Below are 144179 nucleotides of genomic sequence, written 5' to 3' on the forward strand. Positions count from 1 at the left end.
ATACTTACGTTTCCATTTCAATACTAGCAAATGTGGTATCACTTTATCTTTAAATTATCTAAGATAAATTGTACATCCTCTTGACTTTTATTGACCTCTATCAGATGTTTGAGTAATATTTCATCTTTTTCTCTAGTTTAAAAATTCACTTATAATTTTTCACTTGGTAATTGTACAGTGGTTTTCAAGGGATATATTATATATAAAGAAATCTCTGCTGTGGGATCTGGAAATAACTTCTGTTCTATCAGAAAGTGAAATATATAGAATTAAATGATCAGCAATAGCTTTGGGGCCAAAAGCCTAAAGAGTTAAAAGTGCAAACGATGTTAACCCTAAATAGGCAACAGCAAGGTTCTAAGCCCAGAAACCAAAGAACCATTTTTTTTTAATACCAACGACAAAAGAATGGATCTTGCCTCAGCTATACCTTGTCTTCTATATTTGTTGTTTGTGTAGCAGGAACTAAATAAAAAGCCCTTTGGATACATCCTGGAGTTGTTTACTACCCCTCACGAAGGCACAATCTTAGTTTAGAGACTTATCTAACCTTCTTCATTGACACTTTATAGTATGAGCTCCGGTGAGCCATAAAAATGGTCGGTTCATTGCAAAAAGACCCATCTGTTTCTTTAGGAGGTTTGTTTTATCCAGAGTTTTATATGACTATTGTGACTTTCCTCATGTTCAATGCTTTCTATATTTATTTTTCCTTTCAACTCTCTTTGGAGAAATAGAATTTGGTGCCCTCCTGTATTTTTAAATTTTTACTATCTACTTCTATCAAAGAGCAGCAATAATGAAATCATGTTGAGATTACTTATTTGGAAAGCTAGAAGTATAATATTTAAAATCTTAAATTGGGAAATCTTGCACAAGTGACTAACCACAAACAGAAAGCTATAATCACATGTTGAAATGAAAAATGCAAAGAAAATGGCATGCACGCCTCTGCTGTATTAAGTGTAGGTGTTCCACAAAATCTCAGGACACCTGACATCCACAGCAAACACCAGAAGAGTGGGCAGGAAAGGTATCTGGATATGTTTGTATTTGAGTTGTAAAACTAAAGCCAATCTGACAATCTAGATCTCTCTAGAAGTTCATTTTTATTCACCAATTTGCTGATGTTTATTGAATTATTTACTAGGCACAAGGTATAAAGATTTTTAAGTCATGATTTGTGTCCTCATGTTAATCTCTAGAGACAGAGAGGTAAACAAATGACAACAGAAGATCCCCATTGACATAGGACAAGTACTTAAGGCTGCAAGTGCTGCAAAAGTGTAGCAGAAAATGTTTCAAATATAGGATGACAGAAAAATAAAAATTCATACATATTTTAGATATCAGGAAAATTGAGAGGAAAAAAATGACACTTGCTTTTACAAATGCTCTAGTAACCTAATTGGATGACTTTTCAAGATCAACAATAGAGAAAAATAAATTTCAACCTTGTTGACCTCTTAGGAAAGACAAATATATTGTACATAGCATACTAAAATAAAACAATCTGGCAATGCAATAGAAAAGTATCAGGTTGTATGGTTCAAAAAATGTGATTTGCCATTCAAATTACTTTTGCCAAACTCTTTCTACTTGGTAACTATTCTAGGAAATTCAAAGGGTATCTATAATATTGGGTCTTGCTGCCTTTTTACAGGATTGTTGAATTCGCTTTGTGAGCTGAAACTGCATGAGCTAGTGCTCATTTCCAAGCCCTGTGAAAAAACTTATTTTTTTCCTGAAAAACAATGGAATTCAATGAAAAGTTATACTGGATAAGAGGAGAAATCTAGATCCCTAAAACAACATTCTGAAATGGCTTCCAGCTGTTGTAAATATCACCTACAAGTTGTTTACAAAGCTAGATGTAATATTTTGCTCCCTTGTAATGACAGTGACTTTTTTTTTGCCCAGTCTTTCTCAGAATGAACGTGGTGTTGATTTGTTATTACTCTTTTACTACTTAATTTGTGAGGTATATGATACAAAAAAGCAATCAATGTAGCAATAAACCAGCTTTATCAAATATTAATAGATTTGTCTTATTTGCTTGACTTTTTGAAAAATAAGTTGACATTTTTTGAATTCCTACTTTTTAAAAGGCTTATTTAGCCTGATGTAGTATGAAATATATCAATATGTCTATAAGTACACAAAACAAAAAATATACTGCCCAAGATTTATTACAAAATTATTACCTTTGTAGCCACTACTCAAGTTAAAAAAACGTTTGCCACAACCCACAGATTCCTTTTCTGTCCTCTTCCATTACTATTCTGTCTCCTCTCCTAAAGTAACCACAATCTTGACAATTTCTATTGGGGGCTTAGGCATCATAACAATCCCAGATCAACTAAATCAAGTATCCATGATTAAATTTAATTGATGCTGGGTTGCAGTTCCTCAGAATGTCAATTTCACTGTAAGTAAAACTTGCTCCTATATTCCAACACTTTAGGATCCCAACGCAAAGATGAGGAATTTATCTAGGGCATCTTTTACATCATGGAAATGTATGGAGTCTAATTTTTGTTTCCCTGGTCTCACGAGACTCTGAAAAACAGTTCCCAGGGTCACAAACTCTCAGTTATCTCTTCCTGGATTGGCACATACCCAGAGGGCTAAAATGGCCCTAAATGCCAGGCTCAGATGCCTTGAATTGTACATCCTCCAATAGTTGGAGAATTGGTAACTTGCCGATTACTTCAAGCAGATGCTTCTTTAGTCTTTGTCCAGATTTTCTTGTAGTTTTCAGTAGGATTGTTGATTCAGATTTACTAGTGCACCAATTCTGGAAGCTAAAGTCTCATTACTATTTTTTAAGTACAAATGTTACAGATATAATTAAAATTCTGAATCCTCCTTTCTTGATTGATATGGTTTGGATCTGTGTTTCCACCCAAATCTCATGTTCAATTGTAATCCCCAATGTTGGAGGTAGAGTCTGGTGGAAGGTGATTGGATCATGGGGGTGGTTTCTCCTGAATGGTTTAGCGTCATCCCCCTTGCTTGTGATAATGAGTGATTCTCCCAAGATCTGGTCATTTAAAAGTGTGTAGTACCTCCTTGCTCGCTTTCTCTGGCTCCTGCTCTGGCCATGTAAGACATGCCTGCTTCCCCTTCCCCTTCCACCATAACTGTAAGTTTCCCGAGCTTCCTGTACAGCCTGCAGAACCGTGAGCCAATTTAAACCCTCTTTTCTTTATAAATTACCTACTTTTGGGTATTTATTTATATCAATGTGAGAACAGACTAATAGATTGATCTTATTCACCTCTTTTTTCCCCTTTGTCTAGCACAGAATTACTATCCTAAATTATAGTGATTTTTATTCCAAATATTTCAGTGTTTTTTCCATACATATGAGTTCATACTTAACACATACTAATCAGTTTGCATACTTTTATATTTCAAAATATAAAATTGAGATTTCCATTCTATAACTGTTTTACTTCAAAACATTTTTATGTGCAATTTCTTTGTTTATACATGAATTCTACTTCAGATATTTTATGAACTAAATAGCGTCATTCATAAAAATATTCTTCAAGTAAATTAACACTCTCCTTTAGATAAACAAATATTTCACTCTTATAACTAATGTCCTAATAAATGATTTTACACAAGTAAAAGATGTCTCAAGAAATAGAATGGAAGTGGTTAGTTTTAGAATATGTACATCTTCAACTTTGCTAAATTTGTGTAATTACCTCCCAAAATTACCTAGTTTATATTCCCACCAGCATAGAATCTGGGTTTTCTTTGCTCTACATCCTTGATAACACTTAATATTTTTCGAATGTTAATATCTATTTTCAATATGAAAGTTAAAAATATGATATTTCCTTTGAATTTGAATTTTTCTATGCCATTTATTTTTTTCAAAAATGTATTGGCTACTATGATTTCTTCTCTGAATTGCCTGTTGATACATTTTAACAGTTTTCCTATTAGTTTTTTTTTGTTCTTATTGGTTTATAATATCCATATACGTTTGAGGTCTGAATCTTTTAGTTTTATATTTTTGGAATTCCTATTGTCTCTAAGAAGCATTTATATTTGTATTTGATAGTGTCTTATTTTAATATTACCATATTTATCAATATTTTCTTGTATACAGTTTTATAAAATTCGTTTAAAAATTTCTTGTGTAATAGGAAAACATAATTTAAGTTATATGACTATAAAACATAATCTTCAGTGGTTTAAAATTACAGTGTAATATTTCACACTTACATCAAGTCCACTGTGAGATGAGTCAGTTGTGCATGCAATGATTGAGTGATGCAGGTTTATCCAGTTAAAATGACAATATCCTTCCATTACTGTTTGATGACACCTTATAATCTTTAACCAAAACACTTCATTGTAAAAGAAAAATGCAATCAATTAACCTCTACGTTTCTCAAATAATAACCACAATACATCTTTTCTATGTATAAGAGATTTTCAAGTAAATCATCTAATTTATGCAACATAGCATATTATTCAGTTGTTTAATAGCAGAGAGATGATTCAATCATATGACTTCTGACTCCACAGAACTACTACTAATTTCATCTATGAGTAACTAGAAAGAGTAGTTATAAAAGAGTGATTTACTTTTGGATGATGTGGTGGCTCAAAGTATAAATTCCTCATTTTTATATTTGAACAGTGTAAAAGATTGTGTCAAATATATTTCCTGTGTTCGATGGCAGGTACATATTCTGCCCAAGCTGTTACTTAAAACAACAAAGCATATTTCAATTGTGTTGATTTAACTGAGAGAGGCAGAAACTACACACTACAAGTGGAACTCTATGATCTTACCATACAGAAAAAAAAAAAAATATATATATATATATATATATCCAAACTAGCTTGTCCTTGCTGTGCTGAATCAAAGTCATGCCAATCACTGAAAAGAATTCTCCCTATTCAAAGTATATTAGCAGAGAGATACAAGCAGACCATGAACTGAGAAACAGTTCAAAAAGTGAAACAAAGCAGTTAGTCCTACACAGTGATTTTTTTAAGTCTATGTTTTCTTGATTTTAAACTTTCCTTTCTATGTGTAACAGAAGCATGAAAAGCATGTTAATATAATCATCTATCCTGTTTTTTCATTAAAATAGATATTGATGATTTTTCTCTGATAAGAAGTTATGACATTCCACTTTCAAAACATACAAAAAGAACTAGTATCATTACAGTTCATTAAGTATGTATCAATTTACTAAATATATCACATTTATCAAAAAATTTTCCAGTGTACTTGGAGTGGTTTCACCTGCTTATATCTGTTGTGATTTTTAGCTCATTTTATTCATATTTAAAATAAATAAATATGTGTGCAATTTTTAAGCAATAGTATAGCAATGTAGGACTTCATACACATATTAAAATTTGACCCTGTTAATCATTTGTCCAAAGTACCTGGCACAGACATTTTGGTTATTTGAATAGAAACTGATTTTTTATCCTCAAATGCAATGTAGTAGGCTGCCAGAACAAAGATAAGAAAGGATAATTCTTATTTTAAAATGTTTTCTGAAATTTAGAAAGCAAGTGATAATGGAGTGGTTGAAAAGCAATGAATTGGAATCACAGCGACTAGCTCTGTTTTAACCCTTGCATGGCCTTGGAAATTGTCTCCCCTCTGACACCTAGTTTCTTCATAAAAGCAGGCTATGTTTTATGCTCCATATTTCCCCCTTATGTTTCATAATTAATTTTTACTCAGACACGGTCTTATAAAAATGGCTTCAAAGGAATAGTCTGAGGTGTGCTAACGCAAGCAATATCCTAGCTTCAAACTGAGCTCAGATATTTTTTGAAAGACAAGAGAGAGAAATTCAGAAATTACCTAGGAGTCGTCAAAATCTCTAAAGGGGTTCTTAATGATTTCTTATGATAAGGTTCCTTATTTTATCTTCTGTATAAGGAAAAAGCTCATGGGAGGCTGGACCCAGTGGCTGAAGCCTGTAATCCCAACCCTTTCGGAGGCTGAGGTGGGAGGGTCACTTTAGGCAGGAGTTACAGACCAGCCTGAACATGTAACAAGACCCAATATCTACAAAAATAAAACGATAATTAGCTGGGCATGGTGACACATGCATGTAGTCCCAGCTACTTGGGAGGCTGAGGTGGGAAAATTCCTTAAGCCTAGAAATTCCAGGCTGCAGTGAACTATGAGTACACCACTGCACTCCAATCTGGGTGACAGAGCAAGAACCCCACTTCTAAAACAACAACAGCAACAGAAAACAACCTCACAGAAATGTATTACTAATTATAGATTTTGGTATATTTATATCTAAATATATGTTTAGATATAAAAATGTTTAGATATAAAAATATATTTTATATATGTATACATGCACAACCATCTGGCAATATCCATAACCCATTCACATTTCTCCAGAAAACTATACTCTAATGCCCAGATCAAAGGGTAAGATAATACAAGGGCTTAAAGAACAGTTTGAGAATGTTGAACTTCATCTTAATGACAGTGAAAAGCCACTAAAAGGTTAAAAAGTAGTTGTGTGAGATGACTGAATATGAGTTTGGGGAATATTATTGTGGCTATAAGGAGATTGTATGGAAGGAGCACATATATAGTTATAAAAGCTGTAGGAAGCTCAGTTAAGAGGCTATCACAAGACGCCAGGAAAGAAAAGATGGGTCCCTAGCAGAAGGCAGCTCCTGCAGAGTTGAACAGACTTGAAGAGAATTCAGAGCAATTCAGCTGTGCCCCGGCCTCTCCTGTGCTCTCTGATTGCATAGAGATCATTGATTGTGCAACTGGTTAAATCGGAGACCATCTTCTCAAGCTGCATTCTTCCATATTACAGAAGGACTGGCCAAGAAATTATTCTCCCTCTTCCTCTGAGACCATTTTCAGTGAACTATAGGGCAGCGTCTAAAGATTAAGTCAGAAACGCATGTCTCCCATTACAACTTCATATACCAGATAGGATCCAGTGACATAGATCATAAATGGTAAAGAAAAAAGCCTTTAAGTCTCATAAAACACTTTATATTCAAGGAGTAATATATGTTAAATTTCCTTAACTTCTGAGACTTTTTGCCTAAAAAATGAAGATCACATACTTCATAAGATACTGTATTAAATGAAAAAAAATACATGGAATATAGCACCTGGCACAAAGTAGGTGCTAAATAAGTACTAATTCCTTTCTTTCCACTTCAACCCCTTCTTAGTTGACAGACAGGAAGTAACAGATGTCTTAAAAATATATATTGTTAATCCCTAAATATATTATTAATGGCCCAGAATAGAGATTCTAAAAACTACAATCCATGCATTGATTAACAGTGGGGATATATTCTGAGAAATAAATCATTAGGGAATTGTATCACTGTGCAAGCATCATAGAGTGTACTTAGACAAAACTAGACGGTGAAGCTTGCCACACAACTAGGCTACATGGTATAGTCTATTGCTCCTAGGCTACAAACCTGGACAATATATTACTACTGAATATTGTAGACAGTGGTCACACAATGGTAAGTGTATCTAAATATAAAAAAGTACAGTAAAAATATGGTATCATAATTTTATGAGACCATATTATAATTTTATAGGACCACCTTCATATATGTGATCTGTCATTGACCAAAATGTCATATGGTTTATGACTGTAGACTTTTCAGCTTGCCTTGGAAGTATCTAATTTATCATGCTAAACAGATTTAGATTATTTGTTGTGGCCATATATAAAGTTAATATTCTTTCTTCTTTAAGCCCTATCTTTACCTAAGGAGTAGCTATGCAATAGTGACCTTTTTAATATTGAAATTCTGCAGTAAAATAATTTAACTTCTCTTCCCTGGCAGATTGGAAACAAAATCCCGAGGAAAGGGAATAAAATAGAAAAATAGAATGTTAAAATCTAATCAATATCCATATGCAGCCAAAAATCTGTGATGCTTAGACGTATCATCCAAAGTTTCATAAATGTGGCTGTCTTATTATGTATTATCCTCCACACTCAGAGTGTTTCCAACAACTAAAAGATTTGACCACAGATCAGAAAGTAACTTTGGCAATTAAAAAAAATCAAAGAATATAAGTAGACAATATGTAGAAAAGTGGACAATGAGGCAAGATGGTAAAGAAGTATTGATAATCAGTGAATTATAGTGATCATAATAGTTTGCTTTCTCCGCTCTAGCCTATTTACCCCTCTGTTCAAACTCAAATGTATTTAGATCACTACTTTGTGGGATATGGGAAGTGGGACAGAATTTCCATCCCACTCATGCCTGAAAAAATGACCTCTGTTCCACCGCCGCTCTGACTAAACTTGTCATAACTCTGAAACCAGAGGCCAGATTTAAATATGAGAAAATGGTGAGAAATGCTTCCTTGCATACCACTATATCATGAGGGTATTTTTTTAATCACATCTTTCTGTGAATTTCTCATGCCTGTTTTTAAATCTTTTATTTTTCCCATCAAAGTAATTAAGCTGATTCCTAAAAAGGTCATCAAGACTCAACAAAAAAACTAAATGTCCTCCATTGCTCTTCTTACTATGAAATGGACAGGCAGAGAATCTGTGCACTGTTGAATGAGGCAGGCAGGAGCAAGTTGATACTGCAGTGCCAGTTGCATTGCATAGGAAGTCATGCCTAGTCAGCTTGCAATTGTACTTCTGTCCCCTTTATCTGTCCCTTCATTTACAAGCTACTTCCCTATCTCTCTCTCTCTCTTTCTCTCTCTTCCTTTCCCTCTCTTTCTTTCTACTCTCTCTCTCTCTTTTACAGCACCCTAAAGGCATGAAGAGTAGTTTAGGCCCAATAATTTCTTTGTTGCAAATTAACATGTCACAATTAAAACCCTAGTTTAGAACAATAATTCTCACAGAAAGTTCCTTTATTCTGAACTGTGAGGAGGGATGGGAGGATTTCTGAACTAGATTCATCTTTCAGTTACATCTCCTAATTACCACTCCGTTATTTCTTTGTGGGGGTAGAATGACCTCCCTGTTACATATTCCCCATTCAATATAGGCATCATCTTATATTGTAGTGGAAAATTTTTGAGAAGCACCATTAGACATACAAGAATTTTGAATCTAAATAAAACATGCAATTTATGTCCAATAAAAGCTAAAAATTACCTTGAACAAGCCATTAAAACTTATTGTTCAACTTCCTCTGCATCTGAAAATGAAGACGTTTAACTCTGACCTCTAATGTCCTTTCAAAAAATTATAACACTTAAATTATATCATTAAATTTTAGTATCTTGTATAGCAGTTTATTGAAATGGCTTTCTTTTCTTTGGTTGAAAATTCATAGCAGGCCAGAATTTAGATACTAGTATTTAATAGAGGTTACTCTCTAGTATGGAAAAAAGTATGGCAGACAGAACTGTACTTTAATGATCAAATCAAATAATAAAATACAACTTTGTATGTATCTCTACCTATTCTCTAATATTACGTAAGGAATCACATTATTTTTGACAGGTGCCTAACTCAGAGTGCAATCCTTGCTTATGTCTCAGTCTGACTCAAAGCCTTGTTTTTTTGCAGCTGATACCATTGGGGAAGTATATGAAGACATGAAGGAGAGAGCAAAGAGTCAAATTTGTATTTATTAGTTTACCAGACTAGGCTGCTAAATGAAAACTCCCCACAGCCTTCTGCGTCCACAGGCATGACCACTTCCAGGTCTGTGGTGGAGTCTGAGTGGAACAAAATAAGCACTTTGACACTTTCCTTTCTAACTTAATCTTATTAAAACATCGATAGTTCTTTTCTAAGGGTTAAGAGAAACAGGAACGCAGATTATGATGAAAATATTGCCAACACAGGACTTTTTTGTAGCCATACACTTGCTTTGTTTTACATGAATATGCATGAGAGTTTATTTTTATATTTTCACATGAAAATATTTATATTGTGATAATACAGTTTGCCTTTGCACTTGAAACACGAGACTAGTTATATATTGATAAAATATTGTCTTTTTAACTCTCATGGATACATATATTATTTCTTGAAGTGATGAAAAATTTATTGTTGCTAAGCTTAAACATAAAAATTCTTATATAATTTGAACAGTTAAATAGTGCATAATTGGAAATGGAGCGTGATGGGGAGAAGTATGAACCAGAGACTTTTTTTTGGAAGGAAGAAGTCTGAATTCTGTGTGCTTTATACACATTTCTCATGAAGTAGGTCCACAGTTGTAAAGAATTTATTCCATAGCATACATTTACTCACCATTAACACTACTTCAAAATAACCCTTTAAGCATAAACACATATATGAGAACAAGATAAACTTGTTTAAATTTCTACTAAGAATTGTTTAGAAAATATCCAAATAAACCGAGCTTAAACCATGCTGAATATTCATACATCTCTAATTTTTTAAAGTGTTGCTAAAAATTAAAAATAAGGTTTGCATCTAGTAAGGTGACATATCTAGAGTTTACAAGACCATGTTTAACACTGTAACCCATCTATAATTTAAATTCCTTTTCCATATGCTGTGTGACAAACAATTCCACCATTATAAATAACCTTCTTTATAGAGTCATACTAATGGTGCCATAAAGGTATTACTTGATATATTTCCTACATTTTTCTCTCCTTTGCTTTTGAAAAGATTTATAGTTATTTCTCTATTTAGCCAGCAGATGTGAAGTGATTTCAGGATGATCTGTAGCCATCAGAAAGTGCCAAATGTTTCTTATTTAATTCCATTTCCGTGGAAGCCTGAAGACACTTTATGTATCGTCTTTCAATTTCCTGAAGAAAGATAACTTTCATTATTTTGGCATGAGACACTCTTAGAATGTCCTATGTCAAGAATAATTAGAATTTCACTCTTCAGCTTCTCTCCTGCAGTATATGACTGTTTAAACGAGCCTCACTGTCTGGTGCTTGATAAATGTGTTCTTGAGTGTATGAACTGAAGTGAATCTGAGCCAGCCAAACCAGTTAGAGCTGTCCATGTGAAAGCCTAGATAAAGGTGCAAAAATGTACATGTTGAGACATTCATTAATTTACTGCATGACTATTCCATTTATTAAATAGAGGCTACTGTGACAGACTAGCTCAGATGTTGTGTCTATAGAGAATAAGAAAATAAATTCAACTACACAGTTACCATGGCACTTGCAAATTGAGTTTTAACAGTTACTTTCATTTCATTAAAACAAAGCCTAGATTAGTACTGGTCCTAAACTCTCTCAAAAGACTTCTGCAAACTGTGGGGGCAACAAAAGAAATTTCATATGAAATACTGGTAGAAACAAAGACAGAAAGTAGGGGAAAGCAATTATTTCATTTAAAATCACAATCAAACTCCCTCATGTCTTAGCTCACACTGCTTTCCTAGAGCCACCTGCCATTTCACAAGTGAATACTTTCTGCCTCTGCCTAGAAGACTTTGTGCTGTCTCTCTTTCCACAAAATTGAATCCTCTCTTCTCCCTTGTAACATTCAAAGACTTCAGAGATTGTTCTTTCATAGCATTTTTGCCATACCATAATTGTGATATTTATCACATTGCATTTTAATATTGTATTTGTTTTCTTGCCCAATTAGATGTAAGCATTTAAAATACAGTGACATCTTGTTTATATATGTATATACGGGTATATATATGTGTGTGTATATATATACATGTATATACACATATATAAGTATATAAGTATATACGTGCATTCAAAAGGGTTTGCTACAAAGTTGATGCTCATAAAATAGCTAATGAATCAGTGGGTAAACAAACGAAAGAATGAATGAAGAGAAAAATATGACCAGTCACATGTTTTCAACACTGGATAGAATGAAAACTCTGCATTTAGTTCCAGGGTTGGTCAGAAAAGACAAAGAGATTTTTAATGGTTCTGAATTCAGATGTGGATGGCAAATCCCAAAGTAATTCACCCAAACATTGTTTTAATATTAGACCATATATTTGAAGAAAAACTGTTCCCCATTTAACTGCATTATTTGATTTTAAATATTAGAATTCTTATCTACACGGCAAACAGAAAACATGCTAGACTTGTCTGAGCAATATAATGATCACAGAGTATATAAAATACAATTAATGTCCATCCAAATGTATTTAAAAATACAGTTAATAAACAGGAGCCATTTGTGAGAAATGTTGAAAGATTTTAATAGCTGAATCTGTAAATCGATATTGAAAAATAGAGAGGTTTTAGTTAAAGAGTTAAGAATCTTGAAGTAATGCAATAGAAAGAGGGGGGAAATAAAGTTTAAGAAATTCCAAGGCATAGCTTTATTATATTAAGGTAAGAATATGAAATATAAAGATCAGTGTTTACCTATTTGCCTGATGTATATTATGAAGGCTTCAATGTAAGTAGTAGCTGTTTAAACAGAAAGGGAAGAAGGAATCAAGATGCTTATTTAAGAGGGTATAAGCAGACTTTGATGGTAGTATGAACACCTGAGAAGCCAATGAGATGGTGAGTCAAAGTAGCCATAAAGTTTCTTTCTACCCATGCCACTTTTGAATAAAGATTGATAGTAAGGCAGAATGATGCTGAATTAATTGTTCAAATGTTATGTTTCTTAGAGAAGTTAATAAAATTAGCCTTGGCTTGCTAATTTTGAGTAATAATTTATATATAAAGTTAGAGAAATGCTGATGCAATGGAAAGCCCAGGATAAAAAGAGGATGAGACTATTTGAAATGATCAGTTTAAAATCCAGTACTTGGATGTATGAGTGGTATAAAGGAGACAGTACAGAATGAAATAAACATTGACAAAAGAATTAAACATGGGGTTAATGAGCAAGGCAATAAACCAAAAAACAAACAAGAAAACCACACTAGAGGCAGAGAAAGAAGCAAAATATCTAAGAATCGTGATAGCATCAACATATTTTTCCAAAGAAATATCCAAGTAGAGGAGTCAGACAACTCTGTTGAAGGTGCAGAGTAGTTAATCCTGGTGATATCAGGAGTGGAGATATCCACTCACTCCAGTTGCATGAGTGTAGTGGGTGTGTCTGGGATATCATTGATAGTAAGTGCTAGAATGATAAAGAAAAATTTAAACATAAAAAAGAGAGAAAGAAGAGAGAAAAATGAAATGTGCTCTGTGCTCAGAAGGGGCTCACCCAATATACATAACTTTATAAAGTATTCACTGGTTAAGTAAAAGATTAAAGGCCATGCAATTACTCACACAAGTGGATACTCTAATATTGTTGGACATATAGAAATGGACAGGGGAAGACAGGTTCTCTGTGGCTTACCAAAACTTAATCATGAAGGATAAAATAATCAATTAAGATATAAACTATCTAGCACTGTCATAAGCACAAGTGAAGTTTTTGTTTTTGGACTTTTCAATTTAGGGGAAAGCCAAAATTGGTGAACATTTGAAAGCAAGCAGACATTTCCAAATAGAATTCTAGGACAAGGGAGAGTAACATTTTATTGTTCTTACAAAAATAATTATAGAAAACCTATGTTTATAGACCAGAGAAAATTTGCAAAAGGAAACAAAATGCAAAGGCATTGCAATTTACATGGAGAGAAATATTTTACAGCAACACATTCAAAATGTTACCTCATATCTAAGTACAGGCAAGTCATATTGCTGAGGTATGTAAGAAAAAGCAGCTCCATCAAGCATTCTATTAAAAAAAAAAACTGAAAACAACATAAAAAAGAACAAGCAATTCCTTGCTTTTTGTGATAAAGTAGATGATTCTGAAAGTTGCTCAAAACAATACCAGCTAAGGTTAATAGGCTTGCTGGAAGGTTGGAAGTTAGGAAGCCAGCCAATTTTATAGAACTATACCGTGAATGATATACTGGCAAATTTTCCAGGGCTATTTATATTTTTCATTGTCAACAGAATGTGCACATTAGATGCCAATTTCCTTCATCTCACTGAGAATTTTCCTGAAATGTTTTCTTATAGCTTAATTCCTGATTTGATTATCCAAACAATTATGCCACATTCTGTTATATTGCAGAAAATGGTAGTATTCATCAATTGCATTTTGGCTTTTCATGAAATATTTTGAAAAGGTAACCTTTTGCTAAAGGTACAGGCATTGGAAAAATTCAAGTTTAAATTATAATTTCACCACTTAATATCTTGCAAGTTTATTTCCTTAGATGTAAAATGAGCTTAATAATACTTCCATTGTGGAGCTGTTCTTAGAATTGAAAAGACTTATAAATCTACTGGAATAGCACCTGTTACATAGTAAAGGTAGAAAAAAACAATAAAGGGCTTGAAAGGCAAATTGATATTACACACATACAGTATTATGTTTTTAAAAAGGTAAAATCACAACTCTCACCTAAATATAATATGAACACATTTAAAATATGTAGTTTAACTCATTAATGAATGAGAGAACATATAAGGTGTTGTATCTGTTGAACAGATTATCCTAAAAGCAAGCATACATACATAAACAGGAATGATGAAATTATTGGGCTCAATATAATAGATAATAAACTGGCTGCTTCTACAGGGTAAATGAAAATCAATTGCACCTCCACCTGTCAAAATGCATTGTTTTATATGGATAAGAATTACTTTTACCATTGTCAGTACCTACTACTTAAAAGGTGTAAAGGCCAGGCGCAGTGGCTCACAGCTGTAATCCCAACACGTTGGAAGGCTGAGGCGGGCAGATCACGAGGTCAGAAGTTCGAGACCAGCCTGGCCAGCATGGTGAAACCCAGTCTCTACTAAAAATACAAAAAATTAGCTGGGCATGGTAGCATGCACCTGTAATCCCACCTGTAAATCCTCAGCCTCTAGAGGCAGGAGAATTGCTTGAACCCAGGAGGCGGAGGTTGCAGTGAGCCGAGATCACACCACTGCACTCCATCCTGGGCAACAGAGCTAGACTTCATCTAAAAAAAAAAAAAAGGGTAAAATAGCTCAAAGTAAATGAAAGACAGAGATAATCCTGATGTGTTTGCAGAACGGGCCACCCAGGAATAATTTTGGTTACTGTAGCCTTGCATTTCAATTTGTCCATTCACAATTATTTTTCTGACAATCCTCCCAACTTATGTTCATATAATAACAAAGAAGGACTATAATTGATTACAAAGAATTGACTAGTTTTGTTAGGTTTGGCCTGGTTATTTATATAGGTCCAGCAACAGTTTTAATTAACCCTGTAGTTCTCCTTATACGTTCTTTTGTAAATCAAGTATCACAGAATATTTTAAAACCCACAAAGTCGTAAAATTCTTTTTTTAATTTTCATTTTTATTTTAGATTCAGGGGATACATGTGCAGATTTGTTACAAGGGTATATTTCTTGGTACTGAAGTTTGGGCTTCTGTTGATCCTATCACCCAGATAGTGGACGTAGTTACCAGTAGGAAGTTTTGCAACCCTTGGCCCCTCCCTTACTCCAGCCATTTGGAGTTCCCAGTGCCTAGTATTCCCATCTTTAAAATCTATGTGAACTCAAGATACAGCTCCCACTTATAATTGAGAACATGTGTTACCTTGGTTTTCTGCTTCTACATTAGTTTACTAAGGATAATGCCCTCCAACTCCATCCATGTTCCTGCAAAACACCTGATCCCATTCTTTTTTGTGGCTGCATAGTATTCTATGATATATATGTACCACATTTTCTTTATCCAGCTCACTGTTGATGACCTAGGTTGATTCCATGCCTTTGCTATTATGAATAGTACTGCAATGAACATAAAAGGACATGTGTAGTTTGGTAGAAGTATTTATTTTCCTTTGGGTCTATACTGAGTCATGAGATTGCTGGGTTGAATGGTAGTTCTATTTTTAGTTCTATGAGAAATCTCCAAACTGCTTTCCACAGAAGCCAAACTAATTTGCATTCTGACCAACAGTGTATCAGCTTCCCCTTTTCTCTGCAACTTTGCCAACATGTGTTACTTTTTGACTTTTTAACAATAGCCATTCTGACTGGCCTGAGATGCTATCTCATTGTGGTTTTGATTTGCATCTCTCTCATATGAGTGATATTGAGAATTTTTTCATGTTTGTTGGCTGCTTGTATATTTTCCTTTGAAAAGAGTCTGATCATGTCCTTTCCCACTTTTTAATGGGGTTGTTTGGCTTTTTTCTTGTTGATTTAAGTTCCTTATTGATTCTGGATATTAGTGCTTTGTCAGATGCATAGTTTGCAAATATTTTCTCCTTCTCTGTAGGTTGTCTGTTTACTCTATTAAGAGTTTCTTTTGCTGTACAGAAACTCTTTAATTAAGTCCCATTTGTCTATTTTTTATTTTGTTGCATTTGTTTATGGGGTCTTCATGCTAATTCCTTTGCCTAGGCCAGTGTTTAAAAGAATATTTCCTAGATTTTCTTCTGGAACTTTTGTAGTTCGATGTCTAACATTTAAGCCTTTAATCCATCTTGAATTAATTTTTATAAATGGTGAGAGGTAGGGGTCCAGTTTTATTCTTTTGTACATGGTTAGCCAGTTTTCCCAGCACCATTTATTGAATATGGTGTCCTTTCCCTATTGTTTATTTTTGTCAACTTTGTCAAAGATGAGTTAGTTGTAGCTGCGTGGCTGTATTTCAAAGGTCTCTGTTCCATTGGTCTGTGTCTATTTTTGTACCAGTACCATGTTGTTTTGGTTGCTGTAGCCTTGCAGTATAGTTTGAAGTCAGGTAATGTGATCCTTTCAACTTTGTTCTTTCTGCTTAGGATTGCCTTGGCTATTTGGGCTCTTTTTGGTTCCATATGAAATTTAGGGTTTTTTCCTAATTCTGTGAAAAATGACATTGGTAATTTGATAGAAATAGTGTTGAATCTGTAGACTGCATTGGCACTACTGACATTTTAATGATATTGACTCTTCCTACCAATGAGAATGGAATGGTTTTTTCCATTTGTTTGTGTCTTCTATGATTTCTTTGGGCAATGTTTTATAGTTCTCAGAGAGATTTTTCACCTCCTTGGTTAGGTATATTCCTACATATTTTATCTTTTGTGTAAGCCACAAAACTCACTTCTTTATGAATGTTTTCATAAGGAATTTTGGATTATACTTTTAAAGGTATCTATTTGCTATTGGGAGGATAACAAAACAAACCCAAGAAATGTTCTCTACCAGATTTCAACTGCAGTATCTGTAAATCTGAGTGAATTCTTCTCTTCCTGAGTCCCCAACATTTCTCAAAGCTCCTGCACTGGCAGGAATTTATCTTTCTTACAATCTAAAATGCTGAGACCAGCTTGGGGAGACCCTAACCCAGTGGCGCTAGAGGAATTAAAGACACACACAGAGAAATACAGTGTGTGGAGTGGGAAATCAGGGGACTCACAGCTTTCAGAGCTGAGAGCCCTCAACAGAGATTTACCCACATATTTACTGACAGTAAGCCAGTGATAAACATTGTTTCTGTAGATTATAGATTAACTAAAAGTATTCCTTATGGGAAACAAAGGGATGGGCTCTGGCGAGTTATCTGCAGCAGGAACATGTCCTTAAGGCACAGATCACTCATGCTACTGTTTGTGGTTCAGGAATGCCTTAAGTGGCCTTCCACCCTGGGGGGGCCAGGTGTTCCTTGCCATCATTCCGGTAAACCCGCAACCTTCAGCGTGGGTGTCATGGCCATCACAAACATGTCACAGTGCTGCAGAGATTTTGTTTATGACCAATTTGGGGGCCAGTTTATGGCCAGATTTGGGGCCTATCCCCAGCACTAAAAGACTAAGCCAAATTAACAAAGTAAAAGGCCAGATTTCCTAATAGAACTTTTATGCTTTGGCTCTGTCAAGAAAGCTAAACACTATTATTTAAAATTAACTTGTTACACTTTATTCAGTAAGCACCATTCTCAAATAAGATATTTGAAGTATGGCTATGACTACACAATTTGTCAATTGTGTGCTGGTAAGAAGGAGAAGATATTGCAGTAGAAACTATACAATCTACTCTTTTTTGCAATGAAAATTAAGGAGACTCAAGATTTTATAAATTCTGGAAGGTCAGGGAGAATCAGATATCATTTTAAGATGTCCTATTTCAATGTATAGAAGTAGAGTTTATTAAATTGTTGATTGTGAATAGCTTAAGAAAGAAGAAAAAGGTCTTCCTTACATACCTGGAAAATGGAACCTTAAAAATACATCAACAATATTCCAAGTAACCACCAGTGTAATTTCCTTCAGCATTTATTCAGTCCTATGTAATTAGTTTTTGTTCTGCTGGATCCTGGCTTATCCATCCATTTGCCTGCAGCTGACTTACACTACTCTAAAATGAGTCCTGGAAATCCTAACTCAGTCAACAGGTTATGGTCTGGAAGTTATCTAAGTGATGTTTGGTTAGAAACCTATACCCATGGGTCCACTCTTTTAAGGGTCAATAGCTAGACATGTCTGGTACAATACTTTTCTACAAAACTCTGAGACCTTGTTTATTTGTTGAATATACAATGACTAGCTTGTAGCAGAACTTTCAAGCAAGTGTAAGAGTAAAATCAAAACTACCCACAGATGATAGAGGATTAATTTCTGGCTGTGGTTAGTTTATTACTATAATCAGTATATCAGGAAGGAAGATAGTAAAATTCTCTATTGCAGTATAGTACATTCTTTCCCTAAAGAGTTTTGATCAGTGCTTTTCCCAAGGGTAAATACATATTATAGAAATTAAGTACATTGACAAAACTCCAGAGTTTTCCCATATAGCATATAGTTTCAGAAACATTTATTTTAATAACATTTTACCTATACAAATTTAACTTAGAGAAAGTTGAGCATATCTTCTGATCTGACAATTTTCTATGCAACTCTTATAATAGTAACACAGAAAACAAACCTAATTATTTCTGGTGCTTCTTTTTATATAAAGAGAAAAATAAAATATATGTGATTTTCCAAAACCCATCTGAAAAGTCTCAAAGAAAATTTTAAGTGGATTTTTTTCTTTACAACTTTAATGCTGGTTTTGGAAAGGCAAAATCAAAAGCATTGTCAGAGATTTGGGCGCTTGATTAGGGTGCCTGAAACGGGTGCCTGAGAAGCAACAGTTGGCATGTGTATTTAATTAAAGTGACAATAAAGCATTTTAAAGAAACACAGAATATAACACATTTATAAAGAAGTTTATCTCTTACATGAGTTAGGAAACTCTGGTCTCTCTCTCTCTCTCTCTGTCTAATAAAGAGCATTTCAAATTGAGCATAAGGCACAGAAAATTAATCTGATATACCACAGAATCACTGCTCTCCAGGAAGATTGCATTGAATTAAAGAATAACCTTTTTTTCCCATTGCTAAAGGCACTAATTAGAAACGAAGGCAGAAAGTTTGTACAAATTGAGTGAACGTTGCTAAAATTTTAACATGTTTCATAGCTTTTTTTTTTGGAAGTAGGTATTATAAACAAGGGCAATTAAAATTCACGTTCCAAATGTTATCCTTCATTATGCTTGATTGTTTTCTGGAACCAATTGACACTTCACCTTAGGACAGTAGTTCTCTCGGGGATCTATGAGGTCAAAACAATTTCCATAAAAATACTAAAATGATAATCATGCTGAAATGCAATACATTATTATTGCTATCTTCAAATAAATTGATAAACAAGTGTTAAAGGATGTCAGTTTCAATTCCCAATACAGTAAATATAGATAGCCACATAGAAAAAAGTTCTTTAGGCAGTGCTCAAGAGTATAAAAAATCCAGAGATTAAGAAACCTGAGAATTGCTGAGAATTTAGGAAAAAACCTACACTTTTTCACTTCATAAAAGCACACACAGAATTGTATTTCTCTGACACCACTGTTGCTAGTATAGTTTCATCAAATCATTATATTAATAATGTCTTTTCACCCAAGTAACTAAATTCTATTTTACAGAAAAAGCAGCTGGCTGGATAAATGAGAACTGTCTGTCTTACACAGCATTACCACTACGAGAACATGTGATGAAACTTTCTAAGGCCACATAGGTCTCATCCACACATTCATGACGCAAAGCTATAGTTTCTCTCTATAATATAAAATTTATGTTAAAAGGCATACAAACTTAAAATGATGCTTCATACATGCTTTGGTTTTCTATCTTACTTGAAAATTTGTTAGGTATACAAAAATATCCTTTAATTAATGTAATAACAGAACAATGATTTAAATTATTTAAACATCTTAGAAAGTATCTTTAAGCTGACATACTACAGAGCATAATTACTGTAGAAATAAATAGGTTGACAAAATAATGATCCAACTTATTTGAATAGATTTAAATTTTTCTTAATTTTAAATATTATGCATGGGTAATTTCACCTTATTTGATCAGTAGACCTGTATAAATTTGAGAAAACAAACCTAAGTAGAATAAAGTGTATGCTTTTACTCTACTCAACACAAATTAATCATGGAAGAGACACAGCTAGCTTTTTTAAAACAAAAATTATTCAACTAGTCTTATTTGTCAATGTTTATTCTAATTATGTGAATTTGGTATCTTCAAAAAGTCTTAAGACTTCTTTTTTATGAGAAATTTCTTTAAGTTGAGAACATTTAATCTATTCATTTTTTAATTTCCTTTATTTCTGGGACTTTGGATCATTCAGTTTACATATTTATTTATCTCTATAAGCCAATTGGAACAGAGCTTATAATTTAAGATACTTTATAATATAGGTTATTAATACCCTCTAGAAAGAGTAAAACATTTCACACTAACACAATCAGAGGTAAAGGCCTTTCTGAATTACAGAAACATAGACACAAAGATACCTAGAGTACTTATAGCTTCAAATTTTTAACTTCACCCACAGGTCAAGAGTAAATACACAGATAACGGATCAGATTGAGTTTGTTTCCTTCACGTGGGCACCATATTTTGAGCTGAGAATTTTATAAAAACAATCAAAAAAAGAATAAAAACCTCATTCCCTGTCATCTTTTACCCAACAGAAAACAGATTCTATAATCCAACAGCAATGATCAACAAATAACCAGATCATTAAGCTGAATTTTCAAACATTGCTCTCACCAATGGAGAATAACTTGAACACGGTAAGAACAACAGAAACTTAAAGCACAAAATTGCTGGGAAAAATACAAGAAATACAAAATCAACATAATTAAAGTTCTACTGTCACTTGTGTTTCCCCTGGGAGCAAGAAAGTAGCAGCAGACCAGCAGTATGAGTTGCATTTCCCTGGCACCTGCTTTGCCAGGGTAACTCACTTGAGCATCTCAATAGACTCTCCAAGATTTTAAAGAATTTTTACAAACATATAATATATAATAAACACATACGAAATGAATATACAGATATAAAATGGACAAGTGTCAAAACTTTTATTTAACTCATTGATTAAAGAAGGCACCAATGAGATATTATAAAACAGTTCAAAGGAGAATTGAAAGAGAGACATAAATTATCAGGAATGTTGAAATGAATTTGATTAATAGATGGAAAACTAACTTATCTGGGAGAGAGAAGGAAATCAATATTACCTCCAATGGAGGAAATTCATTTTGCATTGCCTGTGAGAAAAATGATTTTCATCACTATTAGTTATCTACAATTTAGAGCGATAACACAGATCAAGACAGTGAAGGGTGAGCTAGACAAAACACCCAGTGATCTTTTTCTGTGCATTTCAAAGTCATTCACAATTATTCCTGACAGTGTCATTGAGAATAATTTTCCTAATTGTTCCTAGTAAATGAACTGATCTCTAATTCTAAATGAATAACAAATGAATCTAATCAACAAAGTTCCCAAAAGAATAAATTATAACCTACTGAAGAAGTTAATGAAATTTGTAAAATTGCATATAACCAGCTTATTGAAAAATTGGATGTTGCAGGATGTAGTCAGGGAGAAACTTTATTCTTCTTCACAATTTCCCTTTTCAGTGCATTTAATAGATTGTTTTTCTTCCCTAACTTTGAAGGAAATCACAAAAAGATCTCAATGATTTCTGGTTCCTTTCAGATAACATAAATTCTTGTCAGTCTAACATCAAATCTTTAACCACTCTCTAAGTCTAAGATTTCTCTTTCCCCTGCTGATAAGCAAAGAAAAGGAAGGCACAGTCTTCCTTTCTTGATCTCCTGCCCCATGCTGTAGATTTTCATGGAAACTTTAAAGTTTGAGGCAAGAGAAAAGGAAGAAATAAGGGTCAGAAAGGTCTTCCTGCGTTGGAAAATCGTAATGCAGCATTGGGCTTAGTATATGCCAAAAGCTAACTCTTTCTTTAGTGGCATTTTCTTGAGACTCGTGTAGTTTCCTGGAATTCCTAAAGTGGTTTATGGTGTTCCTTCTGTCATTTGGTTGTTTATGTCCTTACCACTCAAGCCCGTCTCCTACAGGCCATACTAAACTGCTAGCCTTTCCTATGGAGCTTCCCTGACCCCAGGCTGGCAGTCCTCTTGGAAAGGGTCTTTTAGAGATGGCTCAGCGTTGGCTCCCTTTAACACATGAAAATCAATGTCATTGCCTGGCAGCCAGTAGAAGTGTGTCTCAGAGCAGTCCATTTGACTCTGCTTTTCCAAGGAAACTAGCTCTAGCCTTTTGTGCTTAAACTTTTCAGACTTGAATACAGTCTTGGTTCACTTAACAGCCCCACTCGGCCGGGCATGGTGGCTCACATCTGTAATCACAGCACTTTGGCAGGCCAAGGCAGGTGGATCATGAGATCAGGAAATCGAGACCATCCTGGCCAACATGGTGAAACCCATCTCTACTAAAGTACAAAAATTAGCCAGGCATGGTGGCACGTGCCTGTAGTCCCAGCTACTCGGGAGGCTGAGGCAGGGGAATCGCTTGAACCTGGAAGGTGGAGGTTAACAGTGAGCCGAGGTCGCACCACTGCACTCCAGCCTGACCACAGAGCAAGATCCATCAAAAAAAAAAAAAAAAAATCCACTCTCATTTGTCTTGAGATAGGGAGGGGCACTGCCTCACCGCAGGGGTTAGAAGATGGTCACAATATACTAGCAACTTCTCTCTAAGTCCTTAGGAAGAAAAAAATGTCATAGTGAAAAATATTGCATGTTTTCACGACTCTACAGAATAGGAGCCAGGAAGTTTTTTTAAATTATTTTCTAACTCATTTCTAGTTCTTTAGGAAGACCTCTGTTACAGTGTCTTCAACTTCATATTGCATATTTTTTCCTGCTCCTATATAGCCTACAGGTACTGTATGAGCTGATACTAGGAGATTTTTTTAAAGCTTTAGGATTTGCATAGATACCCTAGAAACTTCTTGGAGAATTTCTTCCTATATAATATGGCTTACACTTACGTAGTCAGTGCCAGTTTTCTGAGCAGATATAGAATCTATGTGCTTTATACGAAGAGCCACTGTCTATAAGGAGGAGAAAAAAGGTGTATATCTTTATGAGAAATTATATGCATGTCGTAATGATAATAGTTACAGTAACAGAAATCATTTTGAATGCTGATTCTGTATAAAAAAAGTATTTCCTCTCTTTTCTCACTCATATGATTAAGTCTACGAAACAATTACTATTATTGTTGTTATTTATAGTTGGAGAAACAGATGCTTAGAGAGTTTAGAAGATTTGTCCAAGATCACCTAGCTAGTAAGTGCTTAGATCTGTTTTTTTATTATTATTATCATTATTTTAAACTGCAAAGCACAGACTCAGGTTCTTGAAGTATAGTGGTGAGAAAGGCTATGGGGAAAAGATGGAAGGTTGTTTTCTCCTCATAACCCAGTCTAGCTGATAATGATATTTGACATGTGGGAAGAATAATTAGGGATTATGAAGTTTTCTTTTCTCTCATAATTATATTAGAAAGCTAAGACTCACTTGGTGGATCATAATTACTATAATTCAGATAATATCTGCAACTTTATGAAAATGTGTGCCTTCATTTCATGACAATTACTCTTCCCCAATGTCCTTCTAGCTTCAACAAAGTTACTGAGTTTCCATAAATAGAAACAATATTTGCATTTGTAAATATATTATGCATGTGTATATATGATAATGCATCTTGACCTACCTTTTTATCATGTATAGAAATATAAAAGAATGACAATCATCTAGCAAATTTCTACAAATGTTTTACTAGTTTAATAAAAACAAGCCCATGAAATACATACATTCCAACATTTCACCTATTAAATTGTGTAGAACTGAAGTAGTATCTAAAGGCCATTCCACAAGCAACAACAATTACCATATATAAATATTAATATGCATGGGATTGATAAAGAGAGCCAGATTTGCATTCCATACATAAAACTGTCAACTCATATTTCCATGATAAATCATGAAAAGAATGAAGGTGTACTCAGGCATATGAGCATTGCATATATTTTCTGGGCTAGCAAAGGCATTATCTTTGTGTGTCTGATTCATTTGTTGTGCTAATTTTCAAGATACTCAATATTTTACCACAAAGTTAACATGATAGGTATATCTTAAAAGTGTCATAGTGAAAAATATTGCAGTTTTCACAACTCTACAGAATATGAGCCAGGAAGTTTTAATTTTTAAAAATTATTTTCTAATACATTGCTAGTTTTGGTAAAACCCTTACCAAATAATCAGCAATTAAAGAAAAATATGTACTCTCAGCCTCCAAGTATTAAATTGACTACCTTAGGATAGAATATAAGCCTTTTTTAGTATCTAGTAATATCGGTTATATGAAATAGAAAGAAAATATTCTAATGCTTTCATGTGTTATACAGCTAGCTCCTGCATAATAAATGACTGTTTAAATAACACTTAGCATAAACATGCATGCCTACTCAACATATGCATAGGATCTTAACACTTCTTAAACTGAACTTCTCATATTCTCCTTCAAACCTATCCACTGCAAAGTTACCTGAGATATATACAGTTCCCACTACTTCCACAGCTACTCTTTCATCTCAGATGATATTATTCTTTCTTCTACAATGGATATCTAGACTCCCTGCTTCTATCACTGGCACTGCTAATGCCTATTCTCAACTATTCTCAATACAATTACATTGAGATCCCTTTAAGACAAGCCCAATCATGTCACTCTTCTGCTAAAAATCCTGCAATGTCTTCTTGTTTTACCCAGAGGAAAAGGTAAAATTCTTTAAAGGGCTTATAAAGCCTCTTATGATCTAGCCCCTCATTATCATTCTGAAGTCATCTCCTACCACACTCCAATCTTCCAAACAAGACCACTTCCAGTTACACTGGCCTCCATCCCATTGCTCTGATTTGCTTGCCTTAATCCTGCTTTGGGATTAGGGCATTCACGCACTCGCTGTCTCCTCTGCCTGGAACACGCTTCTTAATTTCCCCAACCCCAAAAATCCATAAAGCTAACCCTAATCATCGAGTCTTTACTTTCTCAACATATCCTATCTAGGTCATTGTATTTTACTCTGCAACCCCAACCCCTGTCACTGCCATTTCTCTCACACTATTTTACTTTTACTTATTTGTCTATATCGATTAGAATATAAACTCCATAAAGCAAAATATTTTATTTTGTTCAAGGATGTAATTAAATAAACTAAAACAGGTCCCTAGTAAGCATTCAACAAATATTTCTAAGGGAATAAATTATCTGGATTTATTGCTAGTGATAAAGCATACATGCACAATTTTAATTCTAGAAACAATAGGATAAGCAGTGTAAGAAACACAAAATGCTATTGGTTGCAGAGGGAAAATAATGTCTTGATTAAGATGCAAAGTAAAAATGAATACTTTACAGAAGATTGTATTTAAGATAAGACTTTAAGGATTGGTAAAATTTTGACAAGTGGATAATAAAGGTGGGGGTGCTGTGAGAATCATTCAAAAGAGGGGTTAAGAACGAAACTGACTATTGCTTGCTTTTTATGTTTCATCATTCTACTCCACACTGGGATGACATAGATGAACAACCTGATCACTAATTTCAAATTGCTTGCTGCTAGTGAAATGTGTTTGTGTGTGTGTCTATCGTAATTCTAACAATCAATAGCAAAATAATGTACTAAATAAAGAACATATAGAAGACTCCTCTGAGAAGATTTCTCAGAGAAAGTTGAAAAAGAATAAAAACTTTAAAAAATCAATTTCATGGCCGGGCGCGGTGGCTCACGCTTGTAATCCCAGCACTTTGGGAGGCCGAGGCGGGCGAATCACGAGGTCAGGAGATCGAGACCACGGTGAAACCCCGTCTCTACTAAAAAATATAAAAAATTAGCCGGGCGTGGTGGCGGGCGCCTGTAGTCCCAGCTACTCGGAGAGGCTGAGGCAGGAGAATGGCGTGAACCCGGGAGGCGGAGCTTGCAGTGAGCCGAGATCGCGCCACTGCACTCCAGCCTGGGCGACAGAGCAAGACTCCGTCTCAAAAAAAAAAAAAAAAAAAAAAAAAATCAATTTCATTCAATAGTCCCTAAATAGACTTAAATTATATAAAACATTTGATGATGCTGTCAACATGAAAGCTCAGTTGCAGCTGATTTTATAAAATGTATTTACTTCACAGTTTAGTTTGGATATATTGTTGGCAAGGTTCTGGATCCCTAACCTACTTTGTCTAGCCACAGGAGTGGCATCCAGGAAGATGAATAAAAGGGAAGCTTCAGACAAATCCGTGACATTCCTGGACAGAAAAGTTCTGCCACTTTATTCCTATTTGTCCTATTCCAATAAAAGTGGTTGGGCAATTTAGAAAAAGATAAAAGGCGCTTTTTCATTACTTTTATTATTTCATTACTTTTATCGTTACATCGTTACTCACAACTAAACTTCAGGCCAATTCTAAACTTTTCTTCTTCTACCATCAGCCCCACTTAGTTTCTTCAACCATTTCAAAACACAAAATCGCCTACAAACAAACATTTTCAACAGGCGAGAGGGGAAAAAATGGAGAACTGAGAATTACATATAATGCCTCAAGAATCCACTAACAACAACACAACTGTATCACACACCTCACACTCTACAACAACAAAATAATGATCTCCCCAAACCTACATAGGAAAAGGAATGTTCATACACTCTACTCTTTCATCTGCAGTAGTTTTGAGTTTCATTTTTATTCACTTGTCCTTTCTACCAAAGCTAGATCTTTCTCTTTGTGTTTGCATTTCCCAGAAGTATTAAGGGAAAAGAAAATAGGGCAACTGCTTCCCCTTCATTTTTGTTGTTGTAGTTAACTCATTTTCACCCAATCTTGTGTTCAATACATTCTAAAGATTAAATATAATCTCTGCAATGGAAAGCAGACGCTTTTCTTCAAAATATCTTCTCATAATGGCGCAAATTCTCTTAAACAGCAGCAGCTACACTTTATCTGAACAACTTTTATTAACATGAATATTATATAATTATAGCTGTCTTTTAATGTTGATGTCTTTGTAAATACCATATATTAATTATTACAGTGGCTGCAATAATGTTACAATATAAATCAATGAGTCAGTGCATAATCAACAAGGTGAACATCAGCAAATGTTTTACTGGAGGCATTTGCTCTTAACCTCTCTCCCTGTTTGTATCAGCTGATAGACACCATTATCTTTTTTTTTTTTTTCTTTTTTTGTGAGATGGAGTCTCACTCTGTCACTCAGGCTGGAGTTCAGTGGCACAATCGCCACTCACTGCAACCTCCATCCCCCAGGTTCAAGCGATTCTCCTGCCTCAGCCTCTGGAGTAGCTGGGATTATAGGTCATGCCACCACGCCTGGCTAATTTTTGTATTTTTAGTAGAGATGAGGTTTTACCACCATGTTGTCCAGGCTGGTCTCGAACCCCTGACCTCAGGTAACTCAGCTGCCTCGGCCTCCCAAAGTGCTGGGATTACAGGCGGACACCATTATCTTTTGAAAGCGGTCTGTTTCATCATCCTTGGGCCATGTTTTTACAGAACTAAAAACAAAATATGCACAGATACTGTCCAAATATTTTTAAAACATGCGAACTTAGATTAAAATAATCTTGGAGAAAGGAGGAAAATAAAATTCATCTTGTTTCACCATTATTATCTTTTACTGGAGAAATCGATGACTGGAAGTATTAAATTACTTCCAAAAGAACCAGGATTAGAACTCGGGTTTCCTACACTAGTTTCTGTGTTCTCTTTTCATTTTAATACATGACCTATTACCTCTTTATATTTTATGGATAATAAAATCATCACAATAGAATGCTCCATAAAATTATAAATATGTCTTAAAATTTTTACATATCAATATAATCTTTTTGTTGTTGTTAAATCCGCAGTCCATCCTTTTAGCTATTTCAGTTGCTGGGGGTGCTATGTAAGATTTTAGTTGTGCAATATTGAACATTTCACATAAAAGAATGATGTATCTCTTGAGCTTTCAGGAAGACAAGAAAATTTAGTCTAAGGAAGAACAAAAGCAAACAAAAAGCAAATAGGAAACTTCTCTCAAGAGAAGTAAACAATAGTCCCCCATTATAGGGGGTGTGATGGTTAATACTGAGTATCAGCTTGATCCAACTGAAGGCAGCAAAGTATTGCTTCTGGGTGTGTTTGTGAGGGTGCTGCCAAAGGAGATTAACATTTGAGTTTGTGGACTGGGAAAGGCAGACCTACTCTCAATCTGGGTGGGCACCATCTAATCAGCTGCCAGCATAGTTAGGAGAAAAGCAGGCAGAAGAAGCTGGAAGGATGAGGCTGGCTGAGTTTCCGGCCTCTATCTTTCTTCCGTGCTGGATGTTTCCTGCTCTGGAACATCAGACTCCAAGTTCTTCAGCTTTTGGACTTTTGGACTTACAGCAGTGATTTGCCAGGGGCTCTCAGGCTTCAGTCACGGACTGAAGGCTGCACTATCAGCTTCCCTTCTTTTGCGGTTTTGGGACTTGGACTGGCTTCCTGGCTCCTCAGCTTGCAGGTGGCCTGTTGTGGGACTTCACTTTGTGATTGTGTGAGACAATTCTGCTAATAAACCCCCCTTCATACATACATCTATCCTATTAGTTCTGTCCCTTTAGAGAACCCTGACTAATACAGGGGGAAATGGAAATATATTTGTTCCAAGACTCCCAGTAGATGCCTAATACTGTGCTAGTGCCAAAGCTTATATACACTATGTGTTTTCCTATATATTGATATTTATGATAAAGTTTAATTTCTACATTAGGAACAGTAAAAGATTAACAACAATGACTAAAAATAAAGTAGAACATTTTATAACAATATGCCAGCATCACTATTCTTGCACTTTGGGGCCATTATTAGGTAAAGAGTTAATTGCACAAAAACACTGTGATACCTCGACAGTTAATATCATACCCCAGAGGGATACTAAGTGGGTAGTGTGTGCAGCATGGATACACTGGACAAAGCAATGATTCATGTCATGGGTGGAACCGAGTGAGATGGTGTGAGATTTTGTCATATTACTCATAATGGCACACTATTTAAAGCTTATGAATTATTTCTGGAATTTTCCATGTAATATTTTTGGACCCTGGTTGACTGTGGGTAACTGAAATCACGGAAAGTGAATCAATGGATAAGGGAGGACTACTGTAATATTTTAGACCACAATCTTAAGTATTATAAGCCTACAATTTCACATGCTGCTGCTTTCACATTTTGAACCTTGTGGGGCACAAAAGGCCTAAAGGTGAGTCTCCTTGCTCTCAACAGACATACTCTGACCCAGCTAGTTGGATCAGGTGAGGCAGCTGCTCCCCATCTGGTCCTCAACCTAACAGGTTTTTTATGCCTGCCACCTCAAACAAGTTATTAGAACAAGCTCGTATCTTTCCCTTGTAATGAGAGGTACCTCACCCTCCCATTACTACCAAGCCTGCCTCCCACAGCCCTTGCTTGTTCAGCTTTGTCCCCAGTGCACCCTCTGCATGGCCTTGTGTCATGCCTGATACTAGTCTGGAGCTATGGGTATGTTTTAACAATAAACTTGTTTGATTTCATTTGTGCAGTATTGGTCATCATATTTTTTTTTTCATATTAGGTAAAGGAGATGATACCTTCCTCACCAGCAGGATAAATAAGAGGTGATCAAAACACTCCAGAGCATGGTGCAAAAAAAAAAAAAAAAAATATATGAAACAAACTAATTATCCTCGATCTACATTTTGGAAAACCACTGTTGTATTTTTCAGCTCCCACTGGGAGTTTTTAATGCCCTTTTCAGCAACAAAACAAAACATTGCATTACATACCATAGGAGAGTAATGGAAAAGAGAAACAAAAATCCAGGATTAATTCTAAACTCTTATATTCCTATACACTACGAATATAGATAATAGGTCTTGATTTAAAGATTTCCATATTAATTTAATCCCTTGTGAACTCTGCTGTTTCATAGAAATTATACTTTAAGATGAAGATTAAAAACAGAAAAAGAATACTTTGTGTTTGTTCATTCATGTTATTCCTCGATTCATTGTAACATAATGAACAAAATTTTAGTTTAAGATTAAAAACTTGCAATTATGGTGACAGTTAAATATATATTATAGAAACATGAAAAAACTACAACTCTTCATGACATTCAGAGATCAAGAAAACACACTATTAAGAGATTTTCAATATAATACTAGAGTAACTTGGAAAAATATAAACTAATAATTTAAAAACTTTGTGAAAGTCAATAGATAATATTTTATAATATAAAGTTAACATTCATTTTTTAAAGCTTCAACTCTAGAGCCTAGAAGATTTGATGAAAGAGAAATTTTTTTATTCACTTTATTGATAAAGTTCAATTTTAACATTTCTGCTGCATTTAAGATAGCACAATCTCACCTTACAAGCAAATTACTCATGTCTATTTCCTATCTCGATAAGCACACCTAAGAGCATACGATTTTGTTTCCATTCACAGATGTACCATAGATATTTATGAGGAAAATTTCCACATGTTGCACATCTCCTTTAATTTTGTTTGTTAGTTGGTCCTTGTCCTTAATGCTGAATAATATTTCATTGTGGATATATAACACATTTAAAAAAATCCATTCATTCCTTGATGGACACTTTATTTTTATATGTTGGCTCCTGTGAATAGTGTTGCAATGAACATGAAAGTGTAGATATCCTTTCAATATACTGATTTCAATTTCTTCGGGTATACACCTAGAAGTAGCATTGCTGGATCACATGTTAATTAAGATGACCATTAAGATCAACTTTATGGGTTTTATCTTGACCTATCACATTTATTTATAACATACGATTATTTGAGCAAGAAGGCAAATGTCATTTATCACAAAAATAGAAAAAAAATCCAGTAATTTTTATGAAACCACAAAACATCCTGAATAGCCATAACAATCTTAACCAAAGATTGAAAAAGAACAAAGCTGGAGACAACACACAAACAGATTTCAAAGTATATTACAAAGGCATGGTAATCAAAACAGCATGGTACTGGCATCAAAAGAGACACATCAACCCATGGAATAGGATAAACAGCCCAGAAATAAACCACACATCTATAGTCAATTGAATTTCTAGAATGGTGCATGAACACTCAATTCAGAAAGAACAGTCTCTTCAATAAATGGTGATGGGAAAACTGGATATCCACATGCAGAAGAATGAAAATATATTTTTATTCTTAAAGATATAAGATATATTTTTAAATCATCAACATCTCTAATCACCAGAGACATGTAAAACCACAATGAGATACTACCTCATACCTATTAGCAGAGCTACTATTAAAAAGACAAAAATAATAAGTGTTGATGAGATGTGGAGAACAGAAAACACTTGTACACTCCTGGGAATATTGTAAATTAGCACAGCCAATTTGGAAAACGGTATAGAGGTTCCTTAAAAAGCTAAAAATAGAATTAACATATGATCCAGCAATGCTACTTCTAGGTGTATACCCGAAGAAATTGAAATCAGTATATTGAAAGGATATCTACACTTTCATGTTCATTGCAACACTATTCACAGGAGCCAAGATATAAAAATAAACAAAGTGTCCATCAAGGAATGAATGGATTTTTTTAAATGTGTTATATATCCACAATGAAATATTATTCAGCATTAAAAACAGAAAATTCTGTTGTTTGCAGCAATATAAATGAACCCAGAGAACATTATACTACGTAGAATAAGCCAGGTACAGAGAAACAAATACCATATGATAACACTTATATGTGAAGTCTAAAAATGTCAAATTCATGGAAGTAGAGAGTAAATGGTGATTACTAGAGGTGGGGAATGTGGACAAGGAAAAGGGAGATGTTAGTCAAATTGTATAAAGATTTAGTTAGACAGGAGGAATAAGTTTTGGGGATCTACTGCACAGTATGTTGACTATAGTTCATGATCATGTATTATATTTTTAAAAACAGCTAAAAAGGAAGATTTTAAATATTCTCACTACAGAAATGATATATATTTGAAGTGATGGATATGCTGATTAGCCTGATTTGATCATTATATATGTATGTACTGAAACACTGTATTGCACCCCATAAATATATACAATTATTATTTACTAGTTAAAAAAATATTCTAACCTTTACCCAGTACTAAGGTTCAAAGCTGGTTCCACAGTTTTAGGAATTTTTACAGCCACACACCACTCTTCTAGTATCAATTTCTGCCTTAGTCAATTTGTGCTGCTGTAACAAAATACCTGAGACTGGGTAAATTATAAAGAACAGAAATTTATTTTCTCAAAGTTCTGGAGGCTGGAACACCCAATATCTAGGTTCCATCAAGTCTGGTGTCTTATAAGAGCTGCTCTTGGCTTTCAAGATGGTGCCCTTTAAGCTGTGCACTTCAGAGGAGAAAACACTGTGTTCTCACATAGCAGAAGGTGAAAGGCAAAAAGAAGCAAACTCTCTCTGTTAAGCCCTTTTATAAAGGCATTAACTCATTCATGATGACAGAGCTCTCATGACCTAAACACCCCCGAAAAGGCCCTACCTTCTAAAACTGTTGCATTGGGGATTAAGTTTTCAAGACACGAATTTTAGCAAACACATAGCATTACATAATTAGGAAGATTAGCACTTCTCATTTAGGTAGATGAGTTGAAAATACATTTTTCCTAATTTGTCAATTGTTTCCTGATTTCGCTCATAGTGGGCTTTTTTTTTCTATATTTTTTACCCAGAAGTTGATATTTGTATAAGAAAAATTAAACATCTGTTGACATTTTGACTTTTTATAAGAAAATTTAGCAATGTTTTTCTTTATGGATTCCAAATATCAAATCATAATTGGAAAAACCTTCTCCAATCCAAGTTTATAAATGAATTTACACATATTCTCTATGTGTAAGGAAATTAAACATATTTCTCTCTACTACATTTGTTATTTCACTTCTTTGCATTGAACTCTCTATCTCTTCTAGAAAATTTATGTTTTTAATATTGAAATCTTGATATATATATCCTGATATGAGTATATGTAAGGAGACAAACTTCACATTTATCTGAATGATTCAATTTTCCCATTAGTAATTTTTTAACAGTGCACCTTTATTATAATTTGAGGGACCATATTTATTATATATTACATTCTAGTGTCTATTTGGGTTTACATGTGAACTTTTTGCTCAACTTTTCTGTCCTATCTATGAATCAATACAATGCTATATTAATTTTGAAGCTTGGAGATATATTTTAATAATTGATAAAGCTGTTTCAATTTGCCCTCTGGACTCTGCCACTGTGTTTTTTTATGTTTGTTTGTTTGTTTTATTTTGTTGTTTGTTTGGGTTTTTTTTTACTCTAGGTTCCTCTTTCTGCTTATGGAGAACAACCCTGATGTCAGAGTTCCTAACAGTTTGTGATTTTGATAACTATGCTGAATACGTTTCTCTCTAACATAATATTTTGTCTTATATTCATTTTTTCAATATAATCTTGCCTCATATACACTTTTTACTAAGGACATTTTTAAAAAGTAGTGGGAGCAGGGACAATTGTTGGAGACAGACATTTTACTCCTAGCCACATGCTTTCCCTTCCTAAGAAAGCTTAGTAAGATCCGTGATTAGTAAAACACCTCAAGGGAATAAGAAAAGAAAATAGTTATTTTCCCAAAGATCTTAGGATTAGAGAAGCTGGGCATATTTCCAGCTTTCTCCACTTATCTCTTTTGGCTCCATTGCAGCAAAATATCTTCCCTTAAACACAATCATGCCTGAAAAAGAAAAGTTAGTTAACCCTTTGATCTTCATATCTTTGAACCAATTTAGCATACTATGGAATCATGGATAACTCTGGTAATAGTCAAACTGCTTTGACATGTTAGCCAAACATTCACCCACAGAATCTCTCTCACTGGCCAGGCATCATTCATATTATTCAGAGACATTTGGGGAAAAAGTCTTATTATATAACATGCTAGCACTGAAAATTCAATGTATCACCTAAGTACTTCTGTGTCTGTACGCACAAGGAATATTGTCCAAGTATGAAATCCATTCTAAAATTCTGTACTCAGAAAACAATTTTTAAAAATATATATACATACACACACACACATATATATACACACACATATATACACACACACATATATACACATATACGTGTATATATATACACACACATATATATCACATATATGTACATATATACACATACATATGTACACACACACACACATGTTTCACAAGTCTTCATTCTGCATGTTTGGGTCAAAGAAATCCTCAGCCTTTGTAAATTTTAGGTATCACAAACTTCCATTTCAGAGAGAATGGAGTTGAATGAGTCTTCTGACCCATTAACATTTCTAACACTAACACGTCATGTACTTATGTCAAAACACAAGGATCTACACTTTTAGCTCCTGTTTTGCTTACCCGCTACATTCCTTACTGAGCGCTTATTGCTTTCAGCCTCTGTTGGAAACTCAGGCATGTCTACTTCTTTAGTTAAAACTAATGGAATTCCAGAATCTAATGGAGAAATGTCCACTTCACCATTTTGAACTATATTTTTTTAAATGCAGTCTGCTAAGTTACCCCAAAAGAAATCATAGTCATATTCCATTGAAAATCCATATAAGGTCTTTGCTTAAATGGTCTGAGTAAAGTCCTAGCATTCTAGTATCATTTCCAAGTTTTGTTGTTGTGTTGTTGTTCTTAATTCCCCCAAATCAACCGAATATTTAGGTTTTGAGTCTTTGTGCTAGTCCATATTCTGACCCCAACCTTTGAGGTAGATGGAAAGATTGATGGAAAGATGTCAACTGACAAATGTAAGTGATATAATTTTCTTACATGGAAACTACCAAAATAACCATATGAATTGGGAACAGTACAACATCTTCCCACATGAAGTTTCAGGCTTTCCAAGTCCCTGGTTCCCTGTGAGGACCGATTATTTCTGCAGAAAATTCTTCTGGCCATAAGAAATGTGCCTTGCTATTCTGAAAATAAATTTGTTCCTGTGACTCTTCAAAAAACCTTGGCTACTAACGTGGTATAAATAGCTAATAAAAATAATCTCAGTGCATTTTTAAATTTTTCTTTGACATTGAATGAATTTGCATTATTAATCTCCTAGGCAGTCCAAGGGTCTACATTTGTTTAAGGAAGTAAATTTGCCTAAAAATTTACAGGTAAGACCAAATTCAGATTAATAAGTCAGTTTCTATCTTTACTCATGCTGCCATTCTGCCTGTATGTTGTCCTTGACTCCTACAGAACTGCATTTACCTCATTAAGCTTTGAAGTTTCACCTCAAATTATATTGATAGAGGTACAGAAGTAGGTACAGAGCTTACTGTTCATCTATTAAAAGGTCATGAAAGAAATTACTTTAATACATCAGTATTTAGAATTCTTGTTTCTCCTTCAGACACAATACTTCCTCGTGGACACAGTAGATTGTGTAAGTAGCCACATTTCTTATTTTGTTTTGGCTTCAGGAGATTCAGAGTGAAATTCAAGATCACACTTGATAATGGATATAGAATTCTGGCCTCATTCCGATAACATTTTCTTTGGAGTTGCCAATTTAAAATTTTTTTTACAGTATTTTATAAGAACAATCAATAACTAACATATAATTGATAATAATGTAATTAATAATATCCAATATTATGTTTTACATGAATTATCTTATTTCACTCTCATTTTTTAAATGAGGTATTAACCATTCTTTTCCTAGTCAGTGGAACTAAAGATACTCAATCTCCTTTAAGGCTGTGACTTGGAAGCTCTATATAACTTCTGCTAGCATCCAATTGGAATCCATCTAGCTCTGCAAAGACAAGCTAGGGATATAGATTATAGATAAGTAGCTTTCTATGTGTGCGGCTAAAACTAAGGAGGAGAAATCAAACTTCAAGGGATAGCAGACTCTATCAGCACTTCTTAGGACAAAATTGAGAGGAAGGAACAAAGCATCTAAATTGCTATTTGTTTAAACATGAGGCAATTTGGCCTAAATTATCTGATTAGACAATTTAGATTGCTCATATGCACCGATAAGTTATCTATTTTTCTCAAGTTGTTCCATATATAAAGATTGAATTATGCTTTATCAATCTTTATATAAGAATATGCTATGGCATAAAGGACTGAAAATTGCTTAGACATAATACGATTTATTTGGAGAATATTCTACACTTAATTTAAAATAACCTCATAGCCAACCATGCCCTTTGACAGTGATTTTAGCTTCCTTTCCCATCAAAACATACATAGGTGCTGTTTACTGATTGATATTGAATATTATTTATTAACTCCTCTTTTACTGGGTCAAATTGTATAGGAATAAATACACACACAGAAATTAATTCAAATATAACATAAAAATTGAATAATAGTAGATTATATCAATGCTAATTTCTTGGTTGTTATGTAGTGCTATAATCATTCACAATTTTAACACTGGAGGGAGCTGAGTGAAGGGTTGACTAGATATCTCTATATTATTTGTTACAAATTCACAGGTATCTACAACTATATCAGACTAAAAAAATTAACTAAAACATTATTGTATTTGCAATCACAGTGATTTAATGGTGTACAGTAGTTGAAGTGGGATAGGTATGTGTGGTTGCGAAGATCTCTCCAGACAGGAAGAATATCACATGCAAAAGATGTGACATAAAAGAGATCATGTAGTATTCACTGAACAAACATAACAAACAGCCCATGAGGCTTAGGCTTCAGAGTCTAAAAAAATAGTGGTTCAATATGAAGGTGGTAGAGGTAGACACTGACCACATCCTGTGGAGCGTCTGAAGACCCATCACAGGTTTTGTTCTTAATTTTAAGTATCTTCATAAGCCAGAAATTGGGAGTGGTTGATAAATATCAACTCTTTAGTAGATTCAACCAAGGATTCATTGATATTTTAGAAATGCCTGTGCTACTTAGAAATTCCTATTCTAAGATTAATTGCAGGTGCTCCTTGGATAGATTTGCCTAGATTTACATCAACAGGTCTATATCTTTAATGGATATTTGACCTTGAGCCAATTGGTTAACACTTTTAAATCTCACCATCGCATTTCATATTTACACAGATTTGCCTACCTAGTTATCACCAAACTCTCAGTATGTGGCAAGGATTAAACAAAATAATCCACGTGTATCATTTAGCATAATGTTTGTTACTTATTAAGCTTCATACAGGTTAGTCATTGGTTTCTGTTTAATACACACTCTTAAAAAATTATACAGCTAATACAGATTAAATAGGTAAAATATCAGAAAGTAAAGATGAAATAAAATTTAAAATACCAGTTACGGCACCCTGCATCCATAATCACTGTTAAATTCTATGTTCCAGTTAAACCCAATTATGAGAAAAGAGGCTAGTGAGGGAATAACTGAATCTGCCACATCAGTCTTCCTCATGAAATATAAAGGCCCAGAATAACACTTTTCCATTGCTGAAAGTCGAAACAATGAAGAGCCTGATAAATATTGGCTAAATAGATGGATAAATTAAATTTCATACATCATGGCCTCCATTTACCAAATAAAGTAGTAGGCAAAGTTTTCAACAAAAGAGGAGTGAATAAGAGTCAAAGAGAAAGACAGAGGGTTTGAGGAAACTGGTGAATCTTTAATATACAGTTACAGAGATTAAATACATAAAATACACATTAAAAGGATTAATGCTGAAAAAAACATTGAAGTTTCAGCAGAAAGTGAAGACCATACAGGCGAAGTACCACAGAGTAAAATTTTTCTGTAACTTTCTCTCTAGTTATTACCCAGGATTAAAAGAGAAGAGAAAAGCATAGCTGCATTGAGCTTGTTGTAAGAGTTGGCAGATCAGGAATGGTGAGAGAAAAAGGATAGATATGCAGGAGTTGATTAAAGGGTGGATTTCACATAAAAATAGAGCAGAGTTGGGGTAGAATAGATTGTAAGGTTGAAAAAATGTGGAATCATTGATAATACTGACATATATTAAGAGTCATTATAATAGGACAAAGGTAGTGAAAGAATAGAAAGTTAGAATGCTATCATTAGAAAATAGTATATTCAAATTGTTCTATACACCATCTTTCAACAGGACAATGGTCAGGTTAAGGTCAAAATTAGATGCACTTTGTTCACTTTATTATCTTCACATCTTGTCAGTTTTTTTGTCCTGTTTCACATATTATTAAATGAACTGTTTGTATCTAGGCCAAATTGTAAATATAGAAATTGGGATGGACACAATAATCCTCTTATACATTTTAATATTTATTTCATCATTTGAAATGTTGACACAATGTTCCATAATATATAAATGTATGTATATAGTACTATTTCATCAAATGTGTAAAAAAGTAGATATAAATATATTGGGAGTACAAACCATGAAATCTTTAAGTATTGATTGCACGCTAAGAAGAGATTTGAGATTACTATTCAAAAGGTGGAAAATACTGATGTCAGTAGGTAATAATCAGAAATTCATACGATAATATATATATTAAAGACGAATAAAGTTGGAGATATAGAATAGTTTTTGGAAATTAACATCGATTTCCAAGTTGATCTTACATAATTATTCAGTGAACATCTAAGATTTCTTTAATTAAGAGAGAATATAATTTTTAAAAATGTTTAAAAGGCAAAATGATATAAAAAGCAAGCCTGAGCAATATATTAAACAAAACAAAAACAAGAAAATAAAAAAAAAAGTAAATAAACAACCCTGGGGAAAGCATTTACTCCCTCTGAATCTCAATTTCTTCATGTGTAAGTGAAAATGATTGGTTTCTATTTCTAGTCAGAATAGATTTTTTCCAAAATTTTTTGAAACAACATAGCAAGTAAGTTTAATAAAATGATTCTATTTTAACTTAAGGATAATTTGAATGAAGGGAAGAAGAATGAAAAAATATTAGGTGAAGCCAGGGAAAAAATCTTCCTTATCTATAAGAATATTAAGATCAATTTTTTGAAGTATGAAATTACTTATGAGTCACACGGCATAGAAGTGCAAAAAAAATGTGTTTTCTATGGAACATGTGAAAAAGAAAAGGGACACGAGGCTTTGGTAGGTAAAGAATTGATGCTCCCTAGATGAACCCCGCATGACTGAAGCTGATATTAATACAAGAAAAAAGTGAAGGTCTTGGGAAGATGCCTTTGGTACTTCTTACTCTCACACACAGAAATATCACAATTGTTTAAAACAAAACAAAGGTCACTGATGTAGTAACTCATCTGCAGAGGAAAGAAATCAAACGTGCATTGCAGCAATACTGCCAATAGGAGAAAGATTCAGATCGAATGGCCAGATAAGCCACTAGTTTTAACCAAAAGAAATTTGCTGTAAGAGATTGAGTTCAGTCTTCTATGTTTTGCAAAGTTGGTCAAAGGAATAAACCACTTCTGAACGTATAATCACTGGCTATTTTTATTTAACTCATATAAAAATAGAAAGACTTCTCAAGTGGCAAAAATTCCAATGTTCAATCTTGTGTATGAGACATTACTTTTTTTCAATGGCTTTAATTCTTTGCTTTATTTGTTGAAGTTTAATTTTTTGTTTATATGGATTTTTTAAAAGCAATGTATGTATAAGGCAGTGTGTGGCAAACAAATAAAATTGCTTAAATTATACCCCGTCTCCTTGATGTCTTTGGAAATGGTGATTGTAGAAAAAATCTGCATAATAATATTTATGAGCATTTTGAGTACCATTTATATTAATAAATAGAGTTGAAAAAAGGAAAGGTATTATGAGATCAATATGTATATAAAGGTGTGACCATTGTAAAACTTTATGGGTTAATATCTGAGGATAACATTTTATAATGTTTTCTGTTATTTGTCACTTTTTTCAGATTTTGACTTGTAATAACAATTTTGCCCAGCTAAATACTATATTAGTTTCAGAATCATTTACTTAATATTACTTTATGTACATGATATATGGCTATAATATCCTCTTATTTAAAAGGACCTTCATTATCAATGAGCACATCTACAGCATTTTTCTAAAGTGTCTCTACTTGTTTGTCTAATTATGAACTTGTGGTTATAGTCTAATTATCAACTTTATTTGGATAAACTAAATTCTGTAAGTGTTCTCAATTATTTTACTCCATTTTTTTCTTTTTCCTAATTATATATTAAAAAATAGGACTACAGATTCTGACAATTTCTCAGAGTAGCTATTCAAAGGTAGCCAGCAGATGTCTCTCTTAGACTCATCCAATCAATAAAATGTGCTCCTTTCTCTTTGGGCTACTACAGTTATAAAGTTACTCATCAGGTACCTGTTCCCCAAGGTACTGTCAGTATAATTTAAACAGATTACTAAATGTTAAGATGATCTAATTCCAAAGCAAGAGAAAAAAATTGTTTGTTTGTATGTTTTTGTCTTTAGAGATATAACTGCCTGGTTCAAGAAGAAAACTATGAGACATCATGAGGCTTAATGTTTAAAAGTAATGGCACCTAAGGCACAATAATCTTAAGATTGACATTTGGGGAGAAATGAACATTAGGTCTAACAAGGAAGTAGACAATAAATGCCAACAATATGTATAACACTGTACTGTATTTGTATATATCCATTTAGCATGTTTCTAATTTATGAAATTCTGATTTATTAAAGAATTTTAAAGTGTAAAGACTGAAATTATATATTTATTCAGTTATGTGTATGTACAACATAAGAAAGTTAGAATTTAAAGGCACCCAAATGATGGTCAATTTTTTCCCCTTTATACATGTCTCTACTACTTCAAGGAGGCAAAGTGATTTACCACATATGCTCTCTTTGCACTTATGCCATGTCATGAATTGTGATACAACTCAACAAATGACAATTACTATTTATTGAAACTATAAGGCTCAGTTTGCAATTTTATAACCTTCCTATACATCATTCTCTTTAAGGTTTAGTCACTCTTGTTTTTAATCACTGGCTATATATCCCTTGAACAAGCTTTTGTACACATAACCTTAAAATCTGACAGCTAAATATGCATGTACATTTCCAGAAGTGGAAAACAGCAATTTTTCTTGATATAAACACTATAGTTATCTTAAAATTGACTCTGATATTTAGATTTGAGTTGGATTGTTCTATTTGTTGGCTTTAGTAGCCATTTTTAATCATTTGCCCAAACTTAGCTTATTGTCGTCTATTACTCCTGTGTTTTTTAGTAAATTTCATATTAATCTTACAGGTAAAATTTGCTTCATTCAACTGTTATTTTATATTCAAATTATTTATAAACACACTTATGACACTTTATAAATCACACAGGTAATCTATACTTACGGAAAATGTTAAAGCACATACAGTTTGCCTTTTCTCCCATTGCTATCTGCCATTTCCCCAGTTCCTTTTTGCACAGAAAACTTCTGAGACCAGTTTTTATCAAGATATTAGATGAATTGAAACATATGCAATCTTCTGTTTGATAAAAATAATAGAATACCACATTGTGGAAAACCAAAATTAACAATCACACAAATTTGGTTAAGTCCAAATCTTTACCTACTCTGTGCAAACAGATTAGCGTCTGGACATGACCGGGATGAAACACACAATCATGCTCATGAGTCTCACCTCACCAAACTCAAGTGAGCCCTTAATTATCCCTGACAAACTTACAACTTTTCCTAAGCTACTCACTTTCCTAACCCTGAGGGTGATTATTTCATTCATCTTTCTGCTCTTTACGTCTTCAAAATCTCCTTCACTCAGCAGATCATTTCACTTTCTGTTTCACTGATAAGACAAAAACAATCAGAACAGAATATCAGCAACCTTTAATAACCGCATCTATACTCGTCACATATACTTTGCTTTCATTCCTATTATTCTGCACTCTTAGCAATAACCAACTGCTAGATGACATTCTCTCGTTTTGTCTACTCATGCACTAGACTCGGGTAAGTCTTCTCTTTTTCCACTATATTGCTAATTGATTTCTCTCTATTAGATTATTCTCATGACGTTATTTCTATTATTTAAAGCACAATTGTTTAAGCAAGCAACCTCTCTTGTTGCTATTTTCCTCTCCAACTATTAGCACATTCATCTCTTTCATTTATAATGAAGCTATTTCTTCCGAAGTTCACCCTCCCCTTCTCTTCTGAATCCTATTATATATGGTTATTATTTGTGATTGTTCAGTAGACATTAGAAGAAAATCTACAATCAAGATGATTTGTCAAATTATGTTATTTAAGTAATAAATATCCTTATTTATTATTTTTATTTGATATTTCTTCAGTAAAGAGCTAAAATAATGTTTGTTATAACTATCCTCATATTTTCTGTAAGTTTTGCTTCATGGTCTTTGATGCCATGTTCTTTTCTGCATAGTTATTCATGAATGATGTCCATAATTATCTATCATATGGTATTAGTTTGCTAGGGCTACTATAACAAAGTACCACAAACTGGTTGGTTTAAATGATAGAAATTTACTTTTCCACAGTTTTAGAGGCTGAAAGTCCAAGATCAAGGTGTCAGCAGAGTTCATGTACTCTGAGGCTTCTTTCTCTTCTCTCTTTGGCCTGCAGTTGCTAAGTAGCTAGACAGTCAACTATAAGCTAAAGAGAGAAGAGAAAGTCCCTGTGACTTCATGTGGTCTTTCCTCTGTGTGTGCCTGTGTCGTCATCTCCTATTCTTATAAGGAAAACATTCATTTTGGATTAGGGCCCTCTGTAAAGACTTCGTTTAACCTTAATTACCTATTTTAAGGTCCTATTGTCAAATAACAGTCACATTTTGAAGTACCGTGGGTTAGAACTAAAACATATGAATTTCAAGGGGACAAAATTCTGCCTCTATACAACCCCTTTATAAACTTTCCCCTCTGCCTGTTTAGTTTAGTCATAAAATTCTCTTTGCTTGGGTGAATGTACTCTTTTCTGTCAAGTTGCTTTCTCCCTACTAGGGATCTAGCTTTTCACCCCCAGTCTCTCCTCTGCCAAAGCTTATTTGTTGCTATTTGCTCCTCTTGATGGTTCTATGGGATAAAATTAAAGACAATAACTTCCCACACTTTTCATTTGGTCCACAGAAAACTTTTAGATTATTTGTCTGAATACATTCAGAGTAGAAGCTGATTCCAAAGCATCAGTAAGACTTTATTGCCGAATTATCAAAGTATTTAGTCAATCTGTCTCTTTTGTCCTGTACATTTCCAGAAGAACAGAAAACTCAAATCAAATCATCACTCCCAAAGAATCTTGAGGAAGTTCTACTCACTTTGCTTAAGTTTAGAGGTAACCCACCTCTCCTGGAAGGTAGGATGGAATTTTTAGAATTCCATTTACAGCTCACTGCCCTCTAAAAGAAAGTTATTTTCATGAATCAAATCTTTGTCTCATCCCTGTGTCCAACTTTGTCAAAACTTTGTCTCATCCCTGTGTCCAATTTTTGCAGTGATAGCAGTGACTGTGGGCATAGCTGTGGACAGAAAAAAATAAAGTAGATACAGAAAGGTAGATAAAAGTAGATACAGAAAAGTAGATAAAACAAATTGTAGATATGTATGTAATATTTTATTATTTGGGAATAAAACAGAAATTAAATGTGATAAAATCTTAATTGACAGTAATTCTGGAGATGGAATATATATGATCGTATTTCAGTCTTTGTTCTTTATTTTAAATCTTTCCCAACAAAAATAGAAATAAAAGATTGTTATTCGGTTGTTGCAAATGTAATTGCATTTTTGCATTGTTGAAATTTGCCATTTGATATTGGAATACATTTTTTTTTTTTTTTTTTGAGATGGAGTCTCGCTCTGTCACCCAGGATGGAGTGCAGTGGCGTGATCTCGGCTCACTGCAAGCTCCGCCTCCTGGGTTCACACCATTCTCCTGCCTCAGCCTCCCGAGTAGCTGGGACTACAGGCTACCACCACCACGCCCGGCTAATTTTTTGTATTTTTTTTTAGTGGAGATGGGGTTTCACCATGTTAGTCAGGATGGTCTTGATCTCCTGACCTCATGATCCGCCCACCTCAGCCTCCCAAAGTGCTGGGATTACAGGCGTGAGCCACCGCGCCCGGCCTGGAATACATTCTTAAATAAATGTGGTTATCTTATACATCATTTTAATGGGCAGTTCTCACTTTATTTTTTTGCTAATGACATTACTCGCTATTTATGTTTATTTTAGACTACAGCAGTATTAAACGGATTAGACTACGGATGTTAGAAAAAAGTAAATTTGAGCAATTTTCTTATTCGAGTTTAAAATGGGTTGTAAAACCGTGGAGACAACACGCAACATCAATAATTCATTTAGCCCAGGAACTGCTAATGAATGTACAGGGCAGTAGTATTTAAGAAGTTTTGCAAAGGAGATGACAGCTTTGAAGATGGGGTGTTTTTCCATTGTCAATTTCCGATGCTGGCCATTGGAAATTGACAACGACCAATTGAGAGCAGTCACCAAAGCTGATCCTCTTAAAACTACACAGGAAGTTGCCGAAGAACTCAACTTTGACCACTGTGTGGTTGTTCAGTATTTGAAACAAATTAGAACAGTGAAAAAGCTTGATTAGTGGGTGACCCATGAGGTGAGCAAAAATCAAAAACATTGTTGAAGTGTCATCTTCTCTTATTCTACATCACAAAAACGAACCATTTCTTGATCAGATTGTGACATGTGATGAAAAGTGAATTTTATATGACAACTGGCGAAGACCAGCTGAGTGGTTGGACCGAGAAGAACTTCTAAAGCACTTCCAAAAGCCAAACTTGCACCAAAAAAAGGTCATGGTCACTGTTTGGTAGTCTACTGCCACTCTGATCCACTACAGCTTTCTGAATCCAGGCAAAACCATTGTATCTTAAAAACCAATGAGATGCACCAAAAACTGCAACACTCGCAGCCAGCATTGGTTAATAGAAATGGGTCCATTCTTCACGACAATGCCCAATTACGTATCATACAACCAATGCTTTAAAAGTTGAATGAATTGGGCTACAAAGTTTTACCTCATCTGCCATATTCACCTGACCTCTTGCCAACTGACTACCACTTCTTCAAGCATCTTAACAACTTTTTGCAGGGGAAATGCTTCCACAACCAGCAGGACGCAGAAAATGCTTTCCAAGAGTTCGTAGAATCTTGAAGCATGGATTTTTACGCTACAGGAATAAACAAACTTATTTCTCATTGGCAAAAATGTGTTGATTGTAATGGTTCCTATTTTGATTAATAAAGCTGTGTTTGAGCCTAGTTATGATTTAAAATTCACGGTCCAAAACTGCAATTACTTTTGCACCAACCTAATAGTTCAGGTCAGCATTTCTCTTGCCAACTTATGGGTTCTTTACAAATGGTTTAGTAAACCTGTATCTCTACATGAAACTCACTACCTTATAATAGAAAGCAGCATTCATAGTAGTAAATTTTGTTACTAAAATTATGTAGATAAATTTTTACTTTTTCTTTCTTGCTTCTCTTCTCAAACCATCAATTAAAAGAGAGAACAAAATGATTTCTCCACCTTCTACTCCTTACCCAGCACAAATACTCTGGGGTACTAAAGATGCATGTGCATTTGTCATGATTCTCCTGAGAAACATAACCAATAGCATATATAAGGATGTAATGAGATTTATTATAAGAAATTGGCTCATATGATTATAGAGGCTAAGTCTCATGAACTGCTGTCTAAAAGACGGAGGCCCAGGAAAGCTACTGTAATTCTGTCTGAGTCTCAAGGCCTGTAAACAACTGGAGCTGATTATATAAGACCCATCCCAACTTCAGTGGCCTGAAAACCAAGAGCCTGATTTCCAAGGACAGAAAAAGATGGCTGCCCCAGCTCAGTTAGAGAGCACATTCATCTACCTCTCTACTGTATTGAGGCTCTCAATAAATCAGATGATGCCCACCTACGTGGGTGAGGGTGATATTCTTTACTCAGTTTACCAATTTAAATGTCAGCTTTTTCCAGACACACCCTTATAGACACACCCAGAAATAATGTTGTATCAGTCATCTGGGAATTCCTTAGCCCAGCTAAGTTAGCACATAAAATTAGCTACCATGTAATATAAACTCCTTTTGACAGTGTCATTCTTTGACACTTTAAATCATAAGACTGAAATTAGTACCTTTTCAAAATAATAGAAAGTTTTTCACCATCCCTCAGGACAAACTGTTCTAGTCTATGCTGTGTTATGTTATGTTATGCTATTCTAGTATTTCTTTACTCAATCAAAAATTATAATTGAGTACTTATGTTGTACCTAATACTATTCTATGCACAAAAATAATAGCAGTAAAAAAAAAAGACCATATTCCTTTTCTCAGAGAGCTTATCTTTCAATTATTCAGTTCAGTCTGTCTTTATATATTTTGTCATATAGTTTCTGCCAATTCTAGGTCTCAAAAGCAGACAGGTTCATTAAAACTAAAAATCATGCAATCTAACAGGTGATTTGAGGTGCTCCTTCCAGTTGGGTAATTAGGTCCTGAGATATTTGAATTAATGTTAAGACAGTGAGCGTGGTGGCTTATGCCTGTAATCCCAGAACTTTGGGAGGTCAAGGTAGGTGGATAACTTGAGTCCAGGAGACTGAGCCCAGCCTGAGCAACATGGTGAAACCCCATCTCTACTAAAAAGACAAAAATATTAAATTTAGCCGGTCATAGTGGTGCACACCTATAGTCCCAGCTACTCAGGAAAATGAGGTGGGAGACTGCAGTGAGCCAAGATCATGCAACTGCACTCCAGCCTGGGTGACAGGAGTGAGACCCTGCCTCAAAAAAAAAAAAAAAAAAAAAAAAGTATATATGTGTGTGTGTGTGTGTGTGTGTGTGTATAAATATATGTATATATTATATATATATGTGACAGCTGTTTATAAAAACTGTGATAGGAGACTCTGCCTCAAAATATAGACATGTGTGTTCATATATGTGTGTGCGTGTGTATATATATATAGAGAGAGAGAGAGAGAGAGACAACTGTTTGTAAAAATTGTACTTCAAGAGCAGTATTTAACTTCCTGGGAGAGTGGAAGTGAGACCTGGCAGAACCATATCTCTAGACAAAATAGTACACCGAAATGAAAGGATAAGAACTGGATATCAGAGAACATTCAGGGACTGTTATTACGGATATACAGATATAGTGTGTGTCTGTGTGGTCCCAAGGGCAGAATGCAAGGTCTCATGAAACAGGACTAACAACTTTGTTGATTCAGTGCTGAAAGATAGGCTGTTGCCCTCTTTCAATGATGCAAAATGAATTTCTTAAGCTAAAGTTGTCAAGCACACAAAAATCAAGTCCAGGCCAAAGCTGAAGCCTGATAAAGTCACAGTGAACCACTTATAGGTTTCAAACACTTTATTATTTACTTTACTACTTTATCAAGCGAAAAAGATTAGCCAGAGGTGCCAGCTTCCTATGCTTTGTCCTGAAACAAAAAACAACACTAAAAGAAAACAGCACACCTTGGTATAAGTAGCGGGATGCCCTGTTGCTGTTTCTAACTCTAGACTGCAACTAAGTGAACTTAAGTTTCTGAAGTTCTTTTCTGAGTGTGGCACTCCAGAAGCTTTATCAAAATTCAGGAGGTGATGAGAAATTGTCTTATAATAACAAGGAGATCACGCGAGGTGAGTGGGAAACGGCCCTGTAGAAGCTCCCTGCATGCATTCCATCCTCTTATGTTCCAGGAGCCTCATAAGGCATTCTGCTAAGACTCAGGTCAGCTGTGGTTCAAATCTTTGTTTGTGTGACCTTTATGGATATGCGCAAGGTCACCAGGGTGCCATGGTGGAATCATTCTCCTATAGGGCCATGACCAAAAACACTGAAAGGCATTGAACTTGCTTAATGTGTTTCTTTTCTATTTTTATCTCTATAGATACCTTTAACATGCTAAAAGAAAAATCAGATCAACTTTCATTAGTTGTCCTATGTCAGTTTTAATCTAAAAGATAATGCATAAAATAGCATTCCTCACACTCCACTCTATTAAATTTCATTGGTAATAGACCCCCTCAGCATTCTGACATGCTTTATCCATGTGTAACTGAATATGAGCTTCACTTCATGGGACACTTTTTCACTCATTCCAGGTGAGTAACAGATATTCATTGTCCACAATATTATTCGTGTTGTTATTGCCCTGCCTCAAACACAATTCCTAAAAATGACTACAGAAATTCCAGATAGCTAGTTTTTTCCATATATGAAAAATTTTAGCTAGGCTTATTACCTAATATTGTATTCGCTGCCTCCTTTTAAGGAATCAAATAGCTTTGCAATATTTAAAGTATTATCCAAAACTGATTACTCATCATGGGTTTTAGTGCCTGGTGGTCTGGTAATTACCGATATATTTTTAAAAGACTTTAAAACTAAATTAAAACTTGAACCATGCAATTATGCACAATGCATATTGTAAGGACAGCTAATGAACTCTATCATTTTGCTGCTAACAGCTGTTTTCTCCTCATAAATTCTGTTCATAGATTCCATTCACACTACCACACAAAATAAAAACAGGAAGTTAGAGGAGAGCAATAGAACAATATAAACATTTTGTTTTTCTTGTAGAATCTGGATCACTCTCTAATGACAAATCAAAAAAAAACAAATAATTTAGCTATATTTGAAAAATAATGCACAGTTCCTGACAACAGAGAGAGGAAGAAATAAGAAAAGGAGAGAAGGAGGAGGAGAAGGAACAATGAAAGGAGGGGTAAAGAAAGAAAGAAGGGGAGGCAGAGGAGAAGGTGAAAAAGAAGGAAGAGAATAATAAATTTTAACATATTAAGAATAATGATTCAGATTTAGTGATATAAACATCTGTCCATTTTTACTTCCCATATTTGTTAAAGAACTAAAACATTAACAAATGAAGTTGCAGTCTCTGTGTATCTTTACAATCATATTTCTCATCTTTGCTTCACATAAACATTCTCAGTTTATATGATATCCTTGCCTTCACTTGAATAAGTTTACCATGTATGTATCCATAAATTTGCTTTTGTATATTATGAATGTATTGTTGTAATCATACAAATGTTATCATTACAATAAATATTGACAAGCTCTCTTTTTTTCTTCTTTAATGATATTTTGGCAATTTTTTAAACTTTGTTATATATTTAACAAAGAGTTTGATCAAATTCTATGACACAATGAATGAATAAAATTGCTTGGCCAAAATTGGCATCTTGTAATGCTAAGTTTTGTCACCCACAAGCACAGTATATATCTTTAATTATTTAGCATACTTCTATTTCCTTCAATAGGTTTATAAAATTTATCCATAAATATGGATAAAGATTTCCTTTGTTAGATTTATCCTTGTATAATATTTCTTAATATGGTTATTAATATATTTTCATTAAATTTTCTTTTTCTCTTTTAAGTTTTGCTTTATTTTGTCAAAATTATACACATAGTAAAATTGAGTATATTAAAATTGCCTCCACACTTTTTCTAAAAATTAAACAAGTCAACACTTGTTAACATCTGATTATATCTTTTTAAAAACAGGCAACAGAAGCCTGATGAATCTGAAAATAAAAATGGGGTTGGTCAAACCACCAAAGCAGCAACTGGGAATGACAGCGTGAAAATGAAATGCAAAAATATCCACAATTTCATGGGAATACCCTCCCTTCCTAAAAAGCCAACTTATTCTTATCACTTCAAGCAGCATGTTTTACACTGAGTGGCAACCTGAATAGATGCAGCTGGGAATGACCAGTGAAATTAGGAAAATTTCTCACAGGAGCTGAATTAATAGCAATGAAAAAACTTGTGAGCAGACCTAAAAGATCTAATATTGCTATCTTAGAATATTCCCCTGAAAATTTTAGAACTATCAAGCTAAGTCTCTCTTATAAAAGAAAATAATTCACATAGAGACCAAATACTGAGCAAAAAATTGAAATTGAGCAGGGCCAAAATATTAGACGTTAGATTTTATGGGAGTAGATCACAGATAGCAAGTGATTTAAAAAACCAAAAAGTTTGAAAATGTGCCCAAGCTAATCTTCCCAGAAAACCCACATCATTTAAACATCAGATACTACAAAAAAATAAAATAAATAAAATCTAACTCCATGCAAGTGTATTCCAAGAAAAAAAAAAGATAAAAAGAAACTAGATAGTGTTTTAATAAATAATGGAAAAACGCCAGAAACACACAAAACAAAGAAGATGAAAGCATTGATTTAATACATATAAGTGGGGGGAAAATAAATTATAAAAAGTTATGTAAACATTGAAAGATCAGCTAAAATTAGAAATAAAAAAGCTCAGAACTGTTTGCCTAGGCAAATGGAAGATATAAAACAAAACCTCTCAGACACCAGTAGTTACTGGGGGTGAAAATGGAGGGTGGAGTACAAAGCAAAAAAAAAAAACAATAGACACCACAGTTAAAAAAAAGCAGAGGAAAAGCAAAAGATGGAAATGGGAAATGCATAAAGATATTGGAGAAATGATAAAGCAGAAGAAAGAAACAAGAAAAGTATTTTTAAAATCAAATACGATTAAAGAGTACATATATTTGAAAGTGATAGTAATAAAACACAAGCTGTGGTCAACGTGTAATAATAAGGAACAAACTTATAATCCCATCTGAAACAACCAAAAGACGAGACAAAAAGAAAAGAAAAAAAGCAATAGTTTTTAAGACACTTAATACCAGACAGAAGTGATACCCGAAAGAAGGAAAGCAAACCGAAGGAATCTTACATTTATTTCAGCTTATTGCCTTGAGAAAGGTTCCAGCCTTGGCACAGAGTCCTGAAGACTTCCTGAGTTGAGGAAGCTTAGTAGAGGCCCTGGGGAGGACTAAGTGGCTATAATTTGCAGGAGAAAGTACCAGAGAGGAGAAAACTGCACAGGGAGAAAATTCTGGCTGTCTACAGAGTCTCCTCTGAGTACTCAGCAAAGTACTGAGCATCACACGCATGTGAGGAAACTACTTTAGAATTGTGGGAAAGATCACTCAATAAAATTAGAGGAAACAGTGCCTGGTACTCACAAAGGGCAGTAAATAGCCAGACTGGGCAATTTTAGGATACACAGGGCATTCGATGGAACATTCAGGAGACTCTTACCTCAGTAATGGGTGATATTAGCCTTATAGTAAACATTGCTATGGAGTCACCTAACAAATCAAAAATAAAAAATAGACCAAAGTGGATTCAACTGTTTCAAATAAATTAATCAAAAACATGTATAGGAAATCAAATCTATACAGCACCATTTGAATGTAAAATAATAACTTAATATTTGTTGACTGAATAGATGTAAAATTCAAATTGTCTGGCATTCAGTCTAAGAAACAGATGTAGTAAGAAAAAGAAAACTATGACCTATAATGAGGATAAAAAACAAGTAATGAAAACTGACAGAGAAGTGACACACATGCTAGAATTTTTGAAAAATAAAATTAAAGCCATTACTCTATTTCATATGTCGAAAATTATGAAAAATAGAGAAATGCAGGATATTTTTTAAATCAAGCAACTTTTTAAATACATACATGGAATTTTTAAGATAGTGCTCAAGAAGACAACATAGCATAATAGAATTTTATCCAACTAGTTGCTAATTAGATCACAGTATGATTAGTATGTCATTACTTTCATATAAAATTTTCTGACATACAAAAAAGTACAAATAATATAACAAATACTCACATATTCTTCACTAAACTAACGAAATAAACACAAATATTTTGAATCTCCTTGTGTACTCCTCAGATTGCTTCTTTCCTGTATTTATCCACCTAAGACATGAAGCTCCCCAATTTGGTATTTATTTTTTCCATGCACAGATCCTCATGTTTGCTATATATGTATATATCCATAGTACTCACATACATATACACATATTTTTCACCTATTCAATCAACAAACATTAAGTGGTATATACTATTACATTAAGTGCATGTATTATTCTAGCTACTAGAAATAGGACAAAGGACAAAACACAGACCAGAATCCTTCTTCTCATAAAGATAGCATTTTACTTAGTTAGGCAAACAGTGAGTAAAATAAATTTCTAAAATATATAATATGTTAGATGAGGGTAAGAGATAAAAGGAAAATGTGGTCAGCGTCAAGTTTCACAATGTATTGTTTCTTGAGTAAGTAGTTAAAGGAAATGAAGGATTGAAAATATACTGGATATATATAAAGAACAGTAAAAAAATATAGAAAGATAGGAGGAGAGGAGCATAAAATGAAAATCAGAGAGACAAAAGAGTCTATAGGAGTGTTTAGATTTGGACTGGCTGGAGGCATTCATAATAACTTATTAACAACTCTTTGTCAGATGGTAACCAGTTGGTAGAATTTTATGCAGCGAATAGGCATGATATGATTGATATTTTAATCAAAAAAATCCTGGTATGTTGAAAATAGACTAGATTTATTTTATTTTTGTTTTGTTTTTCAGTGGTGGGCTTGATAGAAGGCAGGAAGTTCACTTGTGAGGCTGTTACAATAATCCAGGTGAAAGATAATGATGGCACAGGTCAAGATTTTAGTTCTGAGCTGTTGGAAAGAGAGCTACCGTTAGCAGAAACAAACAAGCACACAAATCTATTAAAAGAGCATGTTTGGAGGTAGTGGCAGCAGAATGATCAGGAGCTCAGTTTCGAACATAGTAAATTAAATATGTATATTATAATATCAGGCAAGGATGCCTAGGGTACAGTTGTATATATGAGGCTGGACTGCAGGAGAAAGAAGATTGTAAATACAAAATTTGGAAGCATTACCATATAAATGGCCCTGAATGGGCTTCAAGAGAATTAGCATGATAGTAAGGAGAAGAGGTCCAAATACAGTCATGCATCGTTAAATAAGGATACACTCTGAGAAATGCATCCTTAGGCTATTTTATTGTTGTGTGAACATCACACAGGGTTCTTGCACAAAGCTAGATTGTATAGCCTACTGCTCACCTAGGTTGTATGACATAGCCTGTTGCTCCTAGGCTAAAAACCTATGCAACATGTTACTGCACTGAATACTGTAGGCAATTGTATTACAATTTTAAGTATCTGTGTATCTAAACATAGCAAAGGTAATGGGTTGCACAATGACATTGTGGTGGTTATGGTGTCACTAGATGACAGAAGTTTTTCAGCTCCATTATGATTTTATGTGTCCATCATTTTATGTACAGCCCATTATTGATCAAAATGTCATTATAAGGTGCACTCCCAGTGAGCAAGAGCAATGGGATTGTGAGATGAGGAGAAACCAGTTATGGGATTGAGATTATCCTTTGAGAAAGAAGGAAAACCAGGAGAGTGTGATGTCCTCAGAGTAACAAACATGACAAATGCTAACAGATCAAGTAAAATAGGACTGAGAAATAACCATGGAATTCTCTTATTGGAAGTCATTGTTGACCTCAATAAGAACCATTTTGGTTAGGTAGTAACAATGAAGTCTTGCTGGTAGGAGTTCAGTAGAGAATAGTGGAAGAAAAACTGGGACTCATGGATATAGACAAGGAGATAAGTGGAGCAGTATTCGAGAAATTCAAGGTTAAGAGGCCATTTTAAAATGTGAGAAACAACAGCATGTCTATATATTTATAGGAAAGTTCCAGTAGAAAGGGAATGGTTGAGAGAAAAAAAAATCACTAAAACAAAGACTTTGGAAGATAGGGAGAAGATCTAGTTCATAGGTATGAAGGTGAAAGACATGCATAGGAAAACGTTGAAAATATGAGTTCAAATGCAAGTAGGTTATTAGAAATTGTAGTGGGGGTTGTAGAAAGTCTCTTCTGATTGCCTCCTCCTTCTCAGTGAACTAGGTAGTAAGGTATTTTATTAAGACAGCCCTAGAAAATTCATACAGTAAATCATATTAAGATCAAAGTTGTGGCAATACTGGAGCGTTAGCCACAAAGACAGGGAGTAATGGCTGGAGAGCCCAATGACTGAGTGTTAGACTTGTGAGTGGAGATATTGGTGAAGATCATTAGACGAAAGAACTTACAGGAACTGAGATGCCAGAAAATGGCAGATAATGGGTTGTCTTTGAAATCATCAAGAACTATGACAGCACCAGTATTGGAGAAAGTGATGGGAAATCAGAAAGTAAAAGATTAAGTTGATACTAGGAACTGATCAGAGAGCTTTTACATGGCAGGTAGGAGCAAAAATAGAGTAATGGCTAGCATGATCTGATGATATAAGATTTAAAGCTGATATCATTATGTATGTTTAAACCTCTCTTCAAGTGGTGTCATCTATATGTATTCTTAGAATTGGATTTTTATGTAGCCTTATAGTTGACATTTATCCACATAGGCATATGTTCATTAATTTCTACTGCATAGTATTCCATCATATACCTATGGAAAAATGTATTTATCCATTCCCCTGAATAGATGTTTAGTTTTTTCCAATTCTTGATATTGCAAACAAAGCTGTCTTCCATTTACTTTTGTTTTTATCTTGCTATACTTATAGTTATGTCTCAATTATTTAAAAATTAAGCCTACTATCTTTTTGTGATGAGTCTTTTTGGAAATTTTATATTAGTAACACTTACAAATAGCATTCGTTTTTTATTTTTTAATATTAATCTAATATTATATTTTTTATCATAATTATCTCCATATTACTACATTTTTACAAGTACTATTATTATTATTTTACTATTTGAGTCTAATACTTAGCTGACATATTCTTATTTTCTTACTTTTTAAAAAATGTACTTGAAATTGTAAATTTCTATGGTTTTTGCTGCATTTCACAAGTATTAGTAAGTGTACATATTATACATTCTTTCCATTCAGTTCTTTATATTTTTTTAATGATCAATGAGCTCTACTTTGACTTCTACTTAAACTCATAACTTGAAGAATGTTACATAAGTTCAATTTGATGCGTTCTTTTGCCCCTTACATCTCCTTCTTCCTCTGAGCTTTTTTTCTCCATTGTTAAAATTCATCTTCTCTTAATTCTTTTAGCAATGTTAAAGCCTCTCTTAAAAAATAATTTTAAGTAATTACTGAATTACAGATATTTAGATATAAGAATACAAGGTCGGACTAATGAATTATTTTTATTAATGACTTCTTTTGTCTGTAATAAATATAAAGTCTAATTATACATTAATATTTTTATGCAATTAATACTTGGTCAACTTTTTTTATTTCTTGAATTTCAAAATTTCTTAGTCATTAAGTTTTAGGTGTGATTATCTTAAATAAAATTTTGTTATTTTATCAAAGCTAATATTTCCCATATTTAAATAGGTAAATTTATATTTAGATTTAGTTCAATCATCTTATTCTGTGTTTTGTATTTCTGGTCCTCATGGTTTCTTTTCCTTGTTTTTAATTCCATTTTTACTTCTCTAAAATTACTAGAAATTTTTATATAATTTTTTTCACTTTACAATTTCAAATGTTACATTTCATATTTTTTGTACTTAAAAACTTTTTTTAACCTTTTTATAGAAATATATCATTCTCCCTTGTACCGCTTCACAAATTTTCAGAATGTGACCATGCTCATGGAACCCGTCCCAAGATAAAGAAGCAGAGTATCATGAATATCCCAGGAAATGCTTTGTGTGCCCTACGGTTACTAACACCATCTGCTTAAATTTCTCTGTAGTATGTAAGGTAGTTTTCTTAGAGCCACCTCTCAGGTCACTAATTCTCTGGTTAGCTCTTCCTAATCTTAGTCTGCTCATTGAGTATGACAGACAATGGTATGCATCTATGTGAATACTCCATGGGGCGCCTAGATTAAACATTTTTCCTGGGTATGTTTGTGAGGGTGTTTGCAAATGAAATTAGAATTTAAGTTGGTGGAGTGAGTAAAATAGATTACTTTTCCCAACATGGTTGGGTACCATTCAATCCTCTTAGGGCTTGAACAGAACGGAAGGTAAAGAAAGGAGGAAATCTACCCCCCCTTTTTTTTCCTGCCACACTGTTCGAACTGGGACATCTCATGTTATCTTCCGCCCTTGAACTAGGATTTGTATCATCGACTTCCCCAGTTCTCAGGCCTTCAGACTCAGCCTACATTACACAACTCGCTTTCTTAGGTCTCCAGTTTGCAGATAGCAGATCATGGGACTTCTCAGTTTCTGTAACTACATGAGCCAATTCCTCATAATAAATATAAATAATATATAACAATATGTATATTATAAAAATATATATATAATTCTATTTTGTTATCCCATCAATAAACTTCAGCATATTTAGTTAGAAGTTTTTCTCTGATTTTCATATTTATAATACTTTAATGCCTTATTCTGTTTATTTCCATCTACTAAGATTCTAATCATATCATGTAATCCAGTTGTGTGAGCTCATTTTCAGCATTAACTTTTTTTCTTTTTCTCTGATTTTATTATTTCAACTTCCTTATTACTGATGAGGATATATGGATTACAACAGTCCTGGAATGATTTTAGACAGAAAAAAAATTAAATGTGGACATGTTTGGGCCCCAAGGCTTTGATTTTTTATACGTGCCTTCCCTTCTTCCCTCCTTTATATCTAAGACCCTAGACAGAGCAAAAATTTTAAGGCCAAATCTCTTTGTATGTATGTAGAGTTTTTCTAGGTCACTTTACACAACTGGAGAATCTCTATGAAAAGATTTTCATGCATATTTTTATGCAGGATTAGAAAATCCAGTTTACCCACCTGCAACAGCCTGAGGCTGTCTCTCTGGTCTTCCTGTGTGAATGACAAGCCTACACCCAGCCTTTCATGCCTAAATACAGGGTAAAAATTACTGTGGGCTGCAGTGCCATCGGCTCTCACCATGTTGACTTTTGTTATATTTTGTCTCTTTGAATCTTTCCTTTATTCTTTGGTGTTTAGTTAGATCTTACTTTGAAGGTTTTGTTTCATCTATGATCTCATGTTCATAGCAGAAGGGCAACTATCTGAATCAGGTCATCATGGTTTTTAATAAAAGAAAGCAGTGTAAATACTTAACCAAGTTCTCCTATTAAAAACAACCAGCAGTTGGACTCCCCACATCTGTGCCTCCACTCTTATTCTCAATCTTCATATTTCTACATTTTTTTTATGGTTAGTGTTTTATTCTTTGAAGAATGCTTCTAAAACATCACACTAAGTCAAGCTGAAAGGTAAAGTTTAAAATAGTTTTTAAAGGATAAGTCATAACATATGTAATGACTATTCACTCTACAGAACCTTGACCTTAGAGCTTATGACACACCCAGTTGGCAGTAGCACCCAGGTTTTCCAAATAGCCAGTCATTATTTTTCTTTTGTCTGCATAGACTTCTCATTAGCTGCCTTCTGCTTTTGTTGCATGAGCTGAGAGTCCCTCTGCTTTCTCTGAGAGGTAGTCAACCTATCCTCTTTTCTTTTCCCCTTACTATTTTCCTGGGTTTTCTCCATGTTTCTTCTGGTGGACAAGTCCTCATTGATTTCCACAGGCCATGCCGACCACTGACGGAGCCTGGAATAAAGCGACTCAGAAAAAGTAACAGCTCCCTTGCACACTAGGCTACCGTTACCACCGTCTTCTTTTCTCTTTCTACATTTATCTACTAGCTTTTGTTTTCTCCCCTAAGACAAACTGTGTGGGGAAAATTTTCTCAAACCATGGTTTTCCTCTACTCTCATGTCACAACAGTCAACACAGACTTCCGTGACAAAATGTAGGGGGGAGTTTCCCCACACACCAAGCAGTGGACACTAGATGAGTGTCCTCCTATTTAATTCCAACACTGCCTATCTGGAGATAGTATCATATCCCACAGGGTGGGGTTCAGTAGCCAAGCCTGCCCCTCGCTCACCAGTCACAATTCTAGGCCTCTGAAATTCTGATTAACTGGCATCAGGCATTGGGGTTCCCATGACTCCCTGTTTTGGTTCAATTAATTTGCTAGAACAACTCATGGAACTGAAGGAAACAATTGCTTACATTTGCTGGTTTTGCAAAGGGTATCTATGGAGAGTTGCATAGGCAGGCATGTAGAAAATGGTGTGGAGTTTCCATGCCCTCCCCGGGTGTGCCACCCTCCAGGAATCTCCATGTGTTCACCTATCTGGAAGCCCCCTTAACCCAATCCTCTTGGGATTTTATGGAAGCTTCAGGACATCAGTATTCCTTCCCCCTAGAATATATAGGGCAGGACCCTCTCTGGGAAAGTTCTTAAGACCCAGGTTCAGAAAGGCCAGGGAAGAGTAGAGTCCTGGCTGGGGCCGGTGAGATAAAGGTAGGAGAAAGGAGGGCAAGAGAAGGTTAGAAGCCTGCCCCTGAGGCCTAACACACCCAACATTACAACAAAAGACTGTAACAAGGGCTACAGAAGTTGTGAGCCAGGAACCTTGGATGAAAGCCAACATATATCATGACACCACAAAACCAAATCTATCTAATCTCATCATTTGTATGTGACAGTTCTTCCATTTCATTCAATATCCTCCTAACACTAAAATTCTTTCCTGAGCTTATAATTCCAAGAAATACTTTCACTAATTGCAGGTATAGGAAAATCATTTTATAACTGTATTTTAAAAATATTTTATATTTAAATGATGATTTAAAATAGCCTGTTCTGTAAGACATAATTCCTCTGTTAAAAAAAAAAAAAAAAAGTAGAAGAAAAAAAAGACCTAGCATGCTATAAAATTTTTATAATACCAAATAAGATGGTACTTTTTGGAAAATAAAGTATGCACAACTGTAAGAGGACATAAAACTATCAAGAAAACCACAGCTTTGCTACAATCCTTGATTAGCTGAAGTAGCACTGTGGGTGTTTCCTTCGAAGTCAGTTCTTTGCTACCAGATAGAGACGTTCTTGTTTCTTGTTAGATATCCTAGACCATAATTTAATCCATTAGTCAGCAAAGAGTGGAATCATTCCCATACCTACTCCAAATGTTCTCTTTCATTTCTTTCAGGTCTATGCTACAAGTCAATACTTTCCCTATATGATTTCTTCAGGCTTTTTCATTTTATGTTTCAAGACAAACTACGCTCATTAAAAGTGAGGCTTTGGGTTGTACAACATTGTGAATGTACAAAATGCCACTTAATTTCAAACTTTACAATGATTGATTTTATGCTGTGTGAATTTCACCACAATAAAAACATGAGATTTTCTCACCAGCAGTGTTGATAAAGCAGCACCAATTTCTATTTATGAATTAAGTACACTGGTGATCTGGTCCTTGCTTTGGTTCAAACATAGAAATAACAACATCTGAGAGACTTTTCCTGACATCCCTAACATTTGTACCTAGTCTTCCTTAAGCTTTCTGGAGCATTGAAAATGAAAATAATAGTTTTCCTCTTTAACATCTCTTTTGCAATTTTGTTTGTGTTAATGTTCTTCTGATCTAATTTTCTTCCTATCTTTCTGACTCAAGTTTTGTTTGCTGGTTTTAATTTTTCCACCTATCCTTTTGATGTTAAAATTTCATGTAGTCAATAGACTTCTTCTCTTGCAGTTCTACATTAAGTTTTTGTGCAACCGAAGCTCACACAACACTTCAACGTACATCTACTGCCCTACTACACCTCAAACTAATGCAGTAAATTGTATGCATTCTTTATTGCTACCAAGAGGCTGCTGAATGCTTCTAGATTACATCATTTTGTTTTGAAGAGTACCATATTCATTTTCTCCAATCTCAACTGTGCTCTCAGTTATTTCTGTGTCTTCAGTCAACTGCGCCTCTCATTCTACAGAGCAAACATTTTAAACTTCTAAATATTTTCTCCAAGAAAACTGAGTTAATGTAAATCCTACACAAAAAGGCCATATTAGTCATTCTATAAATATATTGTCAGAATTAATGAACATGTAAATCTTACTTCGTATTTGGCACCTATATTTTAATTCATTCTTGCCTGCTCTATATTTCTTACAAATATGTATTTTTTCAATGATTCAGGTGTGCAGTAGGTACATTTCATATTACAAAATACTTTGTTCATTTTTCCCTGCTTCCTTCAGTAAGCTTTAACTGTGAAACAGCTTAATTGCTACTGACAATTATGTCTTAGATGTATAACAGTCCCCTTTAGACCAATGTCAATGTTTGTTAATCTAACGTTACTTTTTTTGAAGGAAAATTACTGCTATTAAATGTATACTTATGGAAGGAAGTAATGTGGTAATCAGTTCTGGGGATTCAATTAACTAGGGTGTAATAATACTGTTTGCTTGAAAGAAAACAATTTGTACCTGCATATTTTCATTTGGCTACCTAAAGATCTTTTAAGGGATTACCTGATCATTAGAATGCTTATTATCTTGATAAAATACCCTAGTTTAGTGATTACAAAATAATTTAATGAGATCTTTCTTAGTTAAACTCAAGTATTTTATACAGTATCATAAATTTTAAAAATTCTTCCTTACTGATGAATCAATACTATGTGATATCAAGATGATAAAGTTATAGCCCTATTCAATGTCTCTTTTTTCACACAATTTTAAATTAATATCTCTCTGGCCCTATCATTTTTGTAAAAATTTACCTTTATAATTAACTTATTTAAAATGATTTACCACTTCTATTATTGAAATATAGTACATTTGCTATTTTATTAACATCATTGTCATTTTATTCAAACTTCTGCCAGTTTGATGCTATTTCTGAAATGACTCAAATATTCTGCATTGAAGCCATTCTATTTTCTTGACTACTTTTCTGAATAAATTATCTTTATCTACATGTTTCTTATCTTTTTTTTCTTTTCTCTGGCAACTGAAATTAATTAAAAGAAAAATAGACGTGCTTTATACGTTCTATCTTTAATTCAAACTATACTTGCTAGAGGCTGATGATTTGGTTCAGAGCTTGTACAAGACAATGAGTAAAACTGAGCCCAAACACCATAGCAATACCAAGAGAGAAGCTTTCTCTCACTAACTGCCTTAGTCCATTCACGCACTGCTATAAAGAAATAAGTATAACTGGGTAAATTATAAAGAAAAGAGGTTTAATCCACTCAGTTCCACAGGCTGTACAAGAAGCATGACCGGGGAAGACTCAGGAAACTTATAATCATGGCAGAAGGCAAAGGGGAAGCAGGCACATCTTATGTGGCCAGAGAAGGAGGAAAAGCACCAAGGGGAGATGTTACACACTTTTAAACAACCAGATCTCATGAGAACGCACTATCATGAGTACAGCAAGGGAGAAATCTAACCCCATGATCCAATAATCTACTACCAGGTCCCTCCCCGTCAATGGGGATTACAATTCAACATGAGATTTAGGTAGGGATACAGAGCCAAACTTTATCAGTAATCACTCTAGGTTTGTTTTGTTTTGTTTTTATTGGTTTTATTTGCAAGAAGTTGGTTTATTCTCATACCTTCAGCTGCCTTGGCCAAGTCTTTGAAATAACTCCTTTTATCACTGATAAGTTAAGTAGTGAATTCAGTAAAACAACGATTTAGCAGAAAACAAATGCACATATTATTTTACAGTTTGGAACAAGAAGAAAAAAATACATGAGAAAAAGAAAAACATCACCAAAGTCAATATCTTTTGCTCTACGCTAGGGAGTCTTTATTTCCTCTTATTTCACAGACATTCACTATATTCACCATTCACTGAGCTATCTCACCCTGGATTTCCTAGTCTCTTATAAATCCACAAAACGATGCACTGTTTTCTTGATCACTTTTGCATTTCAACTAAGCAGGATGTTTCTGTAATATACCAATATATTTGTACTATAAAGATCTATGGCTATCCCCACCCCTACCTGGTTTCAACAGCACTTACTTTCTATGCAGTCTTTTATAAAGTCCCACTTTGGGAAATCATTTATATTAGTATATTTTTATCAACAAGAGGAGGTTGTTCACACATATAAATAACCTTGAATGCATTAATATAAACTTGTAATAAGGCAGTATAATTAAAAGGATAAGATAAGTTCAAATTCTAGCTTCAGCATTTAACATCTGCAGAAGATTTTCAGGTTATTTGACTTCCCTAAATCTAAAATTCCACAAACTCCATGGGATGTCATCTGTAAAACATTTTGAAGAAGTTCTGCAGTTCACAGCCTGGGAAGTACTACCTTGCATATGGCAATCTTTCAATGATAGAGTGATACTGTTATTATTAGCTTTATGCCCATCTACCTTAGCTGAACAACTTTAAAATGTTGTAAACTATAAGATAATATAAGTCACAACAACTCCAGTTGATCCATTTTCTGCTCCCATTCAAAGTACTCTATGTAAGAAGTAGTATCAAAATTTGACACACAACTCATTTTAATGTCAAAATTTTTAAAAACTTATAAATCTGAGACATACCTTTTATATAATACCACGTGAAAAATGAGGAATAATTAACTATCTACTTCATGGGTATGGATCCATGAAGCTATTATTAATAATTTTAACTTCATATGGTAATATCCTTCTCCAATAATACTTTATACCTTCAAAACCATTTAGAACAGAGAATGTAAAGGCACAACAGAAATCTGCTAAGCATAACTTCATTACTCTAATTCATCATAATTAACACACAACTTTAAATAATTAACTCACCTTTGCTCAGTTTTTTTTCTTCAGCATTTTACATTAGAGACAATATGATATGCACCACAGAGAAGCTGAGAAAAGTTTTTACTGAAGACAAATTTAACTCCAGCTCAACAGAAGAAAGTCAAAATAAAGGCACAATGTTAACTATTAGCATGGAGTTGCTCACAGTCCTTTGTACTTCTAAGTTGTCTTTCGAAAGTGTAAGATTGAAAGGAGGTTAGAGTATGGGCTCTGATTTGTAGTATTTGTTCTGAATTGTCTGGAATTCTATTTGTTTCTTGCCTAGTGCTGACATGGGTTTGATGGCTTTAAGTTTTTTGTCATTGTCCCCATGGGATTCTTTCCTTATCAGCTCTTGGCAGATTGCAACCATTTAAGGAAAAATTTCTTTACTGGCTATCAGCCTTATTTTCATAGCTTCTTATTTCTCAGTGTCAAATGTATTATGTACATTAAAAAAAGTGCAATCATCCATGCCAGGCAATTGTAAGTAGAATTGTATTTTAAGTGATACAGCAAATGAAATTGACCTTGGTAAGCCTCATGACTTGTCAGAAATATGGCCATTCCTTCAATTCGAGTTTTATTCACAGAAAGCAAGAGTAAGCTTAAAGAAGGTATACTGTTTTAAGACGAGAAAGTCATTGCTATTTCTTAAAAACAATGGCATTTGTGCCCTCTTCAGTAGATGACAGTGTGCTATTTTATTTGAACAAAATGACTAGCATCTACTATTCTTTCATGTTCTGCAGAGGTAATTTCCAAACTGTGGTCTCTTGCCAAGCAGCAGTGGCACTGGCAGGGTAGTCATTCAAAATTCAAAATTTCAGACCCCACCCCTCAGAACTACTGAATTCTGGGGTGGGGCCCAGCTGTCTGGTTGGTTTTAAACCAGGTGATTCTGGTGCACACTAAAGTTTGGGAACCACTAGGATAAGCTATAAACCAAAATTACAAGCAAGATGAGTTTACATACTTTAGTTACGATTTATTTTTGCAACCACCCTGGTTATAAAACTAGTTCTGTGAAAATAAATAAATAAATGGTCACTCAACATTGTGATTGAGAGAAAACTAGTAAATTATACCTTGAAAATTCGAAGCCCATCAACTCCTAGTAGGTTGTAAAAAGTCCACCAAGGAAGAAAAAAAAACTGAAATGAAATAATGCATAGAGTAAGCAGCAAAACAAAACCTTAAAAGGAGAACATCAAAAGTCAGAAAGAAAATAACTCCAGTCCCAAACCTTGCAATGTTCCCTTTGCCTCACTGATAGTCATAAACAACTCAGTAACTTAATACGCAACAAGACAAGCATTTGCTACACGCACATTGGATATATTTTCTACAACACAGTATATGAAAACAGTGAACCCATCACCATTATAAAAAAAGTATTCACTGCCCAGCAATTTCTTGAGGAAATATTGCTAGATTTGATAATATCTTTATAAATAAGACTGAAAAGTGGAGAGCTCTACAGAACTTAATAGTTGAGACGGAATCAGGGAATTGGAAAAGAAATGCATTTTGTCTTCAGTCATTTGCATAACAGCAGTTTTATTTTAAAAGGTTTCTTGCTGAAACTAGAAATGCTTTGAAGAGAAACAATAAGAATCTTCATTTTGAAATCAGTTAAGCAAGAGTGAAAATACTGCCAAGTGGACTGGCTGCATGTCAGGATCACTGTAAAAATAAGTTGCGGTGAACTCAGGCCTGAGTCAAAGGCTATGGCCACAAAGGGCAGGATAATGGTTGAGTGATGGAGATCACATTCCATTCCTATCACTATGAAAATAGAAAGCAAATACGAAGAATGAAACTTCAATGTGCATTGAAAATTATAAGCAGTTCAGGAAGAGAATGGAAGGTTTGGACTTTCTTCAACAAGAAAAGATATACAAAATAGTGTATCATTTTTCTTCAAATTCATGAATTATCAACTACGCATGCTACCAATTGCATCGTGATCATTTTATTGACCTGTGTGATTTTTAAAATTAAAATTAATACAAAGAATTAGAGTACATCACCTCATTCAAATATTTTTAAAACGTTACATCCTTATAATATCTATTTTACAATGAAGGGTCCCCTTTATCATCAGATGGCCAAATTTTGAAAACAAGATTTAATTTGGAGACAAACATAACATGACTTGCAAAGAACAATCTTGAACACACAGAGCTTTTCAAATCCTCAAGCCTCACATGATATTTTTTCCTATATATAATTAATAACAAATTAGCTATCACAAAAAAGTTTTGTTCATCTAATGCTTAAGCAAACTTAAAGAACATATTCTGCTATTGGCCACTGCATTTCCTACTCATTCGTAATTTTCTCTATCAGTCTTTGAGATTAATTTTCATTGTTTTATGAAGGCAATTTAGATGTTAATCTAAATAAGAGAAAATATATCTAGAGCTCACTACTTAAACACATGCTATCAATTGCTATTTTTCTACTTGAAACCAAATTAATATAAATAATGCATCTATTCTACCCACTAAAGAATAACTTTCTATACAGTCTTGAAAATGATAATGTTTTAGAATCATAAAAAAATCTTACTGAAATACTATTTAGTTCAATTCCCATTTCACAGATAAGAAAACAGAATTTCAAATTATAGTAACATGTCCTGTATTACATAGTGGCCAAATTAAGAGCTGAAACAATTCCCAGTAGATTTTAAACTCTTTGGGAAAAGACACTTTATTTTTTTAACCCTTAAATTATACTGGGCATATATAGTCCAGTTCCTTGCATATATAGTTACCCTATAATTTTTTAATAAATGATCTCCAATTTAGGGCTTTTTTTCAAATAGAAAACTAGGAATGCTATAATAATATTCATAAAATCTTGATTATATTTCATCTCAATGAAATTTGAACTTCTCCAATATATAAGAATAATACTCTATTTGTTGTTTGGTTCTCAGAACACAGTATAGAAAATGTTTAATAAATGAAGTTGAATTAATGAATATATAAAACATATCAATTAAAATAATATTGAATACATATTTGTATTAATGGATATTATATTAATCAATTTAATAATTGAATTAATATGTAGAAATATATTACATGTATAATATGTAATTTGTGAACATATATGTATATACATTTAAAAGAAAGCAAACTATGAAACCAGATGTGATTATTAGTTTTTCTGTCATCTTAACAATACCATAGTACAGTTAATCAAATAATCTAAGTGTTGCTGTGAAGGTATTTTGTAGATGTAGTTAACATTTATAATCAATTGACTTTAAGTAAAGAAGATTACCCTAGATAATGTGAGTGGGCCTTGTCCAATCAGTTGAAGACCATAAGAGCAAAAGCTGAGGTTTCCCAGAGAACAAGGATTTCTGCCTCTAAACTATAACATAGAAATTCTGCCTGCATTTCCAGACTACTGGCCTGCCTGATAGATTTTCAACTTGTCAGCCCCATGATCATATGAACCTAGTCCTTAAAATAATACATTTTTTAAAATAATGCATACATTCCTTGAAATAATACAAAAGAATACATATATTCTATTGGTTCTGTTTCTCTGGAGAACCCTAAATATTATACCAGAATTACAAAATCAACTTGAGAAATATCTGATACCTCCTTCTACTAGTTTTATTAGAATGTTATTGCATTCTTCACATTAGGCATTCTAAACTATTTTGCAAAACACAATTAGAAAAAATAAAATATATAATATTTTGCTGATTAGTTGGTGTATTTGTCCATTTTCACACTGCTGTAAATAACTTCCTGAGACTGGGTAATTTACAAAGGAAAGAGATTTAACTGACTCACAGTTCTGCATGGCTGGGGAGGCCTCAGGAAACTTACAATCAAGGCAGAAGGGGAAGCAGGCACTCCTTACATGGTGGCAGGTGAGAGAGAGAGCGTGCACAAGAAAAACTGCCACTTTTAAAACCATCAGATCTCCTGAGACTCACTCACTATCAGGAGAAAAGAATGGGGGAACCACTCCCATAATTTAATCACCTCCCACCAGGATCCTCCCTTGACACAAAGGGATTACAATTCAAAATGAAATTTGGGTGGGGACACAGAGCCAAACCGTATCAGTTGGCCAAAAATGTGTGTAACCTCACTCTTTCTTTTCTCCCTTTCAAACAAAACATTCATAATCATAGCCAGGATTTTTATTGTCACGATTTGTATGAAAATATTAGGGTCCTTTAACATGCAAACATGATTTTACATATTCCCACTTTTTGACCTGCTCTAAATATTTAATACCTTGAATATAATCACCTACTTTTCTGTGGTGTGGCTATGACATGTGACACATATAAAATAACGTTTTATAACATATTCCATTCCAAATTAAAACATTTATATTTACCTGAGTTACATTTTAAAAAACAAAAAGAACAAATTTGTTTAAACCAGACATCTGCACTAGTTGTTTTACCCCCTGGTAAATATGTGTTTTGAGAAAAGGTTTAACTGGAACCATCTGTTGATGATTCATTCACTTGTGAATCATCTAAAATATTTTTTCTCCAATTTATACCAATGCATAACAAAATGTCTTTCAAAATTTCTGAACTACATTTTTTCATTAAAAACAGAAAGCCAAGCAAAGAAGTAACTAAAAAAAAAAAAGAATGGATTAGGTACAAGTCAGAGTTCCAAACACTAATTTTCACTTGTTTTTAAGTGAGATTCATATTAACCTACTTTTGTTTAAATGTTGAGACTTTCTGTTGATTTCACTGTGATGAAGGCCTGGCTGATGCAGTAGACCATTATACTTGAAAAACTCCTCACATATATTTTAAAAGCTCATGCCTTGCAGTGTATACCTAAAATCCCACAATAAGTAGAGGATAGATAGATCTGCAAAACCAAAGCCCACTGTATTAATTTTCTGTTGCTGCATAACAAACTACCACAGGGTTAGCAGCTTAAAACAACACACATTTTATTATCTTGCAGTTTCTGTGGTCAGGAACATGGCTTAGCTGAGTACTTTTGCTCAGGGTCTCATAAGGCTATTGTGGAGGTGTTAGGTGGACTGTTTTTCATTTGGAATCTTGACTGGGGAGGAATCCACTTCCAAGCTCTTTCTTTCAGCAGAATTCATTTCCTTATGGCTTCATGACTGAGAGTCCCAGCATCTTTGCTGGCTATCAGCTCGAGGGGGTTTTCCTGTCCTAGAGACCACTCACAGTTCCTAAAAAACAACAGTAGTTCCTTGTGGCATAGGCTCCCCCAAACTGATTGTTGACTTCATCAGACCAGAAAGGTGAATCTCTATTTCATTTTGCCATGATACATCAAACCTTACACTTATGTAAGGTAATGTAATCACAGAACTGACCTTCTATCACCTTACCATTTTTGCCATGTATATATGATATATATATATATGCATATTCATTTTTATTAGTTAGAAATAAGTTTTAAAAGTTTTAAGTCTCACATCCATTCAAGGGGGAAGGAATACACAGAGGCATAGACACCAGGAGATGGAAACCAATGAGATTTGCCTGAAGGTCTGTCTATCACACCCAAGCTCAGCGTACATTTTTTCCTAAGAGATTTAAAATATTCTCAGAAGCTTCAAGCATTCATATATTTATAATTTATTTTCACCAAATGCACAAATAAAAACACATGGAAAAAAATTTTTTTTCAAAAAATGTTAGACTTTCATAGGTTCATGTATCCATAGAAGACTTGCATCACTAAATGTATCCCTCATGTTGCTCTTTTGTAACCATAACCATTTCCTCAGATCCTCTAACCAATCCTTCACCTCTAAGAAACCACTAATCATTTTTCTACTTCTAAAATTCTAAAATAACATTTTTAAATGTTACATAAATAAAATAATACAATATTATTCTTTTAGGATTTTTTTCCTTAGTATAACTTCCTAGAGATTAATCCAAATGGTAGAATGAATAACACTTTCCTCCTTTTCATTGATAAGTAGTACATGGAATATAGTTATTACAATATTTCAAACATTCATCTATTGAAGGACACCTGGACTCCGTCTTCATTCAGTCTACACAAAAGCTGTAAAGAGCCCATTTTGGTCTATATTGAATAGAGCTGCTATGAACATTTGTGCACAGGTTTTTATGTGAACATATGTTTCAATTTCTCTGGAATAAATTCTCAAGAGTACAATTGCTGGGTCATATGGTAATTGCATACTTTTATAAGAAACTGTCAATCTGTTTTCCATTGAATCTGTACTGTTTTACAGTCAAATGATCAATCTATGAGTGCTCCAGTTTCTCTACAACCTCACCAATATTAGGTGTTACCATTTTTTCTTTCCATTGGCCATTCTGATATATGTGTAGTAATGTTTCATTGTGGGTTTAATTGGAACTTCTCTATTGGCTAGTGACGCTGAATATATTTTCATACACTTATTCATCGTCTGTGTATTCTCTTTGGTGTAACATCCATGTTTTTTGTTCATTTTCTAAATAGCTTTTTTGTTTTGTTTTGTTTTTTGTTTCTGACATGGAGTCTTGCTCTGTCACCCAGGCTGGAGTGCACTGGTGCAATCTAGACTCACTGCCACCTCCACCTCCCAGGTTCAAGCGATTCTCCTGCCTCAGCCTCTCGAGTAGCTGGGACTACAGGCACGTGCTACCATGCCCGGCTTTTTTTTTTTTTTTTTTCATTTGAGACGGGGTTTCACCATGTTGGCCAGGATGGTCTCAATCTCCTGACCTTGTGATCTGCCTGCCTTGGCCTCCCAAAGTGCTGGGATTACAGGCATGAGCCACCACACCCTGGTATAGATAGTATTTTTACGGCTGAGTTTTAAGTATTCTTTACGTGGTTTAGATAATAGTCCTTTTCTTACATTGTTTGCAAATAGTCTTCCCACTCTGTAGTCTTTAGATTTTCTTCACATGGCTTTTGCAGGGCAAACAATTTAATTTGTAGAGCAAAATTTTAATTTTCATGAGGTTCAATTTATCAATTATTTTTAATGAATTGTACTTTGATGTCAAATCTAAGAATTTTTTCAGTAGTAACACATTGCAAAATTTTTTTTCAACTTTCAAAAAAAGTATTATACTTTAAAATTTTAAACTTAATTGTATGACATCTATTCTAAGCTAAATTTCCCATAAGTGATCCTCCCTTCTTGGCCTCCCAAAGTACTGGGTTTATAGGCATGAGCTACCACACCTGGCCTGTTTGTTGGTTGGTTGGTTGGTTTGTGAGATAGATATCCACAGATATACAATTTATCCAGTAGCATTTGTAGAAAAGGTTATTCTCCATTAAATTGCTTTTGCATTTTTCTCAGAATCAACTGAGCATGTGTGGGTCTATTTGCAGGTGCTCTGTTCTGTTTCATTGATCTGTCTTGATTACCATAGCTATATGGTAATCTTTAATATCAGGTAGATTAATGTCTCAATTTAATCTTCCTTCTTGGGATTATTTTAGCTTTTCTAGAGCCTAGGCCTTTCTATGAAAATTTCAGAGTGAGCTTGGCAATCTCTATAGAATCACTTACTGGAGATTTGATAGGAAGTGCATTAAACATATATAAATGTGAAGAGAGTTGATACCTTTACTATATTGAGTTTTCGAGTTCAATGGGTGTGGTATGTTTCTCCAAGTATTTAGGTCATCTTTGACTGATTTCATCAGCATTTTTAATTTTCAGCATACAGATACTGTGTTTAGTTAAGTATATAACTAAGTATTTTATTTTCTTTGGAGCAATTTTAAATATCATTGTTTTAAATTTTGGTTTTCATATTGTCATTATTAGTATACAGAAATGTGATTGGCTTTTATACATTTATGTTGTGTCCTGCCACCTTCTTCCACGTACTTATTGGTCCCAGGAGTTCATTATAGATTCCTTAGGATTTTGTAGGCAGATAATTACATCATTTGTCAGTTTTTATTCTCTTATTTTGTTTTCACTTTCCAATCTTCATGTCTTGTATTTATTATTTATTATTATTTTCTTTTCTTATTGCAGTGACTATAATTTTCAATACTATGTTTTATAAATGGTATAAAAGCAGAGGTATTTTGGTTTTTTTGTGAATATTAGGGGGAAATATTCAGTCATTTACTGTTAGGTATGACGCTGACTATCAGATCCTTTAGATGCTCTTTATTCAAGCCTAGGCTATTCTATATCCTCTATTCCTTGTTTTCTGAGGGATTTTTTTATGAAAATGAATTAGGGTAGAATGGAAATAGGTTCATAAAAAGCTTTTTCTGCAACAATTGATATAATCATGATGCTTTTCTTCATTAGTCTGTTAGTAAGGTAGACTACATTGACTGATTTTTAAAATATTAAACCAGGCTTGAATAACAAGAATATATCCTATGTAGTCATGTCATATAATTATGTGTATACATTTTTGTATTCAGTGTGTTATTATTTTGTTACATTTTTAGGTCTAAATTAATGAGGAATATTGGTCTGTAATTTTCAATTTTTATAACATCTTTATCTAGTTTTGGAATCAAAGTATCACTGACTTCATAAAATGAGTTGGAAGGCATTTCCACCTCTTGTATCTTCTTGAAGACAATTTGTAAGACTGGTGTTCATTTTTCTTTTAAATATTTAGTAGAATTCCTCAGTGAAATTAACTGAGCCAAGGTATTTCTTTTTGGGGAATTTTAAATTACAAATCAAATTAAATAATGGTATGAGGCTACTATATCTATTTTATCAAGGTTTTTTATGCAGTTTTCAGATTTTGAGTTGACCCATTCTATTTAAATAGTTAAATTTATGAATGTATAGTTGTTTTTAGTATTCTTGGATTATTCGTTTAACGACAGAAGGGTCTGTAGTTGCATTGCTTGTTTTATACCTGATTATGAGAATTTGTGCCTTTTTAATTTTTTTGTCAGTATTGTTGGAATTTCATCAATTTGATTCCTTACTTCTAAGAATCAGCTTTTTGCCTTATTTATTCTCTCTATTATTTTTCTATTATCATTACTATGGACTTCTGTATTTATCTTTATTATTCCCTTCCTCATAGTTGTTTTAAGTTTATTTTTCTCTTTTTCTTATTTCTTGACAAAGGAACTTATATATTTTACTCTAGATTTTTCTTTGGTGTAAATGTAAGCATTAAGTGCCATAAATTTTCCTCCCACTTCTGTTTAACAGAACCCCGTGCATTTTCATAAGTCGCATTTTCATTTAGTTACCTATATTTTTCAAAATTGCTTTGAAATCTCATCTTTGACTATAGATTACACAGAAATTTATTGTTTAATTTACATCTTTGTAGAGATTTTCTTGTTGTAGTTCTGCTTAACTTCTTGTTGGATTCCATTATACTGACCCTTTTATCATTATATGATATCCTTATTTCTCTTAATTTTCTTTGCTCCAAAGTCTACATTATTATATTTAATATAGGCACTCTAATTTTTAGCTAATATTTAGAAGGTATATCTTTTTCCACTCCTTTACTTTCAACCTACCCATGTCCCTAAAAGTGAGATTCTTGTAATCTACATATAGTTGAATTTTTTAATTCACTCTGCCAATCTCTTTTGGTTGGAATGTATAAACCACTTCCATTTAAAGTAATTATTAATACGTTAGAGCTTAGATCTAACATTTTATAATTATCTTTCTGTATTATTATTTTGCTCTCATTTCTTTGTTATACTTACTTTCTGTGCTTTCCTTGAAGTTATATTTAGGATTGTGGCATCATTAAATTACAGTCTTTTCCACTCCTTTTGCATAGTTCTTGTACTGATTGAGTGGCATATTAAAATATACAAATATGACTTTCACAGTCTACTTGTATTAACATTTTACAACTTCAAATGGACTATGACCACATTTTTTCCATTTTTGTCTCTTTACTTTCCCAACTTTTAAATATCAGTCTTATTTTTCATATAATGTTATAATTTTAGTTTTAATCATGAAAATGTTTTATAAAGCTTCTGAAGAAAAGAATACTCTATATTTTCTACCCATATTTCTACTTTTTCTATTGTTCTTTTCCTTCTTGATGTTCCAGATTTTCTTATTATTGTTTTATTTTGTTTTAAGAGCCTTACTTAGCTCATCTTTATGGGTAAATCTGCTAATGTCAAATTTATTTATTTTTTCTTCAGCTAATAATGTCTTTAAGCTTTATTCAAGAGTACCTTTTTTCTGTATACAGGATGTACAATTTCCACAGGTTTTTTTTAGCATTTAAAATATATTGTATCACTGCTTTGTGGTCTCCACAGTTTCAGACAAAAAATATACAGTTTTTAAAGTTGAAGTTCTTCTATAGGCAGTGTTTTGTTTTTCTCAGTACTTTCGAGATATTTTCTATGTTTTTAGTTTTCAGACGCTTAATTAACATGTGTCTTAGAGTGAATTTGAGGGGTTTATCTTGTTCCCAATTTTCCGAGCTTCTTGAATCTACAGGTTTGTATCTTTCATCACTTTAGGGAGTTTTCAGCTATTATTTCTTCAAATACTCTGTCATCTCAGCTCTATTCATTTCTTCTGACATCCTGTAACATGAATGTTGAATTTTTTTTTTATTATTGCCAGAGCTGCCAAAGGCTTTCTTCATCTTTTTTCAGTTCACTTTCTCCGTTCAGATTGTGTCTCTGTCCATAACAGATGCCACAGACTGAGCAATTCATAAAGAAAATAACTTTATTCAGCTCATGATTATGAATGATGGAAAGTCCAATGCTGCTAGAATCTGGTAAAGATTATCCCATGGCAAAAAGAAGGGAGGGCAAAAAGTGCTTGTGAGGGAGAACTTGCATTTATAACAAAGCTACTCCCACGGTAACTAATCCACTACCATGATAACTGCATAATCATTCATGATGGTAGAACCCTTGTAACCTAATCACCTATTAAAGTCCTCACCTCTTAGTACTGTTACAATAAAGGCAGAGGTTGTTAAGGGGTCTTTGCAGAATTAGGTTTTCTACATTTCAGCTGAAGTGTTAAAATACTGAGTCAAAGTAGACTGCATAACATTAAGTATGTATATTGTAATCCCTAGAATAACAACAGAAATTATATACAAAATAGATTAATTAAAATGAAATACTACAAATTATTCAAGTAATCCAAAAGAGGCAGGAAAGGGAAAACAGAGGGAATAAACAGAAAATAAATAATAAAATTGTAGACCTAATCTAAGAATGTCTATAATTATATTGAAGGAAAAAAATTAAACACACCAATTAAAAGACAGGAATAGTAAGTTGGATAAAAACAAAAATCTAGTGGTATTCTGTCTACAAGTAACTCATCTAAAATATACTGATTTAAAATAAAACACTAACATGTCTATATTAATATCAGACAAATTAGACATCAAAACAAACCAAAAATGTTACAAGGCATTAAGAATTTTACATAATGCTAAAATGGCCAATTCACCAAGATGAAATAACCATTCTAAATGCGTATGAAATTGGTTGCAAAATATGCGAAGTAAAAATTGACCCAACTGAAAGGAAATATAACCAAATCAAAAATAGTAGTTGGAGATTTTAACATTCCTTTCTCAGTAATAAACATAACTTCTAGCCAGAAAATCAGCAAGAATATAGAAGAATGAATAAGTGCAATCTAATGAACATTTACAGAACACTATGATCAACAACAGCAGGATATACAGACTTTTTGTATTAGTCTATTCTCAGGCTGCTAATAAAGATATACCCAAGACTGGGTAATTTATAAAGGAAAGAGGTTTAATTGACTCACAGTTCCAGATGGCTGGGAAGGCATCACAATCATTGTGGAATGTGAATGAGGAGCAAAGTCATCTATTACATGGCAGCAGGCAAGAGAGCTTGTGTAGGGAAACTCCCATTTATAATATCATCAGATCTCATAAGACTTAATTCACGACCAAGAGAACAGTATGGAGGAAACCACCCCTGTAATTCAATTATCTCCACCTGACCCCACCCTTGACATGTGGGGATTATTACAATTCAAGGTGAGATTTGGATGGGGACACAGCCAAACCATATCATTCTGCCCCTGGCCCCTCCCAAATCTCATGTCCTCACATTTGAAACCCAATCATGCCTTCCTGACAGTCCCTCAAAGTCTTAATTCATTCCAGCATTAACTCAAAAGTCGAAGTCCAAAGTTTCATCTGAGACAAGTCCTTTCCACCTATGAGCCTGTAAAATCAAAAATAAGTTAGTTACTTCCTAGATACAATGGGAGTACAGGTATTGGGTGAATGCACCCTTTCCAAATGGGAGAAATTGGCCGAAATGAAGAGGTTATAGGCCACATGCAAGTCTGAAATCCAGCAGGGCAGTCAAATCTTAAAGCTCCAAAATGATCTCCTTTGAATCCATGTCTCACATCCAGGTTATTTTATCCCAGTAATGATGTTGCAAGAGGTGGGTTCCCGCGGCCTTGGGCAGCTCCGCTCCTGTGGCTTTGCAGGGTATATCCCCACACTTGGCTGTTTTCATGGGCTGGCATTGAGTATATGAGGCTTTCCAGGCACAGGGTACAAAGTGTCCATGATTCTGCAATTCTGGACTCTGCAGGACCATAGCCCTCTTCTCACAGCTCCACTAGACAGTGTCCCAGTGGGGACTCTGTGTTGGGGTTTCAACCCCCCATTTCTCTTCCACGCTGCACTAGCAGGGACCCACCCCTGCAGCAAACTTGGGCCTGGACACACAGGCATTTCCACACATCCTCTGACATCTATGGAGGTTCACAAACCTCAATTCTTGACTTCTGTGTACCCACAGGCTCAACATCATGTGGAAGCTGCCAGGGTTTGGGGCTTGCATCCTCTGAAGCCACAGCCTGAGCTGTACCTTGGTCCCTTTTAGCTATGACTGAAGCAGCTGGGACCTGGGCACTAAGTCCCCAGGGTACACACAGCAGGCAGCCCTGGGCTTGGCCCACAAAACCAATTTTTCCTCTTAGGCCTCTGGCTTGTGATATGAGGGGCTGCTGTGAAGGTCTCTGACATGCCCTGGAGACATTTTCCGGATTGTCTTGGTGATTAACATTCAGCTCCTCATTACTTATGCAAATTTTCACAGACAGCTTGAATTTCTCCCCAGAAAATTTTTTTTTTTTCTACTGCATCATCAGGCTGAAAATTTTCCAAACTTCTATGCTCTACCTCCTCTTGAACATGTTGCCACTTAGAAATTTCTTTCACCAGATACATTAAATCATCTCTCTCAAGTTCAAAGTTTCACAGATCTCTAGGGCAGGGACAAAATGCCACCAGTCGTGCTAAAACACAGCAAGAGTCACCTTTGCTCCAGTTCCCAACAAGTTCTTCATCTCCATCTGAGACCACCTCACCCTGGATCTTATTATTCATATCGCTATCAGCATTTTGTTCAAAGCCACTCAACAAGTCTCCAGGAAGTTCCAAACTTTCCCACATTTTCCTATCTTCTTCTGAGCCCTCCAAACTGTTCCAAACCTCTGCCTGTTACCCAGTTCCAAAGTCGTTTCCACATTTTCAGGTATCTTTACAGCAGTGCCTCACTACCTGATACCAATTTACTGGATTATTAGCGTAAATTATATTAGACAATTAGTCTGTTCTCACACTGCCAATAAAGACCTATTCAAGGCTGGGTAATTTATAAACGAAAGAGGCTTAATTGACTCACAGTTCCACATGGCTGGGGAGGTCTCCCAACCATGGCAGAAGGCAAATGAGGAAAAAAGTCACCCATTACAGGGTGGCAGGCAAGAGAGCTTGTGTAGGGGATCTCCCATTTATAAAACCATCAGGTCTCATGAGACTTATTCACTATCATGAGAACAATATGGGGAAAACCACCCCCCATGATTCAATTATCTCCACCTGGCCCTGCCTTTGACACGTGTATTATTACAATTCAAGGTGAGATTTGGGTGGACACAATCAAACCATCTCACTTTTCAGATGTACACATAATGTTCACCAAGGCAGGCTCTTTTGTGGGGCCGGGGGGGGGGGGGGCGGGTAATAAAACACACTTCAATAAACTTTTAAAAATGTAAATAACACTAATTGTTGTCTTTGAGCATAATTGAATTAAATAAGACAAATACAGAAAGAGGACAGGAAAATCTTCAAGTGTTTGGAAATTAAACATCACATTTCCAAATAATTTGTGGGTCAGAAAACAAGTCTCAAGAGAAAGTAGAAAATACTCAGAACTAAATGAAAGCAATATCAAAATATGTGGCCATAGCCAGTCTTAGAGAAAAAGCACTAAAACAGTGCTAAAGCAACAAAGTAGCTAAAGCAATGCTCAGAGGGAACTTTATAGATTCTCAGAACAGCAGAAAAAATCTCAAAGCTAAATTTCTACCACAAGAAACCAAAGAAGAAGAAGAAGAAAGAAAAAAATAAAAATGAACCCAAACAGAAGGAAGGAAATACTAAAGACAGGAGCAGAAAATCAATGAAACTGAAAACAGCACATTAGCTTGTGCCTGTAGTAAGATAAAGTGAGAAGATGGTGAATCAGTGAAAGAATGAAAAAGAGTCATCAGAGAGGAAAAGAAAAATAAATTATCTTATTTGAATTTTAGGGAGAAATATCAACAGGAATGTGCTAGACAGTAGTATCAACACCACAAAGGTCAAGCAGGAGAATTAGGAGCACTGGTTAAACTATAACAATGGGGGAGTTTGTTCCTGACTTTCAATGTAATAATAAAGTCAAGGTAGTATAGAAATGTAATTTCAGTTATCTCACTGCTAAGACATAAAGATATGGAAATAATTTTGTAAACACTCTTGAAGAGAGTATGGGAGCTTGATCAGGTATTACAATTAAAGGAAAAAGCTTTAATATATTTTACAGCTGCTTATGTTTGAAGATCTTACCAAAGAGCCACTGAGAAGTAAATAGAAAATGACCAATTGTGAGGTGATAGATATGTGTTTTATCCCGATTTGATCATTATACATTGTATACATGTATCAAAATATCACACTGTATCCATAAATATGTATGTACAATTATGTGTCAATTAAAATAATAAAAACAAAAATGTGTGAAGTTTTGATGGCCAAGAAAAAAAAGAAAATGAGTAATTATAAGATGAAAGAATGGAAGAAGTGATCAATGGAACAGTTCAGAAGAAATGCTGGATGAGATGAAGAACAGACTGCAAGAGGTGCCATCATTGGGGAGGGGAGGAGGATGTTAAATTGGAAAAAGGGAATGACAGTGTATCCCTGGAAATTAGAAATCATGGACAAATCATGGAAAATGTTCTGAGAAATTTTGAAAGACATAGATAGTAACATTTTTAAAGTTTTAATTAACTTGTTTCATTATTTGTAAATTTGGAGGCAGCTAACTCACAATAATAGTGAGACAGAATGGCTGTAGGGTCTTCAGAAAACTGAAAAACCTGCAATTAAGAAATCTTTGGGGGGGTGGAGCCAAGAAGGCCGAATAGGAACAGCTCCGGTCTCCAGCTCCCAGCCTGAGCGACACAGAAGACGGGTGATTTCTGCATTTCTGTTTGAGCCACCGCTGCTGACACCCAGCCAAACAGGGTCTGGAGTGGACCTCTAGTAAACTCCAACAGACCTGCAGCTGAGGGTCCTGTCTGGCAGAAGGAAAACTAACAAACAGAAAGGACATCCACACCAAAAACCCATCTGTACATCACCATCATCAAAGACCAAAAGTAGATAAAACCACAAAGATGGGGAAAAAACAGAGCAGAAAAACTGGAAATTCTAAAAAGCAGAGCACCTCTCCTCCTCCAAAGGAACGCAGTTCCTCACCAGCAACGGAACAAAGCTGGATGGACGATGACTTTGACGAGTTGAGAGAAGAAGGCTTCAGACGATCAAACTACTCTGAGCTACGGGAGGAAATTCAAAACAACAGAAAAGAAGTTAAAAACTTTGAAAAAAAATTAGAAGAATGGATAACTAGAATAACCAATGGAGAGAAGGGCTTAAAGGAGCTGATGGAGCAGAAAGCCAAGTTTCGAGAACTACACGAAGATTGCAGAAGCCTCAGTAGCTGATGCGATCAACTGGAAGAAAGGGTATCAGTGATGGAAGATGAAATGAATGAAATGAAGCAAGAAGGTAAGTTTAGAGAAAAAATAATAAAAAGAAATGAACAAAGCCTCCAAGAAATTTGGGACTATGTGAAAAGACCAAACCTACGTCTGATTGGTGTACCTGAAAATGACGGGGGGAATGGAACCAAGTTGGAAAACACTCTGCAAGATATTATCCAGGAGAACTTCCCCAATCTAGCAAGGCAGGCCAACATTCAGATTCAGGAAATACAGAGAATGCCACAAAGATACTCCTCGAGAAGAGCAACTCCAAGACACATAATTGTCAGATTCACCAAAGTTGAAATGAAGGAAAAAATGTTAAGGGCAGCCAGAGAGAAAGGTCGGGTTACCCACAAAGGGAAGCCCATCAGACTAACAGCTGATCTCTCAGCAGAACCTCTACAAGCCAGAAGAGAGTGGGGGCCGATATTCAACATTCTTAAAGAAAAGAATTTTCAATCCAGAATTTCATATCCAGCCAAACTAAGCTTCATAAGTGAAGGAGAAATAAAATACTTTACAGACAAGCAAACGCTGAGTGATTTTATCACCACCAGGCCTGCCCTAAAAGAGCTCCTGAAGGAAGCACTAAACATGGAAAGGAACAACCAGTACCAGCCACTGCAAAAACATGCCAAATTGTAAAGACCATCAAGGCTAGGAAGAAACTGCATCAACTAACGAGCAAAATAACCAACTAACATCATAATGACAGGATCAGACTCACACATAACAATATTAACGTTAAATGTAAATGGGCTAAATGCTCCAATTAAAAGACACAGACTGGCAAACTGGATAAGGAGTCAGGACCCATCAGTGTGCTGTATTCAGGAAACCCATCTCATGTGCAGAGACACACATAGACTCAAAATAAAGGGATGGAGGAAGATCTATCAAGCAAATGGAAAACAAAAAAAGGCAGGGGTTGCAATCCTAGTCTCTGATAAAATAGACTTTAAACCAACAAAGATCAAAAGAGACAAAGAAGGCCAATACATAATGGTAAAGGGATTAATTCAACAAGAAGAGCTAGCTATCCTAAATATATATGCACCCAACACAGGAGCACCCAGATTCATAAAGCAAGTCCTGAGTGACCTACAAAGGGACTTAAACTCCCACACAATAATAATGGGAGATTTTAACACCCCACTGTCAACATTAGACAGATCAACGAGACAGAAAGTTAACAAGGATATCCAGGAATTGAACTCAGCTCTGCACAAAGTGGACCTAATAGACATCTACAGAACTCTCCACCCCAAATCAACAGAATATACATTTTTTTCAGCACCACACCACACCTATTCCAAAATTGACCACATAGTTGGAAGTAAAGCTCTCCTCAGCAAATGTAAAAGAACAGAAATTATAACAAACTGTCTCTCAGACCACAGTGCAATCAAACTAGAACTCAGGATTAAGAAACTCACTCAAAACTGCTCAACTACATGGAAACTGAACAACTTGCTCCTGATTGACTATTGGGTACATAACGAAATGAAGGCAGAAATAAAGATGTTCTTTGAAACCAACGAGAACAAAGACACAACATACCAGAATCTCTGGGACACATTCAAAGCAGTGTGTAGAGGGAAATTTATAGCACTAAATGCCCACAAGAGAAAGCAGGAAAGATCCAAAATTGACACCCTAACATCACAATTAAGAGAACTAGAAAAGCAAGAGCAAACACATTCAAAAGCTAGCAGAAGGCTAGAAATAACTAAAATCAGAGCAGAACTGAAGGAAATAGAAACACAAAAAACCCTTCAAAAAATTAATGAATCCAGGAGCTGGTTTTTTGAAAGGATCAACAAAATTGATAGACCGCTAGCAAGAATAATAAAGAAGAAAAGAGAGAAGAATCAAATAGATGCAATAAAAAATGAAAAAGGGGATATCACCACCGATCCCACAGAAATACAATCTACCATCAGAGAATACTACAAACACCTCTATGCAAATAAACTAGAAAATCTAGAAGAAATGGATAAATTCCTCGACAAATACACCCTCCCAAGACTAAACCAGGAAGAAGTTGAATCTCTGAATAGACCAATAACAGGTTCTGAAATTGTGGCAATAATCAATAGCTTACCAACCAAAAAGAGTCCAGGACCTGATGGATTCACAGCCGAATTCTACCAGAGGTACAAGGAGGAACTGGTACCATTCCTTCTGAAACTATTCCAATCAATAGAAAAAGAGGGAATCCTCCCTAACACATTTTATGAAGCCAGCATCGTCCTGATACCAAAGCCTGGCAGAGACATAACCAAAAAAGAGAATTTCAGACCAATATCCTTGATGAACATTGATGCAAAAATCCTCAATAAAATACTGGCAAACTTAATCCAGCAGCACATCAAAAAGCTTATCCACCATAATCAAGTGGGCTTCATCCCTGGGATGCAAGGCTGGTTCAACATATGCAAATCAATAAATGTAATCCAGCATATAAACAGAACCAAAGACAAAAACCACATGATTATCTCAATAGATGCAGAAAAGGCCTTTGACAAAATTCAACAACCCTTCATGCTAAAAACTCTCAATAAATTAGGTATTGATGGGACGTATCTCAAAATAATAAGAGCTATCTATGACAAACCTACAGCCAGTATCATACTGAATGGGCAAAAACTGGAAGCATTCCCTCTGAAAACTGGCACAAGACAGGGATGCCCTCTCTCACTGCTCCTATTCAACATAGTGCTGGGAGTTCTGGCCAGAGCAATCAGGCAGGAGAAGGAAATAAAGGGTATTCAATTAGGAAAAGAGGAAGTCAAATTGTCCCTGTTTGCAGATGACATGATTGTATATCTAGAAAACCCCACTGTCTCAGCCCAAAATCTCCTTAAGCTGATTAGCAACTTCAGCAAAGTCTCAGGATACAAAATCAATGTACAAAAATCACAAGCATTCTTGTACACCAATCACAGACAAACAGCGAGCCAAATCATGAGTGAACTCCCATTCACAATTGCTTCAAAGAGAATCAAATACCTAGGAATCCAACTTACAAGGGATGTGAAGGACCTCTTCAAGGAGAACTACAAACCACTGCTCAATGAAATAAAAGAGGATGCAAACAAATGGAAGAACATTCCATGCTCATGGGTTGGAAGAATCAGTATCGTGAAAATGGCCATACTGCCCAAGGTAATTTATAGATTCAATGCCATCCCCATCAAGCTACCAATGACTTTCTTCACAGAATTGGAAAAAACTACTTTAAAGTTCATATGGAACCAAAAAAGAGCCCGCATCGCCAAGTCAATCCTAAGCCAAAAGAACAAAGCTGGAGGCATCACGCTACCTGACTTCAAACTATACTACAAGGCTACAGTAACCAAAACAGCATGGTACTGGTACCACAACAGAGACATAGATCAATGGAACAGAACAGAGCCCTCAGAAATGACGCCGCATATTTACAACTATCTGATCTTTGACAAACCTGACAAAAACAAGAAATGGGGAAAGGATTCCCTATTTAATAAATGCTGCTGGGAAAACTGGCTAGCCATATGTAGAAAGCTGAAACTGGATCCCTTCCTTACACCTTATACAAAAATTAATTCAAGATGGATTAAAGACTTAAATGTTAGACCTAAAACCATTAAAATCCTACAAGAAAACCTAGGCAATACCATTCAGGACATAGGCGTGGGCAAGGACTTCATGTCTAAAACACCAAAAGCAATGGCAACAAAAGCCAAAATTGACAAATGGGATCTAATTAAACTAAAGAGCTTCTGCACACCAAAAGAAACTACCATCAGAGTGAACAGGCAACCTACAGAATGGGAGAAAATTTTTGCAACCTACTCATCTGACAAAGGGCTAATATCCAGAATCTACAATGAACTCAAACAAATTTACAAGAAAAAAACAAACAACCCCATCAAAAAGTGGGCAAAGGACATGAACAGACACTTCTCAAAAGAAGACATTTATGCAGCCAAAAAACACATGAAGAAATGCTCATCATCACTGGCCATCAGAGAAATGCAAATCAAAACCACAGTGAGATACCATCTCACACCAGTTAGAATGGCCATCATTAAAAAATCAGGAAACAACAGGTGCTGGAGAGGATGTGGAGAAATAGGAACACTTTTACACTGTTGGTGGGACTGTAAACTAGTTCAACCATTGTGGAAGTCAGTGTGGCGATTCCTCAGGGATCTAGAACTAGAAATACCATTTGACCCAGCCATCCCATTACTGGGTATATACCCAAAGGACTATAAATCATGCTGCTATAAAGACACATGCACACGTATGTTTATTGCAGCACTATTCACAATAGCAAAGAGTTGGAACCAACCCAAATGTCCAACAACGATAGACTGGATTAAGAAAATGTGGCACATATACACCATGGAATACTATGCAGCCATAAAAAATGATGAGTTCATGTCCTTTGTAGGGACATGGACGAAACTGGAAAACATCATTCTCAGTAAACTATCGCAAGGACAAAAAACCAAACGCCGCATGTTCTCACTCATAGGTGGGAATTGAACAATGAGAACTCATGGACACAGGAAGGGGAACATCACACTCTGGGGACTGTTGTGGGGTTGGGGGAGGGGGGAGGGACAGCATTAGGAGATATACCTAATGCTAAATGACGAGTTAATGGGTGCAGGAAATCAACATGGCACCTGGATACATATGTAACAAACCTGCACATTGTGCACATGTACCCTAAAACCTAAAGTATAATAACAATAAAAAATAAATAAATAAATAAAAGAAATGTTTGGGAATGTATTTATGTACTAAGATTTATTTACATATGAATAAAAAGCACTGTTTAGCACAGAATACTCAAGTGAGATTAGGTACTATGATACTACGAATTTTACTGAAACAAGAAACACGACTAATGAATTTCTCCAATATCTAGTGACAAAACGTCTCCACCATTTTCATGCTGTAAGAGGGAAAGGACTGGGGCCTGATGAGGGGTTGGACTTTAAATATCAATTAATGGGCACATCAACTGTAAACATTTTTAGATACTAATTGAATTTTGGAAATAATAGATGTTCACTATTCTCAAGACCTAATCAATTACAGAAACATTTCTAATATTTCCCTCTATATTTTAATCTGCCTTCTCAGTTGCTTTTACTTATCTGCTACTTTTTCCTAAACTTCTTTATTCATTCTTTTTGTGCTCTTGTTACTTCTTGTCTCTTTATTCTACCATTTCTTCTTTTTTATTAGAGTGCACATTCTTCCTCACATTGTTTCTCCATCTTTAGCTCCACTAAAAATCCATATTTTGACACTTATTTAAATAAATCAGTAAGTATTCATAATTTACAATATTGAAATCTCTAAGGAAAAAACTACTTATAAGATTATAATTTTAAAAATTAGACACTTTAATATAACAAACTATACAATACTAATATAATTAGTTATATTAATATATTAAATATATCATATTGATAAATCAATACATATTTACACTCAAAATATATAATATTAATATGCAGTAATAATTTTAAATCTATACTGATATTTTTACTATAAATTGATCCAAAAACTAAAAGCATGTGAGTAGGACAAACCACCTAAATAATCAATAGAAATGATTCTCTTTCTCTTCATATTCATTTTAGCTGTCATTTTTATTATAATTTTTATCCACATCCGTTAAATCGTGGAACTTCACAAAGAAAAGATAAAAGCACTTTTCAGAAAGTTTTTATTTCCAATTATAAATGTTCCCACCAATGCAGTTATCAAAAAAGACAAAGAAATTTCACCTCACATATGGCCAGAAAAAATTTCTTATGCCATAAAATTCTACTATACTTTCTGAATTTTACTATCATCTGAGGCATGATGTGTCTTATGGCAATCAGCATCCATAGAAGAACAGTGTTAATGCTTTGATTCACATTTTCAGTTTAATTAAAATTCTTCCTTGTCTTCAGACGGTTTTCCTTTATATCTGAAGTTAAATCCTTTTGTGTCCTCTGCCTGTGGGCCCAAAGTGATTTATGTAGCTGCACTGGTAGACAGTTCAAAAACACGCTTAGAATCGTTTGTTCGACTTTTGCTATTTTGATTTAAATACATGCTTCCAACATCAAGAGCAATAACTTCCTGAGGCCTATGGGAAAATTGTACAAGGCTTCTTTCTAGTTTCCTCAGTAATTGTGCCAGTACCAGACCTACTAAAATGCATAGTATAACGACTCCATTAAATGGGCGTATCTAAGCTTTTATAGAACCATTATAACTAGAAATGACATCAAACAAAGCTGAAAAGCATACATTGTGAAACATATTCTTCATAGAAATGGGAGTTCAGGCTTATAAAAACTTCTTGAAACTCTTGCACTTAAGTTCAATTGAAATGAGGATATGAATATAAAATATTTTAGCTTATGATTTTTAGCCAATTATGTTGGTAATAGAGACAGTTGCAAAAATATCTGCAATTACAAGGCAAAATTTGAATGGATAAAAAGAGAATAGAAATAGTATTCTCTTCATAATTCTATGTGCAAAGGAGATGCTTATCAAAGTCATTAATTTTGGAATCAAGTATTTCTCTGTTCAAAAAATTAATAATTGTCAAAACATTGATTTAAATTGTTTAATGTTAAATATCTTATGTGTTAATTTTACCTACTATAAAATCTAAAACTTTTATATTGAAAATGTATTTCTCAATGGTAAAAAATGTTGTAATTATAGGCTCTTCAACACACACACACACACACACACAAATAAATATTCCTAAAGAAACACCCTATAAATTATATAGTAAGACTCCAATGTCAATTTCTATATTTATTTATTGAACCCATATAAGATTTCCCCTGTGCCAAGCTCCCTTCTAAGCAACTTATAAATACTAACTGATTAAAAGTTCATAACAATCTTGCATGTTACGCCCTATCAAGGTGAGAATTTTACATATGAGAAAGGTGATGCACAAAGGGTTAAATAACTTGCCCTAGGTAGGAAGTGTTGGAGCCTGATTGTGAAAAGGGAGTGAGAAGGAAAGCAAATCTTAAAATCGCTGAGTCCATGTAGTTTCTTTTAGCAGCAGCTGTCATCCACTACTAAAAAGAAAGCAAATTAAGGGTCACAATTATCTACATACTATCCACAGTTATCTATTTTGGATAATTAGACATTATCATCAAAGTTCCTAATAACCACTGCTTTGTTTTTCCTTCCTCCCCTTTCCCATCACCAGTTTCTTTCTTTTCTCTTCTATTTTTTTTTCAATATTGAATGAGCACCAGGCATTTTAACAAGACTTGAAGGATAAAAGGCACAAGTCCCCACAATGTTTAAAACAGAAAAGATGCACAGATACGTATATAGATCAATATGAGCTGTATATAGGTGCTCACATCATATCAAGGAGCACATAGGATAGAAAACCTTACCTAGTCTGGATGTAGGACCTTACTAGTGTTCTTCAAAGTGACAACTAAACTGGGGTTAGGTAAAAGTGTTGGTAAGTGGATGCCAAAGATGTGGATAGAAAAGAGCAAATTATCAAAAAAGTGAAGGAATATGAACAGTTCTGGGAACTGCAAATCATGTGGTATAAAACCAGAAAGTTAAGCAGGAATTAGAAAATTAAGAGACAAATTAAGAAAGTATTATTTTATGCTCAACATTACCACAAGACTGAAGGATTTTAATTATGGAAATATCTAAACTCTGTGTGGTAAAAATATCATTTTATAAAATATACCAGGTGTTTTCTTGTTGAGTTGATTTAATTATTTGTAGATTCTAGAGATCAGCCTTTTCTCAGATGCATAATTTGCAAATATTTTTTCCCATTCTGTAGGTTGTCTGTTTACTCTGTTGATTGTTGCTTTTGCTGTGCTTTTTAGTTTAATTAAATCCAATTTTTCTATTCTTGTTTTTGTTGCATTTGCTTCTGAGGACTTGGTCATAAATTCTTTGCTTAGGTCAATGTCCAGAAGAGATTTTCCTGGATTTCCTTCTAGGATTTTTATAGTTTCAGGTCTTGTGTGTAAGTCTTTAATCCACCTTGTTAATTTTTGTATAAGGTAAGAGATAGGGGTCCTGTTTCATTCTTCTGCATAAGGCTATCCAGTTTTTCCAGCACTATTTATTGAATAGGGTATCCTTTCCCCAGTGTATATTTTTGTTGACTTTGTCAAAGATTAGTTGGCTGTAGGTATGTGGCTTTTTCTAGGTTCTCTATTCTGTTCCATCAATCTGTATGTCTATTTTGTATACCAATACCATGCTGTTTTGACTACTATATCCTTTTAGTGTAATTTGAAGTCAGGTAGTGTGATACCTGAAGCTTTTTACTTTATGCTTAGGAATGCTTTGGCTATTTGGGCTCCTTTTTGGTTCCACATAAATTTTAGCATTGCTCTTTTCTAATTCTGTAAAAAATGACATTGATAACATAATTGGGATGTTGTTGAATCTGTAGATTTCTTTGGGCAGTATAATCATTTTAGTGATATTGATTCTTTCATGAGAAAGGTATTTTTCCATTTGTTTGTGTTAGGTACAATATCTTTCATAAGCATTTTGTAGTTTTCCTTATAGAGACTTCACCTACTTGATTAAATGTATTCCTAGGTATTTTATATTTTTGTAGCTAATATAAATGGGATTGCACTCTGATTTGGTTCTTACTTTGATCAATATTGGTGTATAGAAATGCTACTAATTTTTTGCATTTTTATTTAGCATCCTGAAACTTTGCCAAAGTCATTTATCAATTCTAGGACTCCTTTGGAGAAGTCTTTAAGGTTTTCTTAATATAAGACAATTTGACTTCCTTTTTTTTCAATTTGGATGCCATTTATTTATTTCTCTTGCCTGACTGTTTTAGCTAGGACTACTAGAACTATATAGAATAGGAATGGTGAAAGCAGTCTTCCTTGTCTTGTTCCAGTTCTTAGGAGGAATGATTTTAATTTCATCCTGTGGATCTGTAATATATGGCTTGTATTATTTTCAGGTATGTTCCTTTGATGCCTTGTTTGTTGAGGATTTTTATCATGAAGGGGTGGTGAATTCTACTGAATGATTTTTCTGCATCTATTGAGATAACTATATGGTTTGTAATCATGTTTATGTGGTGAATCACATTTATTGATTTGTGTATGTTGAACCATTCTTGCATCTCTGGAATAAAACCCACTTAATTGTGGTGTCTTGTATGTTTGATATGCTGTTGAATTGGGCTTGCTAATATTTTGTAAAGGATTTTTGCATCTATATTCATCAGCTTCATTGGCCTGTAGCTTTATTTTTTGTTGTTGTATTCTTATCTGTCTTTGAAAACAGGGTGATCCTGGCTTTGTAGAATGAGTTAGGAAGGAAGGATTCTCTTCTCCTTGATTTTTTGGAACAGTTTCAGTAGGATTGGTAACAATTATTCTTTGTATGTCCAGCAGAATTCAGTTCTAAATTTGTCTGTTCCTGCACGTTTTTTGGAGAGATTTTTTTATGACAAATTCAATTTCACTACTTGTTATTAGTCTGTGATTTTTTATTTCCTCTTGGTCCAAAATTGGGACATCATACATTTCCAGGAATGTATCCATTTCCTCCAGGTTTTCTAGTTTGTGTACATAGAGATGCTTATAGTAGTAGTCTCTGTACTTCTGTGATACCAGTTGTAGTGTCACCTTTGTCAATTCTGATTGTGCTTATTCGAATCTTCTCAGTTTTTCTTGGTTAATGTAGCTGGCAGTCTATCAATTTTATTTATCTTTTCAAAGAAATAATTTCTCATTTTGTTGATCTTTTACATATATTTTTTGGTCACAATTCTGTTTAGTTCTGTACTGATATTTGTAATTTTTTTTTTCTTCTGCTACCTTTGGGTTTTCTTGTTTTTCTAGTTCCTTACGGTACAATGTTAAGTTGTTAATTTGAGGTCTTTTTTTTTTTTTTTTTTTTCATTTGGTCACCCAGACTAGAGTGCAGTGGCATGATTTAGGCACACTGCCACCTCTGCCTTCCAGGTTAAAGCAATTCTTACGCCTCAGCTACCCAAGTACCTGGGACTACCAGCATGTGCCACCATGCATGGCTGATTTTTGCATTTTTAGTAGAGATGGGGTTTCACCATGTTGGCCAGGCTGCTCTCGAACTCCTGACCTCAACTGATCTGCCTGCCCCAGCCTCCCAAAGTGCTAGGATTACAGACATGAGCTGCACCCAGCCTGATCTATCTTTTTAATATAGTCATTTATTGCTATAAACCTCCCTCTCAGCACTGCTTTTGCTGTATCCCAGAGGTTTTGGTATGTTGTGCCTGTATTTTCATTCTTTTCAAAAAACTTTTAAGTTTCTGTCATAATTTAATCATTTATCCAAAGATCATTCAGAAGCAAGTTTTTTATTTGTATAGCTTTGACAGCTCCTCTTTGTGTTGATTTCTAGTTTTAATCTACTGTGGTCTGAAAAGATGCTTGATATTATTTCAATTTTTAAAAATTTATTGACTTGCCTTGTGACCTAGCATATGGTCAACCAGAATTATGTGAATTTCATTTGCTTCACATTGTCATCAATATCTGGCATCATCAGTCTTATTCATTCTAGCTATTCATATTGGTATGTAGTGTTATCTATTTGTGATTTTAGTTTTCATTTACCAAAACAAGATTAGACAGGTTTTTATAAACTTATGACTTTTTGGATATTCTCCTTTCTTAAAATAAACATTTAGTTTATTTGTCCACATTTTCTACTAAGTTGTGTCTTTTGTATTGGTTTGCTGGAGTTATTGATATATATTTTGGATACATAGTATTTTGGCCAGCATGCACTACAGATATCTTTTTCCACTTTTTGTTTGCTTGTTTGTTTCTGGAGAAAGAGTCTTGCTGTGTCACCCAGGCTGGAATGCAGTGGCATGATCTTGGCTCAGTGCAACCTCCACCTCCCAGGTTCAAGCAATTCTTGGGCCTCAGCCTCCCGAGTAGCTGGGATTACAGGTGCACCCTACAACACCCAGCTACTTTTTGTATTTTTAGTAGAAATGGGGTTTTGCCATGTTTCCCAGGCTGGTCTCAAACTCCTAAGTGCAAGTGATCTGCCCACCTTTGCTCAGCATCAGAGTGGAGCTTCTAGTCATCTGAACTGAAAATTTGAAGAGTTTGCACATCAACTTCCTACCTTTGCTTCCTTGTATGTTCTAATCTTGTATCTTGATCACACTGGAACTGGGATACTTTCAAATTTGCTATGTAGGCCTTCAGGCTCCTGCCTGTTTCTTATACTGGCTAACACCCCCAAGTGAAAAGTGGCCCCAGAAATCTAGTGAATTTTTCTTTTTCTCCTCTAACGTTTCATCAAATCTTTCTTCATTAGTTTATTGCATCCCCCAGGCTTTGATAACAAATGAAGTAAATATTTTCAAATTTTTCTGGTTATCCAATAAGAAAAATCAATGTGACTTTCCACACCTGCCATTATCAGAAGTGACAAAACTCTAGATACTTGGGTCACTGTTATCATTTGTCTATCTTCCTTGGTATGTTCTCTTCTTCGTTGTGGAGTAATAAATATAGACAGCCCTCTTGGTGGATTCTTCCCCTGAAAATACTCTTTTTTTTCTCTCTCAGTTGGCCAGGTTGTGCATTTTCCAAATTTCTATGCTCTCTTTTCCTTTTAATTATAAGTTTCAACTTTAAGTCATTCCTTTGCTCTTTCATCTGAGCTCAGAATGTTAGAAGCAGCCAGGCCACATCGTGAAGACTGCTGCTTATTTTTTTTTTTTTTTTTTTTGCCAGATACTTTAAGTCATCAGTCTTAAGTTCAGCCTTCCATGAAGTCCTCGGACATGGACACAATGCAGCCAATGTCTTTGCTAGGGGGTGACAAGAGTGATCTTTGCTCTAGTTCCCAATAAATTTCTCAATTTTATCTGAAGCTTTGTCAATGTGGCTTTCATTGTCCGTATTTCTTTCAGCATTTTGGTTACAAACACTTAACCAGTCTGTAAGAAATTCTAAACTTTCCCTTTTCTCCCTGTCTTCTTCTGAGCCCTCCAAATTCTTCCAGCCTCTGTGTATTACCCAGTTCCAAAGCCATTTCCACATTTCAGGTATCTTTATAGCAACATCCCATTCCTTGGTACCAATTTTCTGTGTTAGTCTGATTTGCATTGCAATAAAGGAATATCTGAGACTGGGTAATTTTCAAAGAAAAAATGTTTATTTGGCTTATGGTTTTGCAGGCTGTACAAGCATAGCACCAGCATCTATCAAGCTTCTGCCAAGTCCTCAGGAAGCAAGAGAGACAGAGGGAAGTTGGTTCCAGAGTCTTTTTAACAACCAGCTCTTACATAAATATATTACAATGAAAAGGAACACCAAGCCATTCATGAGTGACCTACCCCCATGAACCAAACAACTCTTACCAGGCCCTGTTTTCAACATTAGGGATTCCATTTCAACATGAGATTTGGAGAGGAGAAACATCCAAAGTATATCACAAGTATGCCTCAGAAATGCTGCAGGTTCAGTTTTCAGCCACCACAATAAAGCAAATATTGCAATAAAGCAATTCACACCGATTTTTTGGCCTTCTAATACTTTAAAATTACATTTTTACTATACTATGGTCAAGTATGCAATAGCTTTATGTCTAAAAAACAATGTACATACTTTAAAAACATTTTATTGCTAAAAAATACTAACAATCATCTGAGCCTTTAGTGAGTTATAATCTTTTTGCTGGTGGAGAGTCTTTCCTTGATGTTAATGGCTGCTGACTGATCAGGGTAATGGTTGCTAAAAGTTGAGAAGGCCATGGAAATTTCATAAGACACTGTAGTTTGCCACATCAACTGACTCTTTAAGAAAAACTTTCTCTGTAGCATGTGATACTGTTTGATAGACTTTTACGAATAGTAGAACTTCTTTGAAAATTGGAGTAAATCCTTTCAAATCCTCCTGCTGCTTTATCAACTAAGTTTATGTAATATTCTAAATCCTTTGTTGTTATTTCAATAACGTTCACAACATACTCATCATGAGTAGATTTCAAGAAACTACTTTTTATTCATTTGTAAGAAGTAATTTCTCATGCATTAAACTTTTATCATGAGATTGCAGCAATGCAGTCACATCTTTAAGCTCCACTTCTAATTCTAGTTCTCCTGCTATTTCTACCACATCTGTGATTATATCTTCCACTAAAGTTATGAACACTAAAGTCATGAATCCCTCAGTCATTCATGAGCATTGGAATCAACTTCTAAACTCCTGTTAATGTTGATATTTTGACCTCCTCCCATGAATCATGAATGCTTTGTTGTTGTTGTTGTTGTTGTTGTTATTGTTGTTGAGACTGAGTCTCACTCTGTTGCCCAGGCTGGAGTGCAGTGGCACAATCTCGGTTCATTGCAACCTCCATCTCTCAAGTACAGGCCATTCTCGTACCTCAGCCTCCCGAGTAGCTAGAGTTACAGGCATGCGCCACCACACCTGGCTAATTTTTTGTGTGTTTTTAGTAGAAATTGGGTTTCACTATGTTGGCCAGGCTGGTCTCGAATTCCTGGGCTCAAACAATCCATCCACCTTGGCCCCCCAAAATGCTGGAATTACAAACATGTGCCACCATGCCTGGCCAATCATGAATGCTCTTAATGGCATTTAGAATGGTGAATTATTTTCAGAACACTTTTCCAAGATCCATCAGAGGAATCACTATCTAGGGAAGCTATAGCCTTAAAAAATGTATTTATTTAATAATAAGTCTTGAAAGTCAAAATTACTTTTTGATCCTTGAGCTGCAGAATGAAAATTATGCAGGAGGCATGAAAACAGCATTAATTTTTTATACATCTCCATCAGAGCTCTTGGGTGTTCAAGTACATTGTCAATGAGCAGTAATATTTTTAAAACAGTAATAATTTTTTAAATATCTTTTTTTCTGAGCTTAAATCTCAATAGTGAGCTTAAAGTATCCGGTACATCATACTGTAAACAGATATCTTTTAATCCAGGCTTAATTTTTCAATTTACTTGAGCAATAAAGAGAGTAGATTTAGCATAATTCTAAAGACTCTTAAGATTTTTCAGAATGATAAATGAGCATTGGCTTCAAGTTAAAGTCAATAGCTGCATTAGCTCACCAAAAAGAGAACCAGTCAGTCCTTTGAAGCTTTGAAGCTAAACACTGACTTCTCTTCTCCAGCTATGAAAGTTCTTGATGGCATCTTCTTCCTATAAAGGCTGTTTCATCTGCACCTAAAAATCCATTGTTTGGTGTAGTCATTTTCATCAGTGATCTCAGCTAGATCTTCTGGATATCTTTCTATAGCTCCTCAATTAGCACTTGCTGCTTCATCTTGCACTTTTATGTTGTGGAGATGGCTTCTTTCCTTAGCCCCCATGAACCATCCTCTGGTAGCTACAAACTTTTCTTCTGCAGCTTCTCTACTTCTCTCAGCCTTTATGGAATTGAAGAGAGTTAAGGCTTTGCTCTGTATTAGACTTTGGCTTAAGGGAATGTCATGGCTGGTTTGATCTATCCAGACCACTCAAACTTACTCCGCATCAGCAGTAAGGCTGTTTCATTTTCTTATTATTTGTGTCTTCATTGAAGTAGCACTTTTAACTTCCTTGTAGAACTTTTCCTTTGTATTCACAGTTTGGTAAGCTGTTTGGCACAACAGACCTACCTTTATGCCTATCTTGGCTCTTGACATGCCTTCCTCACTAAGCTTAAACATTTCTACCTTTTGATTTAAAGTGAGACACGTGTAACTCTTTCTTTCACTTAAACATTTAGATGTCACTGTAGGGTTAATAAACGGCCTAATTTTAATATTATTTTGTCTCAGGAGATAGGGAAGCCTGAGAAGAGGTAGAGAGACAGGGGAATGGCAGGTCATTGGATAAGTCAGAACATACACAGCATTTATCAATTAAGTTTGTTGTCTTATACGGGTGTAGTTCATGGCACTCTAAAACAATTACAATAGTAACATCAAAGATCACTGATCACAGATCACCATTAGAGACATCATAATGAACAATTTGAAATATTTGCAAGAATTACCCACTGTGACAAAGAGATATGAAGTGAGCACATATTGGAAAATGGCCCCCACACATTTGCTTGACTCAGGATTGCCACAGACCTGCAATTTATTTAAAATTCAGTATCTTCAGGGCCAGGTGCGATGGTTCATGCCTGTAATCCCAGCACTTTGCGAGGCCGGGGCGGGGAGATCACCCGAGGTCAAGAGTTCAAAACAAGCCTGGCCAATGTGGTGAAATCCTGTCTCTACAAAAATACAAAAATTAGCTGGGCATGATGGCAGACACCTGTAATCCCAGCTACTCGGGAAGCTGAGACAGGAGTACTGCTTGAACCTGGGAGGCGGAAGTTGCAGTGAGTAGAGATTGTGCCATTGCACTCCAGCCTGGGCAATTGAGCAAGACTCTGCCTCAAAAAAAAAACAAAAAACAACAAAAAAAACAAAAACCAAAAACAAAACAAAACATACAAAGAAAAAAATCTTCAAAGCTCAATTAAGATGAAGCACAGTAAAACAAGGTATGCCTGCATCTTTAAAACTAAAAATCCCTCCTAAGTAAATTTATCTTCTTTAAAAAAAAAATGCCAATCTTAATTAAATAGTAGTATGGACTCAGAATCATCACTTTCTTTGTTTTTTTGTTTTTTATTTTTTTAAGATGGAGTCTCGCTCTGTCACCCAGGCTGGAGTGCAGTGGTGCAATCTTGGCTTACTGCAAGCTCCACCTCCCAGGTTCACATCATTCTCCTGCCACAGCCTCCCAGGTAGCTGGGACTACAGGCGCCTGCCACCACACTCAGCTAATTTTTGTGTATTTTTAGTAGAGACGCGGTTTCACCGTGAAAGCCAGGATGGTCTCCATCTCCTGACCTCGTGATGTGCTCACCTCGGCCTCCCAAAGTGCTGGGATTACAGGCATGAGCCACTACGCCCAGCCAGAATTATTGCTTTCTTATGACCCATTTATTCTCTCCACTGTTATAACATTGGTTTTGATCTGCATATATTCAACACGTATTTGATTGAGTACCTAATATTAGCCACTCTACTCAAAGTGATTTCTTGGAGATAGCTGGATTTCTATACCTAATTGGTAATTCAAAATCCATTAACAATATTAAACCCCTATAAAACTTTGCTTGGTCCTTATCCTTTGGCTTATCTACAGTTTTGCCTTTTGGGTAACTTTTCATTTTAATTTGCTGTAAGTGAATAATTATTTGTTCAACTTTGCTTCCTTAATTTTGTTTCTCTTGCTGTGTTTCTAAAGGTTTATATATATATATATGTGTGTGTGTATATATATGTGTGTGTGTGTATATGTATATATATGTGTATATATATATACACATATATATACATACACACACACACACACACACACACACACACATATATATATATATACACACCCCTTTGCTTTTAGTTTTTCAGGCAAAATAATTATTAGTTGATTTTGGAAGAAATCTTTGATTTCCTCCAAAATGCCCTGCAAAGTGTTGTTTTTCTTTAATAATTATCAAGAAAACACCTGCATACTACTTTGCATTTCTGCCTCTCCAGTAAGAGCCATTTGTTTATGTTCACTATCTGTAGTAAGTAACACTCCAACTGTTCTGCTGAAATGGGAAAGAATATTTTAGATTCCATTTTGGAGGTGGCAGTTACTTTCTGATTAGATTCTAAGCTGAAAATAAATTGTCCCATTTTCTAAATTACCTCCTCCCAGAAGAAGAAGGGAATGGTCTAAGGACTATTATTATTTAATCATTTTATGCACAGTATTTTACAAAGCTGTAATTCCAAACATGGCTGATTTTCATAACTTTTTAAAATTAAAAATTATATTTGATGTTATCTAGACAGATTGAATTGAAATTCCTGAGGATAGAACCTAGAAACTTTTTGTAAGTTTGTTTAGTTTGGCTTTTAACCTCCTTTGATAGCTGTGATAATCAGCCAGTACTGATTTTCTGCAATAGATTGTTTATTTCTCTCATATCAAATCTTTTAGATAAAAAACTTAACACTAGTTTTTACGTATCACTTATTTCATCCTGATATATCTCTATTTAAATTCATACGAGTACTAATTACCATTTCTAGCCACCTAGGATTACAATACCAAACCTAAGCATTTTTGTCTCTCTTGCCTTTGCTTCCTCAATTTCTACCCAGTCTCCAGGATATACTGATTTTATGTCCACCACATTTTTATCATGTGCCTTCTCTTTTACATTTTCAGTGTCACTATCCTAATTTAACATTTTTCTTGCTAAGACTTTTTTAAGAGACTATTTTCCCTGATTCCAAGTTTAAGGCCACATAGTCCATCCAATAACTTAATAACAAAACCACAGCTTGACCTTAGCATGACTTTTTTCAAACTTTTTTTCTTTTTTTTTTTTTTAGACAAGGTCTCACTCTGTTGCCTGGGCTGGAGTGCAGTGGTGCAATCATAGCTCACTGAAGCCCCAAACTCCTGGGCTCAAGTGATCCTCCCACCTCAGCCTTCTGAGTAGCTAGGACTACAAGCGTGCACCACCACATCTGGCTAATCAAACATTTTTAATAGCTCTTAAATTTCTACAATGCAAGGTGGTTATTCATAGAATGGCATTCAAAACCTGCTATTATCTGGTCACAGTGTATCCTTTTAGCTTTGTCTCTCTTCTTCCCCTTCATGTACTGCTCCTTAGTCTACCTATTCACCCAACATGTTCTGCACTTTTTAGCTTTTATGTATTTTTGTATGGCATCCCTTTGATTTGATTTGTCTTCTTCTGTTTCTATCTGTTCAAATATCATTTATATTTCAAAGTAAAGTTTAAATGCCACTTTCTTCAAATCTTACTTGGTGTCACATGGTTACAGGGATCTACTTGTCTTCACAACCTTATTACCTTATGTTACAGATATTTTGCATGGAGCTTTTCTATACTCATTGCTTGTAAGCTCACTGAAAGTTGAAACTGTAAATTATTCAGCTTTCCGTGCTTCTGAATGCCTGGCATATTGCCTTGCCCACGATGAAGGCACAGTAATTTATGGAATAAATTGGTAGGTCTATGAATAAGTAGTTAGACTGAGAATCATAAAACAACAGTAATATGACTATCCAGGCATCAGTAAAATTTGCTTACAAGATTCTAATGGGAGAAATTGAGAATAAGAGAGCAACAAACACATTAATCTCATCTAAGAATTATTTCACTTAGATGAGATAAGTGATTATGTTTGCCTGCGTTTCTGCTTCAGTTGTCTCAAGAGCATAACCTCATAATGCATATAAGCTGACAGAGTAAATAGAAAGCTCTTTTTAGTGATTATTTAAAATTAATTTATTTCAATTGCAATACTTAGGTGAATGAATTCAAATGTAAAAGATGGTATAGGAATAGGCAAGATATATTGTTTTTGTGTTTAAATCAGTCTTGTCTGAAAAAGAATATTTTTAAAATTTGGAAACTAATCTTTATATATTTGTTGAATAATTTCTGAAAGCAAGTTGCCTAATATATTTGTGGCTGTCTCAGAAAAAAAAAATAGGCACTTAAATCTATACTCATTATCTAGACCACTAGGAATTTTCTCTTTAAAAGAGCTTTTTTTACTGAAGAAAAATGCTCCCGAGAAGTCATTTGAATTATTTGCCTCTTCCGGAGTTTGTTTTCAACTAAAATTAAGTTATGCCTTTGGCCTTTAGAGGTCATCACATACATATCTTGTTCTAATACAAAATTTGGGGCCCATGTATTTTCAAAATATCAATAGTTTGTGTTTAAAATAGCTGGGCTCAGAAGTTGGCAAAATTTGAATATTTAATATTTCTGTTTCCAATAAAGAATAACAATTTCTATGAGATTATCTTCAGATAATATGGCATCTCTTTAACAGTGTAATTTATTTCTTAAGTATATGATTTAAAAATATTTTCAAATATTAGCTTAAATGAATAAATAACCTCTAAGGGTGTTCATAGAATTTATGTTCAGGTGATGACTAAATGAGCAACTGATTAAAATTGTGGATTTTTTACTCAATGTTCTTTCCTTCCTCCTCATGCTCCTCTTCATGTTGAGGCTCCTTGCACTTTAATTATGCTAACTCTCATTTGTCCATAGGTAGGTGGAAACTGCTAATGGACTATGTTCAATCTCTTTTGATGATTGTTGTTTCTTCTCACAGTGTTATGAGTTTGTTTATGTATTTGGTTTTGGAAATATTATAATGGCCCTTAAAAAACACCAATTGATTTCTGTGAAAGACCTGGCCTCTTTATCATACTAAAGTTAGTTTCTTTCATGAAAAAAAACTAAGTGCCTCTATGGTACTTCTTTTACTTCCATTTAAAAATGTTCCTAAAACTATTAAAAAAAAAAAAGGTATGTAACAAAGACATCATTCCTTAGCAAAAAGTGGAGTGTTGTGATTTTATTTGTATTTATTTCTGGCAATTTACCTGTAGCTATATATATGCCTAGCATGACCCACATAATTATACAGAGTGATAGTTTCATCTACCTAAGAACAAGTAAGAACTGAAACTGGAAAATTGATAATTTGACTCCACTGAAACTGAAAAAATAGATAATTTTATTAATTTTTTGTAGGAGGCAAGTTAGCCCAAATTCTTTTATTGATGAGAAACAAAAGTTGCCTTGAAATTGATTAAACATTATTAAAGGAGATATGGGATTATGTAGCTACAGTCTAAGGTAGACATGGCTTTAAGCAGGGATGAATCCAGGGACATGTAGGATGTTATTAGGACTCCAGCTCCTTCTATTCTTCTCTTTCCTATGATTAAGGCTATTTCAAAAAGGTTGTTGCAACTCTAAGCTCACATCCTCCTTATGACTTGTGATCCTAGAGAAGATAGTGGATGTTTTCTGATAGCACCAGTAACCCAATGACAATGCTGACTGAGTCAGCCAAAGCTGCAAGGTCTCCTGTAGCAATGTGGATGATGTGATTGAGAGATTTATCAAGTGAGGAAGGAATGGTTCTCAAAATAATATCATGCAGGTATGGCCATAAGCACCTAATACTGACTATAGTTAGGAGCCGATCAGTAACTCTAAAGGGTGCACTGATAAACATCTGAGAAAAGAGTCACCAAAAATGGACCATCTGGTAAAACACTACTCTAAAACATAACAAAAAGATGTATTGGAAAGAAGAATAAATATATAAGAAGCAGATTTTGCCAGTAAGTATTAAATTGCTTTCTTCTCTTAGACAGAACATCCACTTTCCTTGTAAAATAAGTCTTTTTGATGAGGATATCATTTATATTCTTTTCTCTCAACATTATCTTTGAGAAATAATGGCCTTCACATATATATTCTCTTGCATCCATAGTAACATCTAATGGGAGGGGCTTAATATGCTTCTTCCACTTAGTTATTTTTTTCTTTTTTTATTCAACCAATCTATCACTAATGTGATTTGCTCCTATATTTTAAATATGTCCTGAGTACATTAGCATCATCCTACCTGTCACCACTTTAATTTAGGCTGTCCACATAGGGTGCTATTGAAAATATCTCTAGAGTAGTTTCAGTGCCTACATTCTTTTTGTTGCTTCTTTCATGTGGTCACAAGGAAAGCGGTGCTAAACAGCGTATCAAGTTAATGGCCTTCTTTAAGTCTGTAGTTATGTAGATGGCTCCCATCAACTACACTCATGATATGGCACAGCTTCAGTTGTAATAACTTCCCTGACCTTTTCTCATCATGCTCTGACAATGTAGAAGTACTTGTACTTCCCTTCTTATGTTATGGTATTAGGTAGCTTCATGTATTGATTAATTCAATACAAAGTTCCAAACTTTTCCTTCTGCTCTACTTTTCTGCACACATTTCTGTTATTGCATTTACACAGGCTACTTTATCTGTTTACACATCTCTCTCTCATTTCCCACATTAGGCTCTGTTTTCTTAAAAGCCTAATCTGTGACCTTACTATGCAAAGTGGTGTTCCACACCAGGAATATTAGGATCACCTAGCAGCTATTTAAAAATGAAGAATTTTGTGTGTTCCACAAGGCCTGATGAATCAGAATAAGAATTTTAACAAAACCTTTAGGTGATTCAAGTACATTTTAAATTTTGAAGAGCAATGACTTATGAAATATTCTTTTTACTTTGATACCATGTGTCTAGCAAATAGGCTTTTATAACTGGTATACGGTACATGATTTACAAATTTTGGATTTAATTGAGTTGAAAACAACTTATTCACATCATAATTTTTTTAAGCCTCAAGTTAAAATAATTGTACTTTTTTTAGAAATATACTGGAGTCTTGCCTTCTGAGAAGATAAAGACCCTATAATAATGCTATATTCCCAGACTACATGTTTAAAAATACTAGGTTATTTCTCTTCCTTCAAGCTTCAGAAAATGTCTTCTTGTTTGCTCTAAGCTCACCAGTGTAACCATGTAAGAGAAAATAGTGGTGAGCAAAATTTATTAGTTAGAGTTTAAGCTGAAGGGCAGACCATTGAAATGGATTGACTGCATTATTGGCCTTCGGTTTTACAGCATTTGGTCAGACCCTTCCACAGTGACCCTGGGTTTGGGCACGATTGCTTTAGCTAGCGGAATAGCCACACATTTGATGGGGGCAGAGGCTTATACATTTCTATTTCCTCTCTCTTGCCCTTTATCTACATTATTAGAATTATGAGCAGAGCCCAGTAGGCCATGTGTAGCAGTGAAAGCCCAGACACTACAGAAGGCTTGGCCAAGATCAGCTAAAAGCCAACTTTTAACTGAGGAGCACCTGACTATAGACACATACATGAGCCCAGTCCATCCCTGATAAAGTCAGCAGAATTATCAAACCAGCACATACAACCACGATCAAAATGATTTAATTTTAGGCTGGGTGCGATGGCTCACACCTGTAATACCAGCACTTTGGGAGGACGAGGTGGGTGGATCCCTTGAACCCAGGATTTTGAGACCAGCCTGGGCAACATGGAAGAAGTCCATCTCTACAAAACGATTAAAAAAAAAATCAGCTGGGCATGGGGGCAAGTGCCTGTAGTCTCAGCTATTCTTACACATGGATGAGGAAACAATGAAAGTTACTTTTCCTAACATTATATATTAATTCAATCAAAATATTTCAATCACCCGTTGGCCAAGGTCTGGATATGGGGGTGATAAAGTGGAGGAAGTAGCAGCTGAGAGTTGTCAGCCAACACTCACAGCAGCTGTGGAATGGGCTTATTGCTGGGAAAGGAGATCCAGGCAGATTAAGAGGCGGGGTCTCAATTTTCCTGATTATCAGATATCTGCTTTTATTATTCCTGCATATTTTTCCACTTATTCTGCTTTTATGCATTCAAGTCTTCCTTGCTTTGGTGCTTCAGCTGCTTGCGACTTTTTTTTTTCCCAAGATATAAACCAAAGTATCATTGTTGTCCAGTCTACATAAGTGGAATGCCATTTGAATGCCATAAGAATGAACTAAATGAGTCACTTAGTGAATTTTAAGTAAATTCTATCACAATGCTTAAGAACAATTGGTGAAGCCGGGCGCGGTGGTTCACACCTGTAATCCCATCACTTTGGGAGGCCAAGGGGGGCAGATCACGAGGTCAGGAGATTGAGACAATCTTGGCTAACACAGTGAAACCCCGTCTCTACTAAACATTCAAAAAATTAGCCGGGCGTGGTGGCATGCGCCTGTAGTCCCAGGTACTTGGGAGGCTGAGGCAAGAGAATCGCTTGAACCTGGGAGATGGAGGCTGCAGTGAGACGAGATTGTGCCACCGCACTCCAACCTGGGCAACAGAGCAAGACTCCGTCTCAAAAAAAAAAAAAAGAACAATTGGTAATGTTTTCTATCAATCCTCAGGTTATTCCATAGTACATGCTATATGTTGTATGCATTTATTCGTTTCAGCTCTGCCTGAGTCTACTGTTTACTCCAAATTTTTCCAAAATTCAATTACAGCAACTGTATCCTTAACAGCAAGTGGACTTACATTTTTTTGTTTTTAATAATGAAAGTAAATTTTATTAATGTAGCTTACATATTTTTAATTATATAACTACAAAATATGTTTTGTCTTCTAGATATTGTAATTGCCACTTTTGTAAAATAAAAATAATTGCGCTTTGTGTTTTAATGCATTTTCTAGTACATCTGTGATCATTCAAAAAAGAAACATGAAAGTACTTTTTATGCTGTCTCTCTTCTCTATATCCCTATAAACTAAAATTTCCATGCTGCAGGAAGCTCGCTAATATTTTGAAGGAAAAATGTGTAGTGGGGTGTCTTACATGTAAGAGAGTAGAAGTCTCAATATTACATTAAGCAAAATCTAGAAGAAATCTATTACTTATAAAAAGACGACACAAAAACAAAATGTCACTTATTATAATTTTATGAAGTGATTACTTATAGATTAATCCATCTTCAATCCAAATCACAGAGGCATACCATTAAAAAAGATGCACAATTATATAAAATTAAATATTTCACAAATGTTGTTTTTTGTCAATACAATGGAAGACTTACATTGTCCAGTTTCAATTTTAAGAAAATTTCTAAAAGAATCAACATTTTATATGCTATTTTTAGGAATGTAATCCTATTTATTATTTTAATATTTTTATGTAGTGTTCAGAAATCCCTAATATTCTGCCTACTGTAATAGTTGAGGAAAACTAATATATTTATTAACCTATCTACAGAAGTCAAACAAAGTTGTAAGGAAGACAAAGTATTCTAAGAGCAGAAAGTGACAGAATTCTCAGGCAATCGCTCTGCCTCTGTTTAAGAATTTACCTACTTCATTACAGATTAGAAAATGCTATATCAGCCAGGTGAGTTTGATTGTATAATTATCTTCTGATATCAAGAAAACAATCTGGAGAAATTAAGAACAAATGCCGACCATCCAACCAAACAAATCACAAACAAAAATTAAAACACCAAAAAAGCTTAAATATTAGAGTTTACTTCCCAGTGTCTTTTTTATTCATATTATCAATTTTCATGTACAAATTGATTTATTTTTATGTGTAGTCTACGTAATATGCTGATAATATAAACCAATTTAGAGCAGCATTGTTGCATCCCTGTTCCATAATGAAAAAAAGATAAATTGTATCTGATCCTATTCTTTCCTTTAAATGTTTATGAAACTACTGAAACCATGTAAGAAATTTTGCAGTATATTGGTGATTTGAGTTCCAAGTAAATAGCATATAGTTAAATGTAGAAAATATTAACAAAATAATTTGTCATTAATAATAATCTACTGACAGAAATCAACAGCGTAAATCTACAAAATAAAATTTTACCTTTTGATAGAAATTAAACAAGTTTGACTCCCTCAAGTAGGGCTTTTTTTTTTTTTGAAGGAAATGGCAAATGCACTAGTAGGCTGAGGAAATATCAAGACCCAAAATAATGTTTTCAGACTTAAAATCTTTATGGAATTTTTTTCATAATAAGATTAACAAAATATAAAGCCTCATGGGAACTTTTGAGTCATAATAAGCATCTTAAGAGGAGAAAAAGTTATTTTCATGGCACTATTTTTTGGTAAATTACATAATGTGTATATATTAGTGATCAAAATTGCTATGCATGTCTCAGGAATACAAATAACTTATACAAATAAGTCCCAATACTTGATTAGGTCAAAAGGAAAGGTGAAAAATATTGTATTATGTCTTCAAGATAACAATTAAGGGACTCATGGAACAGAGAGGGGAAAAAAGCTTTTAAAAGCCAGCTACAGAAGTTTCCCTGCCAAGGATTCTCTATTATCCAAGCTTGGAGTCATGAGTTAGAGTAATTGTGCCAGTAGAGATAGATACAGAATATAAATTGTAGTCCAAGATTTCTATTCCAAGAAATATCCAGAGCAGAAATCAAAAACATGTCAAGAGATTTCAAAGTTTTTCAGCAGAGCATCTGGTATCATTAAGTGGTCAGAGATGTTTCAAGCTGGATGGTTCTTACAACTTTACTGTTGGGTTCACTTGCTTCAGGATGGATGGAATCCCTGTCCTTAATGCTTCTTGTCTAGACTTAAATATGTAAGGAAGTATCCTGGCAATTCTAGTCAAAATCTTAGGTCTTCGAAAAGAGATATACAAAAACACTTCACGAGTTTGTCAAACATCAATCTGTTCTCATCCTGCATAAAGCAAAATGTTCCAATTATTAAATTCATTTATTTAAGAAGTCTTCATTCTTTGATATTTACATCTTCCCAAAGAACAGAAAGTCAACTTAAGAATTAATATTTCTGGCCGGGCGCGGTGGCTCACGCCTGTAATCCCAGCACTTTGGGAGGCAGAGGTGGGCGGATCATGAGGTCAGGAGATCAAGACCATCCTGGCTAACACGGTGAAACCCTGTCTCTACTAAAATACAAAAAATTAGCCAGGCATGGTGGCGGGCGCCTGTAGGCCCCGTAGTTCAGGAGGCTGAACCCGGGAGGTGGAGCTTGCAGTGAGCCGAGATCGCGCCACTGCACTCCAGCCTGGGCGAGAGCAAGGCTCCATCTCAAAAAATAATAATAATAATAATAATAATAATAATAATAATAAATATTTCTTAGTTGACTAAACTGCTTTATTGAAGGATTATGCCAATTAGCCCATTCCATATCAGACAGGTAGATTTAGAAGCTGAAATGTAAAGTTGACACCTGTGATCAGATAAGTAGCGTAATAACCACTATACATCTGACCTAGAATTAGCAAAGTAAGTTTATAAGGTATAACTTTATACATCATTAAAAACATATAATGCTGAGTTGGAAATAATATAATAGTTAACAGAGATGGATGTTAAAATAGAGACTGTTTATTCTAGCAGTTAAGAACTCTTGTGTTGTGTCACAGAGTACTGGTTTTACACCCATTGCATAGTTAGTATTAACCATGAGACCCTGAACAACATAGTATCTCTAAGCCTTAAATTCTTCATATTTAAAATTAAGATTAATGATTGAGACTGCCTCATAGAATTACTGAGAACGTTAAATAAATTCCTGCAATTTAACATTTTGCACAATGCCCGGTGTTTTATAGTTTCACACAAAAATAAAAATATGCTTGAGATTATATTTTGTCATTTAGTGAGTGATTACTATAATCTAGACAATGTATTTTGTAATTTTTTGAATTATTTCAAATCATTACAACAACACAGAAAGTTGCTATCATTAGCCCAGGGATACAGATGTGGAACTTCAGGCTCAGAAAGTGTTTTATTGCTCAAAGTTAGATGGTTAATAAATAGTTGAAGAGTAACAGAACTTTTATCTGTCTATTTTTTGTTCCACAGATAAAATTGGAAACAAGGTTTTCTAATAGTAAATTATACCTCAATTATAAGTGAACTTAATTGTGTGTGACCTTTATAGGTCTTGCTGGAACAGGTACCTAGTTCCTCCTAAAGTACCAAATCCTCTCACTTCCAAATATTACTCCTATTTACATGATATAATAACTATTGCGTCACAAAATGCAATTCCTCTAAATTAAACACTTTTTCCACAAGTACATCTTTTTTAGAATATAAATGTCAACAGAATGATATGAATTATAAGGAATTAAGAATGACTCCTATTGAATGTTGATTATTTTTAAAAATTTATTTTCTTGTTTTCTCAGTTTCCAGGGAAGATTAAAAACAATGCAATAATACTGGGAGCATAAAATATTGGAGAAAGCAAAAATAACTTAGCTCACCAAAAATAAATTTCTACTTTTGTAATGATACTCAGTTTCTAACTTGTCTTCTTAAAGAACTTTATACTACTCAAAATCCCTATTGAGGCTCTCTTTCTTAAATATTCTTAATTTTATCACGGATTCAGTCAGAAAAATCTTATATTCAACCTGTTGCAGTAGCATTGAAGTCAATCAATCCTATGTATCTCAATAAAACTTTCTATAAAATTTTTTATAAAAGAAATGTGGAGGATGGTTTTAAAGAATGTTCTAGAAAACACCAGATTTATCATCTCAAGTAGTCATAGCCCATAGTATCATTTTACCTATTATAATGCATGTTTAAATTTGTGTTGATAGAGGTAAAATCCAAGCCTTTCTTTTTTTTTTTTTTTTTTTTTTTGAGATGGGGTTTCACTCTGTCGCCCAAGCTGCAGTGCAGTGGTACGATCTCAGCTCACTGCAAGCTCCACCTCCCAGGTTCATGCCATTCTCCTGCCTCAGCCTCCTGAGTAGCTGGGAATACAGGCACCTGCCACCACCTGTGGCTAATATTTTTGTATTTTTAGTAAAGACGGGGTTACACCGTGTTAGCCAGGATGGTCTCAATCTCCTGACCTCCTGATCCGCCTGCCTCAGCCTCCCAAAGTGCTGGGATTACAGGTGTGAGCCACCATGCCTGACCAATCCAAGTCTTGAAACAAAGAATTTAAGAATTTTCTGAGAATGTTATAGCAATAATCTTGAAATAATCCAAGTCTTGAAACAAGGAATTTAGATATAGAAAAGAATTTTCTGAGAATGTTATAGCAATAAAGGCATAAGGCATGTTTTCAGTATGGTTACCAGACAATCAAAATATAAATTCAAAAGTGAGAGGCACAGTCAGATATTTTGATAAAACTTAAAAAAAAATTTCCTTGTAAGATAATTGAAGATTTTCATTTGGAGCTTATTACAATCATAATGGTTCTGATAAAAAAGTTTGTAATCATACAGAGATGAAGTTATACAAAAATAAATAAATCTGAAGGTTTATATCACTAAGAAATGTGGGCAGATTTTTAAAACTCCAGAATCTCAACAACAGAATTATTTTGACTAGTTCAAGGATCCAAAGCTTAGCTGTTGAGGCATTCCTTTACTTCCTTATACCTTCTTATCACAAATGAAACTGAGGCAGAAATCTCTAAAATGAAAACAATAAAACATTAATACAAGAGATTGAAAAGGACACAAAATTGGAAAGATATTCCCATGCCCATGGATTGGAAAAATTGATCATGTTAAAATAACCATACTACTCAAAAAAATCCACAGATTTAATGTAATCTCTATCAAAATACCAATGACGTTTTTCACCGAAATAGAAAAAAAATCCTAAAATTTGTATACCCCTACCAAAAAAAAAAAAAAAAAACAAATAAAGCAATTCTGAACAAAATAACAAAGCTGACGTCATCATACTATCTGACTTCAAAATATACTACCAAGCTATAGTAACCAAGTCAGCAAGGTATTCCCTTAAAAATAGACACATAGACAAATGAAACAGAAAAAAAGAATCCAGAAATAAATCTCTGCATTTATAGTCAACTCATTTTCAACAAAGTTCCCAAGAACAAACACTGGAGAAAGAACAGCCTTTTCAATAAAGTATGCTGGGGAAACTGGATATCCATATGCAACATAATAAAACTAGACTCCTGTCTCTCAATAGATACAAAAACCAAATCAAAACAGATTAAAGACCTAAATGTAAGACCTGAAGCTATAAACTTCTGGAAGATAACATTGGGGAAATGCTTTAGGACATTGGCCTGGGAAAAAAATTAGGATTATGACCTCAAAAGCACAGGCAACAAAATCAAAACTAGACAAATGAGATTACATTAAGCTAAAAAACAACTTCTGCACAGAAAAGGAAAAAATGTGCAGAGTGAAAGGATAACCTATAAAATGGGGCAAAATATTTTCAAATTATCCATCTGACACAGATTAATAACCAGAATATACAAGGAACTCAAGAGCAGATAATATAATAATAATCTGATTTTTTCTAACAATCCGGATAGATATTTCTCAAAAAGAGATACATGAATGACCTATAGGTATATGAAAAATGCTTAACATCACAAATCATTAGAAAAATGAAAATTAAAATCACAATGAGAATCACCTCACAATCTGTTAGCACGGCTATATAAAAAAGACTAAAGAGGCTGGGCGGGCATGGTGGCTCTCGTCTGTAATCCCAGCAAGCTAGGATGCTGAGGGGGTCGGATCACCTGAGGTCAGGAGTTCGAGACCAGCCTGGCTAACATGGTGAAACTCCATTTCTACTAAAAATACAAAAAATTAGCCAGACGTGGAGGTGTACACCTGTAATCTCAGCTATTCAGAAGGCTGAGGCAGGAGAATCACTTGAACTAGGGAGGCAGAAGTTGCAGTGAGCCAAGATCGTGCCATTGCACTCCAGCTTGGGCAACAAGAGCAAAACTCCATTTAGAAAAAAAAAAAGACTAAAGATAACAAGTGTAGTCATGGATGTAGAGAAAAGGGAATGCTTTTACGCTATTTATTGGAATGTCAATTAGTACAACCATTATGGAAAACACTATGGAGTTTCCTCAAAAAACTAAAAATAGAATTACCATATGATCCAGCAATACCATTTCTTATTTTTACCCAAATGATTTGAAATCATTTTCTCAAACATATGTCTGTACTCCCATGTTCTTTCGAGCACTATTCACAATAATCAGTAAATGGAATCTACCAGATGGACGTCAACAAATGAATGGATAAAGAAAATGCAGTGTATATGCATAATGGAATAGTATTCAGCTATAAAAATAAAAAATAAAATAAAACTCGCAGATCTGGCAAGATGGCCAAATAGGAACAGCTCCGGTCTGCAGCTCCAAGCAAGACCAATGCAGAAGGCGGATGATTTCTGCATTTCCAACTGAGGTACCCAGTTTATCTCACTGGGACTGGTTAGACAGCATTTGCAGCCCACGGAGGGCAAGCAGAAGCAGGGTGGGGTGCCGCCTCACCCAGGAAGTGCAAGGGGCCAGGGACCTCCCTCCCTTAGCCAAGGAAAGCCATGAGGGACTGTGCTATCTGGCTCAGATACTATACTTTTCCCACAGTTTTTGCAACCTGTAGACCAGGAGATTTCCTCGTGTGCTATACCACCAGAGCCCTGGGTTTCAAGCACAAAACTGGGCGGCTGTTTGGGCAGACACAGAGCTGACTGCAGGGGTTTTTTTAATTTTTTTTTTTCATACCCAAGTGGCACCTGGAACCCCAGCGAGACAGAACCATTCACTCCCCTGGAAAGGGGGCTGAAGCCAGGGAGCCAAGGGGTCTTGTTCAGCGAGTCCTACTCCCACAGAGCCCAGCAAACTAAGATCCACTGGCTTGAAATTCTCGCTGCCAGCACAGCAGTCTGAAGTTGATGTGGGACACTGGAGCTTGGTGCAGGGAGGGGTGTCCACCATTACTGAGGCTTGAGTAGCCAGTTTTCCCCTCACAGTGTAAACAAAGCCCCTGGGAAGTTTGGACTGGGTGGAGCCAACTGCAGCATGGCAAAGCCGCTGTAGTCAGGCTGCCTCTCTAGATTCCTCCTCTCTGGGCAGGGTATCTCTAAAAGAAAGGCAGCAGCCCCAGCCAGGGGCTTATAGATAAAACTCCCATCTCCCTGGGACAGAGCACTTACGGGAAGGAATGGCTGTTGGTGCAGCTTCAGCAGACTTAAATGTTCCTGCCTGCTGGCTCTGAAGAGAGTAGCAGATCTCCCAGCACAGAGCTCGAGCTCTGCCAACGGACAGACTGCTGCATCAAGTGGCTCCATGATCCCAGTGCCTCCTGACTGGGAGATACCTCCCAACAGAGGTCGACAGACACCTTATACAGGAGAGCTCCAGCTACCATCAGGTTGGTGTCCCTCTGGGATAAAGCTTCCAGAGGAAGGAACAGGCAGCAATATTTGCTGTTCTGCAGCCTCCGCTGGTGATACCCAGGCAAAGAGAGTCTGGAGTGGACCTCCAGCAAACTCCTGCAGACCTACAGAAGAGAGGCCTGACAGTTAGAAGGAAAATTAACAAACAGAAAGCAATAATATCAACATCAACAAAAAGGACGCCCACGCAAAAACCCCATCCAAAGGTCATCAGCATCAAAGATCAAAAGTAAATAAATCTATGAAGATGAGGAAAAACCAGTGCAGAAATGCTGAAAATTCCAAAACCTAGAATACCTCTTCTCCTCCAAAGGATCACAACTCCTTGCCAGCAAGGGTACAAAACTGGACAGAGAATGAGTATGATGAATTGACAGAAGAAGGTGGGTAATAACAAACTACTACAAGCCAAAGAGCATGTTCTAACTGAAATGCAAGGAAGCTAAGAACCTGATAAAAGGTTACAGGAACTGCTAACTAGAATAACCAATTTAGAGAGAAACATAAATGACCTGATGGAGCTGAAAAACACAGCACAAGAACTTTGTGAAGCATACCCAAGTATCAATAGCCAAATCATTCAAATGGAAGAAAGGATATAAGAGATTGAAGATCAGCTTAATGAAATAAACCATGAAGACAAGATTAGAGGAAAAAAATAAAAGAAAAGGAACAAACAAAGCCTCCAAGAAATAAGGGACTATGTGAAAAGATAAAATCTACAATTGACTGGTGTTCCTGAAGTAATGGGGAGAATGGAACCAAGCTGGAAAACAGACTTCAAGATATTATCCAGGAGAACTTCCCCAAAATAGCAAGACAGGCCAACACTCAAACTCAGGAAATACAGAGAATACCACAAAGATACTCTTCAGGAAGAGCAACCCCAAGACACATAATTGTGAGATTCACCAAGGTTGAAATGAAGGAAAAAACTTTAAGAGTAGCCAGAGAGACAGGTCAGATTACCTACAAAGGGAAGTCCATCAGGATCTCTCTGCAGAAACCCTGCAAGCCAGAAGATAGTGAGGGCCAATATTCAACATTTTTAAAGAAAAGAATTTTCAAACCAGAATTCATATCCAGCCAAACTAACCTTCATAAGCAAAGGAGAAAGACAATCCTTTATAGACAAGGAAATGCTGAAGGATTTTGTCACCACCAGGCCTGTCTTGCAAGATCTCCTGAAGGAAGCACCAAATATGGAAAGGAAAAACCAGTACCAGCCACTGCAAAACCTACCAAAATATAAAGACCAACAACGTTATGAAGAAACAGCATCAACTAATGTGCAAAAACATCAGCTAGCATCATGACAACAGGATCAAATTCACACACAACTATATTAACCTTAAATGTAAATTGGCCAAATGCCCCAATTAAAAGACACAGACTGGCAAAATGGCTAAAGAGTCAAGACCTACCAGTGTGCTGTACTCAGGAGACGCAACTCATGTGCAAAGACTCACAGAGGCTCAAAATAAAGGGATGGAGTAACATTTACCAAGCAAATGGAAAGCAGAAAAAAGCAGGGGTTGCAATCCTAGTCTCTGATAAAACAGACATTAAACCAACAGAGATCAAAAAAGACAAAGAAGGGCATTACATAATGGTAAAGGGATCAATCCAACAAGAAGAGCTAACTATCCTAAATATATATGCACCCAATACAGGAAGACCCAGATTCATAAAGCAAATTCTTAGAGACCTACACAGAGACTTAGACTCCCACACAATAATAGTGGGAGATTTTCACACTGCACTGTCAATATTACATGATCAACAAGACAGAAAATTAACAAGGATATCCAGGACGTGAACTCAGCTCTGGACCAAACAGACCTAATAGACATCTACAGATCACCCCAAATCAACAGAATACACATTCTTCTCAGCACCACATAGTACTTATTCTAAAATTGACTAAATTATTGGGAGTAAAATGCTCCTCAGCAAATGCAAAAGAATGTAAATCATAACAAACAGTCTCTCAGACCACAGTGCAATCAAGTTAGAACTCAGGATTAAGAAATTCACTCAAAACCGCATAACTACATGGAAACTGAACAACCTGCTCCTGACTGACTACTGAGTAAATAATGAAATTAAGGCAGAAATAAATAAGTTATTTGAAACCAATAAGAACAAGAAGACAACATACCAGAATCTCTGGGACACAGCTACAGCAGTGTTAAGAGGGAAATGTATAGCACTAAATGCCCTAATCAGAAAGTGGGGAAAGATCTAAAAGGGACACCCTAACATCACAATTAAAAGAACTAGAGAAGCAAGAGCAAACAAATTCAAAAGCTAGCAAAAGACAATAAATAACTAAGATCAGAGCAGAACTGAAGGAGACAGAGACATGAAAAACCCTTCAAAAAAATCAATGAATACAAGAGGTGTTTTTTGAAAATATTAACAAAATATATTGATTGCTAGCCAGACTAATAAAGAAGAAAAGAGAGCAGAATCAAATAAACATTAAAAAATGATAAAGAGGATATCACCACTGATCCCAGAGAAATACAAACTACCATCAGAGAATATTATAAACACCTCTATGCAAATAAACTAGAAAGTCTAGAAGAAATGGATAAATCCCTGGCCACATACACTCTCTCAAGATTAACCAAGTTGTTGAATCCCTGAATAGACCAAGTTCTGAAATTGGGGGAGTAATTAATAGCCTACCAACCAAATAAAGCCCAGGACCAGACGGATTCACAGCCATATTCTACAAGAGGTACAAAGAGGAGCTGGTATCCTTCCTCTGAAACTATTCCAAACCACAGAAAAAGATGGACTCCTCACTAACTCATTTTATGAGGCCAGCATCATCCTGATACTGAAACCTGGCAGAGACACAACAAAAATAGAAAATTTCAGGACAATATCCCTGATGAACATCGATGCAAAAATCCTCAATAAAATACTGGCAAACTAAATCCAGCAGCACATCAAAAAGCTTATCCACCATGATCAAGTTGGCTTCATCCCTGGAATGTAAGGCTGGTTCAACATAAGCAAATCAATAAACGTAATCCATCACATAAACAGAACCAATGACAAAAACCACATGATTATCTCAATAGATGCAGAAAAGGCCTTCAAAAATTTCAACACCCCTTCATGCTAAAAACACTCAATAAACTAGACACTGATGGAACATATCTCAAAATAATAAGAGCTATTTATGACAAACCCACAGCAAGTATTATACAGAATGGGCAAAAGCTGGGAGCATTTCCTTTGAAAACCGGCACAAGACAATGATGTTCTCTCACACCACTCCTATTCAAAATAATATTGGAAGTTCTGGCCAGGGCAATCAGGTAAGAGAAAGAAAAAAAGCATATTCAAATAAGAAGAGAAGAAGTCAAGTTATCTGTTTGCAGATGACATTATTGTATATTTCGAAAACCCCATTGTCTCAGCCCAGAAAAATCCTTAGGCTGATAAGCAACTTCAGCAAAGTCTCATGATACAAAATCAATGTGTAAAATCATGAGCGTTCCTATATACCAATAACAGACAAACAGAGAGCCAAATCACAAGCAAACTCCCATTCACCATTGCTACAAAGAGACTAAAATACCTAGGAATACAACTTACAAGGGATATGAAGGACCTCTTCAAGGAGAACTACAAACCACTACTCAAGGAAATGAGAGAGGACACAAACAAATGGAAAAACATTCCATGCTCATGAATAGGAAGAATCGATATTGTGAAAATGGCCATACTGCCCAAAGTTATTTATAGATTCAATGCTATCCCCATCAAGCTACTATTGACTTTCTTCACTGAATTAGAAAAAACTACTTTAAATTTTATATGGAATCCAAAAGCCTGTATAGTCAAGATAACCCTAAACACATAGAACATAAGCTGGAGGTGTCACATTACCTGACTTCAAACTATACTACAAGGCTACAGTAATCAAAACAGCATAATACTGGTACCAAAACAGATATATAGACCAATGGAACAGAACAGAGGCCTCAGAAATAACACCACACATCTACAACCATCTGATCTTCAACAAACCTGACAAAAACAAGCAATGGGGAAAGGATTCCCTATTTAATAAATGGTGCTGGGATAATTGGCTAGCCATATGTCGAAGACAGAAATTGGACCCCTGCCTTACACCTTATACAAAAATTAACTCAAAACGGATTAAAGACTTAAGCGTAAGACCTAAAACCATAAAAATCCTAGAAGAAAATCTAGGCAATACCATTCAGGACACAGGCATGGGCAAAGACTTCATGACTAAAACACCAAAAGCAATGGCAACAAAAGCTAAAATTGACAAGTGGGATCCAATTAAACTAAAGAGCTTCTGCACAGCAAAAGCAACCATCATCAGAATGAACAGGCAACCTAGAAAATGGGAGAAAATTTTTGCAATCTATCCATCTGACAAAAGTCTAATACCCAGAATTTACAAGGAACTTCAACAAATTTACAAGGAAGAAAAACAAACGACCTCATCCAAAAGTCGGTGAAGGATATGAACAGATACTTCTCAGAGGAAGACATTTATGCAGCCAACAAACAGACGAAAAAAAGCTCATAATCACTGGTGATTAGAGAAATGCACATCAAAACCACAATGAGATACCATCTCATGCAAGTTAGAATGGCAATCATTAAAAAGTCAGGAAAGAACAGATGCTGGAGAGGATGTGGAGAAATAGGAATGCTTTCACACTGTTGGAGGGAGTGTAAATTAGTTCAACCATTGTGGAAGACACTGTGGTAATTCCTCAATGATCTAGAAATAGAAATACCATTTGACCCAGCAATCCCATTACTGGGTATATACTCAAAGGATTATAAATTATTCTACTATAAAGATACATGCACACATATGTTTATTGCAGCACTATTTACAATAGCAAAGACTTGGAACCAACCCAAATGCCCACCAATGATAGACTGGATAAAGAAAAAATGGCATATATACACCATGGAATACTATGCAGCCATAAAAAAGAATGAGTTCATGTGTTTTGCAGGGATATGGATGAAGCTGGAAACCATCATTCTCAGCAAACTAATGCAGGCACAGAAAACCAAACACCACATGTTCTCACTCATAAGTGGGAGTTGAACAATGAAAACACATGGACACAGGGAGGGGAACATCACACACCAGGGCCTGTTGCGGGGTGAGAGTCAAGGGGAGAAATAGCATTAGGACAAATACCTAATGCATGCGGGGGCTTAAAACCAAGATGACAGATTCATGGATGCAGAAAACCACCATGGCACATGTATACCTATGTAACAAATCTTCATGTTCTGCACATGTATCCCAGAACTTAAAATATAATAAAAATATATAAATAAATAAATAAAATAAAAAATAATAATAAAATTCTGCCATTTGCAGCAACATGGATGGAATTGGAGGACCTGGTGTTAAGTGAAATAAGCAAGACAAAGAAAGACAAATACCACATCTTCTTGCTATATATGGGAGCTAAAACTGTTGATCTCTTAAAGGTAGAGAGTAGAGTGGTCGTTAGCAGAGGCTGGAAAGTGAAGTAGGGGAGGGATGAAGAGAGGTGGGTTAATGGGTACAAAAATATGGTTTGAAAGAGGCAATCAGTGCTAGTGTTTGATAACAGAGCAGGGTACTATAGTTAATAATTTATCATATATTTTAAAGAGCTAGAAGAGAAGATTTGGAATGTTTCCAACATTAATAATAAATGTTTGAAGTAATGGGTATTCTACTTACCCTAATTTGATCATTACACATTGTATGCACATATCAAAACATCGTATGTACCACATAAATTTGTACAATTATTTATTGATTAAAAATAGGCATTAAGACAAAGGTTTAAAAAAAGAACAAAGAAAATAAGGCAGAAAAATCATCAAGGTTCAAAACATCATACAAGAGAGGATTTTTCTGACCTCTGTTGAGACCATTCAAAATACCAAATTGTTATAGTACATTCTCCTTTGAACAAGTAATGACAAAGTAAGTAAGAAGCAGCTACAGTTCTGCTTTCTCTTAGCTAGAAAACATGTGGAGCAAAAATTGGACGTACACAAAGTTAGCCATAAGCAACATGCCATTGTCCGAACTCTGAGACAAGGAAGACATATGCACACATCTGTACACCACCATATGCTTCCCAGATTTTTGCTAAAGAAGAACCTTAATTTTTTGTGATACAGAAGACAGCCAGTTAGTTAGGATAGTTGCAGAATGAGAAGGATGTACAGAGACTAAAGTCACAATGAATTGCTGGTAGCAACTGCACATTTCAAGACTGAACATGTTTTCAAATATATATATATATATATATATATATATATATATATATATGTTATTTGAAAGCAATTTTGCTCTTTCTCCTTCCCTGTATTTTTATTGAAAGCAATTTTGCTCTTTCTCCTTCCCTGTATTTTTAATTCAGGTAATATAATCTCTCCTTGAGTTTCACAATTCTAAACTACACTGCCAAATGCCATGTGGTCTTAATAAAAATAAATCTACTTTATGCAGAAAAACAAGAGAAGACATTTTTTAACTTTTAGATTCTTTTTCAATACATTTCTTTAACACTTCTAGGTATCTATTACTTAAAAATACATAAGAATATTATGTTAAAGATATTATATATATATCAAACATAAGTAGTACATAAATGAAACTTTTAGCTAGTATTTAAAGATTCTTAAATGTTGTCTTTCTCGGAAATGTTCAAATCTAGCCCAAAGCATAGGTGCTCAAAATTTAACTGGCTGGTAAATGGTATAAAAAATAACTTCTTGCACATAGAACCAGTAAGGGCCCGAGCCTCCTCTTCCAAATCAACCAACACACAGATGTCATGATCAATATAAGCCACCAATTTCATTTCTCTTGAAATAATTTAATTTTAGATTGATAAGTATTTTTACAAATTATACAATTGGTTTCTCCAAAGAAATTGCCAAATTTCTCTCCAAGAAATTACCCACCAAGAGGAGAAGAACAGTACTGAATCTCACGAAGCATCTTTGTCTAGACATCTGAAGATTTTCAGAGCAGCACCAATTTTGTCTATTTAAATTCTAGGCTTTGGAGCAAGATATCATTTTCAAAACAGGGATATTTTAAAGAAATTTAGGAAAATTATGAGACAGAGAAGAATGTATGGAGAGAAGATATTAAGTGATTTGCCTAAGTAAAAAATTTATGATTGATAGAGCTAAACTATGACGCTACACAATATCATTCAGACCATCCACATGGAGCTATCTCTCTGAATTTTTTTTAATAAATTAAGAAAGAAGTACCTTGAGTGTATACAGCCTGCTTTCTCCTATGTATTCAGTTGAACCTGATATATTTTAGCCCATGTTTAAAATAAAAGTTCAAAATTCAGGAATATATAACCCAGTGGTTAGATTTATATAAATATTGGAAACTCTTAAAAAATAACATATGTGTTTTAGCAATATACACTTAAGCACCAAAGTAAGAAAATAAGGTAGCAAATATCAATAAATCAATAAAGCAATCTTTATTTCTGTATACTTGTGTCCTCTATTACACTAACCTTTATTTATCATTTTAAATGTACAATTGAAAACAGTATAGTCTGATAAAATAATATTCTGGAACTCAAATATTCTTGTTCTTAAAATTGAAATATATCAATTTAATAAATTTGTTCAGAGATATGATTGTCTTTTCAAATATATTTCCTTTATTAGTTTGTTTTTCTAGCACTCTTTTCACATCTTTACAGAATGACAAAATGTCATTTCTAAACCCATCCTTTAGATATATTCGACTAGGCTTTTAAAGCAATTTAGAAGAGTGCTGTAACTGCCTAAATTGAGAAGCTTAAAGTAGAAGAACTCAAATAAAGTGATTTACAGTCGAGAATTATTTGCAAAACTTTTAGAGTAAGATCAACTTTTAGAAGGCTGATGCTCAATACATATTTTAAAGTTCTAAAGTATTTTGTCAAACTAAAAAAGTACACTGGCAAACTGGGCAGTCAGTTTACTTAAGCTTGAAAATTCCATTTCACTCAAATTGGATACAGTAGTTAAGTAAAACAATGGGGCTTCTATTTTCTGCCACATATTATTTTTAAAAAAATAAAAGTATACAAGAGCTGTCACATAGCAGCCTGTTTGCCTACTCAGTGCAAAGTTTTATGTTTCTGAAAGGCCCCCGCCCACATCTCTTAATGCTGAAAATAAATCAGTTTCATCTGTTGGTTGTTTTATTTCTAGTGTTTTTTTTCTTTCTTCCTGCTTCCTTTTAGGCCAGTTTTCACAAAGCCATATGGCAGCTGAGAGAAGCAAAGCTGTATTTTCAGTTCTTAACAAAAGGGGCTGTAGTATCACAGCAGCCCATGAATACATGAGGCATGGCCATGTATAGAAGGACCTCCAGCCCTGTCAGTGAAGGCTGCAAGGAAGGGTGATGGAGCTGCTGCTGCTTAAACAAGAGAAATACTAGTGCTTTCCTTGCACATATCATCGGCATTTGCCTGCCTCCACATTTATTTCATCCCTTCCCAGTTAGTTTGATGCCAAAATCCCATTAGCTATATTAATGACATATGGCTGGAGGTAGAAGTACGTGACCAGACAAGAAAAGCACAAATTGAGCATTCTTTCTATTCATTTCTGATATTTCTACTTAAAGACACAAGATTCCCAAAAAAGACTGTGTCAATCATGTTCTTAAGAGCTCAGAATGCACTACAGAAAAGAGGGTGTAAAACACAATAACTTGACTTTCACCTACTCCAGCTTAACTCTTTTGTTCTCTAGTCAGATAATATTAAAAATTTAAATAACAGAGCATATTCTTAGCCTTTGAATCATAAATTTTGATATAGAGATGTTCACAAATTCCCAATCACACTGACTCTTCAAACATTCATGCGCACACACATACACATCTATCCTTTATATATTTAGACTAAATCTATGTTTAAATATTAAAGCTGCAAAGCTTTGACTGTTATGTTTCAAACCTTTTTAGACATATGAAACAATCACACATCATAAGATAAACTAGAAAATTTTTTGGTCATCATTTGGAATAACATATCATAACGTATACGAAGACAGTGATCAAAAAGTTTCAAAAGGAGTAAATAAGTAAATATGCTTTTTCCTCTCACACATTGCTTATTTGGAATGTTATCTTCACATTGGCAGAGGATTAGCAAGATGGAAAAATGTAGGGTATGCACAATATGTATCTGTCCTAACATGAAAACTGGAGTGGAAAGGAAGATATAAGGAATAGCTCTTACCCTTTAATTTTTATTCCTTTAAAATCTCTCCCTCCCCACCATGGCTAGACAAATTGGAATGTACAACTGCAACTGCTTCTAATCCTGCCCAGCCTCTGTAAATTCTTTACTCAGTAATTGGATATTAGAATTATTTTTAAAGAAGTAATAAACATTTAGATATTTAGGTCATAAAAAAATTAGTGGTATGGAGGGAGGGGTTAGTGGAGAATTAATTATTTACTATTAAGGGAAATATGATAGCCATGGACAGGAGCAATTTGGAAACTTAAGCAAATGATCTCAATCAAATGACTTATGGTAAATGAATCAAGGTGAGATTCCACTTCAGATAGTCTTGAATAGGTAAGTAAGTACACTGTGCCACACCAATACACAATAGTGATTATTCCATCATCCTAAAAGAAATGTGTACACACATAAGTAAAAATACTATTATAGCTGAATAGAAATTAGAATAATTAACAAAATATTTGAGACTTTCTGATAAAGGCAGTACATATTATTGTCAATTCCTCCCATAGATACTAATTATTTAAAAATACTACATTAAATCATTAGACACAACCAAAGTCAGGCAAAAAATTGAGGAAAGTTTATTCTTGAAAAAATATTATTCTATTGGGTAAGGAATGTGAATATGTGGTGTGGCTATTTAGTCTGAATGCATTTCCAACTTGAGATCTAGTGAAGAAAAGTCACTAGCTTACCACCTCAAGGTGACAGATGACTAAATTTGGGAAAGGAAAAAGCCATAGAATGGCTAAAATTCAAATTTTTAATATAAACTCTGCCCAAATCTCTGGCTAACCAATTACTACACAGGCCCCAGGTAGGCTCCAGGAAGCCTGAAGGTTGATGACAGACATGAGGGAAGATTCTACCCTTGAAAGATACACATGCTCCTGGTGAGTTTTGAGAGTCTGAAGTAATTGTGACTATGTTCTCCTCCCTGGATACAGTGTGGGAAGTAGAAAGCTAAAACCTACTCTGGTTTAAGGTCAGAGGGCTGAACTCTGGACTGAGCAGCTGGAAACTTAAATGGGAATTACAGAAGACAGAATATCACAAAAAGGGTGAACTCAAAATCTTAATATAAATTCTAAACAACTCCATGGCTGACCTGTAGACTGTGTAAACACAGGGAAGCCACTAAGTAGCCAGGCTAAAAAATGAGCTGCGAGAATGTAAAAAAAATAGAGCAGAGGAATCAGCTATTAAACATTGCAGGCAGACAAAGCTCACATTTTAATTTCGGTCAAGTTAATTGCTCACCAGAATAAAAAATAAACAGTACTCAGAAGAACAAAGAATCCACAAAGAGTCCACAGCCAAAGATCCTATAATGTACAGTGTCTCATTTTTAACCAGAAACAAATAGACAAAGAAAGAAAAATATGACTCATAGTTTAAGGAGGAAAAAAGCAGCTAACAGAAACTGACTCCAAGTGGATTCAAATATTATATTTAGCGAATAAGAACTTCAAGGCAACTATTTTATAGTCAATAATTATAGAAAACTTTTTTAAAAAATCAAAGGACAGCATGAAATTAATGAGTGAACATTCTCAACAGAGAAGTGAGAACTATAAAGTGGAAAAATCCAGAGCTTAAAATTGAATAACAAAAATTTACTAGAATATTCAACATCAGATTTAATATGACAGAAGATAGACTCAATTATCTTGAAACAAGATAAAAATACACAAAACCTAAAAAAAGAGAAAAAATATGAATAAAAACACCAGTTCCTCAGATGCCTGTAAAAAGTATCTAACCATCTAATATACACATGTAATATAGTTTCTAATATAGTCTCTAACCATCTAGTATACACACCTAATATATGTGTAACTGTAGCACTAAAGACAAGAAAAAAGAGAAAAGAAAAAACCATCAAACAACGGCTGAAATGTCATAAACTTGGTGAAAAACATTAATTTACAAATTTCATCTCAATGAGGCCAAAGTGGAATAAACAAAAGTCAGCCCAGCAGGACTTCTAGTTTCTGGTTCTGCATAAGGAGCTTGAACATCACCACTCAGTTCTAAAAACAAGCTAAAAGCTGAATAGAATGGAAAATCAACAACCCTCTTTGGATTCACAAGAGAGGTGAGGACATAGGACAAACCACTGCCCCCAAGATTGGAGAGCCAGACATGGGAACAAAGGGAGCCATGGCTTACTCATGCAGAGACTCCAGAACTGAAACCTCTGCAGGAACCAGTGCTGGGGCAAGAAAATCTGAAAGTGGAATTAACTAATTCCTGGAGGCTCGGTGTGGACATGGATGTGAGTTAAAAACTCCAGAGTGACATAGTCATGGAGGGGCCCCATACTTTTGTGAGTCTTACCTTCAGAAACTTGACCAAGTTCTTCAGTTAAGTATCAGAGGAAAATATTCTCCCACTTCTGGCAGAGGCTGGGGAAAGGGAGCCATATTGAAATGCTTCAGAGCACGCTGTTCTTCGTAACAAGGCTCAGGAGAAACTCATTAACTCATTAACCAGCACCTAATCTGCTACAGGTGTGGTGGCTCACACCTGTAATCCTAGCACTTTGGGAGGCCAAGATGGGTGGATTGAGGTCAGGAGTTGGAGACCAGCCTGTCCAACATAGCGAAACCTGATCTCTACTGAAAATACAAAATAGTATTTACAAATACAAAATAGCGGTGCATGCCTGTAGTTCCAGCTACTTGGGAGGCTGAGGCAGGAGAATACTTAAACCCAGGAAGTGGAGGTTGCAGTGAGCCAAGATTGCACAATTTGCACTCCAGCCTGGACAACAGAGCCAGACTCTATCACAAACACACACACAAAAAGTCAACAGCAAGCAAAAACAGATGAGCAATGTGAGCAGAGCAATGAAAATCCTGAGAGAGAACCAAAAGAAATGATAGAGGTAAAAAAATAAAAATAAAATTGTAACAGAAATGAAGAATGTCTTTGATGGGCTTATTAGTAGATTGAACACTGCTGAGGAAAGAATCTCCAAGCTTGAGGATATCTTAACAGAAATCTTTAAAACTCAAATACGAAAAGAACAAAGACTGAAAAAAAAATAGAAGAGAATATCCAAGAACTATGGACAACTACAACAGGAGTAACATACACGTAATGGAAATTCCAGAAGGGAAAGAAAGAGACAAAAGAACAGAAAAAAATATTTGAAACAATAATGATTGAGAATTTTTCCAAATCAATGACAAACATCAAACCACAGATCCAGCAAGCTCAGAGAACACCAAGCAGGATAAATGCCAAAACAAAACAAAAACTGCCCAGGCATATCATTTCCAAGCTACAGAAAATCGAAGGTACAATAATAATAATAATGATATCTAAAAGGAGTCAGAGGAAAAAATTGTTACCTATGAAGAACAAAGATACAAACCATATGTACTTGTCAGAAACCATCCAAGAAGAGGGTAGAGTGAAATTTTCATGTTGGAAATTGAGCATCAGTGTGATAGTATTAACAGGTGAGGCCTTTAAGAGGTGATTAAGTCATGGGGCCCCTCCCTTACGAATGAGTTAGCGCCTTTATAAAAGAGGTTCCAAAGCTTTTAGATTTCTTTTGGCCTTTTGTTCTTCCACTTTTGCCTGCCATATAAGGACTCAACATCTGCTCCTTCTGCCATATGAGGATGCACGTGGAATTTCTCACCACACATGGAATGCTAGCACCTTGATATTGGATTTCCTAGACTCCTAAACTGTAAGAAATTTCTCTTCTTTATAAATTACCCTGTCTCTGGTATTTTGTTATAAGAGCACAAATGTCTAGACAAGTGTTGAGAGGGAAAAAACAAAACAAAACAAAACAAAAAAACCCAGGCTATAATTCTGTACCCTGAGACATGGTCCTTCAAAACTGAAGGAGAAATAAAGACTTGCTCAGACAGACAAAAAGTGAGGGAATTTGTTGCCAGTAAACCTGCCTCAGAAGAAATGTTAAAAGTCATTTAGAGGGCCACGCATGGTGGCTCAGCACTTTGGGAGGCTGAGGCAGGCGGATCACGAAGTCAGGAGATCGAGACCATCCTGGCTAACACGGTGAAACCCCATCTCTACTAAAAATACAAAAAATTAGCCAGGTGTGGTGGCGGGCACCTGTAGTTCCAGCTACTCAGGAGGCTGAGGCAGGAGAATGGTGTGAACCCAGGCGGTGGCGGGGGGGTGGTGGAGCTTTCAGTGAGCCTAGATCGCACCACTGCACTCCAGCCTGGGCGACAGAGAGAGACTCCGTCTTAAAAAAAAAAAAAAAAAAAGTTCTTTAGAAAAGGGAAAAACATCAGAAACTCAGATCTACATTTAAAAAAGGAAGAGCATCCAAAAAGGAATAAGTGAAGATAAAATAGAATTCTTTCTTTTGCTTAGTTGATCTGAGATAACAGTCTATTCAAAATAATAATAGCAACAATGTGTTCAATTATGTATGCTAATGTTATTTCATATATGTTTATTTATACTTCTATATAAGTGAAATGCATGACAGCAATGTCATTCATAATGAGTGAAATGAATGACAGCAATATAAGAGAAAAGAGGGAGGAATTAGGATTATCTTATTATTTTAAGGTACTCATGCTACCTGTAAAGTGGACAGTGTTATTTGAAAGTGGTCTTAGATTAGTTGTAAATGTCTATTGCAGACTCTAGGGCAGCCACTCAAAAAAAGTAAAAAATTATATACCTAGGTGACACGCTAAGAAAGGAGAGAAAAGAAAATCGTATAAAATGCCCAATTAAAACCGTAAAAGGCATAAAAGGAGTAGAAGACAAAAGTAACAAAGAACAAGGATAACAAATAGAAAACTGTAATAAATATGGTAGATATTAATCCCATTACATCAATAATCACTGAATGTCGATGGTCTAAATATATCAATGAAAAGACAAAGGTTGTCAGAATGTATTAAAAAACACACAAATCTGTTGTATACAAGAAATCCACTTTCAATATAAACACATACGTAGCTTAAAAGTAAATGAATGTAGAGAATATTACATCAACTCAATTGATAAAGCAGTGGCAGAGTCTGAGATGATCGACTCCAATTTTGAAAGTTCTGTAGGTAAAATGCTATTGAACAGCACTGAATGCTGCAGAGAAATCTTTCATGGAAGGAAGGGCCAATTATTATAGCAAACTTCATTGTTTTACTTTAAAAAATTGCCACAGCTACCCAACCTTCTGCAATCAGTACCCTATTAGCAGCAGCCATCAACATCGAAGCAAGGCCTTCTACTAGCAAGACTATGACTCTGCAAAGGCAGAGAACCGCCTTAGAGCTTGTTAGCAACAAAGTATTCTTTACCTAAAGTATGTAGATTATTGTTTAGACACAATGCTATTGCACACTTAATAGACTACAGCATAGTGTAAACTTTACTTTCATGTGCACTGGGAAACCAAAAAATTCTTGCGATTTTCTTTACTGCAATATTCACTTTATTGTGGCAGTCTAGAGCTAAACCTTGCAATATCTCTGAAGTATGCCTGTACTTTAAATCATCTCTAGATTACTTATGTCTAATACAGTCTAAGTGCTATATAAATAATTTTTATACTGCATTGATTTTTAAATTTGAATTATTATTACATTGTTATTTCTTCTTTTTTTCAAATATTTTTCATCTGTGGTTGGTTGGTTGTAGGTGTGGAACACATGGCTACCAAGGACCAATTGCATTGACTTTAGTTAATAATAATGTATCAATATTTATTAAAATATTGTAATAAATGTACCATAGTAATTTAATATCTTAAGGGAAACTGGGGAGAAGAGAGTATATGTGAGCTCTCTATATTCTCTTTGCAATATATATATATATATATATATATATATGGTGATATATATATAAAATATATATGTGGTGATATATATATATAAAATATATATGGTGATATATGTATAAAATATATATATAGCACAGCATAGTCAGACTGCATAAAGCCAAATGAGAAAAGGAAATCTTGAAAACAGCAAGAGAAAAATAACATTTTCTATAATTATATTAGCAATGCAATTAATAGCTAACTTCTCAGCAGAAGCAATGAACACTTAAAAGATAATTCAAGTAATATATTAGGATATGTTTTAAAAGTCAATTAAAAATGCCATATCACTGAAACTATCCTTCAAAATGAAAATAATATATATTTTTAGGTAGTCCAAATCTGAGAGGAAGTGTTGATATCGTACAACAAAAAAATGTTTAAGAATATCTACAAAATACAAAAATGACACCAGAGTGTAACTCAGATAAAAAGGAAGGAATGCAAACATTGGAAATTGTAAATATGTGAATGTATGTATAAGAAAAAAATGTTTATATACACACGTAATGGCTTAAATGAGCAAATGCATTGTTACTTTAGTCTTCAAAGTTTATTATGGTTATCCCCTAATATTACTCCTAAGTACTCTACCAATATCAAAAATTATGTCACAAATATGTATTATATATTCTTGCTAAATATTTCTAGCTCACATTATATGTTGTAGGTCCTCAGGCTAGGTTCAGAATTCCTAGTATATGCTCACGTGGGTTTTTCAGGACATGACCATGGCTGCCCATCCAGTGTCCATTTTTTTCTTTTTCCTTGCTATTAAGGCTTTGATACTACTGAATGTGGAATTGTACCCCGTTAAAACCATGTGATTCAATTTTGGCCAAAATGAGGTAAAAATAATTCTGCAAATCAGGACTTTTTCAAAAGCTATTGTTTTATCAATCAGAAGAACAAATTCAGCATGCTTATGCTTGTTTCCTTTCCTTTTAAGCAGATACTATTGTGGCACTCATGTTTCTAGCATGATTCAAAATGCTTTATACTTATAAACAAATGTAATTCTTACAAATGACTCATGAGATAGTTACCATTATTAACCACTATTTAGTAATTTTGAAATTGAAACAGAGAGATCCTGGTAACTTATGCAACCTTAGCCCTTTGGCTGCATCCTCCCTCCTATGTGGAATAAGATGCAATATGTGCAGATGGAACAGCCATTATGTGAATATGAGCAGAAAATCCACATGCTTAAGATGGCAAAGCAGAAAGAGGAGACACTCTGGATTGTTACTGTTGTTCTGGTTTTCTATACCATGGACATCACCCTGGATTTGATATTTGCTCAGAAGTCATTTCTTAATTTTAGCATCTCTTTTTCTATATCCAAATAAGCAGGAAACGAGAAAGTATTTTTTTTAATTTGGTAAATACTAGTTCACATGTACTTAACAGTCTGTTTAGCATAACTTATTTCTTTCTTATTTTACTATAGACAGGAAGAAGCAAGCAGCATCTTCAAAACTTCCCTGGGAAACATCTGAGATAAGTGGTGGTCTAGATCATTAAACAGATATCCTATTTTTCATGTTACTACAAGTGACAAAGTTTCTAAACTTTCTAATACCACATAACAAGTGCACCCTTTCCTCCGGCCATCAGTATCTACTTTTCTCAAATCTCTCATTGATAGTTTTTTTGAGAGCCATCGGGCTTCGTTAATAATCTCTTACTTTTTGGCTTTTATTACCTCTTCTTTCAAGATTTGTCAAGCTTCCTTTTGTCTGCTTGCCACTTGTTTGCAAAGCCATACACACACATACATAAAATTAAATGTTTTAGATAAAACACATAAAATTAAATGTTTTATATAAAACACATAAAATTAAATGTTTTATATATATGTTAAATATATATATTTGCCAGAACCCCACTTACAGATATCAAAGTCTGCTCAAACAAACCCAAAACTTAGTGACTTGAATGACAACATTAATTTTACTCACAAATCGGCAGTTTGGCCAGGGTTTATCAGAGAGAGTACATTTCTGCTTCACTCAGTGTCAGTCAGGGAAATTTGAAAACAGTCTTAGAATCATTTGAAAACTTATTCGGGCAAATAATAGAGGTTGATGCTAACTATTGGCTGAGTCTTCAGCTTGTTCTGGGGTTGGGGCTGGAAATCCTACACATGGCCAATCCATGTGGCTGCTTGGATTCTGTACGGAAGGACAGCTGTTTTCTAAGATGAAGCCTCCTAAAAGGATCAGACAAAAGCTTTCTTTCCTTTATAATTTAGACATGGAAGTTACATAGTGTTACTTTTTTAATAGTTGAACCCCACCTTATTCAAGAGGAAACAGCATAAGCTCTACCTCTCAATTATGGAAAGAACATTTAAGATAGAATAGATTGGTATATCCATCTTTGGAAATTATAATCTGTCACAACAAAACTTTTTTAATATGAGAAAACAAATCTCTAGTTGATTAAGCCATTACAGACAAACTCCTATAACATGCATATATTTTGTTATGGATATATATTATATATATTTTGGTTTTCATGTTTAATGTCTCCCCTACTAGACTGTAAATCTCACTAGGGCAGAAATTATTTCCGTTGTAGGCTGGGCTTGGTGGTTCACACCTATACTCCCAGCACTTTGGCAGGCCGAGGTAGGCAGATCACTTGAGGCCAGGAGTTGAAGACCAGCCTGACCAATATGGTGAAACCGCATCTCTACTAAAAATACAAAAAATTAGCCAGGCATGGTGGTACGTGCCTGTAATCTCAGTTACTCAGGAGGCTGAGGCAGGGGAATTGTTTGAACCCAGGAGGCGAAAGTTGCAGTGAGCAGAGATTGAGCCACCGCACTCCAGCCTGGGTGATAGAGCAAGACACTGTCTCAAAAAAATAATAATAAAAGAAAGAAAGTATTTCCTTCGTGTTCACATTGGCTCTTAATAAAAAGTTTTGTAAATGAATACACGGATAAACACTGAGGCAAAACAAAGGCTGAGAGCTTTAGGAGTTAAAGTTCTTTGACCACGGTCAACTATGAAGCTCCGTGTTGTGTTACATTCTGACGCACAGTCGCCTTGGCACACAGCCTCACAGACCTGATTTGCTTCTGAGGCTTAAAGGTGGCTTGGTTTATAAATTGCTCAGGAATTATAAGTGTGTGTTTGTGCGTGTGTGTGTTTGTGTCGAGGGACAAAAGCAAAGACTATGAAAACAGACAGCAACCAACAAAATGAATTCAGTTCCTTCGCAATAACTTTCTAAAGAAATTTTATTGGTAACCTCAATCTGCTCTACAATTTCCTAGTGAAACAAATTTTATGTAACCCTGAACTTGTGCATTAAGGCGAATTGAAAGAGGTAAGAATGGTTTTAAGGTAAGAATGGTTTTAAGTCATAAAACATAAAAATGTTTTAATTTTTCATGAGAGACCATGAAAAGCAAGGTCGTGTGAGAATATCTAAAATAATCTATCCTGAAAGTATAAGAAACCCCAAAACATAGCAGTAATGTCATTAGTCATATTATGTTCAGTAGAAATAAGACAAACTGTTGCTACTATTGTTAGATGTATTGTTTAAAGTAGTATTGCCAGAATGTCATACATTGGATTGCATAATATTTACACTCACGTTTCTTCCAAAGCATACACTCAATAATTTTTTAAAGTGTCTCTGAGAAAAAAAAATGAAACATTTTTTCACCTATGACACGTGCAATTACTCCACTGTCTAAGGAATGCATGTTGTAAATACTGGATTTACAGCAACACCTCAGATAATTACACAGTTTAAGGGGTACTAAGCAGGAGAAGAATTGCTGACTGTCCACACAATGCCCTCTTTTATTCACTATTAGTCTCAGAAGAATGTGACCATATAGGTTAACTATGTTTATGTTGTTCTCAAGGAGAAGAAAGTTAAAAGGGCAATATTCTTTTTAACAAGCTGAACCAACTTGTTGGAAAGAAATAAAACCTTATAAAAATTGGAATAAATATCTTCAAACCAGTATGTTATTTGAAACACTATTTTACATGGTACATTCATTTTCGTCTCACCCTCACATAACTCTGCAAATAGCTATTCAATTCAAACTGTCTCAAGGGTAAAAGTATAAAGCTCAATGTTTCTGTTGGATTTAGTGGAGCTCATAGAGCGTCTGGATTTGTTGGTCATGGCATTCCCTCTTAAACCCTCAAGTGTCTGTTTGAGCCAGTTTATACCAGAACAATTCAGGGTTTCCTTTTGTGTGTAGAAACATCTGTTTACATGGCTTCAGTCTGAATGAATAAGAACATGTTATTATTTATTGAAAAAAATGACAAGATGATATATAGCTTTTGTACCTAGTAATCTTTATTCTACTCATATATTTTAACACTTTAATAAATTGTAGGATATGGCCTAAATCTCTTTGCTTTAAACTACTTCTAAAAGTAAATACTCATTCAGAAAACATATTTCAAGGGCCATATTTTCACATTTTTTAAAAACACAATTTGTTATTTATACCTAAAGTTTAGTCCTATAGTTAATACTATGTTGTCCACTTAAATTTGTTAATAGATCTCACGTCAAGTGTTCTTACTGCACATACCTACACACAACAGAGCAAAGGGTTACAAAGAAAATTTTGTGGTAATAGTTTTACCTAGATTGTGGTGATGGTATTGTGGGTGTATGTGTGTGAACAAATGCATCAAATTGTATACATTAAATATGTGCAAGTTTTTATATTGAATATATCTTAATAAGCCTATAAAAAACATAAAGGCAAGGCCCGAGTGTGGTGGCTCACACCTGTAATCCCAGCACTTTGGGAGGCCAAGGTGGGCAGATCACCTGAGGTCAGGAGTTCAAGACCAGCCTGGCCAACACAGTGAAACACCATCTGCACTAAAAATATTTTAAAATTAGCCAGGTGTGGTGGTGGGCTTCTGTAATCCTAGCTACTCAGGAAACTGAGGCAGGAGAATTGCTCGAACCCGGGAGGTCGCAGTGAGCTGAGATCGTGCCATTGCACTCCAGCCTATGAAACAAGAACGAAACTCCTTCTCTCAAAAAAAGAGTAAAGGCAAATTCATCATTAGGAATATTAGCATTGTTACATCTGCTTGTGTATAGAATTTTGTAAAACTCAAATCGAGAGAAAACAGATCATAATAACCAATTAGAGAGATTTCTCTTTACTCAAAGTTTGTGCTACAACGACTATACGTATATAAAGAAAAGAATGGAATATCAACCAATAGAATAAGTTTAAAAGGAGGAAGATATGGTGGAATAATTCTCTGTTGCCTCATCTGATGTTGACTGCTCCTTTCCCTATTTTGTAAATTCAGGGTTTGACTTTTTAAAGTTGATGTATTTAAGAGGAAGGACACAAGAAAGAAAATGGAAAAGGAATGGAAGGTACTTACTTCACTTACACTTCTAGTGTTTCGGCATTACTAATTTCTAGATGTGAAAGTCCTCTAAGTAAATTACTCATTAGCAAATCAGCAGCACATTATTACATTCTTGAGTAGAAATATTTCGTGCAATCTAAATACAGAAATAAAAGTGGTATCAAAAATATTGCATACGAGACAGATAAATTCCTTTTCACTGTAGGGTACAAGGACCATGCCTACATAAACAGAATAACATAATTGGGATGAAGCAATTCTATTCCTAAAAAGTTTTCATGAGTTCTTTGGAAATTAGCTAACCCTGAGGATATCGGGCCTGCAGTTTCCTCATGCTGGAAGCAAGAACTTCCCTGCTTGGTCATTTGCAACTCCTTGCTTATCTTTAGTATCTGGAAATTTGATCAATTATTTGGCCTGAGATATTCTCCCCCATTCAGGTGGTTTCCAATGATAAAATCAAAGATGACTCTTTTATGGTTATGCTTCATGAGTGAATTCATTTGGGGTATTATGTACTCACACATTTTTTTCTGCAATAAAATCTTGGAGCACGTGCTGAATTCCTATGCAAGATTACTTCTCCCTTATCTGTGTGGCCTCAGTTCAAGGAGACATATTTCAAACTCTCCTCTTGATCCATTTGAAGCCCTCCTCTATATGAAGTGAAAGGCAGGGACCTGTCCATCGCAACCTCTTATAGTTGGGGTGGGGTGAAGAAATGGGATTCAGGCCACAGCAACAGTTCTCTATTCCAAAAAAATTTTTTTCCCACTCAGCAAGCCTTCTCTCTGCCTCAAAATCTCTTTCCTAGGCTGCTAAAGAAAAAAAAAAAAACTATTCAGCTCAGTATTGTCTAGAAACTTCAGCTGAAACTGAAAGTAAAAGGATTGTATTTATAATCTTCTTGCATAGTTATAATCACATTCTTTGAATTAAGCTAGGAGTTCTAGATAATCCACTGAAGGAAAGTGACTTGTGCAAAATAAGAGAACATGAGATCATATTGCTACCCTGACAGCAATAGAGGTGGGGAAGAGAAATTACCTGCAAAATGCATGGGAAGAATGTTGTTATTGAGAACACGTTTTAGAAAAAGAGATAGGTCAAGAGAACAAGATGATTAGGAACATTAGCACTGTTACATCTGCAATGCTGTTAGCCACATTACTTTGGGGAGCTTGCTGTGTCTTCAGTATACAACTGCTTTTATCTGTAAATGGAATGAGTTTTAACATTCATTGACAGAGAAACTAATAGTTCTTGAAATTTTATATGACAAATCCTGTGATGGCCTAACAGCCGTAAAGGCTATAGAAAATAATTTTCCCATTTTATAAACAAGTAAATTGCCACATGAAAAGCTAAGTTTTACTCTCAGAATAACTTATTGAGTAACAGGGCACTGTTTTTGTCCAAAGTTTATTGTTCTAGAAAGTTGTCTCTTCATGGACTAGGAAGTTTTTATTTACTTTTACTATAGTTTTAGAAATTTAGAATGAGTCATTTGATCTAGGTATGTCCTATTGAACATTATAGGTTTCCTCTAAGGCTCATATTACATGTCTATTTCAGCTATGATCTTGTTAATACGCATATATTTAGAATTTTTAGCCCTAAATGGTGAATCGGTTTTAAAGTTTGCTTAACCAGTAATGTTACAGGACTACCAAGTTCATATGCCCACTGTGTAATAACATACCACTACACCGAGACAGAAGGGTTTGCAGCAGAGGAGGAGTTTAATGACACAGAGTGGCCATGTGAGGAGATGGAAAAGACCATAAAATCAGTCTTCCCAAGGAGTTCTGGGCTGGGGATTTTAAGGAAATAATGGAGGGCGAGGTGCCCGAAAAATGGGGTTGTTGATTGGTCAGGATAAGGGAAATGAACTCATCAGGATGTGGAAACTGCACTATTTGCTGAGTCAGCTCCTCCTGGGGTCCTTCATAGCTGACATCAGTAGTTTCATTGGTACCCAGAACCTGAAGGAATATCTCAAAGGGAAAACAACATTTTACAGTGTCCACGTTGTTATATACAGAGCAGTTAAGGGGAACCATAATCCTGTGATAGGGTCTGAGTGATTCTGGGGCAACAGGCACCAAACAGCTATGAGGAAGAGGGTCAGAGAGCAAGCTGCTTAGTGATTAAGGCTGAACATGCTGCAAGCTTGGTATTTTCATTTCTCCCCCTCCCTTCTTCCCTGGTTAATTTTAAAATTTATGGGGATAGTTTCAGTAACTCAGGGAAAGTAAAAAGACAAAAATCTGGAGCACAATATTGCTAGATTGTATATTTTGGGTTAACCCAGAATAATTGTGTCAAAAATGTTCTAGTTTGGCCTGGAGAAGTGATCAGTTGCCAGTATAATCAGAAAGAGCATGGGAGCCAGCTGCTGGAATGAAAGGATGGAAGAAAAGAGTGAGGAGACAAGTTTCCTATATCACTAGGCTTTGCGATCAACTTTGGGTGCTCAGCAATCTTTTGTTAGTTTGAAAAACCTTCAATTTAAAAGACTACTAATTGCTTTTTGTTGTTTTGATTTTGCTTAATTGACATTTTTAGTAGTAAGCAGCAGACAGAATTTAGCAAGATGATTAGACCGAATTTGCAATTCATGTACACAAAATATGTAATTTTTGATTCATTTTCCCACTGTCATAAAAACTATACTTTTAATATGCAACTGTGGATATGAATTTTAGTTTTTCTCACAATGTTTATGTTGGCTGTAGTGTGTAAATGACACAATTCCTCATTTATAGTCAAATGCTGTCTTTGGTTCCCAAATCCTTTTCTTGCCTACAGCAACTTCACCTGAATATACTTCCTTAAATGTAAATAATTTTGTTAAGAAATAAATCCTTAAATTTGAGGTAAACTACAGTGACTTTTAGGTTAGTGACTGATCCTCAGCAGTTGTTTCAGATTGATGCTTAATCAATTTAGTGTTTTTAACCAAACATCAATTGTTAAAATTAGCTCCTCGAGATACAGCTTTCATTGAAGAGAATAGCCTAAATGCCTGTCTTCCTTTAATTGTTTGGTTAGCCAGGGAAGAAGGAGGTATTACTGTGAAGTGACATGCAAGTGAAGTTCATTGCCATGGTTAGTTTTCTGAGTGGTTAGTAATCACTGTTTTCTGAGGGCTATCTAGGGAAAAAAAATGAGATGGTGAAATTTACAGTGGTTTAAGTTTCTGTTTAAAAAAACAAAAACAACTTTCTTTCAATGTATTTCCCTTCTATGCCCTAATTTCATAGACCATGGTCAAAATTACAAGTTTGGCATCTCGAGTTTCTGGGGCTAGAACAATTTTTCCCAGCTAGTAGCAGATTCATTTCTGCTAAAATTCTATTACTCTAAGCTATTTCTCTCAAGGATTGTAACAATTCTTCTGAAAACAGATCAGCAGCTTTCAGTATAATCTGACTTCATCTAACTGGAACAAGGTCCACTTCTGGTAAATCCTGCAACTGAATGTGACAGGAATAGAAAACTCTATTTCAGTGCCTTGCAGGGTGTGATGAAAGGCATTTGGAAAGTGATTTGGATTATTTTTATTGTTTTTTTAGACCTAGGCTTAGGATTAGCTTTAGTTCTATTTTATTTTCAACAATGATTTAGAATGGCAGCATTTATATTTTAAGGAGAAACAAATTAAAAGACAGCTCTCTTTCAGGTGTTTGCTAAGCATACAAGTAAACAAAGATTTTTTTTAAAAAACATTTTAATATTATAGTGTACAAACAAAATAAGTTCTGAAATAAATGCTAAATTCTACACTCATCTATGTTTATTCACAAATGTTTATAAACACACATGTACATATTTACAGCCTGGTACTGCAGACACTAAAACTAAAAAGAAAAAAAAGTCACCTTTGTCTTAATATATATCTGGGAAAGAAAAAAGGAGAACAGAAAAGAAGCAAATAAAAAAAAAGAGAAAGAGGTTAGCAAAGAGGAAAGAAAGCAAGCAAGAGAGAACTAAAATCATTTGAACTATATTTCTTTTAATAGTCTATAATCACTTGATGAGATCATTTAAAGCTTAATTTGGTCAAGAAAGTTATTTACCCCAAAACATTTTAATGACATAAAAATAACCAATTAGATATGTGTAAAAAAATATTAAACAATATAGGAACAATTAAATACAAGAGTCGTAAAACAATATTCAAGGAAGGGAAGGAATTATTGGAAGCTATGAAACTTGTTTATTTTATACTGTTTATTCAAGGACAGATCATCTGGAATTAAGATAAAGATTTTGGAGGATATTCCTGACAGAAAAAAACAGCTTGCTTAATATGGGGTCCTGTGTAATCTCACACGCTGTGGAAACAGAGTTGGAAACCAGACTAGGAACAGAAAACAATCTAGGGCTCCCTATTAGAACCATCAACCAACTTGATGATGGCCCAGAACCAAGAGCTCATAAAATAAGAAAGCAGAGAGAAATGGAAGATTCAACAATCTCCAGATAAGAAATCAACATGGCATTTCAGAGAAGATGTGAAGTAAGCAATCAGAGGAAGACATTTACCCCCCTTTAGGTAAGGAAAAAAGACAATAGCCAACATACAAAAGTCAAGGAATATATAGACAGTTTTACCAAGTCAAAACAGAGAACTAGGTAAATGCAAAAAATTCAGAAATACACAAATAGCAGATGTTAAAACAAGGTAGAGTCTGGGCACAGTGGCTCACGTCTATAATCCCAGCCCTTTGGGGAGCCAGAGTAGGTGGATCATCTAAGGTCAGAAGTTCAAGACTAGCCTGGCCAACACGGTGAAACCCCCACTCTACTAAAAATACAAAAATTAGCCGGGTATGGTGGTGGGCGCCTGTAATCCCAGCTACTTGGGAGGATGAGGCAGCAGAATCGCTAGAACCTGGGAGGCAGAGGTTGCAGTGAGCCAAGATCACACCACTGCATAGGTGACAGAATGAGACTCTGTCTCAAAAAAAAAAAAAAGGAAAAAAGAAACAAGGTAGATATACCTATATATCAAGTAATCATAGCAGGTGACCAATGAACTGGGCTCAGTTTGACTTTGAATTTCAAATAACTTTCGTCTCAAAAGTATGCTTCCTGTTGAGGCAAGAGAGAATCTCTGGGTAAGGAATGGTCAATGCTGATAAAATAAAAAATGCACATTATGCAGATTAGTAAGTGGGCATCAGTTGGGGCACTGAAAAATGAGAGCTCATTAGATGTCAGCAAAAGTTAATAGAAGGTAAATGAAAATATAAAAAGGAATTGTTGGTTGAGCAGAAATATCAACTAAACTAAGTACCTTCTGGTATAAAAAGATTCTAAAATGTATAATTACCCAAACATAATACAAGTTTGTTTCTTTTTCATGTCAATAGTAATGGGTGATGCCATCCTCCATGCACTTATTCAAGAGCTTAAGTTAACAGTTCTGTGATTTTTTTTAACACATGGCTGTAAGTGGGTTTATCTTCATTCCAAAGGGTAGAAAAGCATTCTGTACTCTAGCAGTCAAGAATATGCTCCTCTCAAATCTCTGACTATGGGGAGTGAAATTGACTATGGTCTCAGCTGCTGTGCTTTGAAAATCAACACTGCGATTATGCCACACTTCCCACAGGCTGCTCCCAACTGGTGACTGGGCATGGCAAGAATAATGTTACCAAAATGCCAAGGGTTTGGTCTAGGTCCTGTTGCTCATCATACATAAAGCCAATCAAAGAGACAATGAGTATTGCCATGAAGAAGACTTTATTTGGATGCTGTAGCCAACGAGTTGAGAGGTAAGTCTGAATTCTATCACCCCCACTCACTTAAATTAGGGGTTCATATAGCAGTGAAGAAATGTAACTACCTGTGGAAAAACAGGAATTAGGGAAGCAGAGTTGGTCAACAGGCAGCAAATGGTCAGTGAGGCAGTCATAATGGATGAGGGGTCTGGTGTCTCATTGTCCAGATGTAGTGATCTACATCTGGACATCTACCAGTTCCTTGGCACTATCTGGGAGGCCTGATGATCAATTTCCTGAGAAAGGAACTTTGATAAGGCAAATGCAATTTTCTCAAGTTTTAAGACTGGGAGAGTCCATTTCTATGTTTATTCAAAAAAAAAAAACTGTAGACATAAATTCTATGAGGAAATTTGACTGGTTTCACTAGGCAAGACTACTACTCCTAGGGAGAAGCACTCCTGTAATGTGCATCTTTGGCTTGAGAACTCCCAGTCTGCTTCAATGAAACTTTCTTAGAATTGCACTAGTCTAAGACTTTTCTATACAATTTTCCTTCCTTCAACGTCTCCTCCATAGGAGTCAGACCTACATCAAGTCCTGAGCAGTTTCCCAACCTCTTCTGACTCTTCATATTCCTTCAGATGATTTTCCCCAATAAATCACTTACATATCTAAACCTGTCTGCTATCTGCTTCTCAGAGGACCCAAACGAATGCAAGGAGTGCCAGAAAACAGGCGGTAAAATAGGGTCTGGTAATAGGTCACTCACTAATTGGCAGGCAAAGAGGATATCATCCTGAAGAATATGGGAAACATAGTCCCTGCCACATTGTGCAGAGAAATGGCTTTACAGATTTAATGATTCTGGCAATTCAAAAATATTATGGCAATAATGCTTAAAAGGCATCAGAGCTTATTACTGCAATTTTGAATTATTTTCCTACAGAAAAATATTATGAAATTCAGTTTAAAGACTAAATATGACAGCCAGAGAGACTCTATAGTAGCTTTTAAAAAACTCCTTATACAGCCATGGAAGAGAGGATACAACTAAGCATCCAACATGACTTGGGGCACATTCTAGGGATACAAGGATTTATCACCCTAGCAAGGACCCCAGGAAATGGGACACACTCACCACTAGAGTGCAATAGTTCTGAAAAGGGCTATTGCTGGGAAAATTGAAAAGGCCAATGCAAAGTAAAAATGCTCAAGCTCCCATGACTCATAGTAGAGGAGGAACAAAAAGGCCAAGTACAGTGGGCATGCTGAAATGAATATATCATATTAGGCCAAATAATACCACCATGTTGTATTCCATGTGAGATTCCAAAACACATACCATTTTCCAGGGCCATCAGGAATGTGCTGGTGAGACGATTACACAAAAATTACACAAAAAGTACAGTAGTGGCCCTCCTCTGCAGTCACAGAGCTTTCTCTTTAACATCCATGATAATGATGTGCCAAGAAGTAACAGGAGTCAGATGGCAGTGTTTAGCTGCCAGAAACCAGAAGCCCCAAATTACTGTATGCACATCAACATTTAAGAAGCAGCCAAAAATTGCTGACTGGCAGTGTGTTTGAAGATGGCTCATAGGCAATGGCATTTCTATGGGAAAATAGACACCTAGTCAATAAAGATGCTGCTTAAAATTTACAACCAGAAAAAGGCAAGAGTGAAGACACAGGAGGAGGTTGACGGCAGTTGTCCCAGTAAAGTCAGCATTACTTGGTCAGTTCTCAAAGTAAAGAAGTGGTCATGTCCTTGAAAGAGAATGGGAGGAAATATTGCTAATGGGCAGAGATGTGATTTGTGTACTTGGTCATACAGCTAGCATGGAGAAAAAGTGACCCAAGTAGAAATTAATGGTCAGTAACAAATGGCCCGGGCATCTGGTCAGGGGCACAGAAGAGAAAGGACAGGAAGATCAGAGACAAGCAGGTCTGTGTTAAAGACTTGTGAAGGTATATATGGAATGGGCATGAAAAGTGAAAACTTGTGTATCACATAATGATAGCCACAACAAATCCACCATGAAGTAGGCACTGAACAACTAAGTAGACAAATGAGTAGGCCAGTAGCCTTTAGCCAGTCTTCATCATTGGCCACCCTAGAGCTAGCATGATGGACACATTAACAGAATAACTGTGTTCAAGACAAGGCCTGTCTGAGTCCAATAGCATAATCTCCCACTTTCTAATCCCTATCCACTATTGCTTCTGAAAGCCCAATATGTCAGCAATAGAGGCCAATGCTAAAGTACCCAATATGGCATTAATCCTCATGTAATAGCTGATTACATTGAGCCACTTCTATTCTGGAAGAGTTAGTAGTTGTTTCTCACAAGGACAGATACTTATTTTGTGTATCAGTTTGCCCCTTTTTCCTAAAGATCCTCCACATAATATCAACACAGCATAATATCCAACCAGAGGCCTCATTTGATAATATAAGAGGTATAGGAATAATACCATAGCCATGTGATCTACTGGTCATATAGCAGCTCAAAAGCAACACTGTGAAAACATCCTTCAGGATACAGCATATGCATTGAGAGGGTACTAATCACCAACAGGAAAAATGCATCGGTCTAGAACTTAGTAGTAGAAACAGGAGTGGCACAATTACCATCTGTGATAATTTAATTTTCTGTGTCAAATGGGCTGAGTCACAGTGTCCAGATATTTGGTGAACATTGTTATGTATGTTTCTTTTTTAGTAAGATTAACATTTAAATATTGGTAGACTTTGAGTAAAGCAGACTACCCTCCATAATGTGAGTAAGCCTTGTCCAATCAACTGAAGATTTAACATAGATATTCACTAAAATATCTTAACATAGATATCAACATGCATTTTATAATGATTTTAATAACTTCATAATATTTCATCAGCCATTTGTACCATTACTTAGCTAATTAGTCCTCCATTATTGGATGGCAGTTTTTTTTTTCATTTCTCTTGTTCTATAATTATAAATAATGCTACATGATACTTCTACATATGAGATTCTTTTGTCAATTGATTAATGTGGAACAGATGTTCCCATATACCTAAGTAATTCCTCATACTTTAGCTTTGAAGTTAAATATAATTTCCTTAGGAATGCCTTCTCAGCACTCTCTAAACTGGTGTATTCCCTCTTTTCTATGCTATTCCAGCATGCTCCATGCTATAGCTACAGCATAATTTGTTGCTACAAACTTCTTCAAGGATTTATTTTTTTTTAATTTGCTCTTCTTCTCACCAAAATGTTCTATGCATGAGGGCAGAGTCATCATTGCTTGGTTAATATTTTATTCATGGCACACTAATCACCACATAATATTCAATCAATATACAATAGTTTAATCATGACTGAATTTGCTTTTTCATAATTTGTTTGTACTAATTTTCTGATTTTTTTAAGTTGACAAAAATTGTATGTATTTATGGTATGCAACATGACGTTTTGATGTATGCATACATTGTGGAATGGCTAAATTAAGCTTCACACACTTTTTTGTGGTTAGAACACAAGATTAATTCTCATAGCAATTTTCTGGTGTACAATATATGTACTAACCACTGTTACCATGATATACAATAGACCTCTTGAATTTATACTTTCTAACTGAAACTTTGTATCCTTTAGCCAAATCTCCCCAATTCCCCATTCTCCAGCCTTTGATAACCACCTTTCTACTCTCAGCTTCTATGTTTAGATTCCACATACACATGAGATCATGCTGTATTGGTCTTTCAGTGCCTGGCTTATTTCACTTAATGCTGTATAGGGTCACCCATGTTGTCATAATTGACAGATTTTCTTTTCTTAAGGCTGAATAATGTTCTATTGTGTATATATAACACATTTGTTTTATCTGTTCACCTAATGATGGACACTTAGGTTGTTTTCATATGTTGGCTATTGTGAACAATGCTGCAATGAACATGGGAGTGCAGATATCTCAACACACTGATTTCTTTTCCTTGGGATACATACCCAGTAGTAGGAATGGTGGATCATATGGAAGTTCTATTTTTAGTTTTTGAGGAACTTCCATACTGTTTTCCATAATGATTGTACTAATTACATTCCCACCAACAGTAAAAAAAAAGTTCCCTTTTCTTTACATCTTTGCCCACATTTGTTATCTTTAGTCTTTTTTTATAATAGCCATGCTAACAGGTTGTGAGGTGGTATTTCATTGTGATTTTAATTTACATTTCTCTGACGATTAGTAATACTGAACATTTCTTTCATAAGTCTGTTGGCCATGATGTCTTTTCAAGTCCTGTGCCCATTTTAAAATCAGGTTATTTTTGTTTTCTCGCTATTGAGTTGTTTGAATTTCTTTTATATTTTGGATACTAACCCTTATCAGATGTTTGGTCTGAAAGTGTTTTCTACCATTCCATAGGACTTTACTCTGTTGGTTGTTTCCTTTACTGTGTACACTTTTTAGTTTGATGTAATCCAATTTGTCTATTTTTTCTTTTTTGTTGCCTGTGCTTTTGGGATCATATCCAAAAAATTATAGCCCAGACCAATGCCATGGAGCTTTTTCCTTCCATTTTCTTCTAGCAGTTTTACAGCTTCAAGTCTTATGTTTAAGTTTTTACTCCATTTTGAGTTGATTTTTATACAGAGAGTGAGATGAGTGTCTAATTTTATTCTTCTGCATTTGAATATATGGTTTTGCGAACAACATTTGTTGAAGACACTGTACATTCCCCACTGTGTTTGTTGAAAATCAATTGACTGTGAATGTGTGGATTCATTCCTGGATGCTCCACTGTGGCTCCACTGGTTTATGTGTTTTGATTTTTTGTAACTTTTAAAAATGAGAGTATTTTCTTGATTTTTTTCAAGATAGTTTATTGTCAGTATATGGAAACATTATTTTTGCATGCTAATTTTGTACTCTGCAATTTTACTGAATTCATGTATTCTACCAATTTTTGGTGGAGTCCTTAAGATTTCCTATATACAATATCTTGTTATCTACAAACAGAGACAATTTAAAGTTTTCCCCCAACTTTGGATGTTTTTATTTCTCTCTTTTGCCTAATTGCTCAGACATGGACTTTCAGTACTCTGTTGAACAGCAGTGGTAAGAGTGAGCAACCTTGCCTTGCTCCTGATCGTAGAGTAAAAGCGTTCAACTAGTCTCTATTGAGCGTGATATTAGCTGTGGGTTTGTTATATATGGCCTTTATTGTGTTGAGGTACATTTCTTCTCTGCCTAATTTGTTGAGGGTTTTTATCATGAAAGGATGTTGAATTTTGACATCTATTGAGATGATCATATGATGTTTGTCCTTTATTCTGTTAATGTGGTATATCATATTCATTGTTTTGCACATACTGAACCATCCTTGCATCCCAGAGATAAATTCCAATTGATTTTGGTAAATTATCCTTTTCATGTGTTGTTGAATTTGTTGCTAGAATTTTGCTGAGTACTTCTGTGACCATGTTCATTGGGGATATTGTCCTGTGATTTACTTCTCTTGTATTATCCTTGTCTTTTTTCCAAAATTTTTGATGAATTTTTTTATGAATGCTTTCTTTAATTTTTAACCTAAGAAATATTTTAAACATGGAGACATTATGCATGTTTTAAATTATGTAATTCAAAAGTGCTGTTTTTAGTAGGACAATTGGCTTGTTGACATGTTCAGTACAAAATATTCCCTTACATTTTATTTCATTATGTAAGAGGCTGATTAAGGAGACTAATATACCAGATATGTGAAATCTGTGGTTAAAAGCTAAAACATTTGATTTCAAAATGTAAGAACATAATCAATATGAGTGTGAATTTGTATTTTCTTCCAAATCTGTAAACGGTTAAATTAAGTATCTCACTAGCAACTGTCAATAAAAATGGAGGTTTAATTTTAGAGAGATAGAACAGATTAGCATCAGTGAATAATCATGACAGGAGAGTAACCTAAGGGCAAAGTCAAACAGATACATTGTAAATAAAGCTATAGAGAAGAACAGATAAGCCTCCTGTTGTATTAAATGATGACAGAAAAATTGAGTTGTCTGCATTATTGCCCCCACAAATAACAAATAAATCAGCCAATCCTATGTAGACAATGTTATCTTACCCTCTTCCACTTTATGGTCTGAAGCATCCTGTCATTTGAGGGAATGGGAGAATCCCTTAGGCTGTAGACTAATGCTATTTTCCTTCTGCTAAAAGTAGTTTTGAGTCTTTACATGGTATTCTTGTTTTTTGTTTTTTGGTTTTTGGTTTTGTTTTTTTGAGACAGAGTCTCACTCTGTTGCCCTTGGCTGGAGTGTAGTGGTGCGATCTTGGCTCTGCAACCTCTGCTCCCTGGGTTCAAGCAATTCTCCTGTCTCAGTCTCTCTAGTAGCTGCGATTACAGGTGAGCGCTATCACATCCGGCTAATTTTTGTATTTTTAGTAGAGACGAGGTTTCGCCATGTTGGCCAGGCTGGTCTCAAACTCCTGACCTCAAGTTATTCCCCTGCCTCGGCCTCCCAAAGTGATGGGATTACAAGCATGAGCCACTGCGCCGGGCCACAGTATTCTGTTGAAGTAGTATTTTCAAAAGTACAACAACATAAGAACATACCTTGTTGTTTCATCCACACAAAAAGTTATTCAGTTTCCACAGATAAGATACTTACTAGTTTAATTTTACCTACATATTTCCTCCCAGTTTGGAGAAATCTGATTGGTTAAAAGAAAAACATCAAACTAAATGAGTTGTCTATTTACATATCAATATTTGTTAAGAAACTTAGCAGCATATAGAGTACTCTTGGCATTATGCGTGTGTTTATTTGTGTGGTGTGTATTTTAAAAGACGAACAAGACCAAGTCCTTGTTCTCAAAAGTCACAATTTAATAAAGATAGATGAGAAAATACATTTTTATGTTTAACTTTACCAAATAAATATGATATGCCTTGCATGTAATTAGTGCCATTACTGAGACACAAGCAAAGTGCTGGAGGATCTATCAAAGCAAGCTACACCTCCATGACTTATGAGTATCAGCAGCAGCCTCTAAGTGGTGTGATATTTCAGTTTATCCTTAAGTGATAAGTGGAATCTCAAGACATAAATGATAAGAAAGAAAATATGTTCTAAAAAAATGAGTAACATGATTAAAAGTTTAAATGTAAAAAAAAAAAACATGCTCAGGTACAGAGAAAGTTGTTTTTTTGTTTTTGTTTTTGTTTTTTTGCTGTGGTGTAATGTAGAAGGATGCTATACATGGATAGATAGAAGATTGGCCCAATCCTCCGAGGAGCAAGTGAGAACTGGTGTTCAATTATGAATTGGGCACTATTTTGATATGAGTATGCTATATTTAATCTCTAATGTAGGATGTGTCTGAGTTCAGAGAAGTATAAAAGAAGAAGAGGATTTATTAAAATAGACCTGAATTCCTCTGAATAGGGAGGAGTCATACAGAAAAGAAATTTATAGATACGGGAAGCATTTTCAAGTTAAATTTGTAGAATTTAATAAAATACTACCTAAGTGGATGTTGTATAAAAAGAAAATGAAAGATAAAAGTGACCTCAAAGTTCCTAATCAAAGAAGCTAGCGACATTTATAAGTGGAGGAAGAAAGAGGAGGACTTGTTGGTTTATAAGATGATTTTATCAATCCACTGTGTAATTAGTGGCTGACTCTATTTCAGGCACTGACTCTGTATCTTGGAATGCTATAAGTTAAAAAGAAAAATTTTAAATGTACAAGATTTGGTTTAGATCACATGAAGTTTTAATTTTTTCTCCTGTCAATATATACACATATATTAAATATTTCCATTAAAAGACAAAGATTGTCAGAAAATATTAAGAAAACCATAATTAGAAGAAATAATGCTTTAATTATAAAAAAATACTGAAAATTAAGAGATAGAAAGTTCACCTTGCAAATAGTAATCAAAGAAAGCTGGTCTATCTTGTATCAGACATATTAGATGCTAAGGCAAGATGCATTACCAACTTTAACAGTAACATTTCATAATGATAAGAGACAACTCACCCAAAACATGTAACAATTCTAAATTTGTGTGATGCAAGTAATGTAGCCTCAGAATAAATAAAGCAAAAACTTATGGAACTAAAAAGAAAAATATATATTTCTAAACTCAGTGAAAAATTTAAACATATCTCTATCAATT

Source organism: Hylobates moloch, unplaced genomic scaffold (genome assembly GCF_009828535.3).
Source record: "Hylobates moloch isolate HMO894 unplaced genomic scaffold, HMol_V3 SCAFFOLD_3, whole genome shotgun sequence".
Classification (NCBI taxonomy): domain Eukaryota; kingdom Metazoa; phylum Chordata; class Mammalia; order Primates; family Hylobatidae; genus Hylobates; species Hylobates moloch.